At 43.9% G+C, this 136,765-nt stretch overlaps 2 protein-coding genes and 1 pseudogene across 6 annotated transcripts; all 3 read left to right on the top strand.

The window, feature by feature from the left end:
• The first annotated feature begins 16,320 nt into the window (after positions 1-16,320).
• Positions 16,321-99,253, top strand: LOC144369157 (mitoregulin-like). Of its 4 annotated transcripts, XM_078028256.1 has the most exons (8): positions 16,321-16,542; positions 19,683-19,756; positions 85,357-85,858; positions 86,633-86,732; positions 92,277-92,443; positions 95,229-95,442; positions 97,366-97,534; positions 98,179-99,253. In XM_078028256.1, exon 1 carries the CDS (start codon positions 16,364-16,366, stop codon positions 16,532-16,534), a length of 171 nt encoding a protein of 56 aa, XP_077884382.1. In that variant the 5' UTR covers positions 16,321-16,363; the 3' UTR covers positions 16,535-16,542; positions 19,683-19,756; positions 85,357-85,858; positions 86,633-86,732; positions 92,277-92,443; positions 95,229-95,442; positions 97,366-97,534; positions 98,179-99,253. The 4 variants fall into 4 exon arrangements, with proteins under 4 accessions (XP_077884382.1, XP_077884383.1, XP_077884384.1 ...); XM_078028257.1 differs by lacking the exon at positions 85,357-85,858; XM_078028255.1 differs by lacking the exons at positions 85,357-85,858; positions 86,633-86,732; positions 92,277-92,443; ... (1 more) ...; positions 97,366-97,534; positions 98,179-99,253 and adding exons at positions 24,828-24,888; positions 25,904-26,028; positions 27,987-28,104 and having other exon boundaries at positions 16,322-16,542.
• LOC144369155 (mitotic checkpoint serine/threonine-protein kinase BUB1-like) lies at positions 19,749-99,253 on the top strand (annotated as a pseudogene). Its single transcript, XR_013428628.1, has 32 exons — positions 19,749-19,756; positions 25,904-26,028; positions 27,883-27,908; positions 27,987-28,200; positions 32,565-32,657; positions 32,961-33,003; positions 33,873-33,957; positions 35,933-36,027; positions 37,795-37,923; positions 48,986-49,218; positions 50,616-50,689; positions 51,939-52,067; positions 52,161-52,276; positions 53,034-53,130; positions 54,035-54,116; positions 58,170-58,344; positions 59,429-59,516; positions 62,156-62,394; positions 63,338-63,481; positions 72,381-72,496; positions 72,738-72,899; positions 73,075-73,232; positions 73,328-73,502; positions 74,763-74,912; positions 80,109-80,182; positions 81,850-81,955; positions 83,184-83,266; positions 85,357-85,515; positions 86,633-86,732; positions 95,229-95,442; positions 97,366-97,534; positions 98,179-99,253. The product of XR_013428628.1 is annotated as a mitotic checkpoint serine/threonine-protein kinase BUB1-like (transcript).
• A 5,624-nt stretch (positions 99,254-104,877) lies between these two features.
• LOC144369156 (uncharacterized) lies at positions 104,878-116,009 on the top strand. Its single transcript, XM_078028254.1, has 10 exons — positions 104,878-105,277; positions 105,514-105,719; positions 106,793-106,907; positions 108,268-108,383; positions 108,550-108,780; positions 109,860-109,974; positions 112,276-112,373; positions 112,540-112,656; positions 113,629-113,743; positions 115,638-116,009. The coding sequence occupies exons 2-10, from the start codon at positions 105,651-105,653 to the stop codon at positions 115,841-115,843; spliced, it is 1,182 nt and encodes a 393-aa protein (XP_077884380.1). The 5' UTR covers positions 104,878-105,277; positions 105,514-105,650; the 3' UTR covers positions 115,844-116,009.
• The last annotated feature ends 20,756 nt before the right edge of the window (positions 116,010-136,765 follow it).

Below are 136,765 nucleotides of genomic sequence, written 5' to 3'. Positions count from 1 at the left end.
CCTTAATGACCTAAGATCCCCCACTGGACCCCACCTCTTAGACATTCCACTACCTCCCAGGAGAGTCACAGGCTGAGGATGGAGCCTTTAATATATGGCACTTTGGGGAACATTCTAGATCCAAATGATAGCCTTTGGGAACCACTGTCAGTCTCTACCATGAAAATGGCAACCACCAAATACAGATGCTCCCCTGGAGGCACCTCCTACAGGCTGCACCAGCCCACAGAGGGCCCTGGTGGACACAGGGGTTCTCAGTCTCCATGGCAGGGGTCCACTCCCTGGGGAGCTTTCAAAGACCCTGGTGCCAAGAACACCCCACACCAGCCATGTCAGAACCCACAGGAGGCGGGACCTGAGATCCGCTTTTTAAAGTTCAAATGTGACTTGACGGTCCAGTGACAGTGGGAAGCAGGGTCTACACTGGCCTTTTCCTGCAGCTTCCCTCCTGAGGTTGGTTCTCACTGCACCGTGAGGGATGCACCTCCCTGACTCCCTTGTCTCCTCTTCTCATAGCTGTGACGTTTCCTCTTCTCCTCGAGATTGAAAACTGGATTTTAAACAGTTGTGTTTCCTCCCTCCCCTCCTGTCCCAACTTTGTAAGCCTTAGAAGGGAGGGGAGAGCACAGAAAGGAGGCACAGATGATTCCAGAGGTTCTCAGGGGAGAGCAAGGACGTTCCTTCCAAATGCCCAGCAGACACCCTCTTCAGTCTCCCCCTGCCCTAGGAGTGACCACCGCGAGCCCCAGATTCCATCAGGCAGGCAGGTGACAGAGCCGGGAATCTGAAGCTGCTGATGGAAGTGCTTTGAAAACACACCAACATGTCTTGATGATATAGATAAGAAAATCAGCAAAACTAGCCCTATCTCAAGGTCAAGAGAAGTCCCCACATGTCTTAACTTACATTCTTCCACTCGGGTTTTTCCTCCCAAGGCCAACACTCCGTCTGTCACTACAAACAGTCTTGCCCCCGTCTTGCCTGACTCCACTCCTGCCATAAACTCATCCTGCACGTGGGTAAACAGAGCAGGCCCCTGTTTCCCAGGGCCCCCTGTGCGAAAGCTGCCAGTGACTTCTCTTCCCTTAGAGCTACTCTCCTTTGCCCAGATAACCAAGTGGGAAATCCTTGGCTTGGCCTTTAGGGGCCCCACAATCCCCTCTCTCCAACGTTCTCTCCCTGGCTTTCCCTCCAGGAACAACATTCTCTGGAAAAAACAGATGGGATTCCTTGTCCACTGCCCTCCACGGGCTCCCCCTCCACACCTGATCTCATGCTCAGGTGCTACCCTCGCACTGTCCTTCCTTGGACTCCATCTCACACTGCAGTCTCTCCAGGAGGACGAGTGATCCCACCTTTCCACATGGAAAGACCACCCGGAGAAGCTGGGGCAGTGCCTGTACAGTGCGCATCCCGTACAGACAGCAGCCACAGGTGGAGGGCACCGGCCACTCTGGCAAGAAGGGTGAGTGAGTGAGTGACTGCAAACAGGCATTAGGACAAACACCTCGTGTCCCTCAGCATAGCCACTTGCAAACCAACAACACACAGGCCAAGTGCAGTCTAAAGGTATGTTTTGTTTGGCCTGTAGAATGTGTTTAGGATGTTGGCTACTAATTCAATTTTTTTCAAAACTGGAACTTACACAAAAATTTGAAATTATGATTTCTCTTTAAAAGATGGATAACATCTGGCAAGGTGGGGCTGGCTGGTTAGTTATTGCTGTTCGCCCCAATACTTCATCACCTGAACTTCATATTTTCCCGTGTTCTGCAGGTCAGCTGGGCAGTCCTTTTGGAGTCTACTTAGCTGATCCTGAAAGTCATGAGCACTGGGTGTTCTAGGAGGATCTTGCTCACATCTCTTGGCCATGTGCGTCCAGAGCATTGAGAGAGCAAGCACCAACACTCATGGGCTTCGCACACCTCTGCTTGTGGACATCTGCTAATGTTCCATTGGCTAAAGCAAGTCCCATGGCCAACTGCAGGTTCAAGGGCTGGAGAAATGGACCCTAACTGTATGGAAAGGAATTGCAAAGTCACCTTGCAAAGGGGCCTGCATTCAAGGATCAGAAGACTTGGTGAGCATTTTTGCAATCTATGATCAACCCCATGACACAGCTGGAGGTGGGTGACTGTGCTTTTCTTAGGGCAAGGGACATGCCCTCCATGTCATCACAAGCCCTGTCCCCTCTGTCACTGAATCATTCCCACCTAGCTGGCTGGTTTTATGTTGCTCTTGAGGGCACTGCAGATTAAACCCACACTGCTCTCTGGTGAGCCCAGGGAGCCCTGGCCAGCCCTCTGCAGGCTTCTGGTAACTGCCATCTTCCCCTGACACGAACTTTTCTGCAAATGGCTATAAGGTAACACCAGGGACCCAAGAGCTTGAAGACAGAGTAATCACAGACCTGCATGAAAAAGTTGAGGAGTGAGAACATTCAAATAGAAGCACACAAAATATCAAGAGGTGACCACAGAGGACAGTTGACAAGAAACAGCTGGGGCACAGGCTCTCAGCCCTGGCTGCACCTCAGAATCCCCTAGCAGCCTTCAAGTTACTGGTGGCATGAGCCACATCCTGACCAGTAAAATCAGAATCTCAGGGGCAAAGCTGAACAAAGTACCTTCCTAAAAACTTCCCAATGAGTCTGACCAACAGTGAGGTTGGGAATCCCTAGCATTGGGATATTTCTATTTCAACTCTGAAAGTGAGGGATGCTGATGCATTTTTCAGGGACTATGCAGTTTCCTGTTCTGTGACCCAAAGCTAACTTACAAAAGATTAACCCAGTCAACTGGCCACCCACCTCCCCAGATCTAGATGTTCTGCCACCTCAGAAAATATGGGGCTCTGCTGAGGACTGTCTGTTGGTACCAGGTGCATTACCCTTAGTGCCTGCTGCCTGGAGGAGGTCTCTGAAAGACCTGGAGTCGCAAAATCTATGGCTTCTGTAGACATGCATTAAACAAAACGGCTCACACTGGAGTCAGCCAGGACTCTGACTTATTTTCTGTTCTTCTTCTATTTGCTAAGTTGCTGAGGCTGGCTTTGAACTTGAGATCCTCCTGCCTCAGCCTCCCCAGCCACTGCGATTTCAGGCCAGTGCCACCATGCCCAGCTGTATTTCTTGATCTCTCAAAGTATTAGTCATCTGCATGCGTCTCTTATTTAGACAAAGAAATATGAAACACACAGAGGGAGGGCATCGAGCATCTCTGGCTAAAATGATTTTCTCTCCACTGAAGTCTCTCATGATCACAAGGAAGCCTGTCATTTTGTAGATGCTGGGACCAAGGGCAAGACTGGGAACCAAGAAACCATCTCCTCCTCCTGTCCTTTGCCTTCTCACTCATTCATTCACCCACTCACTCACAGAGAGGACTTAGTAGAATCCACCTGTTGGAAGGGGCCTGACTTCTGTGGGAGAACAGCAGGCCAGATGGGAAGCCCAATGTTCCACCCCACACATAAGGGCCCTGTGGACTCTCTCCAGCAGGCTACTAGCCCACTGGGAAGCCAGGGAGCAGGGGATGCCATTCAGCCCAGAGTTGAATGGCAGGGCCAGCCCAGGAAAGATGGGAAGCAGGACTAAAACACTCTGACCTCCTACACACTTGCATGGCCTGAAGGAAATGACCAGCATCACTGTGTGCCAGACACTGGGCTGGACCCAACCTGCGTGGTCATCCCACAAGGTGACTGCGATTTACCAATCCCCCCTTACAGAGGCTCAAGGAGGAGACCAGCCGGTGATCTGGAAACTGCTCCATCAGAACAGGGCTTCTTGCCTCTCTCTCCACCCTCTGTTTCTTATCCCGCCAAAGAACACAGCCCAGGAGCAGCTGCTTGGAAGCACCAAGTCATCCAGAGGAGCCTGTCTGTCACAGCAAACACAGAGCCCACTGTGGAGCTGGATCCCACAGGCCCAGGAAAAGCCAGGGCTGCAAACCCCATCCTGCGATGGGACCCTTGGTTGTTTTCCTGCGGGTACACAGCGCAGTGCGTGGCTCCGGAGCCAGGCCAGCAAGACCTGGAATCAGGTCTCCACGCAATCCGGCTCAGTCCCCGCGGATCGGAGGCCTCTCCTGTGGCACAGGCTTGACAGCTCCAAGTGACCCCCAACTCGCAGGGCTGCCCTCCAGCCCACTGTGCGCTTCTTGGCTTCGCAGCTCTCCAGAGCAGCCGGGCTCTCAGGGCGCAGAGGACAGAGAAAGCGCCCCGAGCAGAGGGGCTCCCTGCCCCATGTCCCCACAGGGTTCGCAGCAGCCGGTGCTGGCTTTTAGCCGGTTGGTTTTCTCCCGGGGCTTTTCTCTGGGGAAGCATCTGGCGCGGGGAGGGCGACTGGATGCGCTGCGATCCGGGCGCCCTCGGGCACCGGGGATGGCGCCCCTTACCTTTTGGGCGAGAGGCTAATCGCGGGGCTCCAGATATAAGCGAGTCACTCCCGCGGCTGGGCCGGTCCAGGGCATCGCGGCTGCGGCGCACCAGAAAGGGATGCTCCAGCATCAGGGCCGCGCCAGCGGACTCTGCCCCCAGCAGGCTGGAGGAAGGCCCCGGTTGTGCTGGGCTGTCAATGGGACAAGGCGGGTGGGCCCGGGGGCGAAGGACCTGCTCCGGCCAACGGCGAGAGCTCCGGAGGCCCCTTCCAGGACGCGCTGGCCGGGACGGGGCGGGGTGGACCGCATGCGGGGCTGCGAGGACCCCCGCGGGTGGCCTGGTCAGCAGTCCTTGGCCCAGTGTGCAGACTGCGCCCCAGCGGGACACTGTGTATGCCCTGCTTCGAGATCAGCGGAATAGGAAGGGAACCTTCCTCCAGAGCTTCTTTGGAGAATTAAATGAGCTAATATATGCGCAGGGGCGCCTGCTGCTGGGCGCTGGTAAATGTGAATTTATTTATTTTGTGTACTAGGGACTGAACTCAGGGGCACTCAGCCACTGACCATATCCCCAGCCCTGTTTTGTATTTTATTTAGAGACAGGGTCTCACTAAGTTGCTTAGAGCTTCACTTTTGCTGAGGCTGGCTTTGAACTTTCGATTCTCCTGCCTCTACCTCTGGAGCTGCTGGGATTATAGGCATGTGCCACCAAGACCAGCAGAAATCTGATTTTTCATGATCCTGTTCCTGAGTTTTTTTCTTTTAATGTTGGCTATGAATTTAAAATAATGATAAATCCTTCCATGCCACCAAGAGCCAGCAAGGGCAAGTGTTGCTGGACACCCGTACCAACCAAATTCCTGGTCACCTCCAACAGAAGGGCGAGGCCTGGAGAGGCTGTGACTGGCTCTGTCACCTGTAGGCACCTACTGTCCTTCTGGATGGTTCAGCAGGAATCTGCTAGGTCCTGATGGCTGGCAAGGTCAAGGTCAGAGAGAGAAAGATGGGCAGAATTACAGCCCCAAGGATTCTATCCCTTATCCCTGGAAGTGCATAATCTATTTCTTTTCAGACAAATGAGGAGTTTACAAATGTAATTCAGGTTCCTAATCAAGTGACTTTAAAAATAGGGAGGTCACCCTAGATGACCTGGGTTGGCCCCATGGAATTCCAAGGGCTCTTAATGTCAGCAGAGGACGGAAGGGAAGGTGAACCGCTCCAAGCCCATCAAGGACCCTGGGCAGGTTGGAAAGCTGTTACCTCCACCTGCAGGGGCAGCCCCAGGCCTCCAGGAAGGAGCAAGGTTCAGCCCGTGCATTTATGGGCGCCTGTGAGACCCCACTCAGAGGATGCGGCCTGGCCTCATGGACCTCTGGCAATACAGGCTGTGTGAGAAAGCACTTCAGTCTCCTCAGTGTGTTAAGGTGGAAACCTGGCAGAACGCTGGCCTGCGCCTCAGAGCTCACATCATGCTCCAGTCACAAGGCTGGCCCGCAGTGCCCACTGTGTGGCCTCAGCTCCTGGGGGGCGGCCAAATCCCACATCTGCAGCCCCACCTTTGATTGTTCCCACCCAGGCCCCACCTCACATCCCCTCTGAGCCCTTCCTCAACTTCTCAAGGCCAGCGGATCACGTCCTCTCTGGTCCTGACTCTTCATGAAGACAGCCACGTGGCACTTTGCAGATGTAGTCCCCCCACCCCTCAGGCCACAGCATCTGTCAGAGGAAGAAGACAGGCAGGCTCTATCTTTGAATTCCCAGCACCCGACCTAGAATGGTAAAGAAAATTCACACTGGCTGCTGGCCACGGAGCTGTCTACAGGATGTATCCAGGACTCACCTTCGCAACTGTTGATTGAATGGATTATATAAAACTGCCTGCCTGCTCTTGAGAAAGGCCAAATATTCCATTTCTATCTTAAGTGACAACTTATAGAATGGTTGTTTTATGGTAGTGTCTTTTAAAATAACTTTTTTTTTTTTTGTAAATGTGTTCAGTGTGAAGAGTTAAAACAACTAATCAAAGATCGAGGCCACTGTGAGCACATTTTGATGGACAGCCTTCCCTACAGCTCCTTATCTGCATGTACACAAGCAGGCACACATGCTTCTGTAAAACAAATATCCTACCTGCACCCACTGTGGATGGCCTTCTACCCTGCATCCCAGGCTTAGGTCAGACTTTCACCCTCTGTGTGGGAAGCCAACCTTACAGGTGACTGAGTTACACTCCCCAGCTGGGTGCTGAGGCACTTAGTCACAGAAATGGGTGTGTCTTGCTACAGCCCCATGGGTGAAGCTATGCTCACCTGTTCCTTTGTAATATAAACCCTTGCCCTGTTTAGGATAGAATCTTCCATGGAAGTGCCTAGTGTGTGTCCCTTCCTCTTACTGTGCCCTTGGGTATGGCCTACCCAGGTGTCAGTCAACCTGCTGACAGTGGACATCATGAAGATACTCAGCCCCCTGAAACCTGACCCCTTTCCTCACTTGAATAGCTTCTCCTCAATAAAAGGGGTCAGCGCGTGCTCTCTCTCTCTCTCTCTCTCTCTCTCTCTCTCTCTCTCTTTCTGCAGACCTTTAAGGTCAGAGGAGCTGTCACAGCAACCCCAAAGAAATAGGTATTTGTGTCTCTTGTGTGGTTGTTTCATGCAGCCCAGTTAGCCCAGTTTAACTAGAGTGACCCCTGAGCCTTTTAGTCACGAGAACAGAAACCCGGCACCTCTGTCCACAGGAGGTTCCTCCTTGATCTTGGTTAGTCTTCACAGGGAACTTTCTATAAGGCAAGTACAGGACTGAAGTTTGCTCAAACTGACTAAAAAGAAGCAGTGGGTTGAAGGGGAGAGATGTCCTTCTCTCTTCCTCTCTTGAGCCTATGAAAGTAGACTTTAAAAGCATGTGTTCCTGGCTGGGTGCAGTGGTGCACGCCTGTAATCCCAGTGGCTCGGGAGTCTGAGGCAGGAGGATCATGGGTCAAGGCCAGCCTTAGCAGTCTAGCAAAGTCCTAAGCAACTCAGCAAGACCCTGCATCAAGGAGGTTTACCCAAGGCTTCAGTGCCCAGAGGTTTTCTTGGGACTTGGTCACAGCCTGCGTGGCTAACCCGTAGACTGCCGCCTATCTCTGGGCTAATACCTTTGGTTTGGTTTCTCTAGAGGTTGGAACTAATACTCCATAGCCCAGAGCCCCCAGGCAAACTCCATGTTTCTGCCCAGCAGGACGTTCCCAGTCCAGAGGACCTCCCGGTGACTGAGGGCAGAGGCTAGAGCTCTCTTTGGCCAGGGTTAGTTCTTCACTACATACTTGTACTTATATTTGTTTTCTTTTTGCAGATTCTCTTCTTTTACTATTTATTCTCAAAAGGATAAAACAATCTAAATATTCACTAAGAGGGGACTGGTAGAATACGCCAGCTAGAAAAAAAAAATGGGGGATATACCTATAGACCATGAGGCGATGGCCAGTATGTTACTCAGCTGTCCATCCCTATAACAAAAGACATGAGATAATTAACTTATAAAGAGAAAATGGTTATTTGGGGCTCAGTTTTGGAGGATCTAGTTCATGTTTGGGAAGACCCAGTATATTTAGGCTTCTTAGTGGGATTGCTGGGTGGCAATGATGGGAAGCACGTGGCCGAGAAAAACTGCTCACCTCGTGTCCAAGAAGCAAAAGAGAAGATGAGGGGGCACAGTTCCCAAATCCCCTCTAAGTGTGTGCCCCCAGAGGCCCAAAGACCTCTATTAATTCTCCCTCTGAAATCCTCTACCACATCCCAATAGTGCTACCCTGAGAACCAAACCTTGAATACACAGGTTCCTGGGACACTTAGCCAAACTGCTGAAAGGAACTACTTAGTGAAAAGAGAAAGACGATGTTCATAGCAGCACAATTCACAATAGCCAGACTGTGGAACCAACCCAGATGCCCTTCAATAGATGAATGGATAAAAAAAAAAAATGTGGAATTGTACACAATGGAGTATTACTCTGCACTAAAAAAATGACAAAATCATGGAATTTGCAGGGAAATGGATGGCACTAGAGCAGATTATGCTAAGTGAAGCTAGCCAATCCCTAAAAAACAAATGCCAAATGTCATCTTCAATATAAGGAGAGCAACTAAGAACAGAATAGGCAGGAAGAGCATGAGAAGAAGATCACCATTAAACAGGGACGAGAGGGGGGAGGGAAAGACAGAGAAGGGAAATTGCATGGTAAAGGAAGGAGACCCTCATTGTTATACAAAATTATATATAAGAGGAAGTGAGGGGAAAGGGAAAAAAAAAACAAGAGAGAGAAACGAATTACAGTAGATGGGGTGGAGAGAGAAGATGGGAGGGAAGGAGAGGGGAGGGGAGGGGAATAGTAGAGGATAGGAAGGGCAGCAGAATACAACAGACACTAGTATGGCAGTATGTAAAAATGTGGATGTGGAACCAATGTGAATGTGCAATATGTATACGGGGTAAAAATGGGAGTTCATAATCTGCTTAAATCAAATGAAAGAAATATGATATGTCAAGAGCTTTGTAATGTTTTGAACAACTAGTAATAAAAAAATAGAAAAAATTTAAAAAAAAAGAAAAGAGAAAGTTGGAAAAGACCTGTACATGTCATATTTCCGTTTACCTGGGGGGGCTTGAATATGTAAACAGTCACTCATAATAAAGACACAAAGGAAGGTGATACTAGAAACCTTTTTAAAGGTCATCTCTGGAGAAAAAAATAAGGTCATCTTGGGGAATAAGAGAATGAGGCATCTCCCATGTGCAGATGCAGTTTTTAAATAGTTTGTATTACTAAAAGGAGAAATGGCTTATTCCAGAGACGGAAATACTCTACTCCTTGACTTGCAATGGGGTCACAGCCTAATAAATCCATCATAAGTGGAAAATGTGGGGGTGGGGTATGACTAGTGATGCAGCACTCACCCTGCATACATGAGGCCCTGGGTTTGTTCCACAGTGTGTGCACACACGTGCACACACACACACACACACACACTCACTCACACATTTTTAAGTCAAAAGTGCATTTAATAACCTCACCTATGGAATATCATAGCCTAGCCTTGCCTACCTTAAGCATGTTCAGAGGACTTACATTAGTCTACCGCTGGGAAAAGTAATCTAATGCAAAGTCTGTTTTATAATGAAGTGTCAGGTATGTCACATAATTTATTGAATACTGTACAGAAAATGAAAAGCAGAGTGGCTGTGTGGGTATACACTCACATCATCCCACAGTCAAAAGATTGTTAGCCTGGAGTGGTGACACGCCTGTAATTCCAGCAGCTACAAAGGCTGAGGCAGGAGGATTGCAAAGTCAAGGCCAGCCAGACTCAGCAACTTAATGAGGCCCTAAGCAACTTAATGAGACCCTGTCTCAAAATTAAACATTGTTTTTTAAAAGGGCTGGGTGTATTGCTCAGTGGTTAAGCTGAGAAAAAAAATTGTAAATTCACAGCATCATTAAGTCAAGGACCACTGTACACAAATGAGCCTGGGACATCTTGTCATGCCAGAGAGCAAAGGGACTGACCCGAGAGGACTGGTCATGTATGGAAGGATTCAGGGACCAGCTTCACTGGCCAGAGATGACATCGTTGGAGCACCAACAAGGGCAATCATGGCCACAGGCTGAAACATGAAGTAAGCTGAACTCTGTGAGTTCCTAATGACATAAAGAGTTCAGCCAGAGGGGGCCTGAAAACCAATTCATTATTTGGAGAACTGGTAAATGAGGAGAAGACCCAACATCTACCCCAACTTTAATCTCATTTAATCAAACTGTATTCAGGATACCCCCGGGTGGATGGCAGGAAGTTTCTCCTTACTGCTGTATTCCAGGTGAGAAGTGAAGAAGAAATGACCACGTGCAGTTCCTGCTGAGCTCAGGGGTGAGGGCCAGGGCCACCGCGACTCCTGACATCATTGGGAAGAAAAAATCACGTGCCTCTGCCTCCCCGTAGCACCTATGATGTACCCAGGCCGAAAGTGAACTTGACAAGGTCTCTACACCTAAACAATCACTGTGAAGAAGAGAGAAAGAAAAAAAGAAAGTGAGGGAGGGAGGGAAGGAGATGGAGTGAGAGAAGGAAGGAAAAGTGGGAAGGAGGGAAACAGAAGAAAAGGAAGAGGGAAGCCAGGTGCAGTGGCACAGACCTGTAACCTCAGCAGCTTGGGAGGCTGAGGCAGGAGGATGGCGAGTTCAAAGCCAACCTCAGCTACAGTAAGGCGCTAAGCAACTCCGTGAGACCCTGTCTCTAAACAAAATACAAAATAGGGCTGGGGATGTGGCTCAAGGGTCGAGTGCCCCTGAGTTCAATCCCCAGTAATAAAACAAAAAAGGCGTGAAAAATTCCTCTAGGCATGGATTTTATTATTACATGCAAGTGTGTGGAGTGGTGATCATACACACAGCACGTACAACGTGATTAGCATCGCCCTCCTCTTAAACGTTCACCACTTCTTAGTGTCAGGAAGCTCTAATCTCCTCTCTTCTAGTTCCTTATAATTTTGTGATACGCTGTTGTAAACCACGATCGCCCCACTGTGATCTAACTGCACTTGAAACCATTATTCTCCCCAGAAGGTAGATTTGAAGAAGAGTTTTGATTCTCAAACAGTCGGAGTACTGTTGATGCTTGGTATTCTTGTCCTAAAGTCCCTGACCACTGAATTAGCCACGTTGACTGCTGCCCCTCGGGGTAGGTTCCTATGGGCTATGATCACATTTTCACCCACTGGTCAGGCTGCAGCCCTGTTCAATGTGCACCTCTGTTTCCCTCACTTAACTCACAGCTGACAGCACTGTATCTCCTGCCTCAGTGAAGCTTACCTAGCATATTTTCCCCACAGGTAAGTCCCAGATCTTGCTCTTAGGAACACGACACCGCACTTCAGTGCTTGCTTGGGGCCACTTGAAACAGCAAAATCTCCAAGAAAAAAAATGCAAACATGCAAAAAAAAAAAAAATCGTGGACTCAATAGAAAAGGACACTTGTTTGTAGCAAGTGAGAACTGAAGCAAAAAGTCAGAGTACCACTTTGAATGACCTCAGCTGGGGGTGTGCACGTGAAAGGACCCAAGGCTTGGCAGTTCTGCAGATGTCTGCAAATTCCTGCAAAAGCGCTATGAGAATTGAGTACTGCGGGTATGGGTTTTGGAGTTGCACATACGTTTTAGCAGGTTGTCAAATTCACAGACTCGGGAGGAATGAGGAGTAATTGTATTTCATAGACCCAGGATTGTAGCTAGGTGAACGGACTTGCTCCAGGTAGGCCGTTTTTGAAAGAGCCATGGTGGTTTTCGCTTTAGAAGGGATATCCTGACCTGCCCAGACCACTGGACACCTGGACACTCACCATGCAGCTTGACCCTGTACTTAGTTGTCTCTATGACCTTCCGACTTGTACCTGTCCTACAAAGGCACCCACAGTTCCTACTATTTCCTGTTACCAGCCCATTGCCATGAATGGACCAGCATGCTATTTGCAGGATTTCAAGATTGTCAAGGTTCCTCTGAACAAATGGACAGAACCCTGAAGCAAGACAGTGAAAATATAAGGCTGTCCCTGCAATAGAAATGCAAATTGCTTTTGACTTCTCCTCTGACAGGAATGGGAAAGAGAGCCTTTACCAGGTCAATCAAACACTATGGTGAATGCCAAAAATCCATGTGCAGAGCTGCAAACTTCAGACTTCAAACTACAGTCCGACCACTCCAACATTACTGTAGCATTGTCTAACTTGAAGACATATATATTTTACTATATAAATATATTTTGCCATTTGTCTATGTGCTTAGTAACAAATTTGCATTTTTTATTTGATATAACAAAGGCTTTGATGTAATTTCTCTTAGATTTTGCATTTTTCATTATTATTATGCTTAACCTCAAACATATTGATTCTTACAAAATTGTATTAGTATTATGAACAATCACATGAAATGTTGTGAATATAATTATAGGGCTTTTTTACATTTAGCATGAACCTTTCCATCAGTGTGGAAAACGAAGAAAATTTCTTCCCGCTGTATAATCTGGGATTTGTAGCTTAAAGTTTGTTTTTCTGTGAATAAAATGTACTCAATAAATGCTTATATAATTATATCAAAATGGATTCTGCTGTCATGTATGACTAAAAAGAACCAATAAATTAAAAATATATTCAAAATGAAAATTAAAAGATGAAAAAAAACCTATGGTGTTTAGAAATGAAATATTTGGGAGGTGATTAGGATTAAATAAATTCACCCCAGTGAAGTCCCCATGATTGGATACAGGTGACTTTATAAAGGGAGGGGAGTGGAGATTTCGGAGGATACCCATCCTTACACTTGTGGTTCTCGCCATGTGAAGCTCTGCCCTGGCTCGGGCTCTGCAGCAAGAAGACCATCCTCAGCTGCTGCCCTTGCCCCTGATGTAGACCTAGGAAACAAACCTCTCCTCTTTATACTCCTCCACTCTGGTGCTGTGTTATTAGCGACAGGGACTGGATTAATAGAAGGCGAATGCTCTGTTTTAATCAGATCACAGATTCATGTTTTGGGGCACATTGAAGTATAAAGTGACCACTTTACTGTTCAGGGCCTGGGAGTTGCAGAGGAAGGTAACGTCATTTATATACTTTAAATGAATTTACATAAGCAGCAAAGGTTCAGTATGGTACTTGATAATGTCTTTTCCCTTGGTAAGTGCTTCAAACAGCAAACTCAACAGCAGCAATTAATGTATCCTTCAGAAGACACCCTGTAATCAATTAACTCATGACATTTGACTATTCAGCCTATTATTAATCCAAATTTAATATTCACCTCAAAACCAGTTTGCCATTATCAAATCCACTAAAATGTCCCAATGAAACAATTTTCCAAGGTGAAAAAAATACAAAGATTCAAGCTGGGGACATGTTGGCTTCTTAAGAGGGATTTTAAGATTGTAGATCTTTGTCTCTTCCCAGCAGCTCTCTGAATATGACCCCAGTTTCCTCATGTTAAAACAAGGGCATTGCATAGTCTGGCTGGCTCTGTAGGTCTAAGGCTCCCGTGTCCAGGATCTGCCTATTTTTAGCCCAAGGCATCTTAGGGATGAGGCCAGAATTCCAAATGAGGTTCAAATTTGAACACCACTAGTGGCCCAGGTACACAGTCTCAGAAAAAGACTCCAAAATGACTTAAAATTAACACATCATACCAAACTTTTTGTTTTATAAGTGAGAAAACTTAATTAAGGAGAAATTTCATGTTTTCTTCCGATTAACCTACTTATCTTTCAAAATTCAGTTCTGAGCTGGAGGTACACAGCTCAGTGGCAGAATGCGTGCCTAGTCAGTGGGAGGTCCTGGGTTCCATGCCCAGCACTGCAGAGAGGAAGAAGAGGAAGAGGAAGAGGGAAGGAAGAGGAGGATGGGGGGAAGGGAGGACCTGAGAGGAGAGACTGATTTAATTTAGCCATTCACCCGGAAGGTACAGCTGACCACTCCCTACTGTCATCAACATCAAATATTCACTGTGTGTCAGTTATCTGCCAGTCCCTGTTCTAAGCACTTAGGATTCATGGTGCACAGTGGAGACGAAAATCCTTGCTCTCAAGTGGCTTATATTCTAGGTGGGGGGAGGGCCGGAGGCACTGCACTGTAAATGTAATAAGTAAATCCTGCTGTATGTGGCAGGGAGCCAGGACTAGAGGGAGACAGAAAAGGACCATGGGGATCAGGAACACCAAGAGTGGGAATGGCTGAGTTTGTGAGTGACTTATTTAGTTAGTTAGTTAGTTTTGAGTTTGAGATTTTTACCTAGTCTGATAGCTTCATAAAGAGGTGAAAGTTGATTAAAAAAAAAACTTATAGGAGATGGGGAAACGAGCCAGGGAGTATCTAGAAGAAGAAGAACGGCAGGGTCCCACCCTGTGAACATTCTCCACCAGTTCAGGTCACAGTGAGCAGGCTCTTGAGAGCTAAGGCTAGGGAAGCTGGTCACACAGAGCCCTCGGGGCCACCACAGAGGCTTCTACACTCCAGGGTTTGAGTAGAGCAGTGACATGATCCAACTTCTTCCCTGCAGGCCCACCTACTCTGGTTGCTGTGTGGGGAATAGAACATGGTGGACAGGAAGAGAAACTCTGAAAGCCGGTGGGGGCTGTTGCAGCCCCTCAGGTAAGAGGCCAGGACTGCTTGGACCCAGGGCGGTAGCGGAGGTCGGCTCTGTGCTGAAAACACAACAGGGTGAGCTAAGAGATGAGATGACACTAATGGGAAACATGAGTAAAGTGTTTCCTTGAGTTTTGTGAGCAAACAAATCAAACCCGAGGACAGGGCTGTGGGAACTCCTGATTTATACCTGTCTGAAGTATAAGTGACAACCTACCACTTGAAACTGGCAATTTGAAGGGGGCGGGGTGTGGTCAGAGTCTTGTGATTCTGAGCTCTCAACTTGTAGTATCTGACACTATTTCCAGATAGAATTGGAGGACATTCAACTGCTGGTGTTCACTGCAGAACTGGTTGGTGTGTGGGGCTTCTCCCACATCTGATGTCTGAAGTACTGAGCGTCTGCATAAGAGGTAGTTGGTACTGAAAACCAGAGTGGGAAAGTGTTTTCCCACACTGTGTAACATATTGCTGCAAACTTTGCAACTTTAAACAATACACCCTTATTCTCTCACACTTTCCATGGGCCAGGAGTCTTTAGCTAGGTCCTCTGTTAAAAGTTTCACAAGGCTGCAACTAAGGTGCCAGGCTGTGTTTTCATCTGGAGGCCCCAGTGAGGAAAATGTGCTTCCAAGTTCATTCAGGTTGCAGACAGCTGGTTTATTTGTGGTTGTAGGATAAGGGATCTAGCTGTTAGCTTGGAGCACCCCGCCATTCCCAGGGGTCACTCACAGTTCTTTGATGTCAACTCCTTCAACACTTCCACCCTCTTCATCAAGCTGTAAGGAAAGCCTTCAATGTAACATAAAGCAATCATAGGTGACACCGTATCACCTTTGCTTTATTCTATTAGTTATAAGCAAGTCTCTGGATCTGCACACTTAAGTGCCTGAACACCAGGAAGTGGGACACGCAGGATCACAGTGACCTGTATCATTAGAAGTGTGTGTGCCCCTCATCTCAATAATTCTGTCTCCTGTTAGCTCTGGCATAGCATGGCTATTGTGACAAAAGAACTTCATTTTCTTTTTAAATTTTTTTTTTTGGTTGTTGACAGACCTTTATTTTATTTATTTTTTATGCAGTGCTTAGAATCAAACCCTGTGCCTCACACATGCTGGGCAAGAGCGCTTCCACTGGGCCCCAGCCCTAAGAACTTCATTTTCAATTTAAAGAAATCTAATGATCAATTTAATTTAAAAACCCATAGTAAACTCAGTTTCAGGAAAAAAAATTTTGTGTAAGTAAATGAGACTTCTTTTTCAACTGTAAATTTTATAAAATTAGATACAGATCACATATCTCCACTGAAAACTCAGTGTTTAAAAAGTATGATTGATGTTAATTGTAAAGATATACATCAAGTTTCAAAGACAATACAAAAACCAGAAATCTCTTAAATAATTTCCAAAGTGATGTTGAAATGATAAGATATATTATTAAAAACAATTTTATCTGCTTGTACTTATTTTTGAAAGAAACGAGTTACCAGAGGATTTTAAGTTGCACACGTGGTTCAAATTCTATTGCTGAGCAAAAATAAAGAGGTGCTGAGCTTACACTTGGCAAGACACCAATGTCAGCTAATAGTGCAAGGAAACATCTGATTAATGATAGATGGGACACTGTGGAGGGCTCAGAGGGGTGCGGACGGGCTCTCCAAGCACTGGGAAGGTCTCTGGAGAAGGCTGACCTGTTGCTGACACACCCAGCAGGACGCCCCGCCCAAGCCGCTGCTCCGCCAGCTCTTCGCCCGGTGCCCGCTGTGAACGCGGCGTTGCTTGACCCTCGCGCAGCGCCGTAGGCCGCGGTGCACGCCGGGCGGCCGCGATGGCGGACGTGTCGGAGAGGACGCTGCAGGTGTCGGTGCTGGTGGCTTTCGCCTCCGGAGTGCTCCTCGGCTGGCAGGCGAACCGGCTAAGGAGGCGCAACCTGGACTGGAGGAAGCAGAGGCTTCAGGACAAGCTGGCGACGACGCAGAAGAAGCTGGACCTGGCCTGAAGCAGCAGGTACGGTGGGGCCGGGCGCACCGCGGGGTGGGCGAGGGGGCGCGGGGCGCCGCGGGGCTTTCCTCCCAGCGACCCCACTCCCTGGGAGCCGGCGTCCGACCCAAACGCTCCGCACCCCGCGACCTCCCCGCGCCAAACCCCGCTCCAGCCCGCGCTAAACCCCGCGCGAAACTCCGCTCCAGCCCGCGCTGCGCCCGGCCGGGCCAGCCACGGAACCTCCCGACCGTCCACGAGAGACCGTGTCCCCCGCCCTGACGGCCCCCAGCCGCAGGGTCTGCAGCCCAGGGCTGCGCTGGAGCTGCCCTACCCGCGCCCGCTCCGCGCTTTCCGGGGTCCCTGTCCCTGGAGCCACCGCTCTTGGGGCCCAAGCCTCAGGAAGAGTCCTACTGTGTCAGGACTGCAGGACCTGGAGGGCGAGCAGGGACGTTAACTAGAGGACACACAAGTGATGTCAGCATGAAAGTTAACTTCAAAGATAAACCAGTGGCAAAGGAGATGAACTCTCCCAAAGACTGTGAAAATGGCCACTCTCAGTCTTGGGGGAGGCGTGGCCGGCCTGGCACCTAGACTCGCTGCTCCAGGGTGTCAGGTTCAGCTTTCTGGAAAGCACTGTGAGGAGGTGTAGCCCATGTGCATGCGCCCAGGCTGGGTAGTGGAGTTCCAGAAACCTGCCCTATGTAATAATGAAACGTTGGGACAGAGATTGATAGATAGTAAAAGTACTGGTCTCATTGTTGCTTAATAGAAAAAATGATACACTTTAATGAGAAGTAATAGGGGAATGAATAACTTTTGATGGGATATAATAATACTATTACTAAACTTTTGTTAAATGTTAATGTGTTAGGGAAAATATTTGTGATCAAATGGCAAGTTAACAAAAACAAAACGGAATAAAAGGTATCTTAATGACGTTTTTCTATATATAGTACATGAAAAAGATATAAAAGAAAACATGCTGAAATGGTATCTCTGTGGTGGAATGCTGGGAGTAGTGTTTTTTCTCATTTTTAAGTACACCGAATGCCTATGCCTTTTTTTTTTTCCAGTACTGAGATTGAACCCAGGTGTGCCCTATCACTGAGCCACATCCCAGCTCTTTTATTATTTATTTGTTTTTGTGGCACTGGGGATAAGTCTGGGGCCTTGTGCATGCTAGGCATGTAAGTGCTCCACCAGTGAGCCACATCCCTAGCCCTTTTTATTTTTTATTGTGACACAGAGTCTGGCTAAATTGTCGAGGCTGGCCTTGAACTTGTGATCCTCCTGCCTTAGCCTCCATAGTAGCTTGGATTATAGGTGTGTGACATTTCATCCCAGGTCTATTACCTTGCGAGAAAAAAAAAGTAAATAGCAATTAATAGGTTCATTTTTTTTTTTAGATTCTTTATCAGTTTGCTAATTTTATTTTGTAAAAAGGATCTATTGCCAAGATTTTTACTCTAAATAAAATTATTTTATATCAGTTAAAAATAAGCCAGGCACAGTGATGCAGGCCTGTAATCCCAGCACCTCTGGAGGCTGAGGCAGGAGGATGGTGAATTCAAAGCCAGCCTCAGCAAAAATGAGGTGCTATACAACTCAGTGAGACTGTCTCTAAATAAAATACAAAATAGGGCTGGGGTCATGTGCCCCTGAGTTCAATCCCTGGTACCTAAAAAGAATTTAAAAAAATAAATTTTAAAATGTACCAAAGAATTTGGCACATAAATATTTAAGTGACTTTGTATTGGAATCACAGTGGTACAGCAAAAGCAAAATTGTCTCCTGGTAGAAATGAAAAATAAAACTTGATGGAGTATTGACTTACTTACCGGTAACTTACTGTGGTTCTGCACTTAATTTTAAATTTAGTAGGACATTTAGAGAACCAGGAAATTTTTCAAAAGTAAACTATAAAAGCAGTTAGTAAAGCAAAAATAAAAGATGATTACAAAATTATTCAACTTGGGGACAAATTGATTCAGGAACCACTTGATACCTTGAATATCTGGAAAGGACGTTTTAATAGTATTAGCTCATTCTTTCTTGTATCCACAAAAGAGACCTGAAAAGAAAGTGGACGGACGGGGCTGGGGATGTGGCTCAAGCGCTAATGTGCTCACCTGGCATGCCCTGGGGGCGCTGGGTTCGATCCTCAGCACCACATAAAAATAAAATAAAGATGTTGTGTACACCGAAAAGTAAAAAATAAATATAAAAATTTTTTTTTCTCTCTCTCTCTTAAAAAAAAAAAAAAAAAAAAAAAGAAAGTGGAATAAATTTCCAGCATGATATCCATGGGACAAGGAATCACCTTTCTATTTGGGTCACTGAGTGTATGAATTTTGTAAATAACTCAGGTGGATGCCAAATAATAAGGACAGAGAAGAAGCTAGTGGAATTTACTTTTTTATCTACTTTATCTTTTGCACATAATCTGCAGAAAAGAAACCAAAGAAAGATGTGCCTTTTTGGAGGGGTACATTGACAAAGATGCAAGTAGTCTTTAGTAACACAGGAAGTCAGGACAAAGTCATGTAACATTCGATGCAATGAATACTATTTGGTAATAAGGAATAAACTTATGATACAACAGTGTGGAAGCATAACATTACATGGTTCATGTAGACAAGAGTTCATACTGTACAAGTTCATTTATGTAAAAGTTCAAGAGCAGGCAAAATTTAGGGTGGACAAAAATCAACACAAGTTTGTCTCAGGAGGAATGGGATGGAATTTACTAGAAAAGACATTGGAGTTCTTCTATGAGGTTTCAGTTATAAACACACATGTTTGTCAAAATGCAGCAGATATACCTTTTAGGTTTGTGCATGTCTTTGTATGTTTTACATCAAATATTCAGCTCTCTTAGTGGTCCCTATAGCACATTATTTAGGGGGCAGTGTATTGGTGACTGCGGTTGACTTCAAAATGCATAAAAATAAAGTGGGTTGATGGATAGATAGACTAAATAAGTAGGGTAAAATGTGAACAGTAGAATCGAGGTAGTGGCATATAGGTATTGCTATAAAATTCTTTCGACTTTATTGTATTATTTATTATGTTTATTTCATAAGGGGAGAAAAGTAAATAGACATAACTGAAATGTAAGAATCATAACTTAATATGATGTTTTAAACTGTCTCCGTTTGCCGTAGGTTGATAGTCTGCTTTCTGAGAGCTGATTGAAAGAAGCTCTAGAACCTAATAAAAGTCGAGATATTTACCAAAGGTAAAGTATGCTCAATTATTGGGTTTTCTTGGGACTAAGCTTATATCTCAATGAGTTGGATTTAAGGCACAGAAGTTGTTTGAGACTTTCTTGCCCTCTTTCCCTTCCTTTCTTGCTTTTTCTTTTTATTTATCTCTGTTTCACCCGAAAGACAAAATAATAATGGTAGATAATATTGAGGTAACAGTGAATAAGATTTTCTAAAATGTACTTTTAAATATTTCCTATCATTATCTAAATCTACCTGGTCTTAATTTGAAATGATAAGATCAAATAAAGAATAGTAAATATTAAAAAGAAGTACCCTTCATTTATTTTATACCCTGTATGTGCCGGGCATTATAGTCTGTACTCCTCAAACTTTTTCTTAAATTTTTTCAATAATACCATAAGGTACTTATTAACATAAATAAGAAAATCAAGGCTCACAGCAGTTAGTTAATGCATCTAGCATTACTTGGCTTTAAGACACTAAAGTTGGGAGCCTATGAAAATGTTTTAAGGTGGCTAAGAAATACAGAATTCCTGAAGCAAGGGAGAGCACTTGAGAACCTCAGAGGTGCAGGGTTTAGTCCATTACAACCAAATGGAAGGATTGCAGGGTGATGTCATGAAGGTCTAGAAGGAACCAGCTACACCTAGTGGTTGTGGGCTTGTTGCTATTGTGCAGCAACTAAAATCTGCTCAGAATGCACTGTGGTGGCTCACGCAGAATTACCCTAGACCCTTGGCTCATGTAGCCCAGAAATGATCAGAAATCTTGCTAGAAGCAATTTGTCTTTGCTTGGGATAATGACCTTTAATTTTCTTGAAAAGATACTATGTTCTCTATATGAGTAAGTAGTTTCTGGTTTTAATCCCTGGGAAATTTTAACATTAAATAGACATAACGAACTAAACTGAACTAGACTGTTAACACTTTTGCATTAAGTTCAGAACATCATTAAGTAAATCTGCATATTTGAGGGTATTTAAAGAGTTTATAGCATTCAGAAGAACATGAGAAGGGGCACCAGGAGATAAATAGTAAATACTTAAGTAATAAGACCATGGGGAAGAAAAGAAAAGAGCATGAGATTCATTCTATTAACTTAAATTATTTATTAGAAGCATTTGGAAAAGTTTTACTTAAGCCAGCAATTCAAAGTGTCTAAAGGCAAAGTAAAATATAAATAATTTTTAAAATGTCAAATGGAATTTAATTTACCATTATTGGCAGGATTGATTGTTTAAGGAATTATTTCAAATTAAGTTAATTAATAATAGTGAAGAAAATAATAAAGGTAATCGTGCTTGCTTTGCTAGATTTAAAAACAAAATAATATATACAGACTATATTTGAAGCCCTGGGGAAAGCTAAGTTTTGAATTTTCTTTTAAAAAATATTAAGCGTTGGGGCTGGGGATGTGGCTCAAGCAGTAGCATGCTCGCCTGGCATGCCTGGTGCGCTGGGTTGGATCCTCAACACCACATAAAAATAAAATAAAGATGTTGTGTCCACCAAAAACTAAAAAATAAATATTAAAAATTCATTCTCTCTCTCTCTCTCTCTCTCTCTCTCTCTCTCTCAAAATAAAAAATATTAAGTGTTTATGGGGAGAAGAGATTGAACCCAGGCCCCTTTGCCACATGGTTACATCCCTCGTCCTTTTTATTTTTTTCTTCTGTGACAAGGTCTTGTTAAGTTGCCCTGGCTGGCCTCAGACTTTCAATCCTCCTCCTCAGCCTCTAGAGTTGCTGGGATTGTAGATGTGTGACACTCCGCCTGGCAATAATAAGTATTTTTAAGCCATAGTTAGCTTGTGAATAAAATGATCCCTTCACAGTCCCTTAAAAATTCACACTGATGTTTGCAAGTCTGAAAATGTCATTTTGCCCTTATGTTTGATTAATAGTTAGCTGGTTATAGAATTTAAAATAATTGCTACTAAAACTTTTGAAGGCATTGTTGAGTTTTCTTTGCATGCAGTGATGCTGGTAAGTCCAATTATCGTTCCTTAATAATTAGCCTGTTGACTTTTCAGCCTTGGTGTTTTGAAATTTTAGCAGAATATATTTTGGCATTGTTTTTATCTGTTTAGCACCAAGTGGATAGTTTCACTTTGAAAACTCATATATTTCTCATGAGCTCTGGGAAATTTTATTTTACTAAAGATCACTTCTTTACTTCCATTTATTTATTTTTTCTGAAACATCTTTGAGTTGGGTATTGAATATCTTGGATAGATTGTCTAGGTTTCTAAACCTCTCATGAATACTTTTGTTGCTTGTCTTTTTCTTATGCCTGGGAGTTTCTCTTGACTTTTTTTTTTCCCTCCTAAATGGAATTGTAATTGAGGATTGGGTAACAAATACTGACAGTATTTTGTGTAGCAGCCACAATTAAGTCCATCAGACATTCCAAATATAACACTAACAAAAATTTTTATAACTTCTATGAATGTTTTATTTCACTGATCATGTTGTTCATTTACTAGTGTTTTTTCTTGTTTTCAGTCTTTTTTTTTATACTATCATATTCCTGCTTTCAGATTTTCTCCTTCCATGCTTAGGTTTGTTTTTAAGTTTTCTTCTGTTCTTTGAATTGTCTTTGCTTCCTTGTTGCTCGGATTCCTATTTATTTATTTATTAATTTTACATTTTACCCTTATGTTGCTGGTTTTCTTTATTTAGTCTGGTGGCCCTTTACTATTCATTTTTATTTGAGAATGTGAGCCTGGGTTGATTATTCTAGAGCCCTTTCTCAGGTTCTTCCACTGTGGCATATCTTGGTGTCTTTCCTGTTAGCACTATATGCTGAATGCAAATTAAGTTCTTTGCAGGTGGACAGGGCTCATCATGGGGTCAGGAACCAGCCTTTAGTCTGAGGAGCCTTCAGTGCAGGAATAGGTGTGCTGGAAAGTTCTTTTGTAATTATGATTCTCCCCAAATCATTTTATTATTATTATTATTATTATTATTATTATTATTATTATATTTTAAGAAGAATCTTCTGTTTCAGTGGGAAAACAGAAGGTGAGATAAGAGAAGAGAGCTAACAGGCTGAGGATTTCTGTAAATAAACTTTAAAAGTTGCTACCTTTATTACAAAAGAGCCTTAACTAAATGTAAACTTAATGAGAATCTTTGCTCTTTCCCCGAGTAATACAAAGACCCCTGATGGCTTTAAGATTGATTTCCCTAAACGTGCACCCATGTGCATCCTAGACAGATCTTCATGATCCTGGAGTGTTCTGCCGGGTGTCCCTTGTGCCTGTGTGACACTTGATAAGAGTGTCACTTGATAAACGAACATGCTTCTGTTTTTTCCATGAAGCAGAAATTTGTTGCCCTCTCTTGCTGGCCCATGATCCTTTCCCATTCTTTGCTGTTTGGGGTTATTACCTTCGAAAACACTTTAGTCATTTTTTGTTCGGTTTCAGGAGGCAGCGAAGATGGGTGTGTGCTTAGTTTTTATCCTGAACCAGGAATCTTAAGAATCTGGGCTGTTTGAGGATTTGATAATTTTATAGATATGAAGCAGATATTTTCTTGGATTGTGTATTATAAAAAAATCATTTTGCACTCTGGCTCTCAAGTGAGATTTCTGAGTTCTTTCATTCAACAGGCCATCTGTCAAAATAAGCAGCTTTACTAAGTCTCATCTGACAAAACTCTGCTGCTGGATTCTCCCAGGTGGGTCAGTGGCTCCTGATGTCCCAAGACCAGCGGTTGGTGACGTTCTGTCTCTTCTGCCAGCCTCAGCTTGTTGATGATGTCTGTCCTCAGAATTGCAAAGTCCTTAGGGGGCAGTATTTAAGAGCAGGAAGGGGAGGGGGTTTCTTAATGCCTTGCTGTAGAGGCTGGGGGCAGGGGGCATCCTGAGCATGCTCTTTTATGTTCTGTTGGCCAGCCCAGGTGTCCCCCCACCACCTGCAGTGGAGGCTGAGAACAGAGGGCAGGTCACAGGATAGAGGAAGCCAGAGGAGGGTTTGGGGCAGGCACCTGGCAGGGTCAACCAGTTTCATGTTGCCATTTCTCTTTTTCTGCCCATTTCACAAAGGACTTTTGACTCCTACCCCTTTTCCCTTTTATGTCATTTCACTCACATCTGTAAGAGAAAAACAGCTCCAGTAACACAGAAGTCACTTTTCAGAGAGTGAGAGAAAAGCCAGGGCTCCGAATAGTACAAAAAGATTTGATGTTTGAAAACTCCTCTGGGTGCCACGGCACACACCTGTGATCTCAGTGGCTTAGGAGGCTGAGGCAGGAGGATCATGAGTTCAGAGGCAGCCTGAGCAACTTAGTGAGTCTCCAAGCAACTCAGGGACACCCTGTCTCTAAATAAAATGCAGAAAAGGGCTGGGGATGTGGCTCTGTGGTTCAGTGTTCCTGGATTCAATCCTTAGTATCAAGAAAAAGAAGGAAAACTCCCCTATCATCAGTTGTAACCCATTTTTGGTCATTTTTTGTATCTCTTCTCTGGGTGTCTGAGACTTCAACTGAGATATATGAGCTGTCTCTGTAGCCCAAAGCATTGCACCTGTCCCGAGAGCCTGTTCAAAAGGGGTGTGTAGTGGCAGTGGCAGGAAGAGGCAGCCACTGCCACTGCCACTAGTCCGAGTGCCCACTCGGAGTCCGGGTGCCCACCTGCCCTCCCTGCTGCCCTCCCAGGGACCCACTGTGGTTCTTTTTAGAACCTTATTTTCTCTGCCTGGAATCGGGCTTGTTGGGAGACTTACACAGCTGTGGTGGGGGTCAGTTGTGTCTCATGTCCAGTTCCTTGGCCTTGGCAACTGTAGAGCTGGGGAGGCGTCTTAGAACCCAGAGCCCCTCCTCATTTTAGACTCAGGAGACTGAGGCCCCAGGTCCCTGACATTTCTGAGCCTGGTTTTCCTGCCCAGGGCCTTGGAGCGCCCCTTGGATCATCTAAAGCAATGGGTACAAAGGTTTTTACATGTGGATTTTTAAACATTATTTTTAACAGTAGCCAATGGCCTTGCCTGCTTAGTGATTGAATGATTTTTTTAAATAGCTTTCTAATTGTGACAACAGAAAAATCATTATATTTTCTTTTTTTTTTTAAATTTAGATGTATCCAGTTAAAATAGGCAATAGATGAGAATAAAAATGTTCTTCAAAAGCTAAGAAAAGTAAGTATTATGTGAATCATATTAGAAAAAAAACTTTTTATATAAATATTTTCATGAAGAAGAATGAATTGGAGTCGGTAAGTTCCTGGGTTGCATTAGAAATAAAGCCCAACCCAGAGGTGCTGAGTGGGGGCATGGTCTCCCAGGTGTGCTTCAGAGCAGAAGAGAACCTCCAGCCCTGCTGAGGTCTTCAGCATTAAGGACCCAGAAACCAGACACTGCCTTTCAAATGTGTGCATTGTATAATTTAGATGAGTTGCATTTTGGAGCCATTTTGATTTTAATCCCACTGTGGGTAGAGTCTAGCCCTCGGTGAGTGGAAGGAAGTCTCGTCTCGGTGGTGGCTCTTACAGCAATGACTGCCAGATTGGAGGAGCCAGCTTTACCCTTGGCCATCCCTTCAGGAGTTTTTTTTTTTTTTTTTTCCTATGGGCCTGAGTTTCATCTACGTGTCTAGGGCTAGAGGCTCATGGAGCAAGTGGAAGTCACCTGAAAGTGTCCCCTGCCTGTGTCTGAATCCTTGTTACTGCATCTGAGTGTCTCCTCTGCATTTCTGCAGTGACACAGAACTTTTCAACGCAGGAGGCAGGCTCGCCCCGAGTTTGAAAACCTAGTTAACCCATTTCACAGATGGGAAAACAGCCTTCAAAGGTGAAGAAACAATGTCTCTGTCAGTAAGCGGCAGAACCTGGGACCAGCCCTCTCCTTTCTGACTCTGGAGCCAATATCCTGTCAGACCCTGTCCCCTACTTGACTCTAGAGTGTCTGCAGTGCTCAGCAAAAAACAAAACGAAAACAAAACCATGTGGTTTTGTGTTTTCATTTGGCTTGCATTCCAACTCAATTACTTCACTACATTTCTTGTAACTCTGATGTATTTCCCTAAGGTAAGTATAATCTCACACTAGTCTTTATTTTGTCCTACAGCACTTACTGTGGTTTTTATTGTTATTTTTTTAAGATGAATGTAATTAGGAAACTAAAAATCATTTTTCAATGAAATATTCTCTCCTAGGCGGATGAGTCTGCACCCGTCAGGAACTATAATCAGAGAAAGGAGGAGGAGCAGAATTTTCTGGACAAGCTCACTCAACAGCTGCAGGCGCTTGCTGTGACCACAAGCAGAGAACATAGAACTGAGTATGCTATCTTCTTGCCTTCATTCCTTTCTTTCAGATATTATATTGCTATCATTTTTACATTTGATTCTGAAATAAATATATGCTATAACAGCATAGATATGAGGAAATGACCACAATGGTCTGAATAATGAGTAGTTATTGTGCATGATAGGACACGTCAAATCCCAAGAGAGATGTAAAGATGTGCACGTCCTAGTCTTTGCCCTCAGATTACTCAAGATGTAGTTGGGAAAGCAAATCAGAGGTGCGAGAAGCTACGTAAACAAGTGTTAAATAACTAGGATGACGCCCTGAGTGTCAGTGTTGATGGGTAAGGAAAATGACTTGCAGTGTCTACTGACAGGGTCCCCTTTCTTATAAATGTTTTTTAAAAATTTGAAGTAGACACATAATTGTTTTTCTGCTGGAGAGAATGTTAATAATCTCTCTTACAAATTACAAAAGACTTGTAGGTATAAACAAACCCAATTTGTAGGGAGCAATAAAATATCAATTATTTAGACCCTTCAAATGCTCTTCCCCAGCTTTTTACACTGTGGGAAAAATGGTAAGAATATTGACTCGAAGATTCTAGAATTTTCACTGAATTCTAGCATTAAGAATGTCAGAATAGCTGATATTTTACTTAACTTTTCCACCACAAACAACTATAAAAATCTGTGCAAATAAATAATATGCATTCTTTTCAAATGAACATATAACATTAGTCAAAATGAGCCATATAGGACCAGAGAGCAATTTTCAATAAATTTCAAAGAATTGAAATTGTATATATTTTTTGATCTCTTAGAATTTTATTAAAGCTCAGTGACAGAAAAATAACTAGATATCATTAAAAGTCTGCAAATTATGTTACATACTTTATCTGTATGATGCATTAATTCAAGAAAGTATTGCACTGGAAATTGGAAAATATTTCAAATGATAAAAATGTATGACTCTGGGGCTGGGTTGTGGCTCAGCGATAGAGTGCTTGCCTAGCACATATGAGACGCTGGGTTTGAGCCTCAGCACCACATAATACCTTTATTTATTATGTCCAACTACAACTAAAAAAATATTTTAAAAAGGATGTGTGACTCATGGGTTGCAGCCAAGGCAGTGCTTAGAAAGGAATTCATGGCTTCAATGAATAATTTTAAAAGATACCAAAAATCAATTATTGAAGCTGTTAACTTAAGAAGCCAGAAAAAAGAACAAGGTAAACCCAAGGGAAAGGAAAAAATACAGTGGGAACAGAAAACAGTGACATCAACAGATAAACAGTGGTGCATTCAGCAAAGCCAAACATTGACTTTTCTGTAAATATTAATCAAATTGATAAATTCTTAGCAACACTGATTAAGAGGAAAGAAATACAATAGTGATGAAGATAAATGGCTCTAGGTATATCCAGATACTCCAGTATACATTCAAGAGCTCTACCACTGAGCCACTGCCTCAGCCCTCATCCTAACTGGCTCTGATGGGAAGCTCACTGCAGGCAGACATTGTTCTAAACACTTTACGGATTGTCACTCACCTCATCCTCATGACAGCCTTAGGAGTCAGGTTCTGTTGTTATCTCAACTTTATTTATGAGAAAGGGAGAGCTTACAAGAAGGTCACCCACGGAAGAGAGAGAGCCAGAATCAAAACCCCCACTTGTGTTTCAAGCACTGTGTGAGAGCGCTCAAGCAGCGTGTCCTGAATGGGGGACCCAGGCCGTGGGTGGAGTGCTCTTGTAGCACAGGCCTCGCTCATATGAACCGGCTCCTTGTCCACCCTCAGTCCTTCAGGTCACGTGTGCTCAGCACGGTTGTGGGAACCATTAGTTGTACTTTCCTTTCATTGCTTTTTTTTTTTTGGCCAGCTCCAAAAATGGAACAGTTCTTCAAGGTACAGAGGTTCTGCTCCAACTGGGTTTGTATTCGCATGTTTTTCCAAGAGATCTCCTCATACAAATGCTTTTTGTAGAACTGATGTACTTACTGACAAAGAGGAAGATGAGGATTCTTCTGAGGAAGATGAAGAAGGTGAAAATGATGACGAAATGGAAGAAAGTGGTGGAGAGGAAGAAGAATCAGAAGAGGAAGAGGAACAAGAAAATGAATGTCCTAAACAAACAAGTAGAAAATATATTGCTCTTGGAGATTTTACTGCTCAGCAAGTTGGGGACCTTACATTTAAGGTAAGTAGAGAAGACGGGGACCTAGTGTAAGGAGAATGTTTCTAAAGGCTCAGTCTGTTTAAATAAGGGATTATGATTTACAAGCAGTAGTTATGTGAGAGTCTATTATTAAAGTTACCTGTTCTAAAGATGTGGCTTTAGTGTTGATAAATCTTAACAAGGGGTAAAATTTTATAATTAGTTTCTGAATGTCATATGTACCGAGTTATTCAGGTGAGTTAGGCAGTGTTCTAGCTGAGGTAGGGGGAGCACTATCACACTTCTTCCTGTTGGCTTAGACTTGAAGGGGCGCACGTCCATTCTAGGCCTGTGCATACATAAGTGGCAGGTGGGATAGAAAAATGAAGTTGTGGGGTCTTGTTTGTTTATGCAGAGCAGGGATCAGACCTGGCCTAGCCGGGCAGGTGATCTACCCCTGACCTACAGCCTCAGCCATGCAGGTGTGGTTTGTAAAGGATTTGAGACAGTTTTCTGCTAGTGAAATGATTCAAAGAAATTTTTTTTTTTTTTGATATTTATTTATTTATTTATTTATTTTTTAAATTTTAGAGTGAGAGAGGAGAGAGAGAGAGAGAGAGAGATAGAATTTTTAACATTTATTCTTTTTAGTTCTCGGCGGACACAACATCTTTGTTGGTATGTGGTGCTGAGGATCGAACCCGGGCCGCACGCACGCCAGGCGAGCGCGCTACCGCTTGAGCCACATCCCCAGCCCCAGAAATTTTTATTGAATATATAAATCTTGATCTTTTGTTTAACTTCAAAGTGTGACACTCATTAATAGTAAAATATGCAAGAATATTGTACAAGTAATATCTTTATTGTTTTTTGTTTGGTTTGGTACCAGGGATTGAATTTGGGAGTGCTTTACCACTGAGCTACGTCCCCACCCCTTTTTATTTTTACTTTGAGACAGGACCCCTTGCTAAGTTGCTTAGAACCTTGCCAAGTTGCTGAGGCTGGCCCCAAACTTGTAGTCCTCCTGCCTCAGACTCCCAAGTCTCTGAAATTACAGGCATGTGCTACTGCACTCAGCTAATACATTTTAATTCATAGGTTTTTTTTTTAACTTTTCCTGGAAAAATGCCACCAATACTAAATAATAATGTATATTCTAAGAAAGTCTTTGCTTTTACATGTCTTCAGTAGTGGAAATTACTGTTTTTCAAGGATGGATTATATTTCGTACATGAACAAGTATTGTTTTCAATGGACAAGTATTGTTGAAAACATGGATTAGGTAGGTAGGAACATTGGGTAAACTATTTTTGTTTCAAAATAGGGCTTAACTTAATAGAATCATTTTTCTTCAGGGATTTATATGATACTCCTGGAAGAAATTTTCCAAAGAGAGACTTACAAATTCAAAAATATTTTCTGCAATAATCAAATTGCTAGAATAAGTACGGGTCCTCATAAATGCTTGTGGAAATGGTCCCCATTTGCATGTAGAATTTGAATGTGTGTTGAGCAACCCAAAGGAATGATTCATTTATAGTCACAAAGGTATTGGGGTATGGCAGTAGGGAAGCATTTGATAAAAGTTAGGATAAATATTGAATTAAGGAAATATTTCCTTTTTTCAGTGTATATTTTAAAGCATTAGTAATGAAATGCTACTCATGACTAGTGAGCTTTATTTTTATTTTTAAATTTGTACTTTGTTTTGCGTTAAGAAAGGAGAAATTCTTCTTGTAATTGAGTTTCTGACGGAGGGGCGGGGTTATTCTCTGACACCACGGGTGTCATTTTCCATATCAGCTCCATAGCACCAGCCAGTGTCCAGCAACTCAGTTGGATTCTGGCCTTAACTCCTGGATTTAGCACAGGTGTCACACAGTAAGGGCACAGTTCCACTAGACTGCCCTATGTTCAGATGCCAGTCACATGTCCCAGCAGCCACTTGTACTTCTGACTGACTGGCCAAAAATTCAGAAGTCTCATCTCCTTCTGCAGGGGTCTCATGATTCCCTAGGGTGACTCACAGAACTTGGGAGAACACTTTCCTGTCTGTCCTCTGTATCTGAGGATACAGAGCAAAAATATCTTAAAACAGTTGCGTCTATATTGAACATGTACATTTCTTTTTCTTGTCATTATTTTCTAAACTATACAATACAATAATCATTTATTTGGCATTTACATTGTGTTAGAGATCATAAGTATTTTGTATATGATTTAAGGTATGTGGGAAGATGTATACAGGTCATATGCAAATACTGTATCATTTTATATAAGTGACTAGAGCATCCTTAGGTTTAGTATCCATGGGGATTCCTGGGACCAATCCCCTGAGGATACTGCGGGACAACTATACTTGGATGTACCAGTTTATTATAAAGGATGCAACTCAGGAACACCAGTGAAGAAGACGCACAGGGCAAGATGTTGAGGTGGGGCATGCAGGACCTAAGCGTGCTGTTCCCCAAAGCCTTTGTGTATTCACCCACCTGGAAGATACCGAAGCCTCAGCCTCCCGGGGGTTTCTATGGAAGTTTGTTTATTCTCATTAACTAAACCACTGACCATTGGTGATGAATTTAATCTCTAGCTCCTCCATCCTCCCTAAAGTTTGGAAGGAAGAACTGAAGGTTCCAACCTCTAATCCCTTCCTGAAGCTGTCTAGGGGTCCTCTAGAGGCACCTCACTAGCCTGCACACTAGAATGGTTGAACTTCTTAGGAATAAGAAAACTTCTTATGGATAAGAATTCAGGAGATTCCAAGAGTTTTAGGAATTCTTTGCCAGCAAAAGACACAAATATATATTTTCATTACACTCATTAAGAAGTAAACAAATAGGGGGAATTATTTTTAATATTTTATATTGTCTAATATATCAAAAATATCGTTTCAACACATGATCTATATTTGGATATTGAGTTACTTGTTTTATATTAGGTTCAAAATCCAGTGTGTGTTTACGTGGACAGCACATCTCAACCTGTGCTAATGTGAAGAGCTCAGTAGCCACGGGTGGCGAAGGGCTATGCACCATGCAGGACAGGTCTAGGTGGTCCTTTGGAAGGCAGCAAGCATTCCAGCTCGTGGTGACATTTATTCAGGGTGTTTGCAACCTATAATCACCATCAATTATGCCACAAAGAACCTAAAATTAGCTTCTATGAGTTACCAAAAAATCTCCCCAAAGCAGCTCACCTGAGGTAGCTGCGTCTTCTCCCACACATGGAAGGAGTGTGGAGATGGCTTTCTGGTGCTGGTTCAGGCCCCACCTGCAACTCCATAGCTCCAAGTGAGGCAGCTCTTCCTGGGTTACCTCTTTAGTTAAGTCAGTGGCCAAATCCTTTAATGATTCTGAGCAGCAAAAGGAAAAAGAGGAAAGAATCAAGAAATATGAGCTGCTATCTAAGGAGGTAAAAAGTTTTCTGGAAGTTAGAAAACTTCAGCCACGTCTCGACGACCAGCATATTTAGTCCCCAGGCCACACCTAGCTGCAAGGGAGGCTGGCTGGCCAGATGGAGTCTCAGCAGGCCCGATGAGTCAGTGGTTCTGCTAGAGAGGAAGAGGTGGAGGGTGGCCACCTGCAGCCTGTTTGGATCAGTCTGAATGTACCTCTTTGTAGACTCTTGGTTGTTCTTCTTGGGTGAAATCCTACATGCTTGTCAGTGCTTCAAAGGATTTACACCTTTATATCTTGATTTATTTTGCCAATTTTGTCTTGGCAAAATTATGGCCTCCTATGTCAAGAGGGCTTATTTCCCCATGCATCTGCCGAGGCTGGCCAGTACCAGTCTGTCTTAGCCTTTGCCAATGTGGTCAACAAAACAGCCTCATAGTTTTTATTTGTACTTGTGATACTCCCAATGAGGCCGAGCATCCTTTCATTTGATTTACTACCATTTGCGCTTCTTCTTTGTGGATAACCAGTTCAGTTTCTTTGACCATTTTTCAAATGAATTTTTTTAAAAAATCTTTTTCTTGATTTATAAGAGCTTTTTATGAAATTAACCCTTAGAACTTGGTGTTAATGGTTTCTTTATTGACCTTCAGCTGCGTGTATTTTTTATTAGTGAAATCTGCTAGCATTTCCATTTATGATTTTTTAAATTTTGGTATCGTAACTGCAAAGGGCTTTACTCCACCTTTATTTTCTCTTATCAAAGGTAATTCTTTTAATTTTTTTCATTTGAATAAATTCTACCTGGGATTTATTTTGGTGAATTTGCTGTTTACTTTAGTCTTTGTCATTGTTTCACATAGTGAAGTTATCAGTCATGGGTTGAAATTTTTTCCCTGTCGCATATAAATTCCCCTCTGTGCCTGAAAGTTTCTGAAAGTCGTAACATTTTTATTGGTTGATTTTTGTGTTAGTTGGAAAGCACTTCCTGTTTCAACACTTTTCCAGCCCTGTGACAAAGAAGAGGAGCAGGCGACAAGTGAAGAGGGCAGTGAGGAGGACACCGGGGGGGACGGAGGGTGAATCCGAAGCTAATCAGAGGTACAGAGCGCGGGAGAGCGAGCAGCTTCTGCCGACTTTTTATTTATTTTTACTATTAAAATAATGCAAGATTTTCTTGAAATGGAGTCAACTTATACCCAGAGAGCTTTTCATATTATTGTTGACCTAAAGGTCATGGCTACTTTAGTTCTGTAATTATTTTTAGTGCATTTAGTTCTAGCTTGGCCTCGCCTAGAGATTGTTTGGTCTTCAGAATCTACTGAGTGTTTGTACTTGTTCTCTGATTCGTGTGGTGAGGGGCAGAGGCTGCGCCTGCACTTACCTGCTCTTTCATTTCCCCAGAACTGATACTCGCCGCAGTGCTGTTCAAAAAGCTATCTCAGAGGTTGGTATCTGCTGTCTTATTAATAATACTTTATATTTGATGTCTTATAATATTTTTGGCAATGAAGACATTTGGGATGTCCTAAGTGTTCTATTACCTTTAGTTCTGGTTGAGTTCAGATTCAAACCAGGATGGAGACTCTTCTAGACTGCCTAGATCTACCCAGGCTCAGGTGTGGAAGGTGCAGGGCAGAAGGCTTCTCTTTCTGCCTTAGCAAGCCTGAGCTGCAACCAGCATTTCTCATTAGGGCTTCTGTACAAGAAGAGTAGATCATCTCATTCATGGTGTGATTTCAGAGCTCGGAATCTTTCTCATTGATCCTATCCAGATTATTTATCATTTTGGCAAAGGCTGGCATTAGATTTTAGTTATTATTTGAAAAGTCTGAAAAACCCAGAAAGGTAAGACACTATCTGTAATACTGTCATTTAAAAAAAATGACACGACAAAATGAAAATTCTCCACCCCGTGAGTAATCACCATGAACGGTTCAGTTAGCATCTTCTTGACCTTCTACTGCTCTTCTAACTCCCAAGGAGATGCTAGTGGTATCATCTGCTGAAAGGCAGTGCAGTTGGGGTGGGGGTGGAGCAGGAGCATTACAGTCAGAATGTACTTGAAGCAGTGATCTAGAAACACAAAGCTCTGCGCCCAGCACTATGTGGGCCCCAAGTCCTTGTGAGAGTGCAGATCCAGTGATGGCCACGTCCTCTCAGGAATTGGGTCACGTTGCAGCACTTTGCCGACACGTGTACGTGGTGTTTTCCCGTTGGGTTGGGCTTGCTGTGGTGCTGAAGGGACACAGTGGGGAGGTGAGGAACCATGGATGGAAGCGAGCAGACCACTTTTGTTTGTCCTCTCTTCGGCAGATGAACACCGTGGGTGTGTTAACCAGCATGGGGGCTATCCCCGCAGGCTTCAGGCCTTCCACACTCTCCCAGCTGCTGGAGGAAGGTACGGTGGCGCTCGGCCTCTGCAGCCATGCTTGGAGGCTAATTTTTCTCTGGTAGCTAAAACAAGTTGAGGAAGATGCCGAGTCTCACTTCTCTTTGGAGCACGTCCTTTCCTTGTCCCTCTTGTGACCATAAGCAAGGACTCCAGTTCTATGAGAGGGCCATCTGTTTACCTGTGTTGTGGGCTCCAGCCCTTCCCTATTCTCTTTAATTGCCAGCCCTTTCCTGCTCTCTAGCCTGCCTGTCCTGCCTTCCCCTGCCACCACTGTGAGCAGCGCACCACAGTGCCAACGGCCCATCCCGTCCCAGCATAGTGCCACCAGCCCATCCCATCCCAGCGAGGAAGCCTCCCTTCCTCTGCTCCTCTTCACAGCAAGTGCTCTCCTGGAGCGTTCCGTGGGCTTTCTGATTGCTGTTCACCCTGGATTTCCCGCTACTTGGCAACTTTTGTCTAGAAGCTCATTTTGAAGGGGAGTCATGAGGGGCAGGCTGGCTCCTGTGTGCCTGAGCCATTAACTGTGGGTGGAAGGGCTGCTTCAAGGTTCCTTCTGCTGGGAAGGTTCTTCCTGCCCCTTCCCATCCTGTAGTCTCAGGGTCCCTTCTACCTTGGCAGCGATGCCCGCTCTGGCAGCGCGGCTTCCCTCCCACCCTGTGAGCACATGCACTAGTCTCATGTGCCTACTTCTCTGTTTCCCTCACTCAGCTGTGGTCAACAAGGATTCTCGGCTCCATTTGCAGCTCCTAGCACAGCCCATGGCACAGGGCAGGGACTTAAATGATTTCTTAAACAAAAAAGTGATTTTATAATAAATATTCTTCATGATAAACTATGGAAGAGAAGTATAAAAATGCTTATGTATCTCCCATATCCTGCGTGGGCAAGGGAATGGCTTCCCTTCGGAGGGATGGGCTGGCTGGGAAGTAATAGTTAAAAAAAGTACCACGAGATGACCTCAGAACACAGGAAAGCAGTTTCAGAGCAGGGGCATCAAAGGGCAAAGCTGACCAGATGGGTCTAGCTCCTAACAAAGAATGGAGCCCGCGCTTGCTTTATTTATATTGGAACACATCAAAGACTTTTGGTAGAAAATTCTTCACCAAAGCAGGATAGAGGTGGGGACAGGTAGGCTGCTTCATTCCTGACAGGTCATACCCATCTCCGGTGCTGCGCAGGACCTTTTGGCAGAGTGGAGGGGGAGTTCACTTGCATTGGGTGGTCTTAATAGCAGAAGTGCCACTATAAGTTCCCAAATACGAGACCTACCCCCTCGCTGGCTTAAGTGTTGAAAAGGTCCTCGTGCATTTTGTGGATGGATTCCTGCACTTTTGTGTTAAGAAGTAAAACTAGGTTCTGGGGCCGGGCTCAATGTAGAGCGCTTGCCTAGCACATGTGAGGCACCGGGTCCATCCTCAGCACCACGGAAGAGTAAATAAATAAAATGAAGGTATTTTGTGCATCTACAACTAAAAACATATATGTGAAGAAAGAAGCAGGGCTGGGACTGGGGCTGGGGCTCAATGGCAGAGCACTTGCCTAGCATGTGTGAGGTACCAGGTTCGATCCTCAGCCCCACATATAAATAAAAATAAAGTTACATCAACAACTAAAAAAATTTAAAAAAGAAGCAAAACTAATGGTTATGTATTTTTTCTAAAATATATAAAAAAATGTTACACATTTCTGCATTTTATAGAAATATTTGAATAAATCATCTTCACTGTGAAGCATGTTGTTGGTCTAAACTCTTTAAGATCTTCCTTAAAACTATCTTAAAGTAGTCTTTTATCAGTTTTTATCTTAAAATTTTGAGCATGATTCTATCTTGGTTCATCTGTCTTGGAAAGCAAGTTGCTAGTAAGCCCCTTGGCATTTTGGAAATATCTGTTTCCTAAATTTGTAGCATAATGTCTTAGACTTTTGGTTTTGAATTTCATTCTTCTTTTTATAAGAAAATAAAGGAAAGCTGTTTTTTCAGGGAATCAGTTTCGAGCAAGTTACTTTCTGCAACCTGACCTCACGGCATCACAGCTGGCCTTCAGAGATCTGATGTGGGACGCGAAAACAGGCACTGTGAGTACAGCGACAACAGAGATGCTGCAGCCTGGCTGCCGTTGTCCTGGGGCCAGCACATGAGTGACATGTGGCTTTAAAGCAGTGGTGTTCACATAGCCAAGGCAGCACCTAGACTTGGTCCCCTGACTCTGGTTTCTCTTAGCGGTTGTGCCCTTCTCCCATGGCCACAAAGGATGTAATACTGAGTCTCCCTGTTCATCATGCTTTACCTCAGTGTCTTCATCTGGGAACAGGGATGACAGTCCTCCTAACATCGAGCGGTTGTGAGAATTTATGAAGGCTTTGGCAGTGCCTGGCAGAGTATGAGAACGCAGTCAGTGTTGGCCAGCACTGTGCTTTGGATAGGTGCCCCACGGCCCATGGGTCAAGGCTTGCTGCCAGCCTGGGGGCTATTGGGAAGCGGTAGGACCTGGAGCTGGGGCCTAGTGAGAGGAAGTTACATGGCTGAGCCACACCCATGAAGGGATTGTAGGACCCCAGCCCCTGCCTCTCTCCCATCTGCTTCCTGGCTGCTGCGAGGTGACACATCACGCCACCATGTGCTCCCCGCTCTGATTCTCTGCCTTGCCACTGGCCCCAAAACAGTGGAGCCAAGCGAACATGGACTAAGACCTCTGAGACCAAGAACTAAGCAGACTTTGCTCTCTGCGAGCTGCTCATCTCAGATCTCTTGCAGTGGGAAGCTGCCAGCTCCGTCAGGAAGAGTGGAAGTGACATGATCTTAGTTGAGTGGGAATGAAAAAGTCGGCAGAACCTCATGATCACACTTTTTGGGTACCACCAAGAAAAAAAGATTCTTGCTATGCCAGTATTTGAAGTAGAATATGCTCTTGATCTTTAATTCTACTTTATATGTGCCTGTAACAGATATAAACTGCATTAGAGTATGTCACTCTCTTCCCATTTACCTTGACTTTACCCCTCAGTGTTGGCCGGGGTGGTAGGAAGGGGGGTGCAGAACTTGGTGCCCCTAATCCTCTCACCCTGAGCATCAACTGGCACCTTAGTAGGAGGTGCTGTATTGCGATTGGGCAGAGGGGCTGCTTGGTGCACCAGTGCTTGAGCAGATCACAGTTAATGCCGTGAACTTGTGCCCGGGAACTAAAAACCCAGCTCTCATTACTTAAATAAAAAGGTGACAGATTATTGATATTATCTTATCTTTTGCAACAATATAAATTATTTAAATGAAAAGGCTTGTGATCATAAAGCAGAATGTAAAGTTTAGCTGATTGAAGCTGTTCTTTAAAAATAAAAATACAGAATGCCAGTTTATGTATTCACAATCTGACCTTTATCTGTGAAATAGATTTGAACAGTCAGACCAAACATGACATTCTATGTCAAAGCATCTAAGAGCCAAAGAGGAGGTAGCTGGGTGACATTAATGCCAGGTATCTTGGTTGTCATGCTAGGGTAACTCTTTACAATTCCTCACATCGTATGGGAATGGACCTGGAGACTAGAATACAGTGATTCGAGGGTCAGGTCATATATTTTACCTGCTAGTACTAGTAGTCTTTCATTGAAGTTTTTAAGTAGTTAAGAAAAAAATGCAAATATTTCAAATATAACTTTATGCAAAATTTACCTGAAATAACTGGGTTTGATTTTGAACAGACTATTGAAACTCTGTGTATGTATATCCATGTAAAAGTTTTCCTTTTTGTATTCTATGTATATCTTCTTAAGCTGTATTTTACAAATGATGCTTTGGAAATGGATTTGTACCACTATTAATAGGTTTTTATGTTTTTCTTTCAGATTAAGTCAAGGCCAAGTCGTGTTTCCTTGATCCTCACCCTGTGGAGCTGTAAGATGATTCCTCTCCCAGGAACGAGCATCCAGGTGCTCAGCAGACATGTTTGCCTCTGTCTGTTTGATGGCAGTAAGGTAAGCTCACTGAGTTGAACCATCTCACACAGGATGATGGAGAAGCCCTTGTGTGGTACCACACATTAAATGTGGAGTGCGCTGTGTGTGTGAGTGTGTGGTACCGCAGTGGGTTAACCCTGGCTCTTCAGTGTGTGATGTTGGTACACACACAGTTAACCCATCTGGGCCTTAGATTTCTTCACTTATGAGAGGGACTGGTACCTGTCTTCTAGTGTTGTGTACAGTTCAGGTCTAAGTATAGAGCATTGCATTTTTGAAAATGCAATGTATATCCAGCTCCCCAGGCAAGATATGGAGCATCGCCATTTCCCGTGAGGTCTCCTGGAATCCTTTTCTGCTCAGCTCTTCCCTGATTCCTAAAAGACCATTTTTTACCTAATACCAAATGATAGTCTGAATGACTTCTAAAAAAATAATGTATCTTTCATGAGATGTAGCTTAAGTGGTGCTTAGGTAGAAATTCGTAGCTTTAATTGCATATACTAGAAAGAGGGAAGGTTTAAAATCAGTGATCTAAGCTGGGAACTTAAGAGACTAGAAATTGAAGAGTGAATTAAACCTAAGAATGTAGAAAAGAGGAAATAACAAAAGAGTATAAATTAATGAAATAGAAAACAGGTGGACAGAAGAGAAAATCAATGGAGATGAAGGTTGATTCTTTGAAGAGATTAATAAAATTGAAAGATGCCCAGAAAGACTGACCAAGATACTTTAAAAAGAGTGAAAGAAAGCCGGGCGAGGTGGCACATGCACACCTGTAATCCCAGCAGCTCTGGAAGCTGAGATAGGAGAATCGCAAGTTCAAAGCCAGCCTCAGCAACAGTGAGGTGCTAAACAACACAGTGAGACCCTGTCTCTAAATTAAAAAAAAAAAAAAATAGGGCTGGGGATGTAGCTCAGTGGTTGAGTTCAATCCCTGGTACAAAAAAAAAAAAAAAAGAAAAGAAAACAAATTATCAATATCTCCTATTGAAATAGAAATATCATTACTGATCCTGCAGACACTGAGGACAATAAGGGATATTATAAGGAATTGTATGCCAGTAAATCTGACAACATTGATGAAATAGATAATTTTATAAAAAACCATAATTTACTGAAACTGACATAAGAAGAAATAGAAAATTTGAATTTCTCTTTTAAAGAAATTATAACTTCAATTAAAAAACTTCCTACAATGAAAACTCCAAGTCCTTATGGCTTCACTCTAGTGACTTCCCGCAAACATTTAAGGAAGAAATAATACCCATCTTATGCACTCTCTTCCAAAGAATAGAAAAGGAGAAAACATTCCCTAACATATTTCCTAAATCTAGGAAAAACATGACACCAAACGATGACATTACAAGACCAGTATCCTTCATGGATATAGAAACTAAAATCCTAAACAACATTCTCAAGTTGGATCTAGCAATTTATAGAAAGGACAGTAGGTCACGACCAGCTGGAATTTCTCCCCATGTTCAGATGTACACACCTGTGCATCCAGCATTGGATATGCGAAATTGTAATGTTATTTCATCATATTAGTAGACAAGAAAAAATCATGTGAACATCTCAATAAACAAAGAAAAAACATTGACAAATTCCAGTGCCCATTCACGAGTTTTAAGAAATTCCCTACAAACTAGGAACAGGTGGGAACTTCCTCAAATTTATAAAGAACAAGAAAAACCTAAATTTCTATCATTGACAGTGAAATGTAGAAAAAGATAACTCAGTTTTTTAAATGAGCAAAAACTTGAACAAGCCCTTCAAAAAGAAAACATGAGAAACCAATAGGCATATAAAAATATACCTAACATGTAATACATTATTAGGGGAATGTAAGAGTTTACAGTGAGAGACCCACTTAGATGCTCCATACAAGAAGCCCACCTTAAATAGAAAACGTAAGTTAAAGGGAGGAGGGTTCCCTATTCAAGATATTAATGTCAGGCTGGGAATGTGGCTCTGTTGTCTCAGGCTTGGGGCGGGGGCAGAGCCATGAGCTGGAAGGACCCCATGTCCCTGTGAGCCCTCTGCTGGCCAAGAATATCCCCCTGGGCCTAAAAATATCCCCTGGGCCAGGGATGAGGAAGACACTGCCTGGGTCAGCCCGATGGATGGCTGGCATTCCACATGGCAGCCAGGAAGTGCGCCCAGTGCTTCTAGAAACTTGGTATTCCTTAAGACTGGCCGCTGGAGACCCATACCACTCATTGACGTATTCTCCCTACTGGAGTCTAATACTCCCATGCCTTGAGGCTTAGAGTGATTTCACATCGAATAGCAAAGGAGGGCATGAAGGCAAGTCCACCAAATGTGATCATCGTGGGCCAGTGCTGATCAGAGTTGTCACCGTCACCCGGAACCTAGGAGCAAACCGAGTTCCTGGCAGGAGGCAAAGGAGAAGGAGGAGAACAAAACTGACGCCAGGCCAGCCCGTTTTCATATTTGGTCAACAACAAAAAGTCAGTATTCTTGGAGATCCATTTTGAATTATGCCTGGATAATTTTTTCATTCACATACCACAGCCTGAAAGTGTCCAGCCAGAGTCTACTTTGTCTCATGAGCCAGTTTTGAGCTGTGTGACTGACAGTATGCTTGATGCCCCAACTCTTTTACTTTTACTTCCTAGAGAATCGTATCTTTTTTAAAAACTGAAATGATCAATTATTTTCAAATGATTAGCACAACCCCAATTGTTTTATGAGAAGCATTTAATAAGATACTGTGCTATTACCAGGTAGACTTGATCTTCATAAATTTTTGTAACTTATACTCTGAATTTAATAGTTACTGTGCTAAGGGCATATAAAGATTGTAAATATGGAAAAAACTAAAAAATGTTGCCATCTTAAAATAGGACTTGCCATCTTAAAATTGGACTTTATCCATTTGTTATGTATTCCTCTGATGAACTGAATTTAAGCTTTGCATATAAACCTTTTTTTTTTCCTTAAGTAAATGAAGACAGACATTATATGAAAAAGAAAGAAGCAAATGCTTTTGAAGAGCAGCTATTAAAGCAGAAAATGGATGAGCTTCATAAGAATTTGCATCAAGTGGTGGAGCTGTCCCAGGAGGACCTGCCGAGTGTCCAGGAAAAGCCTTAGGTACAGACATGCTCTGACCTGGGCGTCCTGTGCCCAGCGGTGGGGATTGTTGGCTCTCTAGGCCCTGTTTTAGAGTTAATTCTAGCTAGTAACTTTCCAAAATTTAAAATTGTGTGATTCAGAAAGACATTCAAATGAAGAATGAACAAAGGAATGTAGAGAATAGAGGGCTGAGGTTTCATGTATGTGTGTGACCATGCTTATATATTCACACATTAGCACTTAGCGTCCTTTTTCTGGCTTTCATACAATGACTATAGACTTCCAATAATGTGTCATCTAGACATATTTCTGTTTGCCATTGTCTTGTGTGGGAAGAAGAAATAGGGATGAATATTACAGCCACATATTTTCTTGAAATTATTTATGAATGGGAGAGATTGGGAATAATTTAAGCTATATTACATTTGCTTATCTTCCACATTGTATATGTCTGTCTGTGACATAGGATACTTTAAAGGTAAAGCTTATTTAAATGCATGTTTTTAAAATGATAGAAAATTCATGACTGCAATGATTTTTTTTTTAATATTGAATGAAAGGTGTGTGTGTGTAATATATATATATATATATATATATATATATATACATATATATATATATAATGCAAAATCTATGCCAGAACATTCACTAGATATAAGTATGTATACCCAATTATGGGGAGCCACTCTGAATGATTTGCACCTTCCATCCTGGAGCCGAGAGGCTTTGACCAGTCACTACATCTTATAGTGACCTGGACATTGCCCCGGTCCAGGAAGTTGAGGGCGTGCCTTCAGATGTAGGTGTGTTGCTCCATGGCCCCTTGGGTTGAATTACACTCATCTATCCCTTGTAACCCTGTCCCTTCTGGCCTTTTTTGGATGGAACTTTCTAAGAATAAGGTCCCCCAATAAAAGCCCGCTTCCGAATGTGCTTGCTCTCTCTCGCCAGCCTCTCGTGACTTTCTCTTGCTCCCCCATTTGGGGAGCCTGAGGCCGAGAGCAGAAAAGCCGTGTCCTGAAGCTTGCTTAAAGGTAAAGCGTGTGTCTGTGTTTTATTTGATGTCCCTGGAAATTCACACAAGTGACCTTAATTTCAGCTGCCCACACGGGTCGGGGGAAGACTCAAACATACATGAATATCCACGAATGTTCTTATTCAGTGCTAATTGCTGAAATTTATCTTTTTTCCAGATATATGCTGTGCATGAACACACATAAAAATGAACACAGTTGAATTTTCCATATAAATAAGACTTATTTTCTGCTTTTTCTACAAACATATCTTTCAATATCACTGCACAGAGACCCAGTTTACCCGCTGCAGCATGGTCTTCTGTCATACTTACAGCAGGGCAGGTACCAACATCATACAGAGACTGTTACAAACATGATACAAGATTGTTTCTCTAGAAATGATGGAAGTACAACTGTTGCCTTTGAAGTTTGTGCACCTAAAATACTGTCCTCTAAAAAATTTCATTTTACCTCATATCAATAGTATATAAAATTACTTGTTTCTCACATACACTTTGATAATGTTAGTTATCCTAAGTATTTTCAACCACCTGTTTCTTTAATTACAAGTGGTACTGGACATTTTTAATTGATTTAGTGGCTTTTTGTCTTCTTTTTTCTTTAAATTGACCATAAAACCAGGTGTGGTGGTACACATCTAAAATCCCAGTGATTCCAGAGACAGAGACAGGAGGCTCACAAGTTCAAGGCTGACCTCAGCAACTTAGGGAGACTCTGTCTCAAAATAAAAAGGGCCGGGGGTATGACTCAGTGGTTAAGCACCCATGGGTTCAATCCCTGGTACCAATCAAATAAATTGACTTTGATGGATTTGTCTATTTTTCTATTGGGTTTTTTCATTTTTAATGTTTATTTCAATTTTTATATAACTTGTGTTTTCCCTTGATAGATATAAGCAATTGTTAAAATAATTGTCTCATTGTTTTGTTTTTATGTATTTTCTTGCTTCTTATCAGTCATCTATCCCCAAATTCTGAAGAAACTTAAAATATTCATCAATCACATCCAATACATCAGATGCACTCCCATTCCCTTTTCTTGACCAGATGTCTTCCAGAGCCTCTGAGGAGTGGTTCTTCCTGCTTCTCTCTGGTGGTATATCCCTGATTCACATGCCATTGCTTTTCCTTAAGGTCCCCATTTTAAAGGTACACAATCTCTCATAACTTTTTTAAAAAGCATGTATGAGGGGTTAAGTTTTTGAGATCTCTTGCTTGTCTAATGGTGTCTTTGTTCTACCCTCACACTGGTTGATGATTTGACTAGAACTGTTCTAGGAAGGAAATCATTTTCCCTCAAGTCATTTTGGATTTTATGCAGTACTAGAGATTGAACCCAGGGTTACTTTACCACTGAGCTATACTCTCAGTGCATTTTCTGTTGGTTTGCTTTTGATCTTGGAACAGAGTCTGTTAAGTTGTCCAGGCTGGCCTTGACCTGGCAATCCTCTTGCCTCAGCCTCCCTTAGAGTTTTCAAAGGCATTGCCCGTTGCCTTTTGGCTTCTACCATTGGTATTGGAAAGTCCTGGATCATTCTGACTCTCGGTTTTACAAATGTAATCCCTTTTGTTCTTGGGAAGCGTGTTGTAACAAAAGAAATGTGATGCACAGCTCTGTCCCTCCATCATACTCAGTACCCTAAGGGTCTGGTCCTCCAGGTCCCTTTATAGGATTTTCCTGTGTAGAGGTGGCATGAAGATGTACTTTCCAAAATGAATTGCCAGTTGTCCATAAATCATTTATTGACCAGCTTGGCCCCTTTATTCAAAATATGTTTATCACATACTAAGTTTTTATATTATAAAATTCATTTCTAATATTTGTTTTAGTCACTATCTCTCTTCTTTATACATATATATATATATATATATTTATTTACTCTTTTATTGATTTTTTTTTAAATACATGACTGCGGAATGCATTACAATTCTTATTACACATATAGGATACAATTTTTCTTATCTTTGTATATAGAGTATGTTCACGCCAATTCATGCCTTTATTTACCTTTTTTTGCATTACAGTTCTTATTACACATATATACCACAATTTTTCATATCTGTTTATATATAAAGTATGTTGACACCCAATTCGTGTCTTCATACATGTACTTTGGATAATGATGTCCATTATATTCCACCTCCCTTGCTAATCCCCTGCCCCCTCCCTTTCTCCAATTGCCAAAAAATCAAATGAGGAGGCTGACTTATAGTGGGGTAGGGAGGGGGAGCATGGGAGGATTAGGGGAATTCTGGATAGAGAAGAGGAGTGAGAGTATATCTCTTCTTGATCTTTCCATATTGTATATATGCTATAGCTTTCCTATTTTGCTATCTGGTAGAGAAAATCTCTGATTATTCTTTTTAAAATATTTTCTTCAGAACTGAATATTGGTCAAGCATCTCTGAAATCTGGAAAGCTCCCAAATCTGAAACTTTTTTAGTGTCATGTCCCATTCTCAGAAAGTTGTGGATCTGAGAGCATTTCAGATTGCAAATTTTTGAATAAGGGATGCATGCTTAACTAGTCTATGAAAATATTCCCAAAATCTGAAAAAATTTTGAAACCTGACACATTTCTAATTCCAAGCATTTTATATAAACAATATGTAAGTAAACCTGTATTACAATTATTTTTTTTTCTGTTCTTCTATTTATTTTTTATTTTTATTTTTTTATTAGTTGTTCAAAACATTACATAGTTCTTGATATATCATATTTCATACATTTGATTCAAGTGGGTTATGAACTCCCATTTTTACCCCGTATACAGATTGCAGAATCTCATTGGTTACACATCTACGTTTTTACATATTGCCATACTAGTGTCTGTTGTATTCTGTTGCCTTTCCTATCCTCTACTATCCCCCCTCCCCTCCCGTCTTCTCTCTCTACCCCATCTACTGTAATTCATTTCTCTCTCTTGTTTTTTTTACCCTTTCCCCTCACTTCCTGTTATATGTAATTTTGTATAACAATGAGGGTCTCCTTCCATTTCCATGCAATTTCCCTTCTCTGTCCCTTTCCCTCCTACCTCTCATCCCTGTTTAATGTTAATCTTCTTCTCATGCTCTTCCTCCCTGCTCTGTTCTTAGTTGCTCTCCTTATATCAAAGAAGACATTTGGCATTTGTTTTTTAGGGATTGGCTAGCTTCACTTAGCATAATCTGCTCTAATGCCATCCATTTCCCTGCAAATGCCATGCTTTTATCATTTTTTAGTGCAGAGTAATACTCCATTGTGTATAAATGCCACATTTTTTTTTATCCATTCATCTATTGAAGGACATCTAGGTTGGTTCCACAGCCTAGCTATTGTGAATTGTGCTGCTATGAACATTGATGTAGCAGTATCCCTATAATGCGATCTTTTAAGGTCTTTAGGGAATATGTAGATTGGAGCTTACTTTTTCTTCTATCAGACACAGAGTCTCTGATTTGATATCAAGCTCCTTGATCCCTTTTGAGTTAACTTTTGTGCATGGCGAGAGAAAGGGATTCAGTTTCATTTTGTTGCATATGGATTTCCAGTTTTCCCAGCATTTGTTGAAGATGCTATTCTTCCTCCATTGCATGCTTTTAGCCCCTTTGTCAAATATAAGATAGTTGTAATTTTGTGGATTGGTCTCTGTGTCCTCTATTCTGTACCATTGGTCCACCCGCCTGTTTTGGTACCAGTACCATGCTGTTTTTGTTACTATTGCTCTGTAGTATAGTTTGAAGTCTGGTGTTGCTATACCGCCTGATTCACTCTTCCTGCTTAGAATTGCTTTTGCTGTTCTGGGTCTTTTATTTTTCCATATGAATTTCATGATTGCTTTATCTATTTCTACAAGAAATGCTGTTGGGATTTTGATTGGCATTGCATTAAACCTATAGAGAACTTTTGGTGATATTGCCAATTTGATGATGTTAGTTCTGCTTATTCATGAACAGGGTATATTTTTCCATCTTCTAAGATCTTCTTCTATTTCTCTCTTTAGGGTTCTGTAGTTTTCATTGTATAAATCTTTCACCTCTTTTGTTAGGTTGATTCCCAAGTATTTTATTTTTTTTGAGGATATTGTGAATGGGGTGGTTGTCCTCATTTCCATTTCAGAAGATTTGTCGCTGATATACAGGAATACTTTTGATTTATGTGTGTTGATTTTATATCCTGCCACTTTGCTGAATTCATTTATTAACTCTAGTAGTTTCTTTGTAGACCCTTTTGGGTCTGCTAGGTATAGAATCATGTCAACCGCAAATAGTGATAATTTAAGTTCTTCTTTTCCTATTTTTATGCCTTTAATTTCTTTTGTCTAATTGCTCTGGCCAGTATTTTGAGAACTATGTTGAACAGAAGTGGTGAGAGAGGGCATCCCTGTCTTGTTCCAGATTTTAGAGAGAATGCCTTCAATTTTTCTTCCATCAGAATGATGCTAGCCTGAGGCTTAGCATAGATAGCTTTTATAATATTGAAGTATGTTCCTGTTATCCCTAGTTTTTCTAATGTTTTGAACATAAAGGGATGCTGTACTTTATTGAATGCTTTTTCTGCATCTATCAAGATGATCATATGGTTTTTATCTTTAAGTCTGTTGATGTGGTGAAAAACGTTTATTGATTTCCATATATTGAACCATCCTTGCATCCCAGGGATGAATCTTACTTGATCATGATGCACAATCTTTTTGATATGTTTTTGTATCCGATTTGCCATAATTTTATTGAGGATTTTTGCATCTAGGTTCATTAGAGATATTGGTCTGTAGTTTTCTTTCTTTGAAGTGTCTTTATCTGGTTTAGGAATCAGGGCGATGTTGGCCTCGTAGAATGAATTTGGAAGTTCTCCCTCTTTTTCTATTTCCTGAAATAGCTTGAAAAGTATTGGTATTAGTTCTTCTTTAAAGGTTTTGTAAAACTCTGCTGTATACCCATCCGGTTCTGGGCTTTTCTTAGTTGGTAGTCTTTTGATGGCTTCTTGAACAGAAGTGGAGAGAGAGGGCATCCCTGTCTTCCTCAATTGATATTGGTCTGTTTAAGTTGTGTATATCCCCCGAACTCAATCTGGGCAGATCAGATAACTTAAGAAATTTATCGATGCCTTCACTATCTTCTATTTTATTGGAGTATAAGGATTAAAAGTAATTTCTAATTATCTTCTGTATTTCTGTAGTGTCTGTTGTGATATTGCCTTTTTCATCCCGTATGCTAGTAATCTGAGTTCTCTCTCTTCTTCTCTTCATTAGCATGGCTAAGGGTCTGTCGATCTGATTTATTTTTTCAAAGAACCAACTTTTAGTTTTGTCAATTTTTTCAATTGTTTCTTTTGTTTCAGTTTCATTGATTTCAGCTCTGATTTTAATTATTTCTTGCCTTCTACTACTTTTGCTGTTGTTTTGCTCTTCTTTTTCTAGGGTTTTGAGATGAAGTGCGAGATCATTTATATGTTTTTTTTTTCTTTTTTTAAGGAATGAACTCCTAGCAATGAATTTTCCTCTTAGAATTGCTTTCATTGTGTCCCATAGATTATGTTGTGTCTTTTGGGATAGAGGGAGTAAGAAGGAGAAAAACAAATAACAAGGATAGAAAGAGAAAAAAGAGGGTGGGAAAAAGAAAATAAGAGAAAAAAGAAATAAAAGGGGGGAGAGAGGTGGGGCATATGGAATTCCTCTATATTACATTATTCTGGTGACTCAGTTGTTAAAGGCCTTTTTCATGCACAATTCTTGGTTTCACATATGTTGAGGTTTCGAGGACCACAGTGGGAAGGGTAGAGGAGACTGGATGTATGGATGAAAAGAGAGAGAGAAGATAAAAAAAGAAAGAAAAAAAATGCCTCTCAGAACTCTGTTTTCATATCTTCCAGTTGGTGGCATTGTCAATTCCTAGCTGGAGTCTCTGGGTTCAGGGTGGTGGTGGTAGTCAGTATGAGAGGACTTGAACTTCCACCTGTGGCCTCTCCACTCTTATTCTCTGAGATGTAAACCAGGTGCCTGATCCGCTGAAGAACCAAACTGGTAGCCACGCCCACCGGTTGTTGAGTTTTAAGGGTTGGTGGGATTTTCCAAGATGAGTTCCATCAGTTTTTCTCATAAGGTGTTTGATGAGGTGGGGGGTGTTGGGGAGACCTATGTTTGTCCAGAGCTCAGTCAGGTGACCGTATGGGCAGGCGGCTCCTCCAGTTGGGGTGGTCTGTCTACCTCTCTGGCGGGCAGCTGTGCCCCCTCTCCGGGTCGCATGGTCTGCCGACCGTGCAGGCGGGAGGCTGGGCTCCTCCTCCAGTTGGGGTGTACAATTATTTTTGATCTGTACTAATTTAGTAGGTAAGGAAATGATGTAGGTCGTTTTAAGTTATATTCTTTGATAAGTAGTGTTATTGTTTAAAACAATATTCTAGACATTTGATGTTTTTCCTAACAATTTGTAAGGATACTTTTTGGGCAAGGAATTAACCCTTCTGTCTTTTAAGTTGGTAACATTAGTTCTAATCTATGTACTTGTGAGTAGAAAAACAAAGACCTTTAGTCTAATTCTTCCCAACATGAACCCTATTTCTGAGGCAGTTCATATACACATGTCCTATTTAGGAAGACGACGCTGCCTATCAAGGGTAGTTTAAGAGAACACCATTGTGAGCGTTTGGTAACATTGATTTATTGTTTTTTTTTCCCTCAGTTTAATAAAGAGAAACAAGACACTTCTTAAATACTGATATGACTGCAGAGGCTGGTTATTTTCCAATGGTTAGAAGTGTGAGTGGCATTCACAGCCGGGGTTGGAAGCAACAAAGCATTTGTTATGTTTTGGAGTGGTCTTTTTTGGTCACTGTTGAAAATTTCCAGGTGTTTTAAAGCACCTGGAAGGATAAGGGTCACATGCTTTGAAAGCTCTAATACCTGATAATAACATTCTGGTCTTTGTGGTTTATTTTTGTTCCTTTGTTTGTCTGGCATGAAAGGTGGATTCAGCATGTGTGGGGCTAGGCACAGGTGCTCAGTGGGAACTTGGTGCTCGATGTCTTCTGTCACTCAATCAGCAAACCCCAAAGAACTTGAGCGAGAAGCCCAGAGAGGTGCCTCCTGTTGTTCCTCCTGCGGCAGATGCTGTTCCTCCTGCTTTGGTGTCCCCAGCAGTGTGCCAGAGCATAGCTCCTCCTACTCCTTTGACAGCCCAGCCAGTGACAGAGTCCAGGTAAGTCAAAGCCAGTCCTGGAGATGAGAGTGGTGTAAATGGCATCTGTCAGGTTCTTTTTTATGACCTGCAGTATCAAGAGCATTATGTAAGAGATGGGGTATCTCTATTAAAAAATGTTTTTCTTGCAGTACTGGAAATTGAACCTGAGGGTGCTTTATCGCTGAGCAACATCCTCATCTCTTTTTTGGTTTTGTTGTTCCTGAGAGTATGTACTAAGCTGCTGAGGCTGGCCTCAAACTTGGGCTTCTCTTGGCTCAGCCTCTTGAGTAGCTGGGATTACAGGTGTGTGCCACCATACCCAGCTAAAATGATTTACATGAATATGTTGTTGAAAAAAATTATCAAAAAAATTGAGCCCAAAACTTTCAAACATGTGTATTTTATACCTCTTTAGAGGGATCTATCCCTCTTCTAGATTTTAGATTTGTTTGTCTTCATACTTTTCTTCTGAATTATAAATTAAAATTTCCTGAAACGCAAGTCGCTCTGTATTTGAAGAATAAACACCTGTAGTTGGAATTGCCTTTTGCCTCCTGGCTGTGGCCAAGGCCTGCAGGGGACATTACTCCAGGCAGTGGCTGGCATGCCCTCGTACTCCTTTTGTCCTCCCACGGAGCAGTATGGGATTCATGTTTGTGACTCCATGTCACAAGCCACGTCCACACTATTGTGAAAGTTTTTTTCCCCAATTTTGAGAGTTTTATGGGTTTCAGATATTAGAATTAATGTCACATCACTTGTTGTTTGTTTTTATCTTCAGTCACTGTGACTGTCTTGCAACTTGTGATTTGATATGATATTGTTTAATTAAAAGTGCTTTGTGCTTTTTACTTCACATTTTAATGACATTCCTTAAGGGAATCCTGGGCAGTATGAGGTGAGGCCCCTGCCCCTAGTGTACTAACCACAGCTTTAATGCAAGTGGTTTGCATAGCTTTCTTATCTTTGTTGGTAGCTATTGTTTTAAAATCTGGATGTTAGCCTGAGGCTGTGGGCTCATCAGAAAGGTATTCGCTCAGCTGAGGCACATCCGTGCCTCCACCTTGTTGGGCATCAGTGCCCAGTCAGCCCCTTATGCTGTACAGCAAATGAGCCCATTGGAACTAGGAAGCCATTGTCCTGTCCTGCCACAAGGAGGGCTGGTTGTTGTGGTGCCGAGACACAGAAGTGACACGACATACTAGTGTTCCATGCCTGGCCTTTATCTGTAAGAGTGTTTTCCTCAAAAAGAACTGAAGAGAAAAAACATTTCATTTATTTACACCGTGGATCTAAGCAGCTTCATCTGTGTTTCAGCAACAGGCTGTGATTGTTGACCAGCTTCTTTTACTATTATTTCTTGAGAGTTAATGAGAAACTCTCTTGTAAGACATGTTGATTCTTGTGTGTCTCAGGGTTTTCTCTTCCAGATGTATGAGTCAGAGTGCTCATGGATTCCAGCCACAGAGTGGAGCAGAGACCAAAGAAGGTGAGCTTCATGGGGGTCTCTTCATCCTGGCCTGCTGGGGCACACTCCTTGGGCTGTACTGGGGCTATGGGACAGGAAGCCTTCTGACCTTACTAAACCTAAGCGTTAGGAATCCTCTTCTTAGAATCCAGGGGTTATTTCAGCCCCAGACTATTGAAAACAATGGTATTAATTGTAAATATCTTATCAGTTCAGAGTTCTTTGAAAGATTAATTTATGCAAGTTTTTCTATTAACTTTCTCAGTACATTAATCTAAAATGAGTCATGTTAGTTGGGTCGAGTAAGAAAGGTGATTCAAAGTTTAACTACGAATACTGTTCTCCTGTCTGGCACCACACTGGAAGTGTGTGCATAGTTTATTAAATTACCTGGGACAGTGTGGGTGTTCCCTTCCCCTTGCAGGTGGCTGTGGCATTCTTTCCATTGACTATTAATGAGGGTGGGCCCTCTGAAACAGCTGGAGACTCATTCTATTCAACTGAGACTTGGTGCCTGCTTGCTGGATGCTGGGCACCAACCATTCTACATCGTTAGAGATGGAATCTTGACAAAACAATGAAAATCCCCCCAGGAATGAAAGGGCTAATATTGAAGTAAGGGGTTAGATTTCAGAGAAGGTGAACAGGGAAGATGCTGGTGAGGGTAATGCCTGCATAGAGGAATAGGGAGGGAGCTACTCATGCAGCCACCTCGGAGAACCAGTTTTCAAGCAGAGGAACTGCAGATGCAGAGCCCCCAGGCAGGACTATCCCTGGTGTTCTAAGCACAGTAAAGAGGCCAGAGCTTCAGGGCGAGCAGGGCAAAGAGGAATACACTGAAACCTGGGCAAGCAGGGCCCAGGCTGTGCGGGCCTTGTACACCACTGGCTCAAGCTGAGTGGGATGGAAAGTGGTCTAGGACTGACAGTGGGGGGGTGGGGGTTACACTCTGACCACAAGCAGACAGTACTTGAGACATGGTGGAGCTCAGGATGCTACCTGTGACAAAACTCTAATTGGTTTGATCTCAGGCCAAACACCCGGTGTCTTTGAGCCTTCGCTTTATTTTGTGTGAAACTATGATTCTTGCCTCACCTACTTTATGTATTCTTACAAAGATAAGTATGTGGGTCTGGAGTGATGATTATTGACAATTACGGTTACCACGGTAACCTGGTCTAATTGTAGTAAGTTATTGAAGCAGTTGTGTGCCTTCTAACACGTTTTAAATGACCTGATGATCCTGCTCTTGGTCCTGTTCCTTTGCCAGTGTATGAAACGCACAAGGTGGCCAGCGCAAGTTCTTTCCATGCGACTCCAAACACGTCACTGGGAATGGTTCAGGCAACACCCTCCAGAGCCCAGCCCTCGTCCACGGTGCACACCAAGGAAGCACTGGGTAAACCATTTTGTTTGAATGTGTAGCACCTTAAACTATAAAAAATTTAAACTCTTTTGCAATCTGTTGATGGATATTCTTTCTGGTTTTTAGGTTTCATCATGAATATGTTCCAGGCTCCTACACTACACTTCCTGATGTTTCTGATGACAAAGATGAATGGCCATCTCTAGACCAAAATGAAGACGCATTTGAAGCCCAGTTTCAAAGTAATAATTTATTTGAAAGCTAATTGATGCATTGTACTGTGGGTGGAGCCCAGGCATTGTCAGGGATTACCTAAGATGTGGCCTTGCCTTGGTCATCACAGAAAGTGCATGAAATAGAAGTGTGGCAGAGTTGGACAAGGTTTTCATGCGTGTGGTAGAGTTGGGGTTTGCATTATGTTGGGTTGGGTTAGGTGGGTTGGGTTGCTATAACAGTGATATCTAAAGGAGGATAAAATCCCCATGGGGAGGTACATCAGGAAGAGCTGAGTAGTCCAGGAGTGATTTGAGGCCTTCTTGGTAGAAAAGTGGCCAGATGGTGGTTGGAGGCCAGCAACTAGCCCTCTTACCTAGGGCCAGGGGATTCATGTGCTGGGAGCCAGAGATTGTAATAAAGATCAGTAGGATCCATTTGGAGTTGGGAGAAGAGATTTTTCTTAAAGCAAATGAAAACTAAAACCACTGAGAGCTTTTATTGAATGAGTCAGGTGATAATAGAAGTGGCATAGGAGAATGATGAACTGTGTTCTTGATGTGTGGCAGTCATTTGGGACCTGAGGCTGCCCAGTGATTATAGTTAAATCACTTCATCCCACTTCAAAGTGATTTGCCTTACCACCTAGTATTTAAAAACTGATGCCAGTTCTTTTCTATAAGCTTTTCCCCTCTACCTCCCATTTCATTTGTAGTTGAAGTTTTAGTGTAAAGGGTCATGTTTTTCCTAGAACAGTCATGAAATACATTTTTTATTCTCTTGCAGAAAATGCAAATTCTTCTGGGGCTTGGGGAGTCAATAAAGTTGTCACTTTGACATATGCTTTTCCTATTTTTGAAGATGGAAACAAAGAAAATTATGGGTAAAGAAACATCAAGTTAATATATCACTGGGGGGACACATGTCATACTGCCACAGGATGCCTGGAGGTGCCTGCAGGACTCAAGATGGTGAGGCAGCAGGGAGGGAATTTGGACTGTCTGCCAGGGTGGTCTGGTTCTGGCCCAGCTCTGCACTGATAAGCCTTTCTACCAACAGCTGGGAGCTTGTTGCCAGTGTTCTGCAGAGCCACAGTGCTGTGCATGGGTTCCAGGAGGGCAGAGCTCCAAGTGAAAGCACAGTAGAAAAAGGAAAGCATTAGAATTTGTCAAAGAACAGGATTCTCTGGTTTGAAATTGTTTCAGAATGTAGAGGAATCAGTGCAGGTGTCCGTACTGTGCTGTTTACATTTGCAGGATTGATAAGTGGGAAAGGAGGCAGCTTACACTGGGTAACGCTGCAGAGAGAATGTTTTAAGGCAGAGGCACATGATACTAGAGAGTGGTTAATAGTTTAAACTATGGAAAAAGAGGTATCTGGGTGAATTACAAGTGTCTTGGTATGGAGGAAATTCACACCGAGGCAGAATGGAGAAAGTATGACCAGCATGCAGAGAGAAGTTCCCTATCTCAGCCAGGCACTGGGAAAAGAGCTAAGGTGTTTCAAGGCATCCAAGGTATTTTATTGGCCATGCTTCTAATTGTTATTTTGTTCCTAAAAAAAAAATTGTAACAATTTAAAAACTAACAAAAATTGCATTTTCTACCCTCTCTTTGGTAACTGTTAGTCAACTTATATTTACATAGTCAGTTCACTTTTTCTGGAAGTGCAATAGTAAGAAACCCCTTAATAAATGAGGGGAGAATCTTTCTAACATTAGATCAAGTGGTAGCATTTATTTCATCACCATATTTTGCTGTTTTTGATTTTATAAATCTTTTCTTTAGGTTACCACAGCCTAAAAACAAGCCCACAGGAGCCAGGACCTTTGGAGAACGCTCTAGCAACAGACTTCCTTCAAAACCAAACGTAAGCCAATCTCTACTTCATCTGACACAGATCTGCCAAGTGATTATGCCACTCAAATGGTGTGATGTCTATAAAACCACAATATATTGTGCGAAGTAGAAAATCGTTATTCTACTTATTAGAATACTTGTTATTGTTCTAATATTGCTAGAATATTGTTTGACAATTATTTGAATACCTGTGATGTGCCAGATATCTAATATGTATAGGAAATAAAAATGTATTTGATATGATCCTTGCCCTCAAAGAGCCTTCCCTCTAGTAAGAACAAGCCACCTGGGGATATTTGTTTTTCCTAGACGGAGGAAGTGAGGCCTAAGTGGAATATCAGTGAGAAACCCAACAAATCTGAATCCAACTGAGATGGACCATCCTCAGCACAGCTCAGCAGGCACCCTTCACTGCCCAGTAGCCCACTGCATTCCACTACGGTGGCCTTTGTGTCCGTCCTCATTGACTTCCACCCTGGTCCTAAGTATACCCACAGTGTGCTCGATCCCCAGCCCCTGCCTGACCCCATGGCAGTGAGGCACCATTGAGAGCCACTGGCTCACCAAGCACCTCACTAGGACACCAAGTCCTGGCTCCTATTTGTAGTCCCTTGGGGGGTTGTTTGGATGAACTATTGCCTGGCTCCCTAATCCCTCTGATGATCTATTGAGCTTAAAATTTTCACAAATAATGAAGTGAATTGCAGACATAGTGCCATCACTTTAAAGGTACATTTTGTTGAACTATTACTTTTACCAAACCCACAATGCATTTTCCATATATCCTGATGCTAAACATAAGCCAGTACTTTATCTTATATCATCTGAAGAAGCAATCTGCCAGTTTCGCCTCCATTGGAAGAGATGGTGGATTTTATGAAGACAATGCAGAAGATATAAAAATTATGTGTGAGAACCAAACCCACATAAGTACAGTTATCTCATACTAGATAAAGGCACCATAAGCATACATTGAAGAAAAGATAGCCTCTTAACAAATGGTGCTGGGAAAACTGGAAATCCATCTAGAGCAGAATGAAATTGAACTCATATCTACTAGAAGAAAACTGGAAATCCATCTAGAGCAGAATGAAATTGAACTCATATCTACTAGAAGAAAATGTAGGCCCAACTCTTCATCATGTTCACTTAGGAACCAACTAAAATGCATGAAGCAAAATCAAGAATCAATAAATGAGATGGTGCCAAACTAAGAAGTTTAGCAAAGTAAACAATTGAAAACATGGAGAGAGGGAGAATCCTCTCCCCTACAGAATAAGAGAAAATCTTCTTCATCTGCCACTCAGGTAGAGCATTTCTCCAGCATATGCAAAGAAAACCCAAAAAACATAACACCAAAAAATGAAATAACCCAACAGTAAATAGTTAAAGGAACACAACAGGCACTTCACTGAAGAAGAAATACGAAAGGTCAAATCATATATGGAAAAACACTCAACATCTGCAGCAATTAGAGAAATGCAAATTAAAACTACACTGAGATTCCATCTCACTTTAGTCAGAATAGCAATTATCAAGAATACAAGTAACAATAAATGTTGACAAGGATGTGAGGGAAAAGGTCTACATCCATTCCTTATGGGACTGCAAATTGGTGCAACCACTCTGGAAAGCAATGTGGAGATCCCTTAGAAAACTTTGAATTAAACTACCATTTGGCCCAGTTATCCCATTCCTTAGTTTATACCCAAAGGACTTAAAAACAGTACTACAGTGACACAGCCACATCAGTTCACAATAGCTAGGCTATGGAACCAACCTAAGTGCCCTTCAACGGGTGAATGGATAAAGAAAATGTGGTATATTTACACAATGGAACATTACTCAGGTATAAAGAAGAATGAAATTATGGCATTTGCTGGTAAATGGATGGAACTAGAAGCTATCATGTTAAGTGAAATAAGCCGATCCCAAAAAAACAAGGCCAAATATTCTCTCTGATATTGAAAGGTTAATAAAAAAGGTACTTGTCATTCCGTTTCTCTATATGCTTAACAAAACACTGTTGAAATTTTAAGGACTGTTTGCTAATCTTGTTCTCAGAATGTGCTGTCCCTAACTGTGGACTGTCTGCTAATCTTGTTCCCAGAATGAGCTGTCCCCAACTGCCAAACTACAAAATGTAACTTCTCTCGCTGCCCTCTCCAAGGAAAGTATATAAGCTCTGCTCAAGCTGTTCTCAGGGCTCTATCTCTTTTTGCTATAGAGAGAGCCCTAGCATGCTGGTCTCCAAATAAACCCACCCTTCTGCTTTTGCATAAGACAGTCTCTTGCGGTCTCTTACTCCGACGTTTCGCCGGACCCTTACAATATGTGGATGCTAATACACAATAAAGGTGGGAGGCAAACAGAAGTTCATTGGATTGAAGGAAAGGGATGTAATGAAGGGAAGGGATGGAAGTAGAGAAGACAACAGAATGAATCCGATATAACTTTTCTGTGTTCATATATGAATACACAACCAGTATAACTCCACATCATGAACAACCACAGGAATAGAATCCTACGTTATACACCATGTATGTATAATATGTCAAAATACGGTCTACTGTCATGCGTATCTAAACAAATTAAAAAAATAAAAACCATGGGTGGCATTGTAAGGGCAACCAAAGGGGGTCATGAGCTATGGACCTGACTCAGCAATTTGTCTTTCCCTACAGACTCTAAAAAACTTGACCTGTAATTCTGTTCTTGGAGAAGTGCCTGATTCTAGGGGCTGGGGCAAGAAAAATACAAGATAAGTCTGGAGCATATTGTGCTAGAAAATTAAGGAAGGATTTTGGGTTTTGTTTTTTCCTATAAGAAAACCAAGAAAGATGTGGCATATCAAAAGAATATAGATGCCAACCTGAATGAGCCAATGGCTAAACCTAGAAAAATTTGAACAATAAGTAGAATAAAGTAATATTGAATTATCACCCAAGAAATAAAACAGATATTGATATAAATAAAAGGGAGCAAAGGATGATTCTTCCTTAGAGAAGAATTCCAAGTGATGTGGAAGGCATCATTAGAGTCCCAATAAAATAAATGCTATAGGCAAGATCCACTAAGGAACAGACATTGGTGAGTAAAACTTCAGGAAGAAACAGGCACTTCTGGAGCTTCCAAATATCTCACCACTGTTGATTCTGCGGTGGTTTAACATTTGTCCACAAATGCTTTAATGACATCCTAGAAGGTGGAGTTTAATTTACCTCCCTTGAGTTTGGGTAAGACATTTTTCCCATTCTCTAACAAATAGAGAATGGGAAAAATGGTTTCCCGTGAGGAAACCTCACAAATGCCTTCTCAGTGATTGGGTTTAACCTCACCAGGAACAAGCCTTGTGGCTAGCTAGCATGCATCCCCACTGTATAATGAGAAGGTCCTTTACCCCAAGTTTTCCCCAAAACCTATAATTCTAGTCTACATGTGAGAAAACGAGCCCAAATTAGGGGGACATTCTGCACAGTTCCTGACTAGTGTTCACAAATTTCAGTGCAAGGAAAGAGTAGGAAGGACTGATAGATGGTCATAAACTAGAGGAGACAAAGTCAACAGGACAGTCCACATGCCATCCTGGACTGGATCCGGGACAGCCAAGGGATATTGGAGGGGACTTGTGAAATCCAGATAAGGACTGATAGCTACAAGTGGTGTTTAACTTTTTGAAATGTGCCAGGATCTAGAAGAAATTGACACTAGTGGGAGCTTAATGAAGGTTATATGAGACTGTGCCACCTTTGTAATCTTTCTATAAACCTGGAATTTTTTTTTCAAATTTAAAGAAAAATGTAGAATTAAAATAAAAAATGTGACCCTTGTGTTGTAGTTCCACTGAGATGTATTAAAGATGAGGGGTAAAATGTTTTTTGGGGACAAAATCTCGCTGTGGTGCTCAGACTGGTCTCAAACTTCACGTGATCCTCTCACTTCAGGCTCCTGAATGGCAGGGATACATTCTGTACCACTGCACCCAGCTTGAAGTCTTAATGTCTAAATTTCACAGACAAAACAAGAAGATGGCGATTATTTTTCAGCTCCTCCTTTGTTGTAGGAAGTGCCTCATTCTGAAGAGTTTTTGGATGATTCAACCGTCTGGGGTATTCGCTGCAACAGAACCCTGGCACCCAGTCCTAAGAGCACAGGGGACTTCACCTCTGCTGCCCAGCTTGCATCTACCCCCTTCCACAAGCTTCCAGCAGACGCAGTGAACAATCTGGAAGATAAAGGTATGCGACATACTTTTTCAGTGTCTGTCTTCTACAAACATTAGTATTAGTTGGTTCATTACTATTATAGTGTTCTTGAAAATTCTAAGGGGGACGTTCGAAAACCATAAAGGGGCTTGGAATCCATTAATTGTTTTTTTCTTTGGCATACTAACTTCATAAAGTCCACATATTTTGAAAATTTAATAACAGATCATAGGTAGAAATGGGGGAAACTTATAGAAGCATATAAAGGCAAATATACAAAGTCCAAACCATTTGTACAGGAGTATGATTATGTTTTTCAAAAGTCAAGAGGGGAGCACTACAGATAATTATTTGAATGCTAAAAATACTAAACATGGTTTTTAATGAATAAAAAAATAGCCAATTTTGGTCCTTGATACATTTCTATAAATTTTTATTATTTCAGACATGCAGCCAAGGATACATTACACATAAAATAATTTTGTTTTTTAGTGTTTTGCTTCAAGGGAATAATGACAAAACTCACAAATAGTCTTTTATTTCTACTGCATCCCAAATATAGCACCCTATATAAAAGAAATATATATCTCTGAATTGAACCCTGATATGTGGCATTACATTGAGCACAGATAATTATTAGTTTTTTATTACCAACCTACAGTATAAATATTATGAGATCTGGGACTTTGGTACCATTTCAGTGACTACCAATTTACCAGCCAAACTCTGTCACTGCTGGTACTTCTTAAAAGCAATAATGAAATAACTGCCAAGGAATTTCACTTCACTAATCTCCTGAACCTGGCTGTGACCTGTCACCCATGCCAGTGACCACCTGTGTGGTCATCCTGTCTGGAGTGGACCTGCTGCTCTCTGGACTCTTTGTTCTTGAAGGATCATTATAGATCAGATGTCAAAACTGAAGTGCTCCCCTGTACGAGAGGGTTGAGTGATCTTGATTTTCCGCATCTTATCGCACTTTGCCATGGAACACTATTTTGAAATTATAATGAAAGTCATCATATAAAGGAATTCTAGAATTGTAACCATGTCAAATGGTATGCGCGTGCATATACATGCATGAAATGTTTGTGTCTCTCGTTTTTGTGTATTTCAGAAAGCATGATAGCAACGCAGTGCACCCATGTGCCGTTGAGTTCTTGTGTTGAGAATGTGGTGGAGCCCTTGAGAGACAGAAAGTTCAGGTAACTTGCAGTTGTGCCCTTCTCTGCATTTCCACTTGAGCTTTCCATGAGCTTTCCTTTTCCAGATGTAAGAGAATGCCTAATCCCATCCTAAACAACTCATAAAGTGCTTAACAATTGGCAGCTTGTAGTCAGAAGGTCCTCTAAGCCCAGTAATGAGCCCCCCTCTTGGTATCAGGACAGTGAGAGAAGCAGCTAGGGTGACAGAGTCTGCAACTGACTTGTACTCATTTGGGGATTAGAACTGGAAAGCCTTTTACCAAAAAGAGACCCTGCCATGTGAAGACTGTTGCAGAACTGGGCAAACACAGAATTGCTTTTCATACCCAGTAAAATTGAGAAAATTGATGACTTCCTTTAAAGAGAAGAGAAGGTACTTAAGCCTCCTAAGGAATAAGCAGTAAAGGTAGACTCGGCACCGTAAACCCCACCATGTCTGCGCAGGCTGTAAACCTCAGAGATCCTAACCAAGGCTGCCATCTTCTGGGTAACTATTTTATTCTAGACACAGTACTTACGCTTTTCCTGGACTCTGTCTTTCAGTTAGCCCTTATAATAACTGAGTTGTGGGGACTATTCTTTCTTTTTCCATTATAGATAAGGAAATTGAGTCTCAGATAAATTATTGACTTAAAGTCATAAGGCTGCAAATTTACAGAATTGGAGTGTGAACCTGTATTTGTCTGAGTGCTGACCCCTTCTTCTCACTGCCTCCTATTAGAAACCCACAAGGCACAAGTTCAATTAAAAAGCAAAAATATATTGAATTTGCATTAATTTTATTATTGATGTTAATCACTTTCTATATGTTTAGGTTCATTTATTTTTTTTTCTTAAGTAATTTCTGTTCACATCTTTTATCCAATCATTTGTTTATTTGGGTCACAGTTGAATGAGGTTTTTGATAACAAGAGCCATCAGGAGTGGCTAAGCCCAGCCAGACCTTTGACTCACAAGAATGCCATAAGCCATCCTTGATGTAAGATTAACTTAGAAGTACATAGGGCAGAAATCCCAGTTGCTGGCTGGGTGCATCCTACCCAAGGAACTGTTGTCTTTGGCCCCATGTGACAGTTCAGTTGCAAGGAAGCAAGGCTCACATGAACCAAGTGCAGGATCCTCGCTTAAGAGCCTTATGCAACACCTCCATCAGGTCCCAGGGTGCCCATGAGAAAACCCACTGGGCACAATTTCAATTAAAAACCAAAATTTATTGAATTTGCATTATTTTATTATTGGTGAGTTAACCATTTTCTACATGCTTATGCTAATTCATTTTTTTTCTGAAAAATGAATAACTGAAACTATGGGTTCCTAGCAGATATTTGTAATTCTACTCCAGATACAGTTAACCAGTGAGGGTTATTTTTAACCATAACCAATGGTGACAGAGTAAGTTTTTAGGGGAAAAGAGCTAACAGTTAACAGACTCAGATTCTTATGGACAAGAGAGAAAGATTTTGTTAATCATTTATGCATTGACAGTAATTTGGATACCCATGTTACCAGTATCGGTAGTATAAGGTATGGAAACAATTTTTCAATGTACAGGTAAGGTACCCCTAGTGTCTATTTGAGAAGCCAAATAGTGGCCAGTACTATTTGAACTATCATGGTCTTGGGAAACTAGGGAATACTAAGAAATTGTTGCAGTTGAGAAAGGGACATATTTATTTGTGATGTATATGTATAGATGTAAGGGTTAAATGTGGGTGTAGAGATATACATGATTGATTCTCATTGTTCCTTGTAGTGTATACTGGACACTTGTCCAGGGGAAATACATGCTTATCCTGTTGCCATGTTTGTTTAAAGTCACCTTATTTAACACATATTACTCATGACTTACATTGCACTTGTGCCTGGATGAGGCTTACCTGTTTTCTCTGTAAGGCATCTCAGAGCCTTCTATGTTTAGGAACAATAGACACACTTCAGCAAAACACCTGAAATCCCAACAAAAAGGACAGAAATGCAAAAACCATGGCATTAGACTCCAAGCAGGGCAGTGAGGAGCATAAGCTGTAGGCTTCACCTTGCTCCACCTGGCCTGGGAACACGCACCCAGATTTTTCATTTCTCTAAAGTCTGCAAATGACTGAAAATTATAGAATGTTGATCTGGATGTTTACGTAAATTTTAACACATAGGTGCATTCACAAATCTGAAACCTATGAATGGGAATCAGCTGTGTATGCATGTATATACACACACCCATATGTATGGAAATGTGTAGGATTTTTGTTAGATTGTGGTTGACATTTTTTTGTTGTCTAAATGTTATAAAAGAAGTCATTTTTAGAAAGAAGTTAGATATCCAGTCTTGATCATAGCAGTGCTGCTGAGATACCCTTTCTCTCGACATTCCCTGCTAAATAATACCAAGCATATCACCACCCCCATTTATCTAGTATATCATCATGTCTTTGATTTTTATTTCTATTAATATTGGACTAGCTTTGTATTTGCCTATAGTTGTGTAAGAAAATGATTTAATCAACTCAAGCTGTGCAGCATATTTGAAGTGACATTCCTAGAATGAAAAGGAAACTCTGTTGTAGAACTTTTGTGTGATCAAGTCCATTAGGCTTCTAATAATAGGGTGTTTTGATTTTCTCTATAATTTTCTTCACATCCAGTTCAATTCAAGAGAAGAGCCCAGAAGGCACATGCCCCAGAGACCTCTCTTTGGCATCCTTGCACCATTTCAGCCAGCCTGCCCTGGGTGCTGCACTTACCCAGGAAGCTGTATGGGGCCTTGAAGCTTGTAAACTCACAGACACTGACCGTGCCGTTGTGGAGGACCTGTCCGATGCCAGTGCCAGGCCCCAAGAAGACCGGATGCAGATGGGTCCCCATGGGGATGTCAGTGCTCCAGGTGTGCACAGAGGCTCAGGCTTAGTCATGCCATTAGGACCACAGCATAGGAAGAGCTGTTCTGTGGAAGAACTCAGAGGGGGACCCGTGTGCCATTGAGTAGAACCTACAGTCAGACACTTCTCACTGTACTGAAGTGCAGTCCAGCAGGAATGTACTTGAAGGGCAAATCGATCCATTTTAATTTTAGATTTCAAGTTAAGTACTGTTGGAAGAGGGAATTGGAATTCAAGGGCCTACTGTGTGTCAGGCATTTAATCTAATGCTGTTTTCCCCACTTTACAGAAAAGTCAACAGAGGGTCAAGATTAAAGAGATCCCTCCTACTACCTCTTGTCACCCAGACAGTCTCACCTACTGGTAGAGAATATGGACCAGAGATAGAGTGGCTAGGGGACAAGGCTAGGTTCTACCCTAGCAGTCCTTTCATAATTGCCACTAATAAGAATACGTTATTATTCTAAGTTGGAGAGAAACCTTCATCTTCCCTTTAGAAATTGTTTTCTATCTTAGACCAAAGTACAACTCATGTGCAAATTGTGTTTTGTGGGTATGAGTGGGCAAGCAGTTAAAGACCGTGTATCTGTCTGAGCACATTTTAGGTCACTAACCAACCCCATCTGTGCCTTAAATGTGCAGCCATCACTGCTAAAGGCAGGACCTAGCATTTTAGGTGAGCGGAGTGAGATGCAGATGATATCCCTTTGTCACCCTGAATGTTGATTTAAACTTTCAAATCCAAAATGGCAGATGGTCAACTGCACAACTCCCAGTTCTGACTTTTGGAAACAATTCTCTATTACTTGAATCAATGCTCTCTAAAGGATGAGACTTTTGAAAGCTTAATTAATGAATGAATGTCTCCACTTGCTTTATCTAAAATTTATTAAGTAAAATCTTTGAATACTGAACTCATGTTTCTTTTCTTATTCCTGTTCCTTTAAGACTTCACTATTGAGAATCCGTGGGATGATAAGTTGATTCTCAAACTTCTGTCTGGGCTTCCTAAACCAGTGAGTTCCTATCCAAATACTTTTGAGTGGCAGTGTAAACTTCCGTCCATCAAGCCCAAGACTGAATTTCAATTGGGTAAGAACTTTATGGGTGATATAGCTTTGAATTCTTGTTCATCCATGGAACGTTGATGGTGATTCATGTGTATGTGAGATTCTCCTCCTGTCCCCCAGCCCCAGTAAAGAGTTACAGCTACAGTATTGAGAAATCTTGTTAATCCATGGCTATAGAACCATGAGTGCTGTTGGACTGGAACCCATTTAAGTCGGAGATCTCTATCAAAGTAAAAATGCATGTGCTTAGGCTGGGGAAGCTCAGCAGCAGAGCACTAACCTGGCATGTGTGAGGCTGCGGGTTTGATCTCCAGAACTGCAAAATTTTAAAAATGCAGTTAGACTATTTAAGAATTTCTTACAGATTTTATAGTCAAAAACAGGCATTGATAACAAAATGAGGATTTTTTTTTTCCATTCTGACCACTTTTCAATATACTGAGGCACTAAGGACGTTGATAATAAGCACATGTGCAACTGTCACCACCATCTTATTATAAGTTTTTATCATCCAAATGGAAACTTGGTTTTTTTTTTTTTTTTTTTTTTTTTTTTTTTAGTACTGGTGCTTGAACCCAGGACCTCACACGTGCTATGCAAGGACTACTACTGAGCTACATCTTTGGCCTTTTTTATTTTATCTTGAGACAACGTATCCCTACATTGCTCAATCCAGTGTCAAACTTGTGATCCCCCTGCCTCAGCCTCCTAAGTAGCTGGGATTACAATATGCACCACCACACTTGGCAGAATGGAAACTAATTCTGTATGGACAGTGTGTGTTACATGTTTCTTAAGAAGAGGGATAGTATTATATACTCATTTGATAATATTTCTGGAAAACTCTTGAAGAATACTCAAAACTAAAATAGTTGGCTTAGTGGGAGTGGGAAAGTGGGTGGTTGTGGATAAGGCGAGAGCAAGGCTTTTCACACATAGAGCCGCAGTAGGCCTTCAGAACAATTGAGGGGCCATCAGAGTTCCCCATGCCTACCTCCCTGCCCCTCCCAGATCCTCTGTTAGCGTCTTGAATAAGTGTGCCTGCTGATTGTGACAGTGATAAGCCAGTACCGGTATGTGGCCAAAGTCCACGATTTCCTTCGAGGTTCCCTGTACTGTGCGTTCTGGGGTTTGGAACGCTTGGCAGATCTCCTCGCTGCAGGGCACTTCAGAATAATTGGCCTGCCTTGAGTCTCCTGTGCTTTCCCCTTCTCCCCTTCCTCTGCACCCCAGAAGCCCTGGCAGACACTGACTGGGCCCTTTATTCCACAGTTGGCCTTTTCTAGAATGTCATGTGTTTGAAATTACAGTTTGTAGCCCATCAGGCCATTTCCTGACACTTAGCAACAGAATTTAAGGCTCCTCTTTGCCTTTTCATGGCTTGCTAGCTTTTTTTGAATCACTGAATAGTCCCCACCGTCTGGATGGCCCTGTACCCCACAGCTCATTTACCCATTTACCTACTAAAGGCCACCTCATTGCTTCCAACTTTTGGCAATTATGAATAAAGTTGCTTTAAACATTGTATGTAGGTTTTTCTATGGACGTATTTTTAACCCATTGAAGTAAATACCAAGGAGTGTGATTGTTGGATTTCGAGGCATGAATATACACTCATCCCTCAGGTCTGCACAGGCTAGCTCTAGGAACCCAGTGGGTGCCAAAGTCCATGATGCTCAAGTTTCTCATATAAAATGGGTAGCCGTGCATATAACTTAACATATACTTTAAATAATTTTGAGGTTACTTACAATACTTTGTACAGAGTAAGTAGTTGATATGCTCTATTATTTAAGGAATAATGATTTAAAAATATTTGTACATATTCAATCTATAGTTGGTTAAGTTTATAGATTTGGGGACTGGGGATGTGGCTCAAGCGGTAGTGCGCTCGCCTGGCACGCATGCGGCCCGGGTTCAATCCTCAGCACCACATATAAACAAAGATGTTGTGTCCGCCAAAAACTAAAAAAATAAATATTAAAAAAAATTCTCTCTCTCTCTCTCTTTAAAAAAAAAAAAAAAAGTTTAGATCCTCATATACAGAGGGCTGAGTGTTTGCTTATATGAGAAAGTGCCAAGCTCTGCTAGTGTGGCCATACCATCTGTGTCTTTATCAGCAGTGAGCAAGAACTCCCTGCTACACCCTCGCAGCTTTTGCTGTTGTTTTTACCCTTCTGGTAGGTGTGCAATAGTGTCTCACTATTTCAGGGTGACAACAGTGATGTTCACCAGTGAGAGTGAACATTTTTTCATGTGTTTACTTGCTGTCTGCATACTTTTAATGAGCTATGTGTTCAGATCTTTTGCCCATTCTTTAATTGTCATATTGTTAAATATCAAGAATTTCTCAAATAGTTTAGATAGCAGTTCTTTATTAGATACTTGTTTTGCAAAGATTTTCTCCCAGTCTGGTTTGTCTTTCTATTTTTTTTTTAAATTGTGTCTTTTAAAGCACAGAAGTTTTAATATTAATGAAGTCCAGTTTATCAGGTTTTTTTTTCCCCTACAGGTCATGCTTTTGGTGTTACATCGAAAAACTCATTGCACCAGTGGAAACTTAAATAGTCTTCTGTAATCTTTTCTAGAAGTTTTATAGTTTTATTTTTTCCGTTTCGGTCTATGCTCCATTTTGAGTTAACCTTTGTGCAAGGTATAAGGTGTGTGTCTAGGTTCATTGTCACTTGTGCATGTCTGAATGCTTGGCACCACTTACTGAAGACACTGTTTCTCATGTTTGATCCTTTGCCCAAGAGCAGTTCTAAGTCTGTGTGGTTCTGTTCTGGACTCAGCTCTTTTCCATGGGTTTGCTTGTCTCTTGCCAGCACCACAGGGTTATGGTCAGTCTCAGAGTGGGATGAAGTCAGCCCTTTACTTCCTTCTTCCATCTCAATATTGTGTTGACTTTCTGGGTCTTTTGCCTTTCCATATAAACTTTAGAATCAGTTTGTTGGTGTTCACAAAATAACTTCTAGATTTTTATTGAGATTGCATTTAGTCAAATTGGGAAGAGATGACATCTTGACAAAATTGAATCTTATCCCTGTACATGGAAATCTCTCCAATTAAATCTCCTTGATCTTTCATCAGAGTTTAGGTTTTCTCATATAGATCTGGTACATAATATATATTATTACCTAAGTATTCTTTGTTTTTTAATTTCTCATTCTAATTGTGTACTTCAGGAACATAGGGAAGTAATTGTATTTTATATATCTGCTTTGTGTCCTATAAGCTTTCTGTATCCACTAATAGTTCCAGGAGATTTTGTTAGTGTTGATTCTTTAGATAGTCCTGTCATCTATAAAGAAAGATAGTTTTATTTCTTCCTTTTCCAATCTGTATACTTATTTTTTTAAAATGTCTTATTGCTGGGCTGGGGATGTGGCTCAAGCGGTAGCGTGCTCACCTGGCATGCGTGTGACCCGGGTTCAATCCTCAGCACCACATACAAAGATGTTGTGACCACCGAAAAACTAAAAAAAATAAATAAATAAATATTAAAAATTCTCTCTCTGTCTCTCACTCTCACACTCTTTCTTTTAAAAAAAATTAAATAAATAAATGTCTTATTGCACTAGGTGGGAATTCTAGTACAATGCTGAATAGAAATGATAAGAGACATCCTCACCTCATTCCTGACCTTGGGGCTGCATCTATGTAGTGTATCACCATCAGGTCTAATGCTGGCTATAGGTTTTGTACATGTTCTTTATCAAGTTGAAGTTTCTCTGTTGCTAGTTTGCTCAGAATTGTTATGAACGGATGTTGGATTTTATCAAATGTTTTTCCTGCATATGTTAATATGATCATGTGATTATATTATGTGATTATTCTTAGCCTGTTGGTATGATGGGTCAGGTTAACTGATTTTCAGATGTTGAGCTATCCTTGTGTTTCTTGGATCATTGCTATGGTTTGAATGTCCCCTTCAGATGTCATGTTTAAATTTAATTGCTATTGTCACAGTTTAAGAGGTGGGATCTTTAAGAGTTGATTAAGCCATGAAGGCATACCCTTACGATTGAACTGAGGCCATTGTTGCTGGGTGGGTTAGTTGTAATGGGGGTTCTGGCAGGCCATCTCCCGCCTCACCCTCACCATGTGATGCTCCTACCATCTTAGGATGGACGATGAAGATCCTCACCAGTTCTAGCCCCTCAATCTTGGACTTGTCAGCTTTTGGAACTATGAGCCAAATAAATCTCTTTTCTTTATAATTTATCCAGTTCATAATATTCTGTTATAGCAGCAGAAATCAGACTAAGACAGTCGTGGTATATAACTTACTGTATACATTGTTGGATTTTACTTGCTAATGTTTTGTTAAGATTTTTACATTCATGAGAAGTATTTGTCTGTAGTGTTTCCTATAATATCTCCATCTGGTTTTGGTAACCTGGAAATGCTGACCTCATAGAATGAATTAGGAAGTATACTCTACCACTATTTTCTGGTAGAGATTATAGAGAATCTCTATAATTTCTTCCTTACAGATTTGATAGAATCTGTCAGTGAGTGCATCTGAACCTGGTGCTTTCGGCTTTAGAAGGTTATTAGTTATTAATGCAATTTCCTTAATAGATGCAGAACTATTCCAGTTATCTAATTCTCTTTATGAGCTTTGATAGATTTTGTCTTTCAAGGAATTGGTTCATTTCATCTAAGTTTTTCTCACTTGTGAACATTATGTTCTGAATACTCTCTTATTATGTCTTTAGCGTCCATGAGCCTTTCATTTCTCATTATTTGTGTCTTTTTTTTTCCTTAGCTTACCTGACTTGATGTTTATCAATTTTATTAATCTTCTCAAAAACACAATTTTTGGGGTTTTCTTATTTTTCTCTATTGATTTCTTTCATAATATTTTCTTTTGTTTACATTTAATTAGTTCTTTTTTCTTAAGTTCCTAAGGTGGAACCTTAAATCATTAATTTTGTATCTTTTTTTTTGTTATTTTTATTCTTACTTTTTTGTAAACAATTCTTTTTTAAAATGTGTTATTTTTAGTTATATACTCTTTCTTCTTTTCTAAGTCCTTCATGAGACTTCTTCAATCCATGTGTTATTCAGAAGTGTGTTTAATCTCCCAAGATGTAGGGGCTTTCCAGCTGTCTGCATTAATGGATCCCCAGTTTAATTCCACTGTGGTCTGAGAGCAGACATTATATGATTTCTATTCTTTTAAATTTGTGAGGGTGTATATTACAGCACAGAATGTGGTCTGTCTTGGTGAATGTTCCAAGTCAGTGTGAGAATGTCATATATTCTGTAAATGTCATTCAGATCCAATTTTCTGTTTAATGGTCCATTTCTTTTTTTTTTAATGTTTATTTTTTAGTTTTAGGTGGACAATATATTTATATTTTACACAATATATTTATTTTTTTATTTTTATATGGTGCTGAGGATTGAACCCAGTGCCTCACACATGCCAGGCGAGCCCTCTACCAGTTGAGCCACATCCTGAGCCCCTTAATGGTCCATTTCTGATGGAAGGATATAGGAATCTCCAAGTGTAATAGTGATTTGCTTGCATTTCTATCAATGCATGCCTCATATATTTTCACATTCTTTTCATGAGATGTATACACAACATGTCCTGTTGGAGAATTAACCCCTTTTTCATTCTGTAATGCCCCTTTTATGCCTGTTAATTTTCCTTGATCTGAAATCTGCTGTATGGAATTAATACAGCTATTTCTGTTTTCTTGAGATAACTGTTAGCATCCTATATCTTATTAACTGTTAATCTGCATTTGTCGTTATACTTTCAATGTGTGTGTTTTCATTGGTGGGTGAAGATCATTGGTGTTCTGAGTGATTATTGATATAGCTGGACTCATATTTCATTTGTTAGTTTTCTAGTCATTACACTTGTTCTTTGTGGGTTTTTTCCCCCCACTCTCTGCCTTCTTTGGCTTTGAATTATTTCATATTCTGTTGCGTCTCCTCTCTCAGCATATCAATAATATTATCTTTGTCACATTTGCAAGTGGATTCTGCAGAGTGTGCAGTATATATACACTCAGAGCCAGTCCAAGTCCACTTTCCGATAGCACGTCACCCCCTCACAGCAGGGCCCACACCATGCGGCAGGGGTGTCATTCCCTCCCTCCTGCCCACCTCTTCTGTCATTGCTGCTGTTGGTTTCACTTATCCACTGGTATGCCACCACTAGGTGGACACTATTGTTTTGAACAAATGGGTTTTTGTTAGATAATTTAGAATAAGAAACATCAAGTATTTTACTTAACACTCTTTGAGTCTAAGTTTCTGGCCTATATTATCTTCCTTCTCTCTGAAGAACAGTGCACGTTTACCAGTGACAGATTCCCTCCATTTTTGTGTAAGAAAGTCTTTATCCTTCACTTTTGAAGGATAGTTTCATGAAGTAGAGCATTCTAGCTGGTGGTTTTTCTCTTTCAGCCCTTTAAATGTTGTACTGCACACTCTTGCTTGTGTGGTTTCTAAGGAGAAATCTGATGTACTTATCCTTGTTCTTCCGGAAGTAAGCTCTTTTTATAGCTATTTCTATTTTGTAGCATTTTTCAAAATTTTCTTTGTCTTTGATTTTCTGCATTTTCTTTGTGATGTGCCTAGGTGTAGGTTTTTCTATCTGTACTGCCTGGTATTCTCTGAGATTCCAGGATCTGTGGTTTGGTGTTGGTCTTGAATTTTTGAAAACTCACACTTTTTTCTTTTCAATTTACATTTCAGTTTTTCTCTTAGGGTGTCCTGGAGCTCACTGATTCTTTCCCTGGCCGTGTACAGTCTACTAAAAGACATTCTTGGTTTCTGGCACAGAGTGGGTTTTTTATTTCTAGCATTTCTTTTTGCTTCTTTCTGCTTATTTGAGCTATTTGTTCTTGAAAATTGTCTCCTTTTTCTGTTAGAATCCTTAGCACATTCATAACAATTTTAAAAACTATCCTGGTCTGATAATGCTGAAATCTCTGCCCATTTCCAGTGCTTGCTCTGCCTCCTCAAGCTGTGTTTTGTCTTTTAATATGCCTTGTCAATTTTGTTGCTGGCCAGACCTGATGGACTGTGTAAATGGAACTGAGATAGTTAGGCTTTGGTGTAACCTTTATCTGGCTAGAAGTTAAGCTGTGTTGTCTTCCCTGTTGCCTTTAAGGTTCCCTAGAGACTTTCTTTTTATACTAGGGATTAAACTCAGGGGCATTTTATCACTGAGCACATCCCAGTCCTTTTAATTTTTTATTTTGAGACAGGGTCTCACTAAGTTGCCTCCTTAGTCGCTGAGATTGCAGACGTGCACCAAACAACCGAGTCATCTTCTTAGATAATCTGAGGAGTACTGTCCTTCCCATTGCTAATTCCAGCGTGGTGTCTGCTGTGAATCTCTGTGTCTTCCTCTCCGTCTCCCCACTTTGGGTGCAGCAGTTTTCCCTCTGATCTCAGTTTTTTAATAGTTCAAGAAGAGCTGTTGAATTTCAGTTGTCCAGTTACTTTCTTGCCATAAAAGTGGAGTGACAGCTTTCAAGCTGCTTATGTGCTAGACTGGAAGTCACAGATTTTTTTTTTTAAATATATATTTGATTTTGAATGGGAGGATTATTTTTAGAATTTTTAAGAATCAAATGCAACATCACCATGGTCTTTTTCTCCAAAATCAATAACCCCAGTGTAACCACAAGGAAAATATAAACAAACCCAATTTGAAGGACATCTGACTAGTACTCTTTGGAACTATCAAGGTCAATTAAAAAAAAAAAAAGACAAGAAAAGTCTGAGACATGTCACAGGCTAGGAGTAGCCATGGAGATAGAATGACTAAATATAATGTATCCTGAAACACAGAAAAACTAGTGAGTCTGCAAGTGTGGATTTCAGTCAGCAGCAGCAGCACTCCTCGGTTGGTTCCTTGTCTATGACATAAGAGCCATGTGGGATGCAGAAACTCCGCTTTCTTGGCCACTTTTCTATCAATCAAAAACTATGTAAAATTAAAAGTTGAATTAAGTATTTTAAATTGTCTATTGCAAATGTTTGCTATCATTTTATTTTGCCCTTTTTATTTTAATTTTTTTGTTTTGTTTTAATAAAGTTTTATTTTTCCAAATGCACAGTTGCTTGGACCTGCTAGTGCATCTGCACAGCAACAGGGGCATCTCCATCTCAGTATTTCTGGTGTAAATTACTTGAGCTCTGTGCTTTGACACCAGTTTGAAAAGTCCTTTACTGAGGAGCTCCTGAAGGGCTGCCCTGGCCAAGGAACCGCAAGTCCTTATCCCTCGAAGACCCCAGCTGTGCTTAGAAGCTCGGAGTTGGGAACGTCCTTACAGAGTTTGTCATAAGTAGCTTTGTCAGACAAGACTAGATGTTGAGCTTGCCCTAATCTTTGCCTTCGGACCACTTCTTCTTTTCAGCGTTGCTCCAGATTTATTCACTGGGTCCTTGCCTTTCTTGGCCGACCTTCCGGCATCTCTCTTCTTCTTGTCACCCTTGAGCAGCGTTGCAAAGCCTGGAGAGCAGCACCAGCTATTGGAGCCTGGTCAAGATGTCTTTTTTATTTTTATCCTATTGTAAAATGTGTTTATTTCAAAAAGCTTTATGTATCACTTCAGGGAGGATTTCTCCTGTCATCTGCCTGCAAGATGGGCAGCACAGGTGCTGCTCAATTTAAAATGCGAGAACCTTGATGGGGAGGCACTGAGTGCCCAAACCCACGCACCTTAGTGACCCCCGCAGGCTGCCCTGAACTTGGTAAGGGGGCTCTTGTTGCAGGTATTTACTTCCTTTCATCTAAGCCTGTAAAACATTTCCCAAGCAACTGTGGCCATTTTTATTTATGAAAGCAATTCAAGTACAAAGAAAATTTTACAAATTCTTCATTTGGATAAAGTCCTTAATATTTTGAGCCCATTTGTCATTTTGACACATTTATCTCTTCCCAGGTTCTTCACTGGTCTACGTCAATCACCTTGTTGGAGAAGGGGCCTTCGCCTAAGTCTATGAAGCTACCCAGGGAGATGTGAATGAGACCAAAAATAAACAGAAATGTGTCCTAAAGGTAAATGGTGCAAATACATTTTTGAACTGTAGAGAAATGATTTTCAGCCTCTTTTTTTTTTCCTTTAAGACAGTGATGTTTTTATTGAGCAATTAAGAAATAAAACAATACTATGAGGATCTGGAATTGCTTTCTGCAGAACAAATCATAATGTCATTGCTTTCTCATGTCCCTTATTAGGATACTATTTTCCAGAATGTGACTCTGGATATAAATAACACATACCTGGTTTTGCTTGTAGGTCTAGAAGTCTGCCAACCTCTGGAAATTCTACATTGGTACCCAGCTGATGGAGAGACTAAAGCCAGCTGTGCACCACATGTTTATCAAATTCTATTTTGCCCACTTATTCCAGAATGGGAGCATCTTGGTAGGAGATCTCTACAGCTATGGGACACTATTAGTAAGTGTTCTGTTTTTATAATATGGATATGAATTTAAGTGCATTTCTGGTTTGTGCCTTACCCATATATTTTCTGGTTAGAGCTTTAGTTGGAGTGCTAAACAGGGGCAAAGTCCTTGACTTGAAATTTCATTAATCCTCATCCAACTCAGGATACCATTTGCATTGTTTCTAGAATGCCATTAACCTCTACAAAAATACCCCCAAAAAAGTGATGCCCCAGGCTCTCGTCATCTCTTTCGCTATCAGGATGCTCTACATGATTGAACACGTCCACAGCTGTGAGATCATTCACGGAGACATTAAGCCAGACAATTTCATACTGGGAAACAGGCAAGTGTGGACCTCTGAACAGGGTTCTTTCCTGAACATCTAGCAGCCCTTTGTCATTTGTGCTCATTTCCTGTCCTGAATTGTATTTAATCTAGGTTTTTGGAACAGAACGATGAAGATGGCGATTTGTCTACTGGTTTGGCACTTATTGACCTGGGTCAGAGTATAGATATGGAACTTTTTCCAAAAGGAACTGCCCTTACAGCAAAATGTCAAACATCTGGCTTCCAGTGTACTGAGATGCTCAGTAACAAACCATGGAACTACCAGGTACGGACCTAAAGTAAGAGGTTTGGAAAATTTTCCTCTGTTGTACCTACCAGATTTTCCAAATGAATTTGGAATCTTGTTAGTTTGAACTGGTCTCTTGGACACAGTTGAAGAAGAGATGGGGGCCAAGAACGTGGCTTAGAAGTAGGGCACTTGCCCAGTAAGCATGAGGTCTTGGGTTGACTCTGTAGCATTCAAAGGGAGAGAAGGTAGTAAAGGAGAGATGGGACTTAAGGCTCAGGGGAAGGGAGGGATGAAATTCTGTTCCTGAAGAGTACACTTTTCTTATTATTCACAAGAAGGAAAGCAGATATGTTCTGAGTTTGACCCTAGGAAAGGTATTTAATGATCTGTGAACCCTTCAGAACGAAAGTCTGCCAATTCTACTTTATATGTGCCTGTAACAGATATAAACTGCATTAGAGTATGTCACTCTCTTCCCATTTACCTTGACTTTACCCCTCAGTGTTGGCCGGGGTGGTAGGAAGGGGGGTGCAGAACTTGGTGCCCCTAATCCTCTCACCCTGAGCATCAACTGGCACCTTAGTAGGAGGTGCTGTATTGCGATTGGGCAGAGGGGCTGCTTGGTGCACCAGTGCTTGAGCAGATCACAGTTAATGCCGTGAACTTGTGCCCGGGAACTAAAAACCCAGCTCTCATTACTTAAATAAAAAGGTGACAGATTATTGATATTATCTTATCTTTTGCAACAATATAAATTATTTAAATGAAAAGGCTTGTGATCATAAAGCAGAATGTAAAGTTTAGCTGATTGAAGCTGTTCTTTAAAAATAAAAATACAGAATGCCAGTTTATGTATTCACAATCTGACCTTTATCTGTGAAATAGATTTGAACAGTCAGACCAAACATGACATTCTATGTCAAAGCCAAAGAGGAGGTAGCTGGGTGACATTAATGCCAGGTATCTTGGTTGTCATGCTAGGGTAACTGTCTTCAATTCCACACATCGTATGGGAATGGACCTGGAGACTAGAATACAGTGATTCGAGGGTCAGGTCATATATTTTACCTGCTAGTACTAGTAGTCTTTCATTGAAGTTTTTAAGTAGTTAAGAAAAAAATGTAAATATTTCAAATATATTTACCTGAAATAACTGGGTTTGATTTTGAACAAACTATTGAAACTCTGTGTATGTATATCCATGTAAAAGTTTTCCTTTTTGTATTCTATGTATATCTTCTTAAGCTGTATTTTACAAATGATGCTTTGGAAATGGATTTGTACCACTATTAATAGGTTTTTATGTTTTTCTTTCAGATTAAGTCAAGGCCAAGTCGTGTTTCCTTGATCCTCACCCTGTGGAGCTGTAAGATGATTCCTCTCCCAGGAACGAGCATCCAGGTGCTCAGCAGACATGTTTGCCTCTGTCTGTTTGATGGCAGTAAGGTAAGCTCACTGAGTTGAACCATCTCACACAGGATGATGGAGAAGCCCTTGTGTGGTACCACACATTAAATGTGGAGTGCGCTGTGTGTGTGAGTGTGTGGTACCGCAGTAGGTTAACCCTGGCTCTTCAGTGTGTGATGTTGGTACACACACAGTTAACCCATCTGGGCCTTAGATTTCTTCACTTATGAGAGGGACTGGTACCTGTCTTCTAGTGTTGTGTACAGTTCAGGTCTAAGTATAGAGCATTGCATTTTTGAAAATGCAATGTATATCCAGCTCCCCAGGCAAGATATGGAGCATCGCCATTTCCCGTGAGGTCTCCTGGAATCCTTTTCTGCTCAACTCTTCCCTGATTCCTAAAAGACCATTTTTTACCTAATACCAAATGATAGTCTGAATGACTTCTAAAAAAATAATGTATCTTTCATGAGATGTAGCTTAAGTGGTGCTTAGGTAGAAATTCGTAGCTTTAATTGCATATACTAGAAAGAGGGAAGGTTTAAAATCAGTGATCTAAGCTGGGAACTTAAGAGACTAGAAATTGAAGAGTGAGTTAAACCTAAGAATGTAGAAAAAAGGAAATAACAAAGAGTAGAAATTAATGAAATAGAAAACAGATGGACAGAAGAGAAAATCAATGGAGATGAAGGTTGATTCTTTGAAGAGGTTAATAAAATTGAAAGATGCCCAGAAAGACTGACTAAAAAGAGTGAAAGAAAGCCGGGCGAGGTGGCACATGCACACCTGTAATCCCAGCAGCTCTGGAGGCTGAGATAGGAGAATCGCAAGTTCAAAGCCAGCCTCAGCAACAGTGAGGTGCTAAACCATACAGTGAGACCCTGTCTCTAAAAAAAAAAAAAAAAAAAATAGGGCTGGGGATGTAGCTCAGTGGTTGAGTTCAATCCCTGGTACAAAAAAAAAAAAAAAAAAAAAAAGAAAAGAAAACAAATTATCAATATCTCCTATTGAAATAGAAATATCATTACTGATCCTGCAGACACTGAGGACAATAAGGGATATTATAAGGAATTGTATGCCAGTAAATCTGACAACATTGATGAAATAGATAATTTTATAAAAAACCATAATTTACTGAAACTGACATAAGAAGAAATAGAAAATTTGAATTTCTGTTTTAAAGAAATTACAACTTCAATTAAAAAAATTCCTACAATGAAAAATCCAAGTCCTTATGGCTTCACTCTAGTGACTTCCCGCAAACATTTAAGGAAGAAATAATACCCATCTTATGCAAACTCTTCCAAAGAATAGGAGAAAACATTCCCTAACGTATTTCCTAAATCTAGGAAAAACATGACACCAAATGATGACATTACAAGACCAGTATCCTTCATGGATATAGAAACTAAAATCCTAAACAACATTCTCAAGTTGGATCTAGCAATTTATAGAAAGGACAGTAGGTCACGACCAGCTGGAATTTCTCCCCATGTTCAGATGTACACACCTGTGCATCCAGCATTGGACATGCGAAATTGTAATGTTATTTCATCATATTAGTAGACAAGAAAAAATCATGTGAACATCTCAATAAACAAAGAAAAAACATTGACAAATTCCAGTGCCCATTCACGAGTTTTAAGAAATCCCCTACAAACTAGGAACAGGTGGGAACTTCCTCAAATTTATAAAGAACAAGAAAAACCTGAATTTCTCTCATTGACAGTGAAATGTAGAATTTTTTTTTTTTAGTCTAAGATTAAGAACAAGTCAAGGATGCTAAGAAATAAAAAAGATAACTCAGTTTTTTAAATGAGCAAAAACTTGAACAGGCCCTTCAAAAAAGAAAACATGAGAAACCAATAGGCATATAAAAATATACCTAACATGTAATACATTATTAGGGGAATGTAAGAGTTACAGTGAGAGACCCACTTAGATGCTCCATACAAGAAGCCCACCTTAAATAGAAAAGGTAAGTTAAAGGGAGGAGGGTTCACTATTCAAGATATTAATGTCCGGCTGGGAATGTGGCTCTGTTGTTGAGTGCTTGCCTGGCATCTGCAAGGCCCTGGGTTCAACTCCCAGTGCATTAAAAAAAAAAAAAAAAAAAATGTCAAACAAAGTAGATACATACCCAGTCACCCCATGTTAGAGCTTCAAAACACATGACCTAAAAATTGATGGAACTGAAAAAAGAAATGGGAAAAGCCACCATTATAATTGGAAACTTCACTACTGTTCTCTTAGGAATATAGAACAAGCAGACAGAAGATGAGAAAGGATATTAGGAATTGATTAACCTATTGACAAACTAGGTAGGATCAGTATTGAGCAGCACTTCACCTCTAAACAGTAAGAAGCATGTTGTAAGTGCATGTGGAATATCCACCAGTCTACACAGGTGGACCTGGGTCAGAAAATAAACCCCAACAAGTCTAAAATAGAGTTGAGAGCCAGGTATCGTATGGCCTTTGAGCACATGAGATTAAGCTAGATATCAGTAACAGAAAGATCCGTGGGCAAAGTCTTCAAATGCTTGGAAATTAACAGATTTCTAAATAATCAATGAGTCAAAGGGAAATTAGAAAATATTTTGTACTAATCACAAAGTGGAAGTGAAACAGACAGTCTGGTAGATGTCAGCTAAAGCCTAGTTAGAGGGGTTCCCAGAGTGGGTGAGAGCCGCAGAAGAGCTCCTCACAGCCTCACCCTCTGAGCTGAGGAGCCCCAGGCCTCCGTGGGACATGCAGGCAGAGGCCCTCTGGGGAGGGGACTCCAGGGGGAGCAGGGTGGCTGCCAGTGTGGAATCCTGACAGGGAGTGTCTGGAAGGCAGGCAGTGTGAGAAGCAGTGCGCGTCTGTCCTAAAAACAGCAGAGGGCACTGAAGGAGGTGACATGATGAGATTCATGTTCTAGAAAGATCTCTGGCTCCTCTCCGAAGAATAAATAGAAAAGGTAAGTTAAAGGGAGGAGAGGGCAGCCAGAGGGGACTCAAGTGGACCACTGGGGGCAGGGCCCTGGCATGGCAGGCAGAGGACAATAGGCATCATCTTGAAGAAGCAAAAATCTGGATCCAGCTTGCTTAGGATTGCCCCTGGCGCTGGCATTTGCACAACATGGGACCTTGACCTTGCTCTCAGGCTCCTCCTCTTGTACCTCCTGGGATCAATGTGAGCAAACTGGGTTATTATAAGTAAAGCATGGAGAACAACACATGGAGCATAATAAGTGCAACCAAAAGAGTGATGACGATTACAGCTTGGGTGGAGATCAGGTCGGGGGAGATGCAGGAGGCGGGAATCAACGGGATTGGTGGTGGGCTGAGTGTGGAGGGTGGAGGGAGAGCAGGTGTGGAGCGGGCAGTAGGTCTCAGACATCCACCCCTGGATAGACCATGGTCACCCGCACACAGGTAGGGAGGCCTCGGGGAGGACTGCATGTGGCGCTGCCCTGGTGGTTTTCTTCCACCTGAACTTGGAGTAAGGGTGACCACAGGGCTACTGTGCACAAAAGCACCACCGCAAACGGGCCAGGAGGTGTCAGCAGTGACCAAGAAGAGAGGACCTGCTGTACTCTCCTGTTCTCACGTGAGAACCGAAAACAAAAACTAGAATTTCACTTTAATAACAGAAAATATGGGATTCATTTTATATCCAGATCCTAGAAGTTCATTTATGAAATTAATTTTTATCAGAGTTCGAAATCGAGAAGTTTTGCATCACATTTAATAGTTAGAAAATTGCATTATTTGCTCTTTGAAGGCTTCTTTAACAAATCTAGCCTATTACAAAGGAAAGCTCTGTTGTCGAGCCTGGGCAGTGCCAATCCAGGACGCCCTCCCAGCACCCACCGTCCTCGCAGGGCAGGTGCACCCACACCTTCAGCGTCGGGGGGAGCCTCAAGCCTCTGGGTCTGCTGCCTGCTTTTCTTTTTTGTTTTATTTTCTAGGGCTGGGAGGGAGCCCGGCTTTGTTCTCTCTCCCTGTTGTCCTCTCTTCTCTTTCCTCCTCCTTGCGTGTGGCTTATTCGTTTCTTAGAACTCCATTCTGAATTATCCGTGGTGTTGAGTGGTCTCTCTGGGTGGCTTCCTGGGTGCTTGCTGTAGGTGTCATTTTATACACCCAGCTAATCACAGTGACCACAGGCAGCGTTCTGGTTGGAGAGAGAGAGGCAGAGACTGTCCCTCTCTCTAATTCTCTTTGTCCTCATTCACTCACAACTGACTTGCACATTTCCTCTACATACACTGAAACCACATCATCTAGTCTTACAATTTTTGCTTTAACCATCAACTGAGAAATTAGTAGTATTTAATCAGATCTTTACTGTTCCCATTGATCTCCTTCCTGATGTTCCAAGATTGCTTCTTTAGCTTGTCTCTTCTGTACAGAGAGTGTCCTTTAACCATCCCTTCAGGGTGACAGATTCTCTTAAACTAGCTTTATCTGAGTATCTGTCTCCCTTCCTTCCTAAAGGACCTTTCCACTAGATGTGGGACTCTGGATTGACAGTTCTTTTCATCTACCACTTAAACACCGTGGTGCCACCTCTTCCTGGCCTCTGGTTTCTGCCGAGACACCCACTGCCATCTGAGTCATTCCCCTGGCTTAACCTGGCTGTTTTTCTCTCTTGCTACCTTCAGTGTATTTTTTTTTTCCTGTTTACTTTAGAAGTGTGGTGTACCTGGCACAAATCCTTTTGGATCTCCCCTGTTTGGAATTTGCTCAGCTTCTTAAATCTGTCGGTTTCTGTCTTTGGCTGAAATTGGGGATTTTTCAGCCATTATTTCCTACAGTACCTTTTAAACTCCTCTCCTCTGGGACTCTGATGACACAAGTGTTAGATCTTCTGTTTTAATCCTCTAGGCTTCTGAGGTTTCTACCTAAAGTGTCACTTCCTCTTCTAGTAAGCATATCTCAGATATTGAGTATTCACTTGATGTGGTTTATTACTGTCATAAGGGCACAAATGTGAATCTATTTTATCAGCTCCTTCATTGTTTTATTAATAAGTATTGGGACCATTGTTTTCACTGTTTGAAAAGTTAGATGCATACTATATTGGATGAAGAAAGAAACCCAGATCTTACAGAACTGCATGAAATAAAAAATGGAAGCCCCTCCTCTCCCTCTGCCCTGACCAATATAGCCACTGGTAATTATCTGGGACTAAGAGGGTGATGTTTCAAAGAACTTCCTACAGCCTGATCTGAAATCGGAAAATCTTTCAGGTCCTGAGCAACATTCACACTGTGAGGGCCACGTGGCAACCCAAAAAGCCCAAAACCTGGACCTTTCTCCCCAGGTAAGAAATGTGCTGAGTAGCAGAACAGGAAACACCCTGCTTTCCTCCTAGGCGACCAGCAGTTAAGACCTAAGACGAGGCTGTGGAAGCATCACATTCAGCACAGAGCACATGGAGCCACATGTGAACCCTTAGATTCTTTACTGTTCTAGGAGGACTTTGATTAAAGTTATTTGTGTTTCTGACTCACCAAGGTTATAATTCCAATGAATCATCCTATTCATTGGATTTCAATTTTAGGAAATGCCCATTTGATGAAAAATGCAGACAAGAAGATAAAATTTAGGAAGTGAAGTGTTTTTCAGAAATGGAGTCTTACAACTGCACTAATGACAGTTGTGTTTTCCTCTGATGAAATGAAAGGTGCCGCCTAGGGAACCAGTACACTCCGGACTGTCAGAACTGGGATGAGGTTAAGGTTTCTACCACTGAGTCAGTCTCGCAGGGATGGATGCTAGTGAATCCAAGATGTCTCTCTGTTCTTTTAATAATACAAATTGTCTGTAGTTCACCTACTTCCACCCCCAGGTTTCATTACTTGAGTGTTTACTTCCCTCCCTCAACTAACTCCCTTTGTTACTGCACCCTAATTACCCTTCTCCTAATAAAGATCTTAACACAAATGGGGGTTCCTTGAGAGGGCACTGGCTGTGAGTGAGGCCCGCAGCTTGCTGGGTGCCGCAGGCATCCTTGCTTGACTACAGCACAATGCCTGAAAGTGAGCATGGCCTCCTGACCTCCTGACCTCCCTGCCTCCAGGGAGACACACCACATATCTTTGGGTCTGTCATTTCACAGTTCTGTGATGCACAGCTGTGTGTCATGCTTTCTCAGGATATAAAGGTGAGCTTTGGGAGGAATAACAAAGTGCTTGTCACCTTCCTGAATGAACTGAGGTATCCGTTACGTGCCCACTTCTTCCTAGTGCATGAGGGTTTACTTGTATGTCAGTGGGGAAGAAACACAGGTGCAAATAATAAGAATGCTCTCTACTTAGGATGCTCTAGCCACGCACAGGCCCTTGGGTCCCTGGTTTATTCAATCCTTAGAGTGGCCCTGTGGGGCGGGCGCTATGGATTACTCTGATCAGGCAGGCTGTGAGGATATGGGTCTCCAAGCGCTTTGGGAAACACAGAGGAGAGGGAAGTTAATTCTAGCCCTTGAGCCTCAGGAGGTTTTGTAAAAGAAAACTAGACCTCAAAGACGGGGTAGGGTTTTATAGGCAAGAAGGGGGGGATGGATGCTGTGTAGGGAGAGGGGTTGGAGGAGCCCAAGGGGAGGGGGCCTGTTCCAGGCAGGCATCAGGAAAGCCCAGCAGACATGTGTGCCCAGCCACTCAATTCTGTTTAAAATGAACAGCGATTGGCATAAAAACCTTACAGCATATGCCAAGTGGGCCTTGAGCACCTTGGGGTGGTTTGCTGCACAGGTTGTATGTTAGCCCTGCTCGGAGAAAAGTAAGTGAAGAGAAAGGTGTTTCCCTCAACAAGGGAGCTGAGTGTGTTTACCAAGTCAGTGGTGTGGATGGGTCAGTCCGTCTGCTCTTAACTTTCCTTAAGAGACCTTTGTGGTAATGCAGAGGCACAAGCCTTGTGCCTTGGACGGGGCAGAACGCCCCTTCCCACTGTGCACTGTGGTCAGTAACCCATGTTTCTTTATCGTTCCAGGTCACTGGCTTCTTGCCATGCTTGCTCCATGGCGACTGTTTTATCAGGTCCAATTCTTCATCTCCAGACCTGGGAATATTATTTGAACTTGGAATTTCTTCGCAATGTATGTCAGACGCAGGATAAATGTCACTTTATAATATACCAGTTAAAAGGGAATTGGCAGGCTGGGTGCCATGGTTCAGGCCTGTGATTTCAGCGACTCAGGAGGCTGAGCAGGAAGATGGCAAGTTCAAAGCCAGCCTCAGCAACTTTGAGAGGACCTAAGCAACTTAGTGAGACCCTGTCTCTAAATAAAAAATTCAAAGGGATGGGGATGTGGCTCAGTGGTGAAGCACCCCTGGGATCAGTTCCCCCCCCCCCCCAAAAAAAAAGGAGTGCTGGAGTGTGTGTGTCTGTGAGTGAAGTCCTGGAGGGTTTCCCTAGGTGGGATTTTCATCTCTGGTGGAACGAGCTGGCAGTGCTGATGATTCTTATGCAGTGCTGCTTTCTCAGTGGCATTTAAGATGAACAGGACCTGCTTACATGTGTAGCACCAGTGAACGCCAGAGCTCCTAAAGAATGGAAATTCAGAACAGAAGGGGTTTTCAGAAAGTGATCAGAAGCACCATGGCACTTCAACCCCAGGACCCAGTGCACCTGGCCCTGCAGTCAGCAATTCTTATTGAGAGACCTGGCCAAGTGGCGGTTCTGTGCAGGGAACACCAGAAGCATGGTGTCATGTGAACTGCTGGAGCCGAGGCGTGGCCATGCTAGCAGCCCTCCATCTCCCACCCCCTAGCAGCATCTGAATGCAGTATAGGAACCCGGCCCCTCGTAGCCCAGAGCCACCACAGGTACCCTGTGTACTGCATCATCCCGGGTTTCTTTAGGACAAGTAAACCCAGGGGAGTCGCAGATGAGTCAGAGCGAGGAGAGGAGCAGCCCGGAGCCAGGCCCAGTGGCCTCTGGCAGTGGACAGTGGGGCAGACTTCCAGGTGTCAAGGCCTTTGCATGCTGAATCCCCACAGTCCACTGCAGGGAGACAGAGCTTGCTGATTCAGGAGCACCCATGTGCCTCTGGGTGATGCCACAGGAAGTGCTCAGCTCCTGAGGCACCTGTTGGCACATCAACAGTTTCAGGGATTTTCAAGGGAAATTTTGACAAAAGGTGAGCATCACTTAAAGTGCCACCTCTGCTGTACCGTGGGACCCACCACGTTTCATTTGATTTTCTGGGGCAGAACTGCTTAGCCCTAAGCGGGGATACTGGCCTTGTTCCTTTCAGGGGCTTGCATGTGCTTATAATTTTGACTCGTTCAGATGTTGTTTCTCAGACTTGTTTTATTTCCTAGTCAACGGGTGAGAGAGGAGAGTTGAGTTGCGGCTGGGTGTTTCTCAGGCTCTTCGATGCCAGTGGCGTTCCAATACCAGCAAAGTAAGTGCTCTGCGAATTCCTAGCAGTTGTGTGATTTTGTAGAAGTTCTTTTTTTAGGATCAAGGAACTCAGGTTTGTTCTGTTGGCATGTCAACAGCTTTTGGGGCGAGGGCTTTTAATGTTGATTTTAGTGTTGTATAAAGTAGTGTATGAAAGCAACACACACACCCTCCCCCAGAGAGGGAGAAGGACACATAGGACATGTTCTAGAATATGCTTGCACTGTCTGCCTGCTGGGACTGTTCCCTGAAGTACTGGCACATTCCACCATGCTGAAAACAGTGCAAAAGCTAAGTCCAGGGTCCCCAGGTCCTCTGTGAATCTGTGTAGGACATTGAAATTATAGCAGTTTTTTTAATATTTATTTTTTAGTTGTAGTTGGACACAATACCTTTATTTATTTATTTTTATGTGGTATTGAGGACTGAACCCAGGGCCCCGCACTTGCTAGGCAAGTGCTCTACCTCAGCCCCAGCCCTCCTGTAAGCAAATTTAAACTTTAAAAGCACAGTGCAAGCTAGAAGCAAATATCCTCATGCATACCACAAAGTTGGAATGTTGTTAGCCCTAACGTAAAAAGAGCCCTTGAAAACTAATAAGTAAAAGATCATCTGAATTTGTATTTATTTATTTACTGGTTCCAGTGATTGAACCCAGGGGTGCTTAACCACTGAGCCACATCTCCAGTCCTTTTTATTTTTTATTTTGAGACAGAGTCTCGCTGAGTTAGTTAGGACCTCACTAAGTTACTGAGGCTGTCTTTGACTTGTGATCCATCTGCCTCAGCCTCCCAAGTCACTGGGATCATAGGCATGTGCCTCCTCACCCAGCTCATCTGAATTTTTAAATGGGGAAAATAAAGATCTAAGTCTAGGATATAAACAGGACATTCACAGAGGGCTACAGATGGACAAGCAGTAGGGAGGATGGTGATCAAGATTCTAAATTTGTCATTACGGAAACTCAGGGTGCTGGGTCCCACACTGCCTGTATAACAGGAGGTATGCGCCATAGTGTCCAAATTCCCCCCACCTTTAATCTGGGGAAATAATTCCTACCCCACAAGCTCCTGGTGAGGATTAACTTGGATAACATGCCCTGCACAGCCTCCTTACCACTGAACCCTAGTTTCTAATTTCATCCTAGCCGGAGCAGGAGGGGCGCCCCATTATCAGGAGTGAATACAGAAACTCAAGTTTCTTATGATTCTTTAAAAAATATGTTCAGGGTTTTCACTTATACTTAGAAGAAAAAAATAAGGAAACATCCAAAATTCCACCTTGGCAAAGTGAGGTCCCAGTTATTTCCTAGAAGGTGGAGCTCGGTCGATAGGGAAGCATTCTGATGTGTATTGTGAGGCACAGGGAGTCACAGGGTGGGTGACAGTCAGGGCAGGAGACTTACTGAAGTAGGGGGAAGGACAGAGGAATTTTTCACTTTTTACGTGTCCTGTCTATGCCATTCCAACATTTTTCTTAAATATTTATTTTCTAGTTATCGGTAGACACAATATTTTTATTTTTTATTTTATGTGGTGCTGAGGATCGAACCCAGTGCCTCACGCATGCTACGCAAAGTGTTCTACCTCCAAGCCACAACCCCAGCCCCCATTCCAACATTTTACAACGATCTATGTTACTGTTTTATTTTAAAAATCATATAAATTCATAATGGGTTAATTTCAAATATTGATTCAACACATTTAAAAACAGTAATTACTTGCTATTAACAAGTCATTCAAGTCAAAACATCTTTATTTTTATTTGTTTATTTTTATGTGGTGCTGAGGACCGAACCCAGTGCCTCACGTGTGCAAGGCAAGTGCTCTACCACTGAGCTACAGCCTCAGGCCCATCTTAATAACAGAAATCTTTCTCATTTTCATATAAGTACATTTCCTGTGTTGATGCTTGGGACAGAGTCTCTTTGCTGAGATGACACCCCATGGAAGGGTCAACACTGTCATTCTCATCCATCAATGAGACATAATTAGAATGAATACATTTGTGCTAAAAATGTTTCACTTCTGGTTCAGGTGTCTACGGAATGCCCGCCATGCGCAGCCATCATAGTATGTTATTCTTTCACAGAACTTACGAGCTCTTCTTGAATGGTGGCACTCCTTATGAAAAAGGTGTTGAAGTGGACCCTTCAGTGTCCAGAAGAGGTACTGCAGTGGTGCGCTGCCTTCTGTCAGCTTTCCGTCACTGTGACAACGTACCTGAGATAATCAACTTCAGAAGAAAGAGGTTTATTTTGCTTCACGGGTTTCCGTCCATGATTGCTTGGCCGTTTCTTTGAGCCTGTGACATCAAGGTGGGAGCACATGGCAGAGGAGGCCTGTTCATCTCATGGTTGCCAGGACTCAGAGGAAGGGTTGGGGTCCAGTATCTTCAACTGACCAGTGTCCTAGCCTCCTCCCATAAGGCCCCATCTCTTAAAGGTCCCACACCTCCCTCAGTGCCACAGGCTGGTGACCAGGCCTTTAATTTGTGGGCCTTTGGGGAACACCTCAGATCCAAACCGTGGCACCTCCTTTTCCTTAAAGATGAAACAAATGGCAGAGGCTTCAGAGAAGGCAGCCATATTCCAGTAAGCATGACAGTTTCTACTTGGATTCCCATGTTTTAAGATGTGCCATTTGGTGATGTGATCTTAGTCATTTTTATCTCAGTGATTGTTATTTTGGTAGCACATGTAAGACTATAATGTTGAAAATCGTGAGAAATGGGGCCCTGCGTTAGTTCTGTCGCTGAACGCTGAGCTGATGCTGTGGCAGGTACAGAGTGAGTGAAGCCGGCTTCCTCAGAGATGGCCCATTTCAGGGTCAGGGCGTGTAGGCATTGAAATCGTGACATGCATGCCACCTCACCCTCCAGGAAGATGGAGCACCCGTCAGTATGTCTGTTGGCCAGGGGACACCAGGGAAGGGAGTGGAGGGCAGCACAGATGGGCCCTCCCCCGGGAAGCTGTGGGCTGACGGCTGGAGCCCCCTCGCACGCCTCAGCCCTCCCGTCCTTGTGTGGTCCAGGACACCAACCCTGGCTGCTGCCCCAGTGGCAGGCTCTCTCCTCCTTGGAACAGGAAGGAGTTGGGGTTTGGGGTGTAGGTGCTTCTTCCTGGGGCCGCATGTGCCCTTCCCCCTTTCCCTGCGTGCTGCTGCGGCCATCTGCCCTAGTGGCCAGGGGTGCTGTAGGGAGGCCGCAGGTGTCTGTCACCGCCAGGTCTCTTCTGACAGCCGGAGGGATGTGGGCGCCTCCTGCCTGCTATAACCACCAGTTGTGCTGACCTGTCACTTAATAGTCTTAACAAATAGTCTTACCCGTTCCGAGCGCTGACAGCTGTGGGTCTGTTTCTGTTTGACAGCGCAAGGCAGTGTTTTCCAGCAGATGATGACCATGCGGAGGCAGCCTCAACTCCTGGTGAAACTGAGGTCTCTCACCCAAAGGTCATGGAGCATGCTCAGGTGCGTCCCGCTTCCCGGGCAGTGACCGCGGGGCACTCGGCCCCAGGTCGCATCTGCCTTGGGTCCCCCCTGCTTGGCTGTCTCTTGTCATTTACTTTTTACCTAATTAATTATTTTTGCCAAAGAGCAGAAGAGAAATAGAAAAATAATAAAGCTTAGCATCATTTACTCTTCTTTAACACTAAGCTCAAGTGACAGACTTGGTAATAAATCCTTCAGCTACTTTTGAACAAATGAGACTTACCAATGCCTGGGCCTATCTTCAGGGAAATCTTTTTTTACTTGTTCTTTTTGGTTTTATAGGACAGGAGAATGTATTTTGACATATCCTACATACATGGTGTGCGACTTCCCATTCTTGTGGTTGTACATAGTGTGGAGTTCCACTGGTCGTGGGTTCATATGTAAACACAGGAAAGTGACGTCCCACTCATTCTGCTGTCTTTCCTATTTCCAGCCCCTCTCCCTCCCCCTCACACTCTTTGTCTAATCCAATGAACTTTTCTTCTTCCCTCCCCTCCCCTTATTGTGCTTTAGCATCTGCATATCAGAGAGAACATTTGGCCTTTGGTTTTTGGGGACTGACTAGCATATTTCACTTAGCATGATAATCTCCAGTTCCATCCATTTATTGGCAAATGCTATAGTTTCCTTCTTCTTTAGGCTAAGTAATGCTCTCTTGTGTGTATAGATACCACATTTTCCTCATCCATTCATCTGTTGAAGGGCACCTAGGTTGGTTCCGTATCTTGGCTACTGTGAATTGAGCTGCTATAAACACTGATGTGGCCAAGTTACTACAGTATGAACTTTTTTTTTTTTTTTTAATCTTAGGTTTATTTAGGTTTTACTTGCATGCAGTAAAATTTATGATTTGGGGGTTGCAGTTCCTGGAGTTTTGACAAATGTACCGATCACGTGACAATCACCACAATCCAAAGAATATTCCCTTTGCTCTCAAAGGTTCTTTTGTGTCCCTCTGTTGTCAGCTCCCAGCTCTGGACTTGGGGAAGCACTCTTCAGTTTTTTTCCCCAGCACTTTGGCCTTTCCCAGATGCCATAGGTGGACTCATGTGGCCTGCGGCCTGCAGCCTCTGAGTCTGGCGTCTTGGACCATCATACATCTGAGGCTCGTCCACGCTGTTGCCTTTGTTAGTGATTTGTTCCTGTTCATTCTAAATGGTTACTGCTGCATTTCATGGACATGCCACCATGTGTTTATCATCCTCTAGTTGGTGGTCATTTGGGTTTTTCTAGGTTTGGGTGACTATAAATAAACCTGCTCTAAATATTTGCATACACGTTTCTGCGTGTGTGGATGTGAGGCTACCTACATCTCAAGTAGGACTGCCTAGCAGAGGGTTTGTTGTTACATCTGGTGTTGGTCTGGCTGCTTCCCTGAATGCCTGTGCCATTGACCCTCTCCCCCTCTCTGTGCACGGGTTTCAGTGATTCCGTGTTCTTGGCAGCATGTGGTATGATTTTTCTGTTTAGACCAGTTTAAAAAGTGAACAGCAGTTTCTCACCATGGTTTCATTTGCCTTTTCCTGGGGAGATCCCAGAGCTTCCAGTTCTCACTGGATCCCCTGTAGTCATGTAACCTTCTCTCGGGGTTTCAGTAGCTGCCTCTTTAAAATGGGGATAATAGCAATGTCAATTCCCTCCAGCTGTAATGAGGTTTAATTGAAAGCAAGTATATAAAACACTTAGTCCATATTTATAGTCCCTGGCTATACAGAAACACAGTGGTGTTGGCTATAATTATCTATATCCTAATTATTTTATATCCAAATAAATGTCAGTGCACACCAGGTAGATACATGCTGCCATTTCCTGAAATTTGTTCAAATGAAGAGGACTGAGGAATTTAAAACAGATGTTAACCGATTGGAGGGATGAGAGGGCCTTCCTCCAGGTCACACAGGGGACAGGAGACGGTGAGCCTGATGCAGGTTGGGGAGCAGCAGGGGAAGCAGACTGAGTGGTGGCTTCCGCCCCTGGGTCAGGGCCTTGCTTTAAATATCCCCTGTTCCTTCTCCAGAGCTGACAGGTGCTTGTCATCACACACGGGTGTTGAGTCTTTCAGTAACTGTTAATAACGTGCTCCTGGGGATTAATCTCTCCTTACCTGCCCCGCCTCTTTTTTCTTTTCCTGGATATTCGTGGCCCTTTTTTTGGCAAATCTTTTCTCAGAAAATTGTGTTTTTTTCCCAGTGTGAGGAGAAGCAGCACAGTAGCGGTCTTTGTCAGGGGCCAGCCGGACCCATGGGGCCTAGTTCTCCCTCTTGCTGCTGCTGCCAGCCGCTCCTCCGGGAGCCCAGGGCACCCCCGCTGCCCTGTCAGCACAGCGCTTCCGGCAGTTTCTGTGGCTCCAGATACTAGCTTTTAAGTCCCTTCACCATCTCAAGGTCAGGTTTGACTGTGGTGCAGGGGGTGGATGAAACTAGGAGCACTCTTCTGTGTGTTGGCTTACTAAGAAGGGCCCTGGGTCCTTGTCCCCAACCTCAGGGACTGAGGCTCTCGCTTGAGTGTAGTGCACACGGGCACCCAGACCTTTGATATCAGAGCATGCCTCTCAGGCGCCCTGCTGCTGCCGCCCCTGCCCCTTACCCAGACTTGGGCTGTCCTGGCATTGCCTCTGCACATGGCGAGATCCTGCCGTGTGCATCCCTGGTGATGCTAAGGGTGGGTTTGGGCACCCTGCTGTTGTGACCCAGGGACAGGCTGGCTCACGGACAGCAGGCCATGGCAGTGAAACCAGAGGCCCTAGGCCTTTCCAAAGCGTGGACCATGGGCTGCGGTGTACATAGGTCAAGGTCAGGGGCCAGATGTGAACTTTAGGATGTTGCTGCCCTGCCTGAGCACCTGTAGGGGCAAAGGCAGGACTGACCCAACTGGGCATCCTCGCCACCCATCCTGCTACCTACAGAGAGAAGGGAGCGAGTGTGGCACCTGCAGCCCTCTCCTCTCTTTCCAAGGAGCATCCACCTCCAGCCCCACCTGCCCTGCCTACCAGCTCCACCTTGGCTCAGCCATGTCTCTGCTCCCAGGAGACACGAGGGGTCTTTCCAGGACGCCAGCGAGCACAGAACAGTGGAGCAGCAGCGCCAAGAGCAGGAAGCCCTATTTGTCTCAGAGCCCTTTGTCCCCTAGGGCCCTAGCTGCCCCAGCCCACAGCCTTACATGAGTGTAGCCTGTGGGTGTCAAGAGACCTTGAAAATGCGGATGAAGCTGGGCAGACCCCTGCTCCCTGGAGAGAGCTCCAGGGTCCTGCACAGGGGCCCAGCAGACTGTTCAGCGAGCTGGCTGGGCTGGGACAGGCTAGGGGGCGCTGTCATCGTGGCAGGGAGCACACAGGTGTCTCAGGCTCCCCAAGGCTTGGCTTTCTGACTCTGGAGCTGTTTCAGATCTAACTTAGTGCTCTATATTGTTTAGCCTTCTCTCAGGGTTAAATAGGAATTACCTCTCTCGTTCTGGAGCTCTTGTACAAAGGGTTCAATTTGCAGTGATCAGGTTCTCAGCCCCTTAGGGGAGGGGAAGCTCCGAATTTTAACTCTGAGTTCTGAGCACCAAGAAGCGCTGGCCTGTAGAAGGAAGCTACGTGCACGTGTGTGTGGCGGTGCTAGAAATGGACTTCCCTTTGCCTTTTTGATGCATTGTTTTTTCTTTTTTTTATTTTTATTGTTGGTTGTTCAAAACATTACATAGTTCTTGATATATCATATTTCACACTTTGATTCAAGTGGGTTATGAACTCCCATTTTTACCCCGTATACAGATTGCAGAATCACATCAGTTACACTTCCATTGATTTACATATTGCCATACTCGTGTCTGTTGTATTCTGCTGCCTTTCCTATCCTCTACTATCCCCCCTCCCCTCCCCTCCCCTCCCCTCTTCTCTCTCTACCCCCTCTACTGTAATTCATTTCTCCCCCTTGTATTATTTTTCCCTTTCCCCTCACTTCCTCTTGTATGTAATTTTGTATAACCCTGAGGGTCTCCTTCCATTTCCATGCAATTTCCCTTCTCTCTCCCTTTCCCTCCCACCTCTCATCCCTGTTTAATGTTAATCTTCTTCTCATGCTCTTTGTCCCTACTCTGTTCTTAGTTACTCTCCTTGATGCATTCTTTTCCTCTCTTTTAATGCTGTTATATTATTGCTAAAAATAAATAGGATATGGCCTACCTGAGGCCCATTCACCCCAATCACAGCACCTCTGCCACCAGAGACTGCTGGTCCCCGTGTGAGGTCAAGAGGATATGTTCTTACTACTTCAACTCAGCTAACCTTTGGTGACACAGAACTTTCTGGCCATCTTAGGTTTGGAAAAGTCAGGAGGTTTCTCTAAAGGAATTTAAAAAAAAAAAAAAAAAAAAAACAGGTAAGCAGCATTGCCTCATGGAGTGGGAAGGTGCCAGAAGGAAAGGCGTGCCCACTGTGGGAGTGCCCAGCCTGCCAGACAGATGAACAGGGAGGTGGGCAGCAAACAGCAAAGGAGGGGGTGAGAAGGAAGGAAGGAAGGAGGGCTCAGCCTTCCCCTGCGCAGCACAGCGACGACCACTGTTACTCAGCAGCAGCTGGAACACAGGCCATGGGGGCCTGGGGCAGAACAGCCTCTGGAGTCGCAGCATGACTGCTGGGTGCACATGGGGCACTGAGGCTGCCAGTCTTCGGCTCCTAGGTCAGGAGTAGACATGGGAACCTGAGTGGCTGCAAAGAGGGCTGAGGCTGCTCCCGCCTGGAAGTGGGGGAAACTGGCCTGCACCATGCCTTGATGCTTCTGGACAGTGGGCAAGGTGCTGCTCCAGTTCCCAGGAAGCTCAGGAACGGGGATCCCCTCGCTCAGGCCAGCCCAGGGTCATGATCACCGTTTCCTTCCAGCCAGCTGGAAGCCTGAATGTGGCCCCTAGGATAATTGTTCTAAAACTCTGGAGTTAATTAAGATAGAGGATTAATTTATAAAATTAAGATTTCTTTTATAACTTCTGAGTGTAAAAGTGAGTCTCTTATAGGAAAGCATATAGTTGGATCTCGTTTTTTGCAGCCACAGGCCTAACTCCTAGGAAGCTGGGGACAGGTTAGGACTCTAGTTAGTTGCTGTCCTGCCTTAGCTCACCACCTGAGGTGACAGCTCCTCTGGCAGGGCTCCAAGGGCCCCACCTTCCCCAGGGAGACGGGGGCGGGGCCTATGCCAGGGCGGGAACATGGAGCCTGGTCCCCCACAGCTCAGTGTGGGAGGAGCCCGGAAGTAGTGCCCTGGAGGCGGGGCTGCAGCTCCAGGTGTGGTGGGTCCAGCTCCTGGGATCCAGGAGCCGAGAAGGTGAGCTGGCCTGGAGCAGCCCAGGTCTAGACGCCCACAGGAGGTTGGGACCCCAGGAGGACTCTGACGCCGCCCTGGAACCTCGGCCCCGGGTTGCCTGTCCCCTGGAGCCCAGGGCGGTCCCCACAGCGCCCACCGCGAGACCCCGCTGTCCTGGTTCTCACCTAAGGGCTTTCCTCAGCGGAGCTGCTGGTCACAGCTGGTGGGTTTTGATTTGCAGGGTCCTGTTCAGGATGCGGTGGCCTCAGCAGTGTGGCCTGCGCCTTGGACCTCAGAGGAGAAGAGGTGGCCTGATCCATCCGCAGGCCCCCTGGAGAGGGGAGGGCCAATGGAGGAGCCCAGTGTGACCTGGGGGCAGGAGGCAGGTTAAAAGACAGACCTGCCCAGGTATTTCAGGTCTCACTGACTCTGTGTCCTTTTGTTTTCCTGTCGCACCTGTGGATTTTGTTTTAAGTCCTCGCTTTAAAAACCCTCTCCTGTTCCTTCTGTGTACCTGACCCATCATTTTAAACCATGTTCCAAGGTCACTTTTTGGTGTATGTGTGGTTCTGGGGATTGAACTCAGGTCCTTGAGCCTGTTAGGCAAGTGACCTACCTGAGCTACACCCTCAGAGACCCCTGTAAACTTTTTCCCCTCTGCCACGGGGTCAAGTTGCCAAGGCTGACCTCGAAGGTTCCTCTTCCTCAGCCTCCCTGGTGGCTGGCATGACAGGCATGCACCTGGGACTGTCACTCTAGCCTGTGATGGGAACTCATGTGCATCTGTCCAGGGCTAGGCATGGTTCTGCAGAGCTGTGCTCCAGGCTCCCTGCAGGGCTGTGGAGGCTTCTGCTGCCCAGCAGCCCTGGTGCCATGGCCAGGGCTCCTCCCACCCTGGGGCAGGCAGCTGCCCATTGCTGTAGGCTGACCTTATTTTCTTATGGCACCCTTACATACCCTGGAGTATGTTGGATTGTTTGTCCATTACAAGTCTAACAGGTCCTCTAGAACCTTCAAATAATTAGTAAAATTCCTAAAGAGTAAGTGAGCATGCAGAGAAATTGGGCTAATGGGAAGAATGATGTTGGATGATATTTTCATGACTTGAATATATTATCCAACATGAAGTTACATTTTATTACAAAATAATAAAATAATGAAGCAATACCATGGGCTGAGCCAAAATAAATCCTCAGGATCTTAGGCATTCTGTAATAAATTTGCATCATTTGAAGTATAGAGTTGATCATCTCTGGGTAATGAAATGGAAGTAAAGGTATCAAAGCCAATGATCATCTGTTTCCAATTTTCTGTGATTTGCTTCAAGTGGTAAAGTGGTGATATTTATTAATAATGGATCAAATAGGTTCATAATTGTTTTAGATAACAATTAGATGCCTTTACACTTTAGGCTATATGGGCACATTTGAGAACGGTTTCAGCCATTCTCTCATCCTTTGGGTCATTCCCTTCAGATGTCCTGTGAGACATTTTCTATGTGAGGCTTTAAGAGGAAGAAGAGAATATTCTGTAAAGAAAGCCTTGTGATCTGTGCATTATAAAATTAAATGGGTTCATTCAGAAATCAGAATTTCTATTGAAAGCTATTTGCATGAGCCAAATAAAACCTATTTCTAGGCGTCCTGGTGAAGACAAGGTTTTATCTTTATATGTCTCATTGTTTCTGCCTTGCGACCAGCTCGAGCTTCATGAAAGAAGGTTCAGTTCATAAGAAATTGCTAGTGAGTTTTAAATTAAAGACACAAGACTCTCATTACCTTTCACACAGCTCTGAGACGGCTTCTTCTAGCTCCCACTTCTAGCCACCTAATGTGGTGGCGAGGTTTACACAAGAGACTAGGGAGAGAGGGAGAGCATGCAGGGAGTAAGCTTTTATTGGGGAATAAAAAATTCAAGGGAAAATCCCATCCAGTGAACGTTAAGGGGGGCAGCATCCCAAGGTCAAGGGCAACGATTGGGTCTTCAGGTCAGTGGCCAGGCACGCCTCTGCATGGACAAGCCCTCGGACCTGGGAAAGGGTGGGGAATGGCTCTGACACAACTATGTTTGAGCGCCTCTCACCCAGCCAGGGAATTAAGTCAAATCACGTGCGAGGATGGCCTCCCACAATTGTCTGGGTTTTTTTTTTTCTTGTTGTTGTTAAAATGAAATTCATAAGTTGGCAGACCATTTTTTCAGATGTGTAACTAGATGCCATTTAAATTACCCACCTTTAAATGGTAGACATTTTGTACATGAACACTGCCTGTCTGCACCTTTTTTAACAACCAGTCTGGGCTCAGGAGCCCAAATACCATTGTTAGCTGGAACATGTTCTTCAATTTGGCCTACTTGCCAGTATCCCCTGAGGTCATCTGTTCAATGAGCTTCCTTACTCCTGCTCCCTCACTGGCTTTCATAGAAACCACATACTGTCTATGAATCAGGGACACCAATCCCACAACATTGTGTTCTTTGAGCATCCAAAGTCCCACTTTTCACTTCACCATGCCTGACATAAGCAGTAATATTTATCAGCAAATGTGAGGTTTTCAAAGATCCAATTCTATGTGCTCCTTTCTCAAAGAGCATTAGGCAGGGCTATAGCATACATAAATATTAAGTAAAGGCCATAGTTTTAAAATGTCATCCATTGAATAGTTGACACATGTCTGAGATACTTTTTATTTTGGAGGAAGTATTTTTTAATAGGGAATTCCAACAGCTACGTAATAGTGAAATGAGAAATCTTGCATCCATTTTATTCTTTGTTTCTTATGATTTTTATCAGTAAGGATAAGATACTTTCTTGTTCCAATGCAGATGTTGCCCACTTCTGTAAATGGATGTGGGGTGTCACCTGCTACTTGCATGTCTGCATGTTGTGCTTGACACTAATATCGTACTTGGTAGGTGGCAGAAAGTCAATACTGAAGTTAAGGTCTTGTGTTGTAGCAGCAGAGCTGAAGATCCTTGGTGTGCCACCTTCTACAACCCATGCTGCTCTGTTCGAGTCCTTTAATGACTTCCTGGTGATGAGCATCATGGTCTCCTGGTCTTTGAGAATGGCCAAGCATTGCTCTGTGAATGTGGAAGATGGGCGTGTGGAAGGCTCCAGGGAGGATGGATCATTGAACATGTACTCTAATCCATATGCCTCTTTAATGACCTGTTTTTCTTCTTCGGTTTTAAGGGAGACAGTGCCCTCAGACACTTCTGTGCAGCTGGGAATGCAGGCTTCTGTTTCACCTTGAAGGAAGCATTAATGATTCATTTCCAGAAGACATCAGGAGAGAGAAGTGAGCCTCTGGTATCATGCAGGTTCCTTGCATTGCCCATGGGCTAGAAGGGAGAAGAGTTGCTTCATGAGATTTGATCCCCTTTTTCCTGAAGAGTTTCACACAGAGGTGAGTCCCCAGCATGTTTAGACACCATTTCAGACCCCTTTGTTGACGGAAATGAATCGCACCCCCTGATGATGTGGAAGAGCTAAAGATGTGTTTGCTATGAATTTTCTATTTTATTTCTCAGGGCCTGAGTCAAGCCAGCCATTGTGCTGTCAGCGCATGAGCTGCTGGTCAAATGTGAGGAAGTGGTCTTGCTTTATGAAAATACCACCCTGATTCAGTGAGCCAGAGGCAGCCTGCAGTCCCTGTTTTCCTATAAAGGCAGATTGCTGTGGATGGCCTCTGGCCTCGTCATGCAGCCCTGCTCAGAGTAGGGGATTGAGGGTCCAGGCAGATCCCTAGTTCCTTTTGACCTTTATTGCCATTGGGCCACCCCAGGGTCCTTGGACTCTACCTGGTCTTCTGGCCTGGGTCAGGGGATGTGAGGTTTGGAATCCCCCTCTGTGGCAGGATCCCAGGTCCCCCAGCCACTTGAGGGCAGCACATCCTTCCCTAATTGTGTTAGAGGGGGAGGATTCTCCCACCCATCCTCCTCCATGCTCATCCCACATTTTGTCGCTTGATACCTGAGGACCTTTATTCATTGACTTAGTGGTTAGTGATGATGGTTACTAAGACTAAATGACTCTTTCAAGTCACATCACGTGCATGGTAGGGCTAGAGCATGGATCTTCCCAATTGATTTCATGGGACTCTCTCATGGAAACTGTGACTGCTTCCTAAACACACACTCTACATTTGCAGTGTCAAAATTCTTGGCACTGCCTCCTTGGCAAGTGTATCTTCTCTTCTATGTGGGAATTTCACAAATATTTTCCTTTTGTTTGTGGAGGTCATGCAGAAGGGATTTCATTTGAAATAGCCCCAACAAGAAATACCAGTTGTCTTTTTCACACATGGATGTGTGTAGTGAACACCTCTCTCTGTGTGCTTGCATGAGTTGCTCCTTTGAATTTGTTGAAGAATGGTTGGCTGGGGAACAAGGTAACGAGAGATGGATATCAATGGTTGTCAAGTATTCTGAAGTGAAGAATGTATTGAGGATGTCAAGGCTTTTCTAGCCAGTTCCTATGGCTCAGTCAGGGATCAGTCAGAGGATTGTGTTGGTAGACTCTTTGGAACAGATGTCAAAGTGGCCTGGTCTTACCCTGTCCAGGACTAAATGCTGAGCTTGAGTGGGAGCTTCTTGTCATTTCAAGCATTTCCATGAGTCTGTCCTCTGTTCTCTTGTATCCATGTGGTTTCTAAGAGGAAAGCGGAACAAAAATTGAAAGTATGGTGATTGATTATTTATACCAATGTTATTTCAATCAACTTTGTATAATACGAAATTAACTTTCTCCTAGTAAGATTTCATATGTGAGGAAATAATGAAAATATTGGGGTTAGGGGATGAGAATATGCAAATCAAACATTTTTGAGCACCAAGACCCGTTTTTTGTTTTTGTTTTTGTGTTTTTAACTTAAATAATAAAGTGCCAGAGGACCATACCTGCCATTCAGCCTCAACAACCTCCAGGTCCAGCTTCCAGGCGGCCCATTTCACCAGGGTGTGTGGGACCACACTGTCCTGGGATGAGAGAGCAGTACCCATGGATGTTGTCATCTCACAGAGTAGATATTGCCAGAGACAGTAGGGAGCTAGTGGCACATGAGGAAGGGAAGAGCTCTCAGGATGGGAAGAGGGGGCCGCTTCGAGACTCACTGGGTATGGCACGAGGCTGCTGGGTGTGGTATTGGCCTGGGCCCACTGAGTGGGGCAGATCCGTGGTCTGTGTCCCTGTACCCTCCTCTGTAGCCTGTGTTGGCAGCAGATCAGGGAATTGGGATCAGAAGTGCTCCCAGTAACACAGGCACCAGCCCCCAGAGTGTGTGCCTCGCCGTTTCCCCACCTGGCCTGACTTGGTGCTTGTCTTGCCTCAGGGCTGAGACCCTACAGTCTCTGATGAGGGTGTCTGTGGTCCAGATCCAACCTGCATGGCCAACAACTCAGACCTTCAGCTGGGTCCTAGGCTGCTGCAACCAAACTCTGTCAACTGGGTGGCCGACAACAGAGGATGTGTCTTCCGTTGAGCTCCAGAGGCTCATCACAGTAGGTGTTGGGCTGTCCCAGTTCCATAACCCCTCCCAAGTTTCAAGGGGACTGTCCCCCCAACTCTCCCAGCCCTTCCCACTCTCCTACTGCTGCCCACGATCTGTGGTTCCCATATGGGCATCCCCTCCTGACTCCATCCTCACTTAGGCTGTATCCCCAAGTCTCCCTGGTCTCTGGGTCCAGACTCTCCTCTTCCTACAAGAATATCAGAAATTGGATTTGGTCCCAGTTGATGCCGTGTTCCATCATGTGAGCTCTTAGCTTCATCACTGTGCAAAGACTCTTTTTCCACACAAGTTCGCACGACTTTTGGCTGGCTAAGAATTTTCAGGGCACACTTTTCTAATGAGTACACTTTCCTTCCTTCAGATCTCCCCCCAGTGAGCATTCCTCGCACCCTTGTGCTAGTTCCTTTATGGCAGGTTCCCTCCTTATGGCTGAGAGGACCTAGTGACCCCTGGATTCACACATTCTCCTTAATCACCAACACACTGCAGAATTCTCCATGGGACTGCGGTGTTTTGCATTGGAACCCACCCCCTGACCTCTAAAAGTGGTCTAGACAATTGGGTTGGCTCCCTCCCTCCTGAACCTCTTTGATGTCCTTTAAAGTAAGTTATTCTTTTGGATTCCTTCCACAGTAGGCAAGTCCTTGGATCCCCTGCTAGAAAGTCTTCCAGCCTGAAGGTCAGATGTGTCCAGATGTTGAATTGAAGGATATCAGCTCCTAGAAGCCCTCATTCTGGCTGCAGTGTTTCCTCCCCTCAATGCAAAGCAAGAAAGTGCAGTTGGCCCTGCACCCATTCTTCTGCATCCATGATCCCCACCAGCTGGAAATCCAAACTATTAGGAAAGGAGTTGTGTCTCTCTGGACAGATACTTCTCTCCTCATTGTTTCCTGGATCTTACAGTGTTACAGAGAATCACACTGCCCTTTCATTGTATTAGGTGTCAGAAGTCATCTGGAGATAATGGAAGTGCTACAGGAAGAAGATATGCAGGGTTTAAATGCAAATACTCGGGCACTTTTGTAAGGGACTTGAGCCTGTGTGGACAGGTGTTTTGGGCTGACTTTGAACAAATCTCCCTTGGATTTCTTGTAACATTTCTGGTTTCTGGGCTTGGGAGTGTTCAGGACTTGTGTGTGAGTCAGCCTCATGGAGATGTGATGGGGGGCAGTCGGATCTGTTGTGCAGAACCTCAGTGATGGCTTGTAAGGCCACCTGCAACACTGCAAGCAGCAGACGAGAAGGGAGCCCGCTCCCCATGTGTTCAGCTTAACTCTTGTCTTATCCAAAATCATGACTTGTGAAATGTTGCAGAAATGGACTCATGCCAAAAGTTGGGATGTTCTGGGGAGCATGGGCTGTCATTCTATGCTGTCTCTGCATTATGATGTGTTAGTGGGTGGGAACTTGAAGACGTGCTTAGGCCATGGATTCTCCTTCCCTGGGAAAGGGCTTCTCAAATCAGCCCTTGTCCCTCTTTCACCTGCTTGCCCAGGAGGACACAACAAGAACGTTCTTACAAGTTGGCCCCCGGTCTTGGTCTTCCAGCCTCCCAAATTTGAGAAATAAAATCTGTGCTATGAATTACCCAGTGCCAATACAACACAAACTATGCTAAGATAAGTCAATCAGCAGTCTCCCAAGTGTTTACATTGTGGTAATTGACACCAAACATCCGTTTTGTAATTAAACCATTTTGGAGTACACAGTTGAGTGGCATTAAGCATGTTCATGTTGGTGTATAGGCGTCACCACCATGCATCTCCAGAACTCACGTGGACATACTCTTGCCATCAATGCTGAATTCTAGTGCCCTTGAGGCCTAGGAAAAGAACATGGTATTTACTTTTTATGAACCTGATAATTGAGAATCTGAGATAAGTGAAATCCTACAAAATTTGCCTTTCTCTGGACACGATCATTTTCAAGAAATGCAGATCACCCTCACTCGTGGGCATACCAGGTCCACTGCTAACTCTGCGGGTGTTTCAATTGCACTCTCAGTGACAGTGGTGACTGTGTGCACATGACCTGTGTGTCCAGCTCAGATCTCAGGATCTAGGGTCTTTGGTTCCACGCAGCCTATAGGTTGCCTGCTCCTCCAGATCTCTGCAGGCCAGTGGCACGAAGGCCCTGGGCCTGGTGGTTTCTTTAGTGAGTGCAATACGTGTCCACAGTGTCGTGGGTCATGATGGACTATAAATAGAAGCAATGCCTGGATACTCCTGGGATCTCAGTAGGCTCAGCCTGTGTGCTGAGAATTGTTGTGACCTCCTAATTAATGGGCCCCCAGAATCCCAGAGAAAAGGTCAAATCCAGAGCCAGTTGAACTTCAGTGTCTCTGAGAGAACTTTTGGGGTGGGGGGCCTGGATACATTGATGTGATGACTCTGATGCAGAGTCACGTGCTTCGAATCCAGGTAGAGGTGCTCAGGAGCAGCCTGGGCTGGCACGTGGGTTCCCCACCTCCACACCTGTGGAACATCTTGGGGCTCTGAGAAGCACAGCAGCCTGACCACGTGAGGGCATCTGCTGTCTCTGCATATAGTGAGCTGGGTTTTCGTCACATCTCTCAACAATTCCACATAACACCAGCTCTGAACCCAGAGTCCTGGGCACTTAGTTGAGGCTCCATCAGCTCCCACCTCTCTACCTGACAGAGCCCTCCTGGCTCCCTCTGCACTCATTACATTGAAGATGAAAACCTGGAGGGTGGGACTTCCCGTCATCCAGAAGTTCGCAAACACATTCCACTGTGGCATTTGTTCCTGGAACCCAAATGGTTGGGGGTCCACAAGCACCCTGGCATCCATGTGTGGGAACCATGGTAATATAATCAAGAAACAGGAAGGAGAGGGGTTGGACTGATCAGTACAGATGGCAGGGCATAGTACAGAGTGGAACGGAGAGTTCTCACCCGGGGTGATTGTTGTGATGTGCACAAATGCTCTGCTGGTGCTGGGGTGCCCGCATGGTTTCTGGGGTCTTGAAAGGCTACAGATGCCCACAGAGTGTTCTCAGATGCACAGTGGGAGGCCCGTTGCAATATATACATGTGGAAGAAGTAGGAGACCCCCTTAGTGTGGAGGTGCCATCTAGAAGGCAGCCTCACTTCTCTGAAAAACTTGATTGGAAAAAAAGGGTCTGTACCTGTGCCCAAAGGGCCATATATGCTCCTGGAAGTTGGTGGTGGAAATAGTTCTCCATCCATTAATCACTCCCTCACTCACTAATGTCCTTGTGTCCTTGAGAAAGGCTCTCCCTTTCCTGGTTTTCCTGAATAGAAATCCTCTTGCCTCTTGGGTGAATAGGGTTATGGGTTGTGCAGAGGGTGGTGGTTTACTGAGCATCTTAGAGACTGTCCTTTATGGAGTCTAATGATCCCAACTGGGGAATGAGGCCAGGGTCCTAACTGTGGTTAGTGTGAGGACACCATGGGTTCAGAGAGGGAAAGAAGGACAAGGGAAACTCAGATGTCCCTTCATGGCCCCTGGAGTTAGAGGACTTCCCCCTTTTCACCTGGGATCAGGAGACCTCATTTTTTCGAGGACACGCACACTCGGACGTTAATCTTGAGTGTGGGTTCCTTTCTGGGGTCCAGGGCTGTTGTTAGCCACCAGGAATGACAGTGCTCTCCATGCTGATTGGAGCCATTTTTGCCAGGAAAGAGAGCCCATGGTCACGCCTTGTGCAAAGCATCCCACGCCAGGGGCTCCCATCCCTACATTCCTGTCCTGAAAGGAAGCCACTCAGAGGCAAGGTGGGTCCAACCACCTCCCATGTGTTCACTCATCACTGTGTTCCAGCATCACCCCAGTTAACAGTCCTGATGGAATTGGATGTGTCTCAGAATGTCACCCTCATGAGCTCTACCCTGCTACAGCTGCAGTTCTGCAGTGGGAGAAACTCAAAACCTCAAAACACATGCACATGAAAGAAAAGAGCAAGAGCCAGAGCCCAAACAGGCCAGGTGTGGCAAAGACAGCTGGAGTGCCTAGGTTGGGACTCAGAATTATGTCAGTGGGGTGGCATTGCTGCTGGCACCAGCATGATAACAGAGAGCCAGCCCTGCTCATTTTGGGGAGCAGTGTGTTGGCGAAGGCAGCAGAAATTGAGAGGCAGGATTGAGTTTGGCCCTAGGAGGAGGTTGGGTAAAAGGCCAGTGTGAGTTGGAGGGCTTGGGCAGATAGAGAGGTCAGGGTACACCCCAAAGCCTGGAGACTGCACTTGATGTCCAGGGTTGTGAAACACCACCTCCCCTCTTACTCAAAACTGAGAGCAAGGGGCATTGATGAGTTCAGTTTTTGTGCGGCTGCATCCAAGGTGGCTTGGCTAGGCACCTCTGTTTCCTTGACTCAGGAGGCTGGGAGTCCAGGCTCCACTGAGGCTCGGCTGGGAGGATCGGACTCTGAGTTTATGCGTGTGTTCCTGGTAGGATCCATGTTGGCTGAGCCTCAGTGTTTTTGTAATGAGAGGATGGGTGACCGTCATGTCTTTATCACAGGACACACTTGCTAAATGGATTTGTTTGCTCTGAGGAGGAAAGAGAGAGAGGGGAGTGGTGCTGGAGACAGGGATGCAGACAGGGGTCATGGACTTGGCATAACTCAGTCTTGGAGGTGATATCCCATCACCTGTACCCACTTCAATTCCCATGAATCCAGAGGCTGAGCCCCCTTGAGGTGAGGGGTGAACCGGTTCTGGGCAGCAGGATGATGTGGTAACTCGGAGTCTCTGTGAGACCCCAACACTAGACACACTTGGCCCTTTTGAAATCTTAGGAGAAGCCTTGGGAAGTTGTATGGCAGAGGGGAGCAGCCTCTGCATCTCAGTCCCCTCCAACTTGCCATGGTGTAGAGAGGGAACTGCAGCCACGATGGGACGGACATTGGCCACATTCCTGTGTGGGACACAGGCCTGATTGAGTTGGGGTGCATTCTTTGTCTCTGCCCTTCTTGTGATTGTCCCATCTCTACATTTGTGCTTTAGCCACCTGTGAGTCCCATCTCTGGTTTCAGAGAGAATAGAGGGTGTTATGGGCCAATAGACACAATAAACCCTAGAGATTAGATGCTACCCTACTTTCCAGAAAAGACTGGGCACACCATGAGTTGCACAATGATGGGACCAGGGTCCAAAAGCTGCTGAGAGGGAAGGACTAGTTGTGAATGCATTTTTGAAGGCTCCAAGCTGGAACTCTAGTGGCACCAAGCAGGGCAGATTTTGGTGGGGATGTTTGGGTAGTTGTTGGTGAACACCTGCGCACCTGAGATGGGTAGGCATGGAGGAGAAATCAGCAGCCCATAGGGCTTTTGAAAGTGGTCTTATGTGAAAAGAGGCTCAGGTATGGACACAGGAAATGACATCATTGCCTTGACAATGGATCAAACAGAACATGGAACCCTGGTATCCAGGCACCCACTTCACTGACCAAGCCATCCGAGCTCATTTGGTTGGAGAAACTGGAGTGAGAAGGATGTTCTCCTGTGGTTGCAAACAATGCCGAGCCTCAGGCTCCCAGGAATCTCAGGGGGGCCAACTAGCCCTTTTGTGGATGCACTGGGTGAGGCTTCATCTTAGACGCCAGAGCCTCTGGAGATTGTCGCAGAGGAGCTCAAGAGTAACTGTAAGTAGCACAGGGCAGGTGAGCCCAGCAGGCCCTCTAGTCTAATCCCTGATGAATGGCCCAGGACTCCTATTCTGACTCTGTATGTGTGTGTGTGTGTGTGTGTGTGTGTGTGTTTGTACTGATGGGAACTGTCCCATTGTGCTTTGACTCTAGTGTATTGGCACAAGTCATTTTTCTGTTTGTCACCATTTCCATTTTGAACCCACCATTCTTGGTCCCAACCCAGGGTGAAAATGATGAGAACACGGAGGAGCCCTTCAGGGTACAGAGCCTTGAACCTTACAGGCAGGACCAGCTTAGGAATGAGCTCCTGCCTGTCATTTGTGGGAGAAACCTACATTTCAGCAGCAACATGGGGTTAATCTCCTGGGATTTCATCCCCACCCAGCAGGTGCTGGATCTCTTGTTCCCAAGGTAAGCACCAGACCACCAAGCCCAAGTGTGTAGCCCCCTCATGCCTGGGTCTTGGGGCTGCCATGTACCTCTCAGGGACCCAAAGGTTTGTGATACCTAGCGAGATAGAGGACCACACTCATAGTGGAATGTCAGCCCCGAATGGGACGAGTCCTGGAGGTGCCTGCCACAGCCTTGCAAGGGGAGTGAACTTCCCCTCTCAGGCAGAGAAACCATTCTGACTCCAGCTGATCCACAGAGGTCCGTGGAGCAGTCCCCACACACTGGGCACCACAGCTCAATGGTGTGCACTGAGCTCATTCCCAGGTGGACTCAGCAAGGCCAGGTGGTCTTTCTGGTGTGATGTTGGCTTTGTGAAGAACGTAGATCTGTGCCAGAGGCGTCTCAAAACTCGGGCCTTGGAAAAGCACTTTTGGGTTAATAAAGACATGTTAGTTTCCATAGTGGGACAGAGCATCCTAGCTGGGACATAGCTGGACAGGGGCTTTGGACATGGCAGCTCCCACACCCAGAGATATGTGGGAATCAGCAGTTTGGGCTCATTCACTGATGAACATGGAGAAAGCACCCACTGTGTGAAGACACGTTTCCAGTCACGTTTCATAATTCAGTGAAAAATGGGGTGCAAATGACTGCCATTGTGTCCCTTTTCATGGGGGTCAGCCTCAAACCGCAGGTGCCATGAGTACATATCCTACATGTGACTACATCCCTGACTCCATGGGGCATAACTGCACGTTGTCCTCTTCAGTGACTATGGTCGACCCTTGGACCAACTTCAACATGGAATGGGCTTGGGGTCAAGAGGGTGGGCTCCTGTTTCTAGAGTAGGGACCTGCAAGGTGATTTGACTTGGGAAGGCTGAGGAAAGACTGCTCTCCCCAATTCAGTTTTCTGCCTGCAGTGTAAGGTGTGGGGCTTCAACAGTAGGACGGGTAAGGCAGGGAGTTGTAGGTAGTCATGGTCCTCTGGGGAGGGCCCTGGGATAATGGATCCCCTACTCTACACCTCCCTGTCCTCCCTCAGGGCCACAGAGATGTGGTCTGCACTCATGGGAAAAGAGAGGTCCACCGCTACTCAGGGGGACTCAGTGAGAGCTCACAGAGAATGAGGTAGCATTGCAGCCCTCGCCAGGGGAGGAGGTGTCTCTTGAGCCCTGAGAAGAGTGGGCAGGAGGACAGACACTCCTGGAAGGTGCATTCCAGGTTGGAGAGCAGGTAGCCAAGAGGAAGAAGAGTGTCGGGCCTGCCCAGAGGAGGGGAGAGCTGGTCATACCATGAATCTAACGCTCCTTCGTTGAAGGTTCTTTGCCTAGTGACCTGTCCTGTCCCTGCCTGTACAGCCACTGTGTCTTTCCTGAGGTGGACTGGTGTGTTCAGAACCAGGGACGGTTCAGGAGGGTAGGGTCAGAGGTTTGCTCTGGAGGCCATGGCGAAGGCAAGGCCAGGGTTTCGCTGACTCCACACCTGCCTCCCCACAGTGCCTCATCTTCCTTCCTGGGGACCTGGGTGAACTTCCACACCGAGGCTTCCCATCAGCCTCCAGGCTCTCTGAGTCTGCAGCAGCTGCTGCCATATGTGTGGCTCCTCCTGAGTGGCTTTAACCTGGAGCACCAAGCACACCACCTCCTGGCCCCAATTGAAGATGGCATATCAAGCCAGGCAGAGCCTGAGAGCCAGGTGGACTGTGGTGAGTACCTAAGGGTATATGAGGAAAGGTCTGACTGTTGTTCCACTGCAGGGAGTCTGTATGCCTGGTGTTGGGTTGGAAATTAGGATAAGCCTTTGTCCATTCAGGAAGTGACCCTAGTTTGCAAAGAGGTCCTGTGTGGGCTAAGGGCCTGAGTTCTTCCTGGCAGAAGGGGTATTGTCTGTCTGTGCGAAGGTCAAGGCAAGGCAGTCATGTTGGCATCTTTTCTCCTCTAGCTACAAGCTCAGTTCCTGTCACGGCTCCTCAGCCAACCCCAGAGCCAGAGCCTTCTCCCAGGGAAGGGGCAGAGCCGGAGTCCAGGACATCAGGGGTCTCCACTCAGTACTCCCCACGGCCCAAATATACCAATCCGATGAGAGGCAGGTGCGTCATTCGCATCTACCTGGAAAATGAAAGGACAACACAGTATAGGAGCATCCTGGTGAGTCTTCGAGCAGGGGAGTCTCCTGGGAGCCCACAGTGGGGAAGACCGAGTCCACAGCAAACTCTTTGGACTAGGCCTGTGTTCTTGAACTGGAGCTTCTGGAAGGTCAGGAAGGAGAGCAGAAAGTGAGGAAGAGAGAGGCAGGAGAGCAGCAGCATGCCAGGTCTGGGTGCGAGTGGGCCTGCGTGTTTGGGGGTGTGCAGGTCAGAAGTGCAGGAGTGAGTGCTGGGTTCAGAGGAGGTCAGAGAAATATCGAGGGTACAGGCCATCCTCTACTGACCTTGGTATTGAGGAGGAGTATATTGAACCGTGGTATTGAGGAGGAGTATAATGAAGCAGAGGAGTTGGCAGTCATTTTCTTGTGTGTGGGAGGGGATATGTTGTTGGTTGAAGGGAAGGGAGCCATTGTAGAATGATTAGGGTAGGTAGGTGTGGGTCACAGACAACTGGGGGCCTTGGAGGGGCCCATTAGTGTCCTAGTTTGCATGTATGTGAATAGAGATTTAGCGGCTCTCTGTGCAGGATCTTCCTGGGTGTGGAGTATCCATCATGAGACTCTGGTGACCACCTCCAGGGGAGCCATGTTGAACCACTGCACCTGCTGGGTCCAAACCTCCTGACACCCCAGCAAGCACTGACACTCTCGAGCCCAGCAGCTTCCATGCCTATCATTAAAGAGTCCGTGTGTGTGTTGTGCCTGGGTGTCAAGACCAAAGCACCTAGGGTTTGTGCCTGGTCCACACAAAAATGCAGCTGCATCCCAGACCAGAGCAGGGATATGGAAGTCCACTGGACCATTCCTCCCATCTGTGGGGACTAGAGTGTGCCTTTTGGTCCTTATTCCCTTGTCCCTGTAGGGCATAGCAGGTTGAAGCAAACTCTTGTACCAAGATTGGACTAGAGGCTCATAGGAAGACCCCACATGATCACATGAAGGCCTCAGGTAGCAGGGTATCAAGATGCTGCCCTTGTGTTGAGAGCTCTCTTGTCTCTGATTGTCCTCGAGCACTGTCCTCTGGGTAGCTACTCCCAAATTCCCTCTCTGATGAGCTTTCTCCAACCCTGCTCAGGTGACCTCCCAGGACAGGACTCCAGTCGTAATCCGCAAGGCCTTAGATGTACACTTGCTCCAGCAGAAGGATCCAAAAAACTATGAGCTTCTGCATATTGTCTGGAACCATCAGAGTAAGTGGAACCATCAGAGGGTAGGGAGCAGTGAGTCACAGTGGGCTCACGATAACTGGGAGACAAAACACAGTGTGCGTTGGCCCAATGCCCAGGAAGAGTATGGTGGGACTTGTGCACAAAACAAAGTGTAATGATGGGGCATAAATCTGCAGGTTCTTCATGTTCCCCAGGGGCTGTGGACCTGCCTATCGTGTTCTTTCCTTGGCCTGAGGAGGCATTGCAAAGCTATTATCCACAAAGGGCCAAGAAGAGAGGCTTCTTTGTCTTGTGTCAAAGAAGACAGACAACCACAGGGTGCCTACTTTGGCAGCCTTTCCTGACCTAGATGAGTACATGAGAAAAGCAGTTCAATGAAGAATCATTTCTGGCTTCCAATCTTTTTATTCATTGCAAACTGAGTCCACTTAGGACCAGAGGCCATTTCTAGAGAGAAGTGTGTAGTAGAATAGAACCCTTCACAGCTTGTAGACTGTTCTTGGAGAGAGGGAGGGAGGGAGGGAGGGAGGGAGGGAGAGAGAGAGAGAGAGAGAGAGAGAGAGAGAGAGAGAGAGAGAGAGAGAGAGAGAAAGAAGAAGAAGAAGGAGAAGGAGGAGGAGGAGGAGGAGGAGGAGGAGGAGCAGGAGGAGGAGGAGAAGGAGGAGTAGAAAAATGAAAATAAGTTGAAGGAGAAGACCATGAATAAGAAGTTCAAGATGACTATAAGAAGAAGCATGAGGAGAAGATGAAGAAGAACAAGAACAAGAAGGAGAAACACAAGGTGAACAAGAAGTATAACAATACATTGATTAAAAATGTGAATGAGAATTATACTCATGAGCAGGAAATGCAGTAGTGGGGAATTCAAGAGAAATATATTGCTCTGGATGGCACAGCCCTGCTGTGGACATCCTCCACCCATGCTCAACACACCTCCAAACCATACCCCTCCAATTAGTGTAGCCCTGTATGAGTGTATGAATCCACTGGCAAGGTGGAGGCACCCACCATCAAATGCTTTTCCCCAAACCCACCTGTGATCATTGCTGCAGTGGGGAGAAAACCTTCAACACATGAGTCTTTGGTGACCAATCCAGATACAAAGTCTAGCTGTTTCTCTTTGTTGGGTCCAACGTGAACTAAGAGAGTCTGGGGTACAAGGGGCTATTTCCTTGAAAGGTGTTCCTGTACTGGACCTCCTGTGCATAGAGGGTCCTCAGGGAGGAATCAGTGGGGAGTCTTTGGTGGAACAGTAGCTGGATTCGGGGGCTCTCAGGTCTGTGTGTGAGACCTGAGCTGGCAGAGGCTCTCAGTTGTGGGGGATGTTGGGTAGTGTATTTTTTGAGTGTCACCTACCACGCCTCTGCCCCTGCCTCTCCAGAGCTGAGGGTCCCTGCTGATGCGAAAGTATATTACGGCCTGATTGGAGGAGTGCATTATGACTTTCTTCTTCGGGAAACAGATGCCAGCAAGTCGTTGAAGGTCAAGCCAAAGGAGGTAAACAGTCACCTTCTTCACTCTTTACTCCTGGTGCCACTCCACATCCTCCAAGGGGACAAGAACCTCAGGTTCTGGATGGATGTTGTAGAATGCCCACAGAGCCAACTGCCAGGCTGTGTGGGGTGCAGGTGCTGGGCTTTGCTGATGTTGTCATCCCCCACAGTTCTTGGAGCCTTCTGTGGCAGTGGCATCCAGGACCCCAGCAGCTGTGAGCAGCAGCTCTGCAGTGGCTGCAGGATCATTGCCCCAGGCCACCCAAAGCAATGAGTGCTGCATGAGAAAAGTCACCAGTAGCAGCTCCTCACTGCTTCACTCCAGCGAGCAGGTGGAAGACAACCGCTTTATTTATATCCTCCTAGAGGGACAGAGCGAGAGAGAGGCAAAGCGCATCCTGGTAAGCCCGACAGTAGGGCTGCCTCCTGGGTGTCCACACAGTGGAAGGCAGGAGACACAGCCAACCCCGGGGCTGTGGTGGGAAATAAAGAAGAGAGAGGTCCATCTTAAGGGCTTGACCTGAGGAGGGAGAGCATCAGCATGCCCAGCTCCAGTGGTGAGTGGGTGTTGTGTGGGTTTTGCAGGCCAGAAGTGCAGACGGAAGTTCTGTGGACAGATGAAGTCAGAGATATGTCCAGGGTGCAGGCTGCAGTGCCTAGAACTTGGTATTCTCAATGAGTGAGGTTGGAGCAGAGGAGGTGGCAGTGACTTGTCACATGTGTAGGAGGGGATGTGTTCCTTGTAGCAGGGAAGAGAACCTCCTTAGCATGACTAGGTGTGGGAATTTGGGGTCGGGATCACCTGGGGGGTCATGCCAAAGCTTCGGAATGTTAGCCTTTTCATGTATGTAAATGCGGAGCTAAAGGGGTTCTTGACAGAATTTCTATGGATGTGCAGTAGACACGCTAATGCTGCAGGTGTCCAGCTGCAGAGAAGACACGTTCAGTGACTGCCAGTGCTGAGTCAAGTACATCATTACAACCAGACCCCCACCGAGCTTCCAGAGGCCAGGGCCTCTCAAGGCTATCATGAAGCACTCAAGTACACACTCTTGTATCTGAGTCTATTTTGTGTAGTGGCAGTCAGGACCAAAATTTTCAGTGCGTCTGCCTCTTCCACGCACAAAGGCAGCCTGCACCCCAGAGCACACTTGGTGCACAGATCCCTGGCCCATTGCTCTCGTCTCAGTGAGATGAGAGTATGTCTGTGCATAGGCAGTTTGGTCCTTTGACCTGAGTGGAATGTGGCTCCCCAGGGGGAGGGGAGATGGCAGGTACAGGCAGATATTTGTACCAAGATTGTTCTAGTAGCACGTTGCAAGAACCCAGGCGGTATATGGAGGCTACACTCAGGTAGCAGGATAACAAGATTGTGCCCTTGTATATGTAGCTGAGATTTCTCCTGAATGTTTGACCACAGTCTTCTGGGTAGCTCCTCTAAAAGCCATTCTCTGATGACATTTATTCCACCCTGATCCAGGTGACCAGTGTGGATACAGTGAAGAGCCTCATCCGAAGGGCCTTGGACCTAAATTTGTTGCAGCATGAGGATGTGGAGAACTTTGAGATGCTGAGAATGATTCCTCTGCATGAGAGTAAGTAGGACAATCAGACAGTGGGGAGACATGATCCACAGTGGGCTCAGGATAACTCATAGCCAAGAGAAAGTGGGCCTTGGCCACAAAATACCAAAGTGTGGTGGGCCTGGTGCAGGAGACCAAGTGCAGTGATGGGCGTGTCCAATGTGGAGGTGCTCAATGAGGCCCAAGGGGGCTGTTGAACCTCCCTAAATGTGTTCTCCCCTGGACCTGGTCTGGCAATGTGAAGCTAATATCCATGAGGGCAAGGCAGAGAGAGGCTCAATCCATCATCAGTTTGGTTTATGGCTCACTGATAAGGATGCCTTCAAATGAAGAGGAGGAGAACATGGGTCCTGATTGGATCAGCATTGCTATGGACAGAAGCAGCACAGGTCCCAATCCATGGCCAGGATATGAGAAGTCCTGCCTACTCACAGGAATGTCAGGATTGCAGCAACTGGGAACAGGACTCAGTGAAGAGGAAGTCAAGGCTAGGGGACAGCCTGTTTGGGTTCTTTTGGGAACAATTCCAAGTCCTCTGTGCCTGGGTGCCCATCTCCTGAAGATATCAGAATGGCCAGGTTATTATTCCTTCCAGCAACAAAGAAGGGCATCTGAAGAACAGAGGCCACAATGCTGAGCTGTCCACAATGCCAGTGCTCTTTCCTTTCTTGTGAGCCAGACACTCCTAGCCTCCACCATCCCAGCCTGTCCACAATAGAACCCACCATCTGTAGGGCACGTAAGTGAGTTTTCCAATTTTCCCACACCACCTCATTTGGGTTGGCTCTGTCTCACACATGAGGAAGACTGAGGTGCAAGGAGCTGGGCAAGGGGCAGTGTCTGCGAATCTCAGGGACTTGGGAGGCAGTGCAGGAGGATGGGGATTTCCAAACAACCTCAGAAACTTAGGGAGACCCTGTACCCAAGTAAAAAGGCCTGGGAATGGTCTCAGTGCTTAATTGCCTCTGGTTTTATCCCTAGTACAAAAATAAGCCAGTCAAAAGGAATTACCAAACTGAGAATCTACGAAGATGATTTCAGAAACAGACTTTCAACCCAAGCATCAGTTGAGAGCAGGCTCCAGACCAGGGGAGGTTTGTGTGTAACAGACGTCAAAAGGGAGGACTACGGGGGGCCTGGAACCCACTAGGTGTGATGGCATCTATGCCTTATGGCAGGAGGGTGGCAGTGATGCTGGCCCTCTCCTAGATTTTGGAAACCTTGTTTTCATTGGGGAAACTTTATGGAGGTGGAATCTATTTTAGCAATCCTGGTCCAAATGAGGTGCGGACTTCCATAGGTAGAAGCCTATCCAGAATACGGTGTCTGTTAGGAAGTCTTTCCTGACTGTGACAATGACAAAGAAAGGAAGTCACTTGTCTTCGGTCTTGGTTTCACTCCTGGCCATTGATTGAGAACTGATTTCATCTTGGACTACTGAACGGAGGCTGCATCTGGGCAGAAGAGTGTGATAGATTTGAACTCCTCAGGACGCCCCACCATTGCCAGAGATATAAGGAGAAGGAGGAGGAGAAAGAAGACACAACTGAGTGGGGAGAGGATCACACGATGAAGAGCAGGAGGAAGAAGAAGAAAAAGAAGGAAGTGAACAGAAGGAAGGGTGGAGGGAGATACACAAGAAGAAGAACAAGAAGGAACCATGTAAGAACAAGAAAAAGACCCAGAAAGAACTACAAGAAGATGCAGGACAGAAAGAAGAGCCAGAAGTAGAACAAAAACCAGAATAAAAGTACCAAGCAGACAGCTCATGATGAGAAACAAGGGGAAGGAGAGCGAACCTAGAAAACAATAGAGTTCTCCAGGGCACCACCCTGCTGAAGTCCTCCCATGTCCATGCCCAACACACCTCTGATGGATACCACCTCCCCTCCACGTAGTCATCCATGAGTGGATTCATCCAGGGCAAGGGGATGAATTCGCCCACCATCCAACGCTTCCCTGAATGCCCATGTGTGAGCATGGCTGCCCTGGGGAGAAAGGCCTAAGCACAGGAGCCTTTGCCAATCCTGATGCAGAGCCTAGCAGTGTCCCTTTGGCAGATCCAACCTGCACTGAGAAGTTCTGGGCCCAAGGTGCTGTTTCCATTGCCTGGTGCTCTTTTGGTTTAGAATCCTGTACATCATCTTCTCCAGGGAAGAATCACTGAGGGAGTCTTTGGTGGCACTGTAGCTGGATAGGAGGGCTCTCAATTCTGGTGCAGGCTCGCCCTGGCGGAGACTCTCAGGGGTTGTGTGTGTTTTGTGGTAAAATCCTTGAGTGCCATCTAACAATTCTCTCCACTTTGCTCTGCAGAAATCAAGGCCCCTGACCACTCACCCATGTATCAGTCTAGGACCCCGCGGATAAAATATTTCATTGTGAGGAAACGCCGCGAGGTCAAGAGAAAGGAGGTAAACACCTACCTTATTCAAGCTGTACTTGTGTTGCCATTCCACTCCCACCTGGGGAAATAAGAAGCCTCAGCACCTGGACATATGTGCTAGAAGCCCATAGAGCCAACTGACAGGCTGGGGTGGCTTTCTGTTTCTGGGTTTGCTGATGTTCCATCCCCCACAGTTCTCAGAATCAACCTGCAAGTCCTCCAGGCCGCATTCCCACAAGCAGGTGGGAGACACCTGCTTAATTCGTGTCCACTTAGAAATACAAAGTCCAAAGTCGGCCAAGAAGGTCCTGGTAAGCCTGGGAGCAGGGGTGTCCCCTGGTGCTTACACCTGGGTGGGGAGCAGACACTGGTCCAATACCATGGACTACTCATGCCCTCTTGAATTTGGAGCTTCTGGATGATCAGGAGGATAGATGGGAATCAAGAAGGGAGAGGTCAGTGTGAAGGGCTGGAGCTGAGATGAGGGAGAGCAGAAGCTTGTCCACCACCATGTCTGAGGGAGTCTGTGTGTCAGGTGGCAGCATGCAGTCCAGAAGGGCAGAGGCAGGTATAGGTGACAGATGAGAACAGGCCAGGACCTAGATTGCAGGTTCCACTCTATGGGATGCTGACGTCTATGGAGGAGGACAGCAGTGTGAGGTTCTGCATGTTCCTTGAACAAGGAGCTGAGAGGGTCTCTCTGCAGAGTCAGTATGGATGTGGAACAAGCACACTAAATGTCCAGGTAACCCAATGACCACCCTTGCTGGATGAGGTGCCCTCCTACACCCCAGCCAGCACTGAGCCTCTGGAGGCCAGGAGCTCTCGTGGCTATGTTTCAGCACTCCTGTGTGTGGTCATGTTCCTGGGTCTGATTTGGGCCCTGGCAATCCAGACCAAAGCCTGTAGGTTTTGTGCCTAGGCCATTCCCAATGCCGCCTGCATCCTTGGGCTGACCTGGGATCTTGGAGGCTATTGTCCAATTCCTCTCAACTTGTGGGATGAGATTGCATCTGTATGCAGGTAGTGGGGTCCTTTCACTTGGAGAGAAGTGCAGCTGCACAAAGAGCAATGGCAGGTCCAGGAAGTTATGTACAAGGATTGGGCTAGTAGCCTATGGCAAGAGCCCACGCGATGAGCAGGAGGTCAGCCTCAGGTAGTAGGGTCATGGATGTTGCCCTTGTATTTAGAGTGGAGGTGCCTCCAGAATGCCCCTGCCCACTGTCCTTGAGTAGTCACTTCAAGGCCCATTTCCTGAAGGCCTGTCTTCCATGCTGCTCCAGGTGACCTGCCACGATCGGGCTCCTGTCGTCATCCGCAGGGCCCTCGACCTACACTTGCGTACTCAGGAGAAGCCGGAGGATTATGAGCTGGGCCAAATCATGTCTCACCGTCAGAGTAAGTGGGACAATCAGATGGCAGAGAGCAAGGGTCAGGATGTGGACTCAGGTCAACTCTTAGCACCAAAGTGTAGTCTCTGACCCCCAAGAACACTCCAATAGGTGTGTTGGGTTCGTGCACAAAGCCAACTGCACTTCTGCTGGTGGAAGGTCTCGAGGTCCAATGGTATACCCCAGTGGATATTGTGGCTCCCCACCAGGTGCCTCCCCTGTACATGAACAGGCATCCAAAGCTGACATCTTTGAGGAGTGAGGAGGAAAGCCTCTTTCCAGGAGCAGTATGCTTTCATGGTCTGGGATAGGAGTGGTTTCAGAGGAACATGGAATGCATGGGCTAAAGAGGGAACTGGCATTTTGTGGACTGAAGCAGTAGGATTGAAAGCCTTCTGTGTGACCAGAAAACCTCTGCCTTGGCAGAGCATTGCCAGGATTCTAGCAAGCAGTAACAGGATGAAATTGGGAAGAAAACACAGCCTGGGAGACAGCTTGAATCATCTGTCTTTGCATAAATTCCATGGTCTTCTGTACCTGAGTTCACTTGCCAAGGAGTGATCACAATAGCCAGGTTATGATCCCTAACTAGAGTCAGATGAGGGCTTCCTGAGCACGTAGCCACAAAGCTCATCTGATAATAATGCCAGCACTTTTTCGTTGGTTGGTTGGTTGGTTTTTGTGAGCCAAACACCACAGCAGCCATTATCCCAGCCTATGTATGCTGAAGACCACCATCCCAATGAGTTCTAGGATCACTTGTCTCCTATCTTAACCTACTGTTAGGTTAGTAGAATCAATGGAAGTGGAAGTCTGTCTGGGGCCTTGGTAGCCTTAGAAATTCATAGCAGAGATCTTCACATCCAACCCACAAGGGATGGAGAACAGGCTCTAGGTTAGAGGAGGGTGACAGGAAACACGTGTTCAGAGGAAGGAGAAGCGGGCTGTTGTATTCTCCCACTTGGGGTCATGGCACCACTGGACCATACACCATGTTGGAGGGAAGCATTCCCTTTGCTGGCCTTTGGAACCATTGTTCTCAATAGGGCAGCATTTGGAATGTGGCCTCCATTCTCAGAAGCCTGGTTCACATGGAGGTGGGCTCCACCAATGCAGAAGCATGGCTCTAATGTGGTATTTGTGCTGGTCAGCCTGTCCTCACTGTGGCCATACTTGAGGAATCCTAGGCCTTTTCTCTGGCTTTCACAACTTTCTCTTTGGTTGTGTACTGAGGCTGTCTATAAAGCTCTAGTGTGTGGCAGTGGAGAGCTTCTCAGCCCTTGCCAAACAGGCATAGACTGGGAGAGAGAGAACAAGGCTGGGAGAGAGGGAGAGAGAGAAAGATGGAGAAGGAGGACCTCTACTTGGAGAATGAGGATTCAGTGGAGCCTACAGGAACAAGGTATTATTGCCCAGGGCGCACCCCTGTTTAGGTCTTCCTCCAACCACGCTCAACCTTTCTTCCAGTCCCTCCCACCTCCCAGTAGTGTATTCATCTTGAATGAGAATTTTATGTTGACACCAGAGCACTCACCATCCAATGCTTCCCTCCAAACCCACTCATGAAGATGGCTCATGTGTGGACTGAATCTTCGGCACAGGAACCTTTTGTGGGAGATTTCAGATGCAAACCCTAGTGGTGTACTTTGGCAGATGTAAGAGGACCTGGGATGTTCTGGAGTCCAAAGCTTTTGGTAGGAACCGACATTAGGTCTGTGGAAGTGCTCTGCCTAGTTCTTCCTCAGGGAGGACTGTGGAGGCTGTCTTGTTGGTATTGGTGCTGAATTGGAGAGCTCTCAGGTGTGTGGCTCTGGCCTTTTCTGGCACAGGCTCTCAGATGTTGGGGTGTCCCAGAGAGCACCTCCTGAGCCACCTTATTTTGTATACCCCTCTCTTTCCAGAGCTGAGGATTCCAGCGCAGGCCAACGTATTTTACGCAAAGAACCCTCACAGAAAACCCATCTTCGTGCTGAGGAAAAGGAGCCTCCCCCAAAATAATGATGAGTGGATCCAGCCTCAACCTCCCTCTCGTCCTACAAAGAAGGCTCCAGCCCTCCTGAGGATGCTTGCAAAACTATTCTGCTGCTGTGTGCCTGGGCAGGGCTGAGGCAGCCCAGGAATATTTACATTGATAATTATTTTCTTCAAAGTTTGTATCTATAGTTTGCCATTGTCCTTGACCTTGTTTAGTAACACAGTTGTTACTCTATCCTGTATTTGTTGTTTCCATTAATATATTATTATTTTAAAATATATATGTTTTTGTTTCCTGATCTACTGTGATGATTTGAGTATACTAAATGTAGCAGTGATTCCTAAAGGACACATCCAAACCAACAGGAAGGAATGTTTCCTTGTATTAGCAAGAAGTTTGGTTTTTAGGAGTTTGGCAGATGGCATTATCTGAGTCAGTTTTCCAATGGGGGCAATGAAGTATCGGCTATCTTGGTACAAATACAAACAAAGACACACTAGAGCGCACACACACACACACACACACACACACACACACACTAGAGCACACATACTGACTGAGCGATAGATACACAGATGGAGTTGGTCTCTTCTGAAATACTTTGGAGATGTGGTTCTGATTTCTCCCATTTTGGAGTATTTTCCATTGATAAGGTGTCTTGCAAATGAATCTCATGTCTGAAGAAGACATGCATGTGTACTTCACATGCCACTTTCTACATAACCAGAAGGTCATGTCATGTAATATTTTTCATGCAGCTGTGTTTTCACTGTGTACCATCCCATGAGGTCAGCTGTGGAATTTTCCACTGGTAGCATCACAAAGGAGATCCACTCTTTGGATTTGGGGATATTTCTGATTTTCTTGATTCAGATTGGAAATATATATATATACATACATATATATATATGGTTTTGATGAAAATTCTGCATTTGATGATAATGAATGCCATGCATCTAGGAATCTGTAGACTGCAGACAATGAATGGATGCCTACTGTTGTCTGGACTGGTCTGCAAAGTCCTGTAGCATCTGAGCATGTGTGAGGGCTGTACAGGTCTTGCCAAAAGTCCAGGTCTGATGATCCTGCACAAAGCTGAGCTAGTGGTCTCCAAAACAGCATAAGGGCCAAGGAGAAACACAGTTCCACACAGAAGTTGGGAAGCTACCTTATGAAGGTAATCATATGTATGGGATCCTCTTGCTAGGTCCCTTTTTCCATTGGGCCAGAACTGTTTTCTGAATGTGCTTGCTGAGAAGAGCTTGGAATTTTCTATCTGAAGCAGTTTATGCAAGCTGCTTCCACTTGCAGGAACAAAGTGTGTTCTCATTGACCACTTTGGGCTTTCCCTGGTTCAACTAGAGTGTGTCAGAAGCACTTGTAATGATTGGCATTCACGGTTTCACATTGAAGCCTCTGTGCCATCTGTCAACCACTGATGGCTGCAAGTGGGGAATGGAAGCCATTTGCTGCAAGCAGTTTCAACTTGCAAGACTAACTTTGTTGTAAGTAGGCACATGGTGTTTTCTTCTGTGTGAGCTAGAAGAAAGCAAAACTGCTTCTTACAGGTGACAGGCATGCTTTCACATTGAAGCCTCTGTGCCATTGATCAAAAACAGTTCACTCATTTGGGTACCTGCACTTCAAGTGTATATTGTAAACAAATGTGATAAGTGGATGTCAGTGAGACTTTGGAGAACTGATCTTCTCAGCTGGTCCTCTTTCCTCCTGCAAGTTGGTGATCTCTTTCTGGTGCACTTTGTGTTTCATGCCTGAACTGTGCTCTGAATGTGCTTGATGAGAACAGCTTAGAAGTGCAGAAGTAAAACTGTTTGTGGAAGCAGATTCAAGTAGCACAAACTAACTTGTTCTCAGTGAGCACATGGGGATTTTTCCCAGGTTGAAGAAGTGTGAATGAGAATGGCTTCTCAGAGCTGGTAGGCATGTTTGCATTTGGCAAACTTTGCCATCTGTCACACACAGTTCCTTGCATGCAGAAACCTGCATTTCAAGTGTTCTCAGAAAGGTCCGATGAGTGGGTTTCCATGGAATTTTGTGGAGTTCATCTTTTCAGCAGTCCTCGTTGCCTTCTCAAAATTGGTGATCCTGGGTGCAAGGCCTCTCTTGTCAGCCAACATTGTATTTTGGGCCTGACCTCGGTTCTGAATGTGCTTGCTGAGAGTAGTTTGGGAGTGCAAAAGTAAAGCAGTCTCTCAGCAGCTTCAACATTCAGGAGCTCATTTTATTCTCAGTGAGCACATTGGGGTTTGTCACTACTTAAACTAGCATGAAGAACCACCGCTTCTCAGAGGTGGCAGTTTCCCTTTGAAGTGTTTGTACAATTGGTCAGTGCGAGTTCAATGCAGGCAGGCACTTGGATTTCAAGTGAATTCTGTGACAAACAATTGAGCAATGGATTTCAATCCACCTTGGGGAATTGCTCTTCCCAGTGGGCCCACAGTTCTCCAAGTTGCTGACCTAGGTCCAAGGGCACTCTTGCTAGCACTCTTTGCATATGGGCTGAAACTGTGCTCTGAGTGTGCTTCCTGAAAATATCTTGGAATTGCAGCACAGAAGAATTTTGGCAAGCAGCTTCCACATTAGGAAATGACATTTTTCTCATCGTGCCCATTGAGCTTTGATCCTGGCTGAAGTAGCCTTAAATCCAATGGCTTCTGAGAGCTAACAGGCACAGTTTTCATTGGAAACAACTGTGCTCTTGGTCAATGGTAAGTTGGTTGCTGTCAGGCACCTGCAGTTTCAATGAGTTTTTAGAAAAAGGAGACCAAGGGAATACAATGAAACCTGTGCAATTCATTTCCTAATCAATGTTGGTGATGCTAGACCAGAGTGGACTTTTGCAAGGATATTTTCTCATGTTTTTTGCAGGAAATGTGTTCTGAATGTGCATCCTGAGATGCATATGTAGGGGGCAAACAGAAAAATTTTGTGCACAAGTAGCTTTGTTCTCAGTGAACACGTGGCGATTTTTCCCTGGTTGAACATGCAGGAAGCAGAACCTCTTGTCAGAGATGATGGTACCATTTCACTTGGAACCATCTATGCACTCAATAAAGCAGAGGTCATTGTAGTCAGGCTCATGCAATTTCAAGATAGTTTTTAGAATCCGTTTGAGGAATGGATTCCAAAGAATCATGGAGGAATTGAACCACCCATCAGACCTATCTGAGCAACTGCTCCAAGGTACAAGGGCTCTCCAGCTAGTGCACTTTGGATATTGAGCCTGCACTGTTCTCTGAATGTGCTCAGTGAGAAGAGTGTGAAGTGCAGAAGAGAACCAGGGTGTGCAAACAGCTCTAGAGTGTGAAGTGCAGAAGAGAAGCAGGGTATGCAAACAGCTTCAATTGCAAGATGTAAAAGTGTTCCTAGAGAGCACATTGGGATTTGGGCTTGGTTGAACTAGTAGGATTTGGAACCCCTTCTTAGAGCCAGCAGTCCCGGGCTTTACTTAGAAGTTTCTGTGTCTTGTATAAAGCAGAGTTTGTTGCTTGTGGGCCTTTCATTTCCAGTGAGTTTTCAAAAAAAATTGAGAAAAAGATTTCAATGAAACTCTGGGCCATTGATCTTGTCAACCGTCCAACTTTCCATGTGAATACTGGTGATGATGTTAGGTCCAAGGGCTCTCTGGGTAGCACAATTTGCACTTTGGGTGTAAAGTGTTGACTGAACGTGCTGGCTGAGAAAAGCTTGGAAGTGCAGAATGGAAGCATTTTGTGCAGGCAGCTTCCAATTGAAGGAACGGTCTTGTTCTCTGTAAGCACATTGGGTTTTGTTTCTGGTTGAAGCTGCATGAAGCAGAACTGCTTCTCAGAGCCGGCACTCTCACTTTCTCTCTGAAGTATCTGTTCCATTAGAAATGCAGGTTCCCCTCATGAAGGCTCCTGCGTTTCTATTTTGTTTTCTGAGTAAGGAGGAACCATTGCTTTCAGTGAAACATTGGCAAATGGATTTTCTTCAGAGGGCAGCTTTCCTCTTTAAAGTTGGTGATGAGAGCTACAAGGGCTCTCTTCTAGGTACACTTTTCCTATTGGGCCTGAAGTGGGTTCTGAATGTGCTTGCTCAGGAGAACTTTAGAAGTTCAGAAGTGAAGCGGTTCATGCAAGCAGCGTCCACTTGCGGCAGCAAAGAGGGTTCCCAGTGAGCAATTTGTGGCTGTCCCTGTTTGAACTAGAGTGCCACAGAATGATGTGTAATAACTGGCAGACACAGTTTCACTTTGAAGCCCTTGTGCCATCAGTAAATGTGTTTGTTGCATGTGGGTCCCTGCATGTCATTTATCACTAAACTCATCCAAGTCCAGCAGAACACGAAGCTCACATATTGGCAAGGAAGGCTGTGCTTGAAAACATCTCAAGCCCTCACGGGTGTCTTCAGCTGAGAGTCTGTAGCATTTCCTCCTGGGGCCTCTTTTCCAGTGATGCTGCCACCCTGCCCTCGCCAGCTTCCCTCCCTTTCCCATCTTTCCTCTCTCTGGTCCACTCCTCAGATCCCATCCTCCCTTAAATAGGGCCTCATCCAGGAAGCCTGCCCATGTGCCTCCCACTTGATTCAAACTTCTCCAGTGCACTTGTTGTCAAAGCAGGGAGTCTGAGGAGAGAGGGGCTCTCCTTTCTCCACATTGAAGTCTCTCAACAGGGAGGACTCTGCTTTGGAGAATGAATCTTCTAAATGTTATTGGGCTGGCTTTTGAAATCTCGTGTGGTTTGGCTAGATATAGAATTCTTCCATAAAATTAAGCATGATGTACACTTAGAGAGCATTTTCGCTTCCTTCAGGGTGAAGCAGAAGCCTGCATTCCCAGCTGCACAGAAGTGTCTGAGGGCCTTGTCTCCCTTAAAACCAAAGAAGAAAAACAGGTCATTAAACAGGCACATGGATTAGAGTACATGATCATCCCTCCTCCCTGGAGCCTTCCACATGCCCATCTTCCACATTCACAGAGCAATGCTTGGCCATTCTCAAGACCAGGAGACCATGATACTCACCACCAGGAAGTCAATAGGAACATGAACAGAGCAGCATGGATTGCAGAAGGTGGCACACCAAGGATCTGCAGCACAACTGGTAGAACACAAGAGCTTAACTTCAGTATTGACTTTCTGCCACCTGCCAAGTATGATATTAGTGTCAAGCACAACATGCAGACATGCAAGTAGCAGGTGACACCCCACATCCATTCACAGAAGTGGGCAACATCTTCATTGGAACAAGGAAGTATCTTATCCTTACTCATAAAATTCATCAGGCACAAAGAATAAAATGGATGCATTTTATTCTTTGTGTCTCATTTCACTATTATGTAACTGTTGGATAATTAAATAATACCTCCTCCAAAATAAAAAGTATCTCAGACATATATCAACTATTCAATGGATGACATTTTAAAAACTACAGCCTTTTAATATTTATGTATGCTATATCCTTGCCTAATGCTCCTTGAGAAAGGAGCACACAGAATTGGATCTTTGAAAACCTCACATTTGCTGATAAATATTACTGCCTATGTCAGGCATGGTGAAGTGAAAAGTGGGACTTTGGATGCTCAAAGAACACAATGTTGTGGGATTGGTGTCCCTGATTCATAGACAGTATGTGGTTTCTATGAAAGCCAGTGAGGGAGCAGGAGTAACGAAGCTCATTGAACAGATGACCTCAGGGGATACTGACGGATAGGCCAAATAAAGAACATGTTCCAGCTAACCATTGGTATTTGGGCTCCTGAGCCCAGACTGGCTGTTCAAAAAGGTGCAGACAGTCAGTGCTCATGTACAAAATGTCTACCATTTAAGAGTGGGTAATTTAAATGGCATCTAGTTACACATCTGAAAAAAATGGAATGCCAACTTATGAATTTCATTCTAACAACAACAACAACAAAAAGAAAAAACACCGACAATTGTGAGAGGCCATCCTCCTACGTGATTTGACTTACCTCCCTGGCAGGGTGAGAGACGCTCAAACACAGATGTGTCAGAGCCATTCCCCACCCTTTCCAAGGTCCCAGGGCTTGTCCCTGCAGATGCCTCCTGGCCACTGACCTGAAGACCCAATCATTGTCCTTGACCTTGGGATTCTGCTCCCCCTTAACCTTCACTGGATGGGATTTTCCCTTGAATTGTTTATTCACCAATAAAAGCTCACTCCCTGGCGTGCTCTCCCTCTCTCCCTAGTTTTTTTTTTTTATTGGTTGTTCAAAACCTTACAAAGCTCTTGACATATCATATTTCATACATTAGATTCAAGTGGGTTATGAACTCCCATTTTTACCCCATATACAGATTGCAGAATCACATCGGTTACACATCCACATTTTTACATAATGCCCTATTAGTAACTGTTGTATTCTGTTACCTTTCCTATCCTCCACTATCCCCCTCCCCTCCTCTCCCATCTTCTCTCTCTACCCCATTTACTGTAATTCATTTCTCTCCTTGTTTATTTTCCCATTCCCCTCACAACCTCTTACATGTAATTTTGTATAACAATGAGGGTCTCCCTCCATTTCCATGCAATTTCCCTTTTCTCTCCCTTTCCCTCCCACCTCATGTCTCTGTTTAATGTTAATCTTTTCTTCCTTCTCTTCCTCCCTGCTCTGTTCTTAGTTGCTCTCATTATATCAAAGAAGACATTTGGTATTTGTTTCTTAGGGATTGGCTAGCTTCACTAAGCATAATCTGCTCTAGTGCCATCCGTTTCCCTGCAAATTCCATGATTTTGTCATTTTTTAGTGCTGAGTAATACTCCATGGTGTATAAATGCCACATTTTTAAAATCCATTCATCTATTGAAGGGCATCTAAGTTGGTTCCACAGTCTAGCTATTGTGAATTGTGCTGCTATGAACATCTATGTGGCAGTATCCCTGTAGTACACTCTTTTAAGGTCTTCGGGGCATAGTCTGAGAAGGGCATTAGCTGGGTCAAATGGTGGTTTTATTCCTAGCTTTCCCAGGAATCTCTGTACTGCTTTCCAAATTGGCCGCACCAATTTGCAGTCCCACCAGCAATGTACAAGAGTACATTTTTCCCCACATCCTCGCCAGCACTTGTTGTTGTTTGACTTCATAATGGCTGCCAATCTTACTGGAGTGAGATGGTATCTTAGGGTGGTTTTGATTTGCATTTCTCTGACTGGTAGCGATGGTGAGCATTTTTTCATGTACTTGTTGATTGATTGTATGTCCTCCTCTGAGAAGTGTCTATTCAGGTCCTTGGCCCATTTGTTGATTGGGTTATTTGTTTTCTTATCGCTTAACTTTTTGAGTTCTTTGTATACTCTGGATATTAGGGCTCTATCTGAAGTGTGAGGAAGAAAGATTTGTTCCCAGGATGTAGGCTCCCTATTTACCTCTCTTATTGTTTCTCTTGCTGAGAAAAAACTTTTTAGTTTGAGTAAGTCCCATTTGTTGATTCTTGTTATTAACTCTTGTGCTACGGGTGTCCTATTAAGGAATTTGGAGCCCGACCCCACAATATGTAGATTGGAGCCAACTTTTTCTTCTATCAGACACAGAGTCTCTGATTTGATATCAAGCTCCTTGATCCATTTTGAGTTAACTTTTGTGCATGGCGAGAGGAGGGGATTCAGTTTCATTTTGTTGCATATGGATTTCCAGTTTTCCCAATATCAGTTATTGAAGATGCTATCCTTCCTCCATTGCATGCTTTTAGCCCTTTTATCAAATATAAGATAGCTGTAACTTTGTGGATTAGTCTCTGTGTCCTCTATTCTGTACCATTGGTCCACCTGCCTGTTTTGGTACCAGTACCATGCTGTTTTTGTTACTATTGCTCTGTAGTACAGTTTGAAATCTGGTATCGCTATACCACCTGATTCACACTTCCTGCTTAGAATTGCTTTTGCTATTCTGGGTCTTTTATTTTTCTATATGAATTTCTTGATTGCTTTATCTATTTCTACAAGAAATGCCATTGGGATTTTGATTGGCATTGCATTAAACCTATAGAGAACTTTTGGTAATGTCGCCATTTTGATGATGTTAGTTCTCCTATCCATGAACAGGGTATATTTTTCCATCTTCTAAGATCTTCTTCTACTTCTCTCTTTAGGGTTCTGTAGTTTTCATTGTATAAATCTTTCACCTCTTTTGTTAGGTTGATTCCCAAGTATTTTATTTTCTTTGAGGATATTGTGAATGGAGTGTTTTTCCTCATTTCTGTTTCAGAAGTTTTTTCGCTGATATACAGAAATGCCTTTGATTTATGCGTGTTGATTTTATATCCTGCCACTTTGCTGAATTCATTTATTAGTTCTAGTAGTTTTTTTGTAGACCCTTTTGGGTCTTCTAGGTATAGAATCATGTCATCTGCAAATAGTGATAATTTAAGTTCTTCTTATCCTATTTTTATGCCTTTAATTTCTTCTGTCTGTCTAATTGCTCTGGCCAGTGTTTCGAGAACTATATTGAATAGAAGTGGTGATAGAGGGCATCTCTGTCTTGTTCCAGATTTTAGAGGGAATGCCTTCAATTTTTCTCCATTCAGAATGATGCTAGCCTGAGGTTTAGCATAGATAGCTTTTACAATGTCGAGGTAAGTTTCTGTTATCCCTAGTTTTTGTAATGTTTTGAACATAAATGGATGCTGTACTTTGTTGAATGCTTTTTCTGTGTCTATCGAGATAATCATATGGTTCTTATCTTTAAGTCTATTGATGTGGTGAATAGCATTTATTGATTTCCGTATATTGAACCATCCTTGCATCCCAGGGATGAATCCTACTTGATCATGGTGCACAATTTTTTTGATGTGCCTTTGTTTCTGATTCGCCAGAATTTTATTGAGGATTTTTGTATCTAGGTTCATCAGAGATATTGGTCTGTAGTTTTCTTTCTTTGAGGTGTCTTTGTCTGGTTTCAGAATCAGGGTGATGTTGGCCTCATAGAATGAATTTGGAAGAGCTCCCTCTTTTTCTATTTCCTGAAATAACTTGAAAAGTGTTGGTATTAATTCTTCTTTAAAGGTTTTGTAAAACTCCACTGTATACCCATCCGGTCCTGAGATTTTCTTGGTTGGTAGTCTTTTGATTGCTTCTTCTATTTCATCGATTGATATTGGTCTGTTCAAATTGTGTGTATCCTCCTGACTCAGTCTGGGCAAATCATATGACTTAAGAAATTTATCGACGTCTTCACTATCTTCTATTTTATTGGAATATAGGTTTTCAAAATAATTTCTAATAGTCTTCTGTATTTCTGAAGCATCTGTTGTGATATTGCCTTTTTCATCCTGTATGTTAGTAATTTGAGTTCTCTCTCTTCTTGTCTTTGTTAGCATGGCTAAGGGTCTGTCGATCTTATTCATTTTTTCAAAGAACCAACTTTTAGTTTTGTTAATTTTTTCAATAGTTTCATTTTTCAATTTTGTTGATTTCCACTCTGATTTTAATTATTTCTTGCCTTCTGCTACATTTGCTGTTGTTTTGCTCTTCCATTTCTAGGGCTTTGAGATGAAGTGTGAGCTCATTTATTTGTTGGTTTTTCCTTTTTTTGAGGAATGACCTCCAGGCAATGAATTTCCCTCTTAAAACTGCTTTCATTGTGTCCCATAGATTCCGATATGTTGTGTCTGTATTTTCATTTAACTCTAAGAATTTTTTGATTTCCTCCTTTATGTCTTCTGTAACCCATTGATCATTCAGTAACATATTGTTCATTTTCCATGTGATGTAGGATTTTTCCTTCCTTCTTTTATCATTGATTTCCAGTTTCATTCCATTATGATCAGATAAAATGTATGATATTATGTCACGACCCCCTTGCCAGCCAGAAAGACGTGACTCAGGAATCTTCTTTCAGCAGTTTATTCAGGCCCTTGATATTTTTCTAATAATTCTCCTAATAATTCTCGGATGCCCCTCCCAGCCTTAAGAAAGCACCGCGAACCCCTATGCGAAGCTGCCACGTGGACCCTTCTCACAGGGTGCTAGAAAACAACACGCCAACTCTCTCTGATAAGGAGTTGACAACACGCCAACTCTCTCTGATACGGAGTTGTCCTTCACAGACCACAGCGGAGCCAGCGCCATCATGTAATGTCGACCACAGTCCGCAGGAACGGCTCACCACAATATTATCTCCACCCCTTTATATTTACTGAGGGTTGCCTTATGACATAATATATGGTCTATTTTTGAGAAGGATCCATGTGCTGCTGAGAAAAAAGTATATCCATTTGATGATGGTTGATATATTCTATATATGTCAATTAAGTCTAGGTTATTGATTGTGATATTGAGTTCTATACTTTCTTTATTCAACTTTTGTTTGGAGGATCTGTCCAATGGTGAGAGAGGTGTGTGAAGTCACCCATAATTATTGTGTTGTGGTCTATTTAATTCTTGAACTTGAGGAGAATTTGTTTTAGGACTGTCGAAGCACCATTATTTGTTGCATAAATATTGATAATTGTTATGTCTTGTTGGTGAATGGTTCCTTTTAACAGTATATAATGTCCTTCCTCATCCCTTTTGATTAACTTAGTCTTGAAGTCGATTTTATTCGATATGAAGATGGCCACCCCTGTTTGCTTACAAGGACCGTGTGCTTGATATATTTTTTCCCAACCTTTCACCTTCACCCTGTGTGTGTCTTTTCCAATCAGATGTCTCTCCTGGAGGCAGCATATTGTTGGATTTGTTTTTTTAATCCATGTTACCAGCCTATGTCGCTTTATTGGAGAGTTTAAGCCATTAACGTTTATAGTTACTATTGATATATGGTTTGTACTTGCAGCCATGTTTGATTATTTATCTTTTTTTTAATTTTAGTTTGTTTCTCCATGATTAGCTTTTCCCCCCACCCTCTGTCTTTACAGAGGGACTTCCCACTGATGGTTTTGGTTATTGTTTTTCATTTCTTCCTCGTGTAGTGTTTTGCTCAAGACACTTTGCAATGCTGGTTTTCTGGCTGCAAATTCTTTTAGCTTTTGTTTATCATGAAAGATTTTTATTTCGTTGTCATACCTGAAGCTTAATTTTGCTGGATATAGAATTCTTCATTGGCATCCATTCTCTTTCCGTGTTTGAAATACGTTGTTCCAGGATCTTCTCGCTTTCAGTGTCTATGATGAAAAATCCGTTGTTAACCCTATTGGTTTACCCCTGAATGTAATATGCCTCCTTTCTCTTGTAGCTTTTAATATTTTCTCTTTGTTCTGTATATTGGATATCTTCATAACAATGTGTCTTGGCGTTGGTCTACTGTAATTTTGTATGCTCGGTGTCCTGTATGCATCTACAATTTGTATATCCATTTTCTTTTTTATTTCTGGAAAGTTTTCTGTAATTATTTCATTCAGTAGGTTACTCATTCCCTTGGTTTGAATCTCTATACCTTCCTCTATCCCGATGACTCTTAAATTTGTTTTTTTTTTATGTTATCCCATATCTCTTGGATGTTTTACTCGTGATTTTTTTACCAGCCTTTCTGAGTTGGCTAGACTCTTTTCAAGATGATATATTTTGTCTTCGTTATCTGACGTTCTGGCTTCTACTTGCTCCAATCTGTTGTTGATACTCTCATTTGAGTTTTTAATTTGGTTTATAATTTCCTTCATTTCTAGAATTAATGTTTGATTTTTTTATAATCTCTATAGCCTGATAAAGATGCTTAACTTCTTCTTTTATCTGTTTATGTAATTCATTTTCAATGTGTTCTTTCACTGTTTGAATTTGCTGTCTCGTATCCTCTTTAAGGTTCCATTCCATCTGTCTAAGGTATTCCTTGAGTTCTTTATATGACCATTTTTCAGATGACTCTAGGTCCTCCTGAATATTTAGGCTGTCCTGCATTGTTTGTACTCCTTTTCTTCCTTGCTTTTTCATGCTGCACATGTTACTTCTTGTTCTGTTTGACTGCTGAGTTACTGTTTACTCCTATAAATTTATTTGATGCTTGGGAGAAAAGGTATTAGAAGGGAAGGGAAGAAGTCACTAAAGAGAATGAGAGTAAGCAGGGTGAATTCAAGGAAGGGGAAATAAGAAAATTGAAAAGAAATGAAAAGACAAAAGAAAAAATAGAAAATAAAGAAGAAAAAAATTTTTAAATAATAATAGTAATAAAAAATGAAAATGAAAATTAAAAAAAATTAAATTAAATTAAAAAATTTTAAAAAAATTTTTTTAAAAATTTTAAAAAAATTTAAAAAAATTAATAAATGCAGTCTTAGAGTTTGATTAACTTCTCTTCCAGTAGGTGGAGCTGTGCCCACTGGGTCAAGCTTCTCCTCTCAATAGGTGGGAACCAATCACTGTGCAGCAGCTCTTCCTCCCAGACTGGGCGGGTCTCCAATCCTGAGTGTCTAGGGCCTTCTCTTGTGTGTAGTCACTTCCCCACTTTTTCTCAAGCCAGGACCCGCTCACAGGTGACGTTCACCACAATACTGGCTACACGCCAGGTCTGCTGCTCCTTGGAGCCTGTTTTCATGAATGCCTGGGCACACTCTCCCTGTTTGCCATTCCCTCAGACCCTAAGTTTGTGGAGTTTGGGGTGGAGAATCCCCAGCGAATTTGCTTGCCCTCCGGTAGCCACACCCCCGGTAGCTGGTGCAGGAGACCTCAGTTGTCAGCACTGGTGGGAGCAGTAGCTGGGAGTTCCATGCCTCGAGTCTGGCTATTGCGTTCATGGGAGAGTTGGGAGGGGCCCTTAAGGTTTCTCTGCTGCGTGGAGATGGCTAGGGGATTACACACCTGTAGCCACAGGTTTCAATGAAGTTATCTCCTCCACCACGTTCTGGTGAAGTCAGTTCTCTGCCATGGTGGTATCCCATGCAAATGGTGACATTTCGTTCCCTCTGCCTGGTGACCACTGCAACGGGTAGGTCCTGACTGTCTCTCCCAAGCCCCAATTCAATCCTGTGGCAACTGCCTATGAAGGCTCAGTTGGCATTTACCTCCGTAAGTTCATGAGGGCCCACCAGTTGTTTCCGCGGGATCGTTAGTGCTGAGTCACAGCAGTTTGTCTGAGAGAAGCAGGCGAACGGGAGGGAGCTTGAATTCAGCCGATCTGGGCTCGGTGTGTGTTCTGAGAGGCCCACACTGCTCGCCCCAGTTCCACGTCAGCTCAGCATTGCCTAGTGATCCTGAGCAAACACCATTTAGACAGATTACGACTCCCTATGCCCACACAGCTGAAGAGGTCAGAGACTTGATCTCTTTGTGCCCGCCGCCATGTTGCCGTTTCTTCTCTCCCTAGTTTCTTGTGTAAACCTCACCACCACATTAGGTGGCCAGAAGCGGGAGCTAGGAGAAGCCGTTTCAGAGCTGTGTGAAAGGTAATGAGAATATTTTCTCTTTAATTTAAAACTCACTCGCAATTTCTTATGAACCTAACCTTCTTTCATGAAGTTCGCACTGGTCGTGAGGCAGAGACAATGAGACATATAAAGATAAAATCTTGTCTTCACCAGGATGCCCAGAAATTGGTTTTATTTGGCTAATGCAAATATCTTTCAATAGAACTTTTGATTTCTGAATGAACCCATTCAATTTTATAATGTACAGATCATAAGGTTTTCTTTACAGAATATTCTCTTCTTAAAGCCTCACATAGAAAATGTCTCACAGGACATAGGAGGGGAATGACTCAAAGGATGAGAGAATGGCTATAACCATTCTCAAATGTGCCCATGTAGCCTAAAGTTTGAAGGCATCTAATTGTAGTCTAAAAGAATTATGAATCTATTTGATCTATTATTAATAAATATCACCACTTTACCACTTGAACCAAATCACAGAAAACTGGAAACAGATGATCATTTGCTTTGATACCTTTACTTCCATTTCATTACCCAGAGATGATCAACTCTATATTTCAAGTGATGCAGATTTATTATAGAATGCCTAAGATCCTGAGGATTTATTTTGCCTCAGCCCATGGTATTGCTTCATTATTTTATTATTTTGTAAGTAATAAAATGTAACTTCATGTTGGATGATATATTTAAGCCATGAAAATATCATCCAACATTGTTCTTCCCAAAACATTAGCCCAAATTCTGCGCATGCTCACTTACTCTTTAGGAATTTTACTAATTGTTTGAAGGTTCTAGAGGACCTGTTAGACTCCTAATGGACAAACAATCCAACATACTCCAGAGAACGTATGAGTGCCATAAGAAGAAAATAAGGTCAGCCTACAGCAATGGGCAGCTGCCTGCCCTCGGCTGGGAGGAGCCCTGGACATGGCACCAGGGCTGCTGGGCAGCAGAAGCCTCCACAGCCCTGCAGGGAGCCTGGAGCACAGCTCTGCAGAACCATGCTCAGCTCTGGACAGAGGCACATGAGTTCCCATCACAGGCTCGTGACAGTCCCAGGTGCACGCCTGTCATGCCAGCCACCAGGGAGGCTGAGGCAAGAGGAACCTTCGAGGTCAGCCCTGGCAACTTGACCCCGTGGCAGAAAGGAAGAAGTTTACAGGGGTCTCTGAGGGTGGAGCTCAGGCAGGTCGCTTGCCTCACAGGCTCAGGGCCCTGGGTTCAATCCCCAGAACCACATACACCAAAAAGTGACCTTGGAACATGGTTTAAAATGATGGGTCAGGTACACAGAAGGAAACAGGAGAGGGTTTTTAAAGCGAGGACTTAAACCCCAGAATCCACAGGTGCCACAGGAAAACAAAAGGACACAGATTCAGTGACACCTGACACTTGGGCGGGTCTCCCTTCTAAACCGCCTCCTGCCCCCAGGTCACCTGGGCTCCCCTTCCCTCTCCAGGAGCCTGTGGGTCAGGCTACCTCTTCTCCTCTGAGGTCCGCAGCGCAGGCCACACGGCTGAGGCCACCGCGTCCTGAACAGGACCCTGCAGATCAAACTCCACCCGCTGTGACCAGCAGCTCCGCCGAGGAGGGCCCTCAGGTGAGAACCAGGAGCGCGCGGTCTGCGGTGGGCGCTGTGGGGACCGCCCCGGCGGCTCCAGGGGACAGGCAGCCGGGGACCGAGGCTCCAGGGCGGCGGCAGAGTCCTCCCAGGTCCCCCCTCGTGTGGGCGCCTAGACCCGGGCCACTCCCGGCAGCTCACCTTCTCCTGTCATGGACCCCGGGATTCGGACCCTCCATCCGGGACCCACCACCCTGGAACCACAGCCCTGCAGTGGGCGCTACTTCCAGGCTCCTCCACTTTCCAGAACTTTCCCACCTCTGCAATCCTTTTAGCCATTTTGGTCCTTTGTCCCCAAGCCCAGGGCTGTCCGTTGCCCTCTCCTGTCTGCACTTCTGGGACTGTGCCTTCACTGGTGCCAAATGGTGGGGAACAGAAGAGGATGAGGTGCAGTGGGGTTGCTACCCTCCTGGAGTCTCATATCCACTAACTGGAGAAGTTTCATCCCTCAGGGCTTCAGTTCTTGTGGTTCCTGTTGTGGTTTCTGCCCCAAATGCCACAGGATTGCCTGGGGGCTGGGGTCAGAGATAACAGAAGAGCAAGGATGTGGGGGTCTGCAGCGTCAGGAGACACCTTCCCAGCCCTTGAGCTGGAATTTGAGGGCCCTCTCTGTGTGAGCTGAGGCCCATTTTGGGTTTGAAGCTGCCCTGCGCTCAGGCCAAGCCACACAGGCGGAATCTTGCACTCTCACTGCTGGTTGGTGAGACCCCGAAGTCTGATTTTCTTTCCTACTCTGTCTGCTGCAATTAATTTCCAGAGTCCCCCAGTACCCAGTCCACACATCTGCCCAGGTCTTGTAGTTGTATCCCAAGGAGGAAACCAGATGGGGCATCATTACGCCATCTTATCTGAAGATTGAATCATTGCCTTTATTTTTAAGGACATTTCAACGTATGAAATTCTAGTTGATAGTTTTCAACTAATTACTGTGGAATTGTTGACCCAGTGTCTTCTCGCTCACATTGTTTCAGTAAGAAATCTGCTGTCGTTTTAAACTAGGTTTCTCTGTAGGTGATAGTGTTCCTCCGGCTACTTTAAAGGTAACTCTCTTTTGCGATTTGATTATGATGTGCCTTTATGTTTTTTTGTGCTTGTGGTACATTGAGCCTCTGGAATAGTAAATATGTGGTTTTCATCAAGCCTGGGGTGTTTTTAGCCATTATTTCTTCAAATAGATTTTCTATCCTCCTTTTCTCTTTCTGAGATTCTAATTACATTGACATCAGACAGCTTGGAGTTATTCCCAAGCTCACTAATCCTACATAAATTTTCTATACTCATTTTTTTGATTTGTTCTTTTTAGACATACATGACAGTGGAGTGTATTTTGACATATTATACATACATGGAGTGTAATTAGGATCCCGTTCTTGTGGTTTTACGTGATGTGCAGTTTCATTGGTCATGTCTTCATATATGAACACAGGAAAGTGATGTCTGGTTCATTCTCCTCTCTTTTCTCATTCTCCCTCCCTTCCCTTTATTTCCCTTTGTCTCATCCAATGAACTTCTATTCTCCCCTCCCACCTTATTGTGTGTTAACATTCACATATCAGAGAGAACGTTTGGGCTTTCGTTTTTAGGAATTGGCTTATTTCACTTGGCACGATTGTCTCTAGGTCCATCCATTTACTGGCAAATGCCATAATCTCATTGTTCTTTATGGCTGAGTAATATTCCATTGTGTATGTATACCATGTTTTCTCTATCCATTCATTTGGTGAAAGGCACCTAAGTTGTTTCGATAGCTTAGCTATTATAAATTGAGCTTCTGTAAGCACTGATATGGTTGCATCACTGTAGTATGCTGATTTTAAGTCCTTTGGGTATATACTAAGGAGTGGGATAACTGGGTCAAATTTTGGTTCCATTCTAAGTTTTCAGATGAATTTCCATACTGCTTTCCAGAGTGGTTGCACCAATTCCCAGTCCTATTTGCCATGTATGATTTATTGTTACTTGTATTCTTGATAATTGCCATTCTGACTGGAGAGATGAAATCACAATGTAATTTTTTTTAGCTTTATATCATTTACTTATTTTCATATGGTGCTGAGGATCAAACCCAGTGCCTCACACGTGCTAAGCAAGTGCGCTACCACTGAGACACAACCACAGCCGTCAGTGTAGTTTAAATTTGAATTTCTCTAATTGCTAGAGATGTTGAACATTTTTTTCATATATTTGTTGACAGTTTGAATTTCTTCTTCTGTGAAGGGTCTGTTCAGTTCCTTTGCCCATTTATTTATTGAGTTATTTGCTTATTTGGTGTTAAGTTTTTTGAATTCTTTATATATCCTGGAAATTAATGCTCTCTCTGAGGTGAAGGTGGCAAAGATTTTCTCCCATTCCATAGGCTCTCTTTTCACATTCTTGATGGTTCTATCTTCTCTTGTTAGTTTGATACTATCTCATTTATTGATTCTTGAGTTTACTTCTTTGCTTTAGGAGTCTGGTTGAGGAATTTGGTTCCTAAGCCAACATGATGTAAATTTGGGCCTACCTTTTCTTCTAGTAGGTGCAGGGTCTGTGGTCTAGAGCCTAGGTCCTTGATCCATTTTGAGTTGAGTTTTGTGCAAAGTGAGAGATAGGGGTTAAATTTCATTTTGCTACAAATGGATTTCCAGTTTTCTCAGCATCATTTATTGAAGAGGCTATCTTTTCTCCAATGTATGTTTATGGCGCCTTTGACTAGAATAAGAAAACTGGATTTATGTGGATGTGTCTCTGTGTCTTCTGTTCTCTTCCATGGGTCTTCATGTCTGTTTTGGCGCCAATGCCATTCCACTTTTGTTACTATAGCTCTGTAGTATAATTAAGGCCTGGTATTGTGATGCCTCTTCCTTCACTCTTCTTGCCAAGGATTGCTTTGCCTATTCTGGGTCTCTTATTTTTCAAATATTTTTTTTTACTGCCTTTTCTATTTATGAAGAATGTTTTTGAGATTTTAATAGGAATTGCACTAAATCTGTATGTGCCTTTGGTAGTCTGGCCATATTGTCAATATTAATTCTGCCCATCTTAGAACATGGGAGATCTTTTCATTTTCTAAGGTTTTCTTCAATTTCTTTCCTTAGTGTTCTATAGTTATCTTTATAGAGGTCTTTAATCTCTTTTGTTAGATTGATTACCAAGCATTTTATTTTATTTTATTGAAGCTATTGTGAGTGAGAGAGTTTTCCTAATTTCTCTTCCAGTTTATTCATCATTGGCTACATCAATTTTTAAAAATTATTTTTCTCTTTGAGTTTTGTTTTGGAGACTTTCATTACTATTCTTTAAGTTTGTTGATCTTTCCTTCTTCAGTGTCTAATCTGCTATTAAATGATATTCAGTGTATTTTTCATGCCTAGAAATTTGATTTGGGCCTTTTTATATTTTTCATGCTTCTAACTAAGCATGTGGAATATACTTATAATAGTTTCTTGAATGTTTTTGCCTGCTAATTCTAATGTTCATGCCACTTATGAGCTTACGATGAGTTATAATGGTGATAATAGTGATGCTTCTTTGCCTGCCTAAAGTTTTTGATCAGGTGTCAGACACTGAAGTTTTACATTTTTGGTGCTGAATTTGTTTTTGTCTTTCCAAACTCTTTTTGAGCTTACCCGAGATGCAGTTGACTTATGTGGGAACACGTTGATCCTTGCAGATCTTATGTTTAAGACTTGATAGATGAGATAGATCAGTGTATGATCCACGGTTAATTATTCCTGGGACTGAGGCACTTCCTTCTGATCTCTACCCAGAGCTGCCTTGGAGCTGAGCTTTTTCAGTCTGACTGGTAGGAACAGTGACAGTCTGTCCCCCCCCATGATCAAGGGGCACCATTTCCTCTAATCCTTTGGCTGCTCCTTTCCCAGCCCTGGGTGGTTTCCTCACCTTCACGCACTATCTGTGGCTCTGCTTGACCCTTGAAGGGGACCCTCTGCACACCTCCAGAAGTCAGTTGCCTCCTCTCTGACCTGTCCTCCAGACTCTAGCTGGCCTGGTCTCCCTGGACTCTCAGCTCCGACCCATCCACTCTGGGGTCTACTGGGCTCTGGTTCTCCATCCCTGTGCTGAATCTGGGAACGTGACCACCTGGGAGAAGGGTTTGCCAGGCCTCCTGCTCTCAACCCTCCTCTCTGGGCTCCTCTTTCAAAGCTGAGCGACTGGGTCTCCTCAAACCCCCAAACCCCTCAGGATGTGTGGCCCAGCACTTTCCACGTTCTGGAAAGCACGGGCTCCTTCCCTCTGTCCCTCTGCTAGGTGCCGCTGTGCGGGTGAAGGGTGCTGAGGCCCTCTCCTCACCTCCTGCCCCCATCCCGCCCGCCTTCCCTCCTGAGCCCACCCAGCAGCTGCATCGGCTGCCCTGCCTGGAGAATCCGTCACCCCTTGCAAGCCGGGAAAATGCAAATAAAAGCAAGATTATGATATTTTTCGTAAATAAGCAATGCAGCAGCTCAAATCTGGTTCGGGCCGTCAGCTGAAGCCACCAGAGACACATCGGTGTTGAAATATTTGCGTATGTTCTCGTGGAACATTTACTGTGGCGCGCCCGGGGCTCCAATAAAGCTTTTATATAAATTATTCATTATGGAATTCAGACGGAACGCCAAAGCCCTCCCACCCAGGGACGCCTTTTTTACTTCCGTTTTTTTTTATTACCTCTGAAGAGCTCATCTTGTTAGCATCCAGTGCCATCAGCCAGGCAGGCCGCATAATTAGCCGGGGAAGCGGTTGTCTGGGGAGACGGCGCTGACCTTATGGTCACGTCTTCTCAAGGAAACTTGGCCTTTCTTAAAGGGTTTTCTCTGCTGGTGGACATGCTAGTGTCCCCTCCCATCCTCGAGACCTAGTGTCCAGAGGGTTGCAGGGAGATCGGAGCCCTGTCTGTCTTGCTCCCTGTCCCTGGAGAGGAAAGGGTGACCCTAGGCACGGCCCTTTAAAGCTCACAGTGCTGCCCGTGCCCCACCTAGGAGGTCTGCCTGGGGACCGTGTGACCGAAGCCATCATGCCGACTTTCCGGGTGAGGCTCAGGGATGGTTCTGGGCTGAATTGTGACCCTGGTGACTCAGCCCCAGGTCTGAGGTTCTCACCTGTGGTACCTGACCTGTGACCTCGTGTGGAGACGGGATCTTCCAAAGATGATTAAAGTAAAATGAGGTCATTACAATGGCCCTAATCCAACCTGACGGATGTCCTTATAGGGAGGGGACATTGAGACACAGACACACAGATTGGGCACATGATGTGAGGTCCCAGGAGAAGACGGCAGCTACCAGCCAAGCAGAGGGGCCCCAGGAGGCACTGACCGGGGACCCCTGATCCTGGGCTTCAGCCTTCGGAATCGTGGGGATGCGCACCCTGTTGTGGAAGCCGCCAGCCACAGGGCTGCTCCGTCAGCCCCAAGGAGCCGACCAAGGCTCTTCTCCAGGTTCAACCACAGCGGGGGGGATCTGACCTCCTGGCCTCAGCATCCAGCCTCAGTGTCCGGCTGGAGGAGCAAGGAGCAGGTTTTGTAAGTGGCCTGAAACCTCCCATGGAGCCAGCGTATGGCGGGAGGCGGGCGAGGGAGGGAGCTCCGCCAGCAACTTCATTTCCCCTTCAAAGAACTCTGCAAAGCTCTCTGTAAATATTTGCGGGATTAATTTCCCAATTCATGAAAGAATAAACGAACGACTGAGCACATCGGCCGGTCTCACTTGCTCGGGACAGTGTCTCAAACAAGACGCTATCCCAGCGGCAGCCTGCGTGCTTGGTGACCACAATGGCCCAAGTCCCTGGGCCTTGTGACCTCCTCAAGGGCCCTGACATGGCACAGGTTCCCAGGGCAGCACCATGGGACCATTCTGCCAGAGCCTCCTGGCCCAGCCTCCGGGAACGATGGGGCCTGCGGGCCCAGACGGCCTGGGGCATGAGGGCAGAGCCTGGTGCAGAGTCGGGCACACACCACCCAGAGCCGTGGTGGCCAGGCAGCCGGGCCTCACCTTCCCTGTCCAGGGTCTTCCCTGAGAAGGGCAGCGCCAGCCAGATCCGTGCGGAAGCGTAGCCTGGCGCACCCTGGCACACCCTGGCACACCCTGGCTCTTCTTGTGCCCTTTAGAAGGTCTTTTTGGGATTTTACAATGTCTCTCTTCAAAAGTGATGCTAAGAC

The sequence above is a fragment of the Ictidomys tridecemlineatus genome, chromosome 12, assembly GCF_052094955.1.
Source record: "Ictidomys tridecemlineatus isolate mIctTri1 chromosome 12, mIctTri1.hap1, whole genome shotgun sequence".
Taxonomy (NCBI): Eukaryota; Metazoa; Chordata; class Mammalia; order Rodentia; family Sciuridae; genus Ictidomys; species Ictidomys tridecemlineatus.
Note: the sequence above shows the minus strand (reverse complement) of the source record. Positions and strands in the feature narration are given on the sequence as shown.

Excerpts from the sequence above, each read along its gene's own strand:
- LOC144369156 (XM_078028254.1), top strand. The coding sequence starts at position 105,651 with ATGAGAGGCAGGTGCGTCATTCGCATCTACCTGGAAAATGAAAGGACA. Across the intron at positions 112,374-112,539 it reads GCGAGGTCAAGAGAAAGGAG|TTCTCAGAATCAACCTGCAA; the intron begins GTAAACACCTAC and ends CATCCCCCACAG. Across the intron at positions 113,744-115,637 it reads AATCATGTCTCACCGTCAGA|AGCTGAGGATTCCAGCGCAG; the intron begins GTAAGTGGGACA and ends CTCTCTTTCCAG.
- LOC144369157 (XM_078028257.1), top strand. The coding sequence starts at position 16,364 with ATGGCGGACGTGTCGGAGAGGACGCTGCAGGTGTCGGTGCTGGTGGCT.